Source organism: Pinus tabuliformis, chromosome J (assembly GCF_031772625.1).
Source record: "Pinus tabuliformis cultivar Carrire ecotype Pingquan chromosome J, CPIR1, whole genome shotgun sequence".
Classification (NCBI taxonomy): Eukaryota; Viridiplantae; Streptophyta; class Pinopsida; order Pinales; family Pinaceae; genus Pinus; species Pinus tabuliformis.
The window spans coordinates 161,415,375-161,559,553 of NC_142295.1; the positions used below are offsets into that span (position 1 = coordinate 161,415,375).

General features: G+C 36.2%; 1 protein-coding gene across 1 annotated transcript; it reads left to right on the forward strand.

The window, feature by feature from the left end:
- Positions 1 to 25,173: 25,173 nt before the first annotated feature.
- Positions 25,174 to 92,246, forward strand: LOC149226169 (scopoletin glucosyltransferase-like). The gene is made up of 2 exons (XM_089380127.1): positions 25,174 to 26,635; positions 91,066 to 92,246. Exons 1-2 carry the CDS (start codon positions 25,174 to 25,176, stop codon positions 92,244 to 92,246), a joined length of 2,643 nt encoding a protein of 880 aa, XP_089236253.1.
- Positions 92,247 to 144,179: the final 51,933 nt, after the last annotated feature.

Sequence of the window (144,179 nt, forward strand, 5' to 3'; positions counted from 1 at the left end):
TGGTTGACATAATAGTTAACCATAGTCAAATAACCATTAACCATAGTGAAAACATAGTCAATGATGTTTAACAATAGTCAAACATTGTCAGCCAAATGCTTACCACAATAAATTATCATTAACTATGGTCATCATGGTTGATTACGATTCAACATAGTTAACTATGGAAACCATGGTCAACCATTATCAACCATAGCTAACTCTATTCAACATGACTGACCTTTCTCAACCATGGACAGTCATGTTCTACAATAGACAACTAGGTTAACAGTTGTTAATGATGGTCATATTTTTTCAAATATAATCATAATCAATATTTAAAAACTATGGTCCTGAGGCTCAAGATGGTAAGCCATTTTCTGATTTTAGGCTTGTATGATCCATAATTATGAATGTTAGGACATCCTTTGGTATTAATCACACGAGATTTTTTTGTCGACACGTTTCGAACCATCTAGTGTAGTTCATGATCAGGACAAGATGCAGAGTCAGATCATGGCACCAGATTAAATAGCGATGAGGAGAGTTAATTTTTCGACCGTTGTAGTATAACGGCTAGTTTGACTAGATAATAAAATATCTTATCTATAATTTAACTAGAAAAATGAATGTTAAAAATATTAAATTATAAAATTAATCCCTATAAAAAAAATTGAATTGGCTACCTAAGTTCTTAACGACTTATGAATAATAAATATATTTAAATACTACAAAAACTATAAAATGTTGGGACTAACTAAATATAAATATTAGAATTGTTAGGATATTCCGACACATAGGAAATAGTTAAGTATAACTTGGTCTAGTATAGAGTTAGGTAAAGTGTGTTTCTTTACTATGTACATTTTGTAACTTACAATCCGACGGTCATGATATGTAGTGATCTGACGGTTCATTCTCTCCTCGGTATTACCGACACTTGATCCATGACTTAACACCTGATTGGTCCATGATCTCTATTTAAAGAGCATGGAGGGTCATTTGTAGGTTAACCCATCCATGAGAGAAGCTTATGTAAATTTTCATTCTTTTATTAATAAATTGCCTGAAGTGGCCGCGTTGGCTCAGGCCGTGGACTGTTTCCCTCTTTGAGGGTTTTAACCACGTCAAAAATACTAGTGTATTGATCTTTGATCTATGCGTTAGCGGTGTCCTTTGGTGTTCTGTCTAAGGAACTTACCCTGTAAATTCCTACATCGTATCAGAGCTATTTGAGGGCCGCGTCCGTTGGTGATCTAAATCTGAAGCCGGTAGAACTGCATCTGACTGTCATTTCCTAGATCTACTGTTTCTGACTACTTTCAGGCCGAGAGGACGACTCTATTGTGTTGGGAGCATCTGTTCCAGTGTGGAAACCCTTTCGTTTCACGTGAAAAGGTTTCTGGTAGCCCTAGCTACGTCATTTTTAAGATCTGGAGGTATATAGTGTTTATTTGCAGTTTACAATTATTTTCTCTCTGTTTATTTCGGTTTCAGTTTATTTAGCCTTTTTTATTATTGTATCTATACCTTTCATTTCTGCGTATGCTCTTTGCCCCACGACTCTGTGCGATCTGGGCAAATTAGAAACAGAAAGAAAGGATTTTTCTCATGCGTATGCTCTTTTCCGCTGCGCCTTAGTGTGATCTCGGAAAATCAGAAACATTGAGGAAAATATTTAGTTTCTGGCTAAAGCTAACTTCAAGCCACAAGGTTCGCTTTTTTTTGTATGTCCGTGTTGGGTTTTGTGTTTTTTGTTTTGTAGGGAAAAAGAGCTTTCTCAAAGCAAGCACGCAACCCAAAGCTTCAACCCCCCCTCTCTCTCTCAAACTTTTTGTATAGCCCACTTGGTCCAAAGCTAATTTATGAGAGTATAGGTCTTGAGTTCAGGTCTCCTTTTTATGGGGGTGGATTTTTCATTTCCGCACATTCCCGCACTTCGTCGGCATCTTCATCAAATTTTCTTCAAAAAGCAATAAATTCTTCATCCGGAAGCCGTTTTCAGAACCGTTTTTTTTTAAACAGCCTAATTATTCTAGATCTTTCCATTGGAACACTTAGTTTTAGCATCTATAGTGTCAATTTCTGTTAAAATCGAAAGTCCATGCCAAGTTATCCTTGATAACACCAACTACTTCCAATGGTTGTCCTACGTTGTGGATTTACTTAGAAGTAAAGGTCTCTACAGAATAGCCTCAGGCCAAGAAACCAAACCGAAAGATGAAGATAAGGCAACTAAATGGGAAAATAGGCAAGATCAAGAACGTTGGTTGATAGGGATGTCTATTTCTCTAGATCTTAGATTCCATATTGCAGAACTTGATACTCCTGATGAAGCATTGAAACACATTACTAAAGTTTTTGGAATAAAAAATGAACTTAGAGCCCATCAACTTGAAAATAAGTTGCTTACATTGGACCCCAATAATTTTTCTTGCATTGAAGATTTTTTGTCCAAGTTCAAGACCCTTAGGCTTCTCTTGGAAGGTGTTAAGGTTAAGAAAGAAGATAGTAACCTTATCTATTCCATTCTTACTAAGTTGGGACGAGCCTACTCTGTGTTTGTTTCCACCTTCCATTCTACAAGAGAAGCCTTCATTTCTCAAGGACAAGACTACAAGTCCCCTTCCTTTGGTTCTTTTTGTGATTCTTTAATAAGAGAACAAGAAAAACTCTTACACCTTGGTCTTATTAATCTTGGAAACTCTTCCAAGAAAGCGTTAGCTGCCCAATAGCAACCAAATCCAAAGAATCCTAAGAAGTTGTATCCTAAAAGTAATGGTCCTAAACCAAACAAGGGTCCTAAGCAATTTCAGCCTCAAAATGAAAAATCATTTCAACAAAATGATAAGACAAATAAAAACAAAGGGAAGAAGACTAATAGACATTGCAACTTTTGTAATCGAGATAACCACTTAGAATCCAAATGCTTTAAGAAGATGGAAGCCTTGGAAGCAGCAATGAAGAAGCATAACATCCATTTGGAGCACTCTTCAACTTCAACTTCATCTTCAGGAATGGCACTTTCTGCATGTGGTTGTCAAGCATCTCGGTCTAGCTATGCACTAAATGTATCTTCTTCTTCTCATTCTCATGAGTGGTTCATTGATTCTGGAGCTTTTTATCACATGGCCAAAAATAAAGCCATGTTTTCTTCTTTAAATGATTGTAACACCAAAAATATATATGTTGGTGATGATATATCTCTTAGTGTTGTAGGGACTGGAACTGTTCATATAGACAATGGTCAGTTTAATGATGTATTATGTGTTCGAACCTTATCCTGCAACCTTCTATCTGTATATCAGATAACTCATTCAGGTGAAGGTAAAATCGTTGAATTTTCACCTCACGATGTTGTAATTAAGGACCTAAGAGATCCTAGACAGATTTTAGCTACTGGCATTGCTGATGATTCTACAAGGTTGTATAAGTTTCACAACTTTGGGTCATTGGTTGAAGGGAAAGTACCCCTAGGGTCCTTTGGGCTAAGACTCTACCAGACTGAAAATTGCTTATTCAAAGAAACACACACACAGCCATCATTCTTACTTTTAAGCAAATTCTAATGTTTAGGGTACATACCTAAGGTCCTACGTTCGAGAAGACCGTTAGGGTGCAAACCCTTCTTGGAGTTCCCTTCTTCTTTCTTTGACCTGCAAGACAAACAAATCAAAGAACACAACAGTACATGTATAGAAGTTTATATATAAATCATCTTTATGCTATAAAGTTAGTTATAAAAAATTTTTAAGTAACCTCTTTCATAAGAATTCAACACAAGAAACTCATAAGCATAAAGAAAGATTATTCGGGAACAAAGACGTGTTTCTTTATATATAAAGGCAAATAAAGTACATATATCGGAAAGATATCACCTGAACACCTTCAGCAGGCTCCAAGCAAGCTTCCTCCCGGATTCGTTCCAGCCTCAAGCCTCCGACAAGAGCTCCTTCCAAGTCTTACTCAATGATGATATCAAGGATGAATGATCACCAATACACATGGAAACAAGGGTTTCCTATGCAAGATGGGGGAAGTGCAGAAAGCACCAAGGACTTCAGACCTGGTCAAAGGGGAAAAATCTCAGCATAATAATCTTGCTCTCCTTTCTCTCTCTCTTTTTGGCCTTCCCTTTGATGTCTTTTTATACCCTCTCCAAAGTAGTTTTTTAGTTAGGAGTTGGTTGGGAACAATTGGGCCACGGGCACTAACAGGTGATCCAGCAGGTAAACCCGCGATCACCGCCCGAAAAAGAGGAATTTATTATTTTTTTAAGTGTTTTAATAGATACACGCGGGTTGGGTATGACAGACCCGCGTGTACACGCGTTTAACACAGGGCAAAGTCGCGTATAGGGAATAAAACACTGTTTTTTAAATTTTTGGACCAGGTCTGGAAGGAGGGGTTGCCCTAGGCCATAAGTGCAGCATCACAAACCATAAGAGTGAGATTTGGAGCTATAACAGATGCCCCCTAATGTATGAGGTCAGAAGGGGAACATGATGGCCGAAATATATTAAGTAAGTACAAGGAAAGGAACTCTGCCGAAAAACCGAGGAGGACTTCACCAGAATTCAGCCTGCCAAGCCACCGAAAGGAGATCAGAAAGAAACACTGTCTGAGGCGGGCATACCCATGCTCAGGAAAAGTAAAGCATGTCCGCATATCAAGTACAAGCGGATCCACTAAGTATACAAGTATAAATGACTGTAAAATACATAATGGATCATCTGATCATAATGAGTAAGTACATGTCTGAATATCACATATAAAACTGTCAATGATGCTGAAAGATGCAACGGATCACTGAAATCAAAGACTGATCCCATAAAGTACCAACTGAACATGATGGAATAGGATGGTACTACACTGCAAACTCAGGTGCCAGCATATAGAATGTCGCCATGACTGACTGCAACATATGAGGTGGAGTGGTATCAACTAGCAGCAACAGGAGCAACTGTCAAGTGAACCAATGAATGCTGATACAACCTGAGGTCTTCACCGACCGCCGTGGTACATTTCTACACCATGGGAATAAATGATCTGAAGTCGACCATGTGAGAAATCGTTTGATTACCGGTCATTGATGTATACCGTTAACAAACGCGAGACTACTCACCGATAATGATAATGAGCGTCAAGGTACCCAGTACAATCTAACAAGTGTGAATAGATGAGCTGAAGTCGAACACCTGTAAGAATCTATCAATCAGGAGACAATGATGGTTTCCCACTGTCGATAGCGAGGAATCTGCCACTAATGACTGCAAACCCCAAGGTACTGCCAAATGGACTCTAGATCTTTGCCCCAGAGCAATGAGTCGGAGTCGATAGGGAAAGATCCGCTAAAAGGAAGGCATTAAGGCATCCTCCATCAATCTAGCGCGAGTGTAACCCGTAGGCCAATAATGTGGAAGGAATCGGACGAAAAAGATGTAGTAACCCAACCGAAGTACGTTTCCGGCGTACACAAGATGTGGCTAGCGCACGACAGAAACCCTCTGAACCAACCAATAATGAAAGCTGACACAGAGGCGAGGTATCCACCAATAGGGTCAAATGGAAACCAAGGTACTGCACGAATCCCAATGTGTGATAATGTATGCTGATGTCGAACACAAGGGAAACCACTCAGTCAAAGACCCATGATACTGATCGATGCTGAGCACAAGGTGACCTATCAATAATGAAAATAGGGCCAGGGTGCGGTCTCTAGGTCTGCCCTCAGAGCAATGTGTCGCCGTCGATAAGGACAAGACCCGCCAGCAAGAAGTCAATGGGGACCTTCTCAAACCGGCACGAGTGAAGGACCAATATAACTGATGTGATGATAGACATGACACTGACAACCAGGGATGGCCGACTGAAAAATGAGTCAAGAGACACCGCAGAAAGGCCGACTCAGGCTAACTTCCCTTGAACAAAAGCACGACTCAATGTGACTATGTGGCAGCATATAATGAATCTGTATAAGTTCGTCATGCAGGAGGCACGAACGAACCCTCCATATGATTGGAAGAGATAACCAATCGGGGGAGAACTGACTCGATAACAAGGTTATGGCTTACCTAAGTCAAACTAAATCCCACCCATGCGGAGGAGACTTTGTTTTGAGTGCTTTGTTCAAGGGCGACACGACTGACTCTAGCTGCCAACAATAAATGGAAATAATGTCCCTGTTCCCGCTCTTTTTGGAATATTTAATTTTTTTGTCTTTTTCTGATAAGCCGGAAAAAGAATAAAAGAATGCTATGGTACAGTGGAAAGAACGAGTGTTGGTGAAACAGATGATCTAGTTCCTGGGAAAGGACTGTTCCTATGCTCAATGCAGGGAGGTGGAAAACTAGTCAGTGACACTCAAAGGTATGTTCCTTCCACGGATCTAGGTATGTCAAGCTGCAGAAGTCAAAGGTATGCAAGGTTGATTTTGCAGACATCATGGTCAAAAGTTGGCTTAAACACGAGTCCAAGTGAAGCCGGCTATAGGCCAAAAGGTGCAAATGGTCAACATGCAATGCAGAAGTACAACTCAACACACATAGGAGCCTCTAGGATATAAGGCCAGAACGAAGCGAGGAAGCAAGGAGGAATGAGTCTTCAACGCATAAGTCATGGCGGGACTACAGAGGACTCCCGAGCCTACTCAAAACGAAGCAGCATGGGCAACAAATGTCAGTGAGGTGCTAACTAGGATGCCCATGTAAAAGGATGGCTCTACCATCATGTCATGATTTAAAGAATCGGCGAGTGAAAATGGCTTGCGAACCATAACATGATGGGGTCGACCCTACGGCAGATGTATCGGTCAAATGGAGGCTAGTATGCATAGTGCAACGGAGAAATGGTATCCCTAACCTATATGCCAATGAGAACACGATACCTGCCATGACGGGTCAGCAGTCATGGAACCGTCTCGAACCGTCGAAAAATGTCCAAAATGTCCTGAAAAACAACTCAATCTCGACATTCCAAGCTCCCAAGTTAAAAGTGACATGAAACCAAACAAAATAAAATTTTGAAAAAATTTTGCATTTTCAAAACTTATAAAAAGAAATTTTGGACTTACCATTTTCACCGTTTGACTTGGAGAGCAAATTGTGGAGCAAAAGGAGCAAACTTCCCCGTGACTTATTCAACCGTTCAAACTTGCCGAAAACTTCCAGGTAAGCACTAAACTTGTCTTGCAATCAATTGTGATAGTTTTTAGGAAGTTTAATTAATGTTTCACCGTTAGATTTTTGCAAAAAATCGTTCTGCGGCGTACACGCGGGTTGGATGTATATAAATCGCGTATACGACGGTCCTACACGCGACTGTGTATAGGGTAACCCGCGTGTGCGCAGCGAAACATTTTTATACATAAAACTAATGGATGAAAATGATTTTTTCTTCCAGGATGACTCTCACATGGCGTGAAAGAGAGCACTCAACCGTAGATAATGAAGTTATGAACAATGATGAGGCATTAGACGCCCTACGGGGATGCGGATTGTTAAAATTCTTCAAGTTGCCAAATATGAAAGCAAATGTGCGTCTGCTCGAGAGACTCATTGATTATTGGGATGTCGAGGAAGAAGCTTTTGTGATTGATCAGATGCCACTCAGGGTAGAAGTGGAAGATATATATTTCATCACGGGCCTTTCCCGAAGGGGAGAGGTAGTACACTCCCGGGGCAGGACCCGGAATAGTCTCAGTGTAGACGACTATGTACAACTTTACTGCCCAGGTCATCGGAAGGTCGGGAGTCAGATCTCGATCCCACACGTGGCGAGTTTGTCACTGCGGATAATCTTGTTCACCATAGCTCGAGTGAACGGATCATCCTCGCTACATCAGGCATCACGGGTAAACATGAGCGTAGCAGTGGACTGTCTCACCACGGTGTTTGACTGGTGCACTCCTCTACTTGCCAACATGAAGGAGCAGCTTGCTTCTATCAGGAGGGGACAGACCAAGAACTTTGGGTACGGAACCATTTTATGCACTTTTTTCTTCGAGAAGGTTCCCGCACTCCGCCCCAGGGTAGCAGTTCCCATCAGTAGTCCACGTGATCCACGCATGGGCCAGTGGGCTGACTTGATGAAACGTCTGGGGGGTGGGGAAGTGCCCAGGAATGCATTCGACGACGACTTTTTTGCTTGGTGGGAGCAACAGATCATCGCCATAGACAACTACCCCTATGCTGGACTGGATTTCCGAGGCGATCCTGACCTAGTGTTACCACCAGATGCAGCATGGGGCGAGATCGGTAAGATTTTTTTTTATTTTTATGATTTTTAGGATTTTTCAAATATAATGATGAACTTTGAAAAATATATATATATATATATATTTTTTTTTTGATGAGATTCAAATGACTGATATGATGATCATGTTCCAGACATTGGGCCCGTGTGACCAGATGGATTCCCACGGCATGGACGGCGTGGCCGAGGAGCCGAAGAGGAGGCTGCGAATGCGGAAAGGACCCTCAACAACGTCCAGCGACACTTGGCGAGATTGAGCTACCAAGTACCGATGGCCGAGATAGAGGACCTTCCTCCAGATATGCAGCGTCATGTGGTTGGGATGCCACGTGACTGGGTTCGCGTCTTTCGGCGCGTGGCTACTGCTATAGTTAGTTATTTAGCTGCTCATCCAGAGCCGAGGCATTAGATATGCCTGACATGATTATGGGCATTTGAATCCCAATTTTGTATATTTTGGACACACATATGTACACTCGAGACGCTTTGCGATATATATATATATATATATATATATATATATATATATATATATATATATATATATATATACAGTTTGACTTTTTGATGCATGATTTTATGATGATGAATGATTGATATGCCAGTCTAATGCTTGATTAGCGATAGAATCAGCTAACCAATTTTGAGATCTTGGAATGTGCAAATAATTAATGTAAGTAAATGATCTTTGCAACAACCTCACCCTTAAATATTGGCGATATAATGATGGATCTCTAACCCGATAAATGTTATTTAACTGAGACACTATCAATTGAGAATCAAGATACACTACCAACGAGTCGATCCCATAAGAGATTGCCTCGGATAGTAAATTGATAACAGCTGTATACTCGGCCATATTGTTTGAAGCAGGACCGATACACACGCCTCTCGATGTCATCAACTGACCAGTTGGGTAATAAAGTACCCAAGCTGCGGAAGCAAGATTCCGAGTGTGCCGACTAGCACCATCGGCGAATCCAAAATAAACCAAATCATCCATCAACACCTGCCAAAGCAGACCAAAAAGTGTTGATATCAGAAAACGCTCGATAAGATATGTAAAAATATACATAAAATACAAAGAAGCCATTGCCTGGTAAAACTAAGCAAAATACTTCTTTAAATAGAGCCCATTTCGGGGCTCCGCCAGCTTGTTTCCTTCGAAATCAATTAACTCATACGATCCTTTTTCTAAGACTCGTTTTATAATGAAAGGACCGTACCACATAGGCTTGAATTTGCCTGCCCCCAAGGCGTCCTTATCTTGGTCATAGACCAAGACAAGGTCACCTTCAGAAAAGACACGAGGTCGGACAGACTTATCATACTAAGTTTTGACCCTTTTCTTAAGGGCCTCATTCGTCGTGGCGGCATCTCGACGCTGCTCATCGAGATGTTCCAGGTGAACTAGGCGCTCCTCGAGACTCGAAGTCTCAGGAAGAAGCTCGACAGCCAATTTCGGAGATGGAATTTCACATTCGACTGGAAAGATAGATTCCATCCCGTAAACCAACTGAAAAGGAGTAAAACCAGTAGCCGTTTTGACGGAGGTTCGGTATGCCCAAAGAGCCGGATACAACATAATGTGCTAATTGGACCGATTTTTATCGATTGTCCGTTGGAGTATCGTCTTAAGAGTTTTATTGACTGCCTCGACCTGTCCATTGGCCTGAGGATAGTAAGGAGACGAATGCTCTTGACGGAAACCTAATTTAAAAGCCAATTCGGACATTAGCTGATTTTGGAAATGACTGCCATGGTCAGTGACAATCTCTCTTGGGATACCGAATCTTGAGATAACTTGATTGAAAAGAAACAAAGCTGTCGTGTCACTGTCGTTCTTATAAGTAGGCATGGCTTCAGCCCACTTCGTGAAGTAGTCTACAGCCACGATAATGTACTTGTGATTTGTCGCTGAAGGCGGATTACAAGTCGTAAAATCAATACCCCACTTAGTAAAGGGACCGACGGTGACAACGGGAAAAAGGGGAGCTGGATGCGCGCGCATCTTGCGAGTAAAAATTTGACATGGGTGACAGCGTTTGACCGCTTCCACATAGTCCTTAAAGAGTGAAGGCCAAAAGTAGCCGGCACGTAAGATGCGCTGGGCTGTAGCAAGCCCTGATAGATGACCACCACAAGCTCCACTGTGGCAATCATTGAGAACAGACTCTGCTTCCTCTAAGGTTAAACAACGTCGAAGAATTGAATCAACCCCTCGACGATATAAGGTGTCACCAATGATAACATAGTTTTTAGCCAGGTGACGTAACTTGCGACGTTCATCCTTGGAGAAAGTAGAGGGAAACTTCGAAGTCTGGAGATAAACAATGATATCTCCGTACCAAGGGTCTTGTGAAGAGATGAGGAATATATGTTCGTCGGGTAAACTTTCCTCATAAACAGTATCCTCTCCACAAGGAAGCTCAGAAATTAGCTCCGCGAAGACCATAGATTTCTTAGACTTGGCGGACAAGAACTCGAGATCGAATTCTTGTAAAATGACTATCCATCTATTATATTTGCCCCCAATCACTCGCCTACTGAGGACAAATTGAAATGGATTAACCGCTGCTAAGACAAAAGTTTTGCGTAGCAAAATATAATGACGGAGCCTCTGGACAGCATGGACAGCTGCCAAGGCCAACTTCTCAACCGGAGAATAGCGGAGTTCAGGGCCTATTAAGCCTCAGCTCAAATAATAAATCACGTGCTCGACGAGAGCATCGTCTTCCTGAACTAAAACCATACCAATGGTAGATTCTGCTGCAGCGAGATATAAAAGGAAGTCTCTACCATAGTCCGATGGACTCAAAAGCGGGGCAGAGACTAATGCCTTTTTCAAAGCATCAAACGACCGCTGCGCAAAGTCGTCCCACACAAATGGAACTCCTTTCCGTAGCAAACGCATGAACCCTTTAGTGATCTCGGCGTAATTTGCTATAAACCGTCTCAAGAAATTGGCCTTCCCTTGGAGACTTTGAAGTTGACGGATTGAGGACGGGGGAGGCAACTGAACTATTGCCTCTACCTTGAAGGGATCAACCCGGATCCCTTCATTAGACACAATAAACCCTAACAACCGACCGGATGTAACCGCGAAAACGCACTTATTGGGATTCAACCGGATTTTATAGAAACGACATCGCTCAAAGACTAATTGAAGATGACTAGGATGATCAGTCCTCTTTCGAGAACGAGCAGCGAGATCATCTAAGTATGCTTCGATGATATGTTTGATGTCATGGAAAGCGTAAGACATGGCCCGCTGAAAGGTGGCTCCAGCATTTTTTAGACCAAAAGGCATCTTTCGATATGCAAAGCTACCCCAGGGACATATGAAGGTTGTCTTTTGCTGATCTTCAGGACAGATGGAGATCTGATTATAACCCGAAAAACCGTCCATGAAGGAAAAAATTTCATTACCCACACACTCGTCGATAATCTGATCAATGAATGGCGTGGGGTAATTGTCTTTTGGACAAGCCTTGTTCAAGTCCCTAAAATCGATGCATACGCAGATTGTTCCTTGCTTTTTGTCCACAGGGACTGGATTCGAAACCCAATCCGTAAGAGGAACAGGGTATATAAAACCCGCCCTTAGCAGCTTCTCAACCTCAGCTTTGATAGCCGCTGCTTTCCTAGGGTTAACCGGCCGAAGCCTTTGACGAATCGGTTTTGCGTTTTCGTACGTCTTGATCTCATGTTGGACTATAGAAGGATCAATGTCGGGCATTTCCTCATAAGACCAAGCAAATACATCACGATATTCCTTGAATAGGTCGGTGTAAATTTGAATTTCTTCAGGGGAACACTCACTTCCGATGAAGATATTCTCGATGATGTTAGGATCCTTAGAGATGTTTATAGGTATCGTTTTTGAGATTACCGACATATTACCTTCGGCACGCACGTGTGTTGGAGCCAAAGGGTTCGACACCGTACAAACATCACTACCAACGAGCTCGGAGAATCTAGATTCTACTTCCTGCAATGGAGGAAGAAAATATGAGCGATGGTGTAAGTCTTCCCAAGGTCGATCTATACCCATCATAATTTCGAGGATTGTTTCTTCAGAAGGTAGAACCAAATCTAAGCAGTCCAAGGCAGAGTTAGAATCAAAGCTCCAAGCGGGGGCCACATGACCATCTAACTCCTCTTCGGAAAAAGGAGTAGAATGGTTATCTGCAGAGTCTACGATAGCCTGATATCTAAGCTCAACTGCAGATATAGGAAACGCCATTCCATTAACTTGCCCTTCAACTAACGTGGTCGTAGGTGAAGGCAAGGTCCAAGGGTCGGAGAAATGATGAGTTCGGAAGAACTCTTCTCGAGAAGACTCCTTGGATGATGAAATAGCATTGATTCTTGCAAAAGGAGAGGGAAGATCAAACGTACCCATCAATGAGGAATACATCCCTACTCCTAAATTCTCAGTCAGCGGGCGAGGGTTATCCACCAAAGGAACAGTAGAGTCGGAGGTTGCTTGAGGATCGATTGGAGCATAGTCCAATTGATCAACCTTAACGATTTTCCCCTCATGAGGAAAGCAAATGACACGAAACAGAGTCGAAACAACGGCTTCCATCTCGTACACCCAGTTCCTTCCTAATAGGAGATTATAGTCTAGGTTAGCATCTACGACTTCAACTTCGATATTAACGACCTTCCCTCCAACACATATAGGAAAGGCCGGGATAATCCCATGCGGCTTGTGAGAATGGCCATCAAATGCAGTTAAGACGGTTGGTGAAGGAACAGCCGAAGGTGAACCAATAGCCTTCCAACATGACATGGACATGACGCATGTGGAAGCTCCTTCATCTATAACGGTGCGAAAAATATTGATTTTCCGGTATGTTGACTTTACCTGAAAAGCCATATGATGAGGGAGTCTCTTTTTGACATTTGACATGTCAAAAGAGAGCACTAGAGAGTTAGCTGGATCGACTGCTCCAATGGCGGAGAGTAAAGCACTTCTCTGAGACGGACACGACTGGAGAACTTCCAAAGCGGACATAGCACATGGGCTTTGAGCCAAATCCTCCACAATGGAGTAATTTTGGGCGGCTCTAGCATTGGGGTTAATTGTCGCGCGTTTGGCGGAACCTTTCGGTATCCTAGGTATAGTCTCAACAGGAGGTCGCTCGATATGAAGGTCATTACTTCCGGGAACCGTTTTATCCTTAGATGTTTCAGCTTCACCATAATCACGTGACCGAGTAGTCACGTTAACGTTTGAACCCATCATAAAAACATTTGATGCTTTTTTCCCTTCCTGGTTGCCCCCTGAGGAGGTCCCAGGATTCGAATTTGCGCCAGCAAGAAGTTGCTGCCCTTGGGGAAACGGGTTAGTCAACACAGCTTGCGAACTAGAAGTCCCTTGCTGTCCTAACAAGCGCTGAGCGTCTTCAATTCTAGGGCAAAGATGAGTTAGATGGTCCCCACTGCATAACTTGCAAGGAAACTTAACTTTCTTTCTCGACTCACCTTTACCACCACCAGCTTTGTTGCCGGATTTATTTGCATCGGGCTTCCCATCCGAGTTCTTCTTTTTACCACGTCCTTTCTTTTTCCCATTGGAATTTTGATTTCCTTTGGTGTTATCGGATTGGACGGCGTTAATGGAAGAATTTTGGGAAGCGGGAGGATTAGACATTGTGACTTGGTTGTTAGGAGCAGTTTGTAATGACAACTGCTGCAATTGATTCAACAAGTTCACTGTAGTCGAGTCTACTGACCCTACGATACCATCCGCGTGCGGACCTGGCTTTGGCTTAGCTAAATCAACCTTAGATCCAGGAGCATCTGGCAAGTACTTTTGGAGGATCCCAGACTGAGAGTAAATCAGTTCTAACTGCTGGGCCCTGAAAATGGCTTGCTCCTCAGAATAGACCCCAGACATGGAGACATCCTTGGAGATCTCGGGTTGCAAAGACTTCAAAAACCACTCTAGACGGTACTCCGGAGGGATTTCGGCTTTAATGAGCCTCTTTCTCCGTCTCCATTCCTGAATGTGATCAGAAATGTGGGTTGCCTTATCCTGACGAAAGGTAGCCAGAAGTTCAGTTCCGGCATCATAGCGGACAGGCAACTGGAAGTGATTCAAGAAGATATTGGCTAAGTCAGCGAACGATGTAAAGCTGCCCCCTGGCAACTCTATATACCATTTAGCCGCATTACCAGTCAAGGTGCGCTGAAAGAGTCTCAACCTAATCGAATCCTCGATGAGGGAGTTAGATGAGCACCACAAATGGAATGTGGTTACATGATCGCCCGGATCTTCACCACTCTTCCCTTCGAATTTTGGAATGTCCGAAGGGAGTTTGGTTGGGACCGGAGGCCAGGCCGGATTATACCTGATAGGGTCATTCGTTAGCTTAGTGAGATCTGGCAAGTTTAACGTTGCCAGAAACGGAAGCCTAGGAGGACCTAGGGGATTCCACCTAGACTGGGCAGAACTCCCAAAGTTCTGAAAAGATTGTCCTGGAATTTGGGAGGCACTAGGTTGCCCGAAGTGACCAGTAGAACCGGCTGAACCAAAAGGCAAGCCTTGTGGTCCAGCAAAATTCGGAGTTTGACCAACTCCTGCCGTATAAGCTCCATAGCTTGCAAAGTTTCGTCCTAAAGAATTGTAAGGAGTCGATAACCCCTGATATGGGTTCCAAGCCGAAGCGAGGGGAGGAATACTTTGAAACATGCTAACCGTGGAATACGGCCTACTTCCTTGTTGGCCAATGAATGGATTCGCAGTTCCTGCGTTACTAACCCCAGGGTTATTCCAACCTTGGAAAGGATTGCTGCTTTGTCCTATTGAAGAAAAAGGCATGGATCCTACCGTTGGGTTGGAATGTGGGATATGACCACTTCCAAAAGGAAAACCCTGAAATGAAGCTGATCCGCCCATCATGGACGTAGCGGCACTGAACGGAACTGATGGAATACCCTGTGATTGGGTGCCAAAAAGGAAGGAACCAGTACTAAAAGCATTGGTTTGGGCATTTCCACTCGTGGACGGAATGGAAGTAGACCCAACCAAAGATGTGCTAGCAAACGATCCGAGCAAGGAAGCGGAGGGGATGGAAATGGTTCCTCCCCCTTGCACCGATGTTGGGGTTTGCATAGTCGCAGCACTCGTGGAAGCCATGCTTCCAGTAGTGATCATAAATGGTAAGCGCGTAGCGTAACCTGGACTCGCTGGTCTATATAATGGAGGCCCAACGTATTGCAATACGTCTGGATAACTAGATGGTAGTGGAGAATTTGGAATCACTAATGATTCTGAAAGTTCTTCTACCTCTACGTTATTCTCCGCTTGAAAGCGAACTTGAGAAAAGACTGGAGTGTCCCTCTCTTGTTCAGAAGTACCAGGCCTTGCTTGGCCGCTAATATCCCCGAGAGGAGGATCAATCCCCGATGCGTCAACCGGCGTGGGACGGACCCCACCGGTAGTATTCCCTCTGCGCCTTCTAGGAGAAGGCTCTAAACTAGGTGGCGAGAGACCACGAAGTCTTCGAGACCGTCTTGGAGACCGGTCAGCCACTTTGAATTTTTTGTTATGATCTTATCTAAAGACTCAAAAAATTAAAAGCTAGGCCAACTAGGAGCACAGAGCACACACTATAAAGTTCCTAAAGATACAGCCAGTCAAACAACTTTCAAGTATTTCCACTCCGGGTGATTAGGACCGGACACCAAAATACGAGAAAGTGAATCAAAGGGCCTTCCGAAGATAGTCTGGGATGATGAGGGCCCAGTCCTATCAGCGAAGGTATCAGAGGAAGTTACGCTGACCTCCTAACAACAGCCTGCGCCGGTGCAAGCCCCCAAGCTTCGCAAGGGTGCCCTCCGGAAGTACTGTCGAGAGTGATACAACGTCGACCTCAGGTGCCACGGGATTCCCCTCCGCAGCCACCTATGCAGATCCCTAGGAGAGGCAACTATGGGTACCAACTCGTCGCAGAAGCCAGGCGGAACAGTCGTGAGGTAAGTTCGGACAAGTAGGAGAGGGGGTATCTCTCTTCCCTGTCTTCACAGACCCTCGTGCTTAACTCCCAGATCCGGAGCTTTCCTGGTCTTCCTAACGCTATTGGATTTACTCTCTTTAATCAGACTCTTATGTTTGACGTTTTGTGTGGCCTTGGAGAGTTAACTCTCCACTCGCCTAATCCAAGGCCCTAAAATCCTAAACTTGTTGGTGTAATAACTAAAACAAAAAGTTCTAGTGGATTTTAATTAAGCGCTTGATTTTATTAGGCTGTTCTTTAAGTCAAGGGTAATGGAGGTGAAACTTGTGGTGTTTTTATGGACGCAAAAGAAATTAATAAAACTTAGCTACATGCACATGCACTTTTGTTTTCGATGAAGAGCAATTTCTATGAGGTTCAGAAGGCACTTGTAATATAAACAAAATTTTTTCCTTTTCTTTTCAGACTCCACACTCACAAAAACTAACAAAACTAAATATGCCTAAAAAGAGATGCAAATCTTACCCTAATGCAAGAACTATATGTGGATGCAAGATTCAAAGACTACTCTAAAAAAAAAGAAGGAAAGTTGCTGCTTTACCAAATTTTGTCTTGCCACTAAAATGCTTAGATAGAAGATGATGTGTTACCAATCATTTCGTCCAAACAATAAAAACAAGTTTTAAGATAAAAACAAAGCACTTTCACTTCGCAAAAAGGAAATCAAATGAAAAGCAAGTTTAAGAAAGCGAAACTCAAAACTTTCAAAAGATTTTCTTTCAATCAAACCAAAAAGTCTTTTTCAAAGGAAAACTCTCAAAAATACTGACACTAATGATTGATAAACAAGCCACCAAACACTTTTGTGAATTGACACCTTTCAAATGATGAAAACTCAACAAAAATAAAATGTGTTCGAAAACGCTTTTGACAATCAAAAGCAGCAATGAAAGTCCAAAATATCAAAAGACAAGTTTCAAGAAACTGGTAACAAACAAATTTCCCGAAACAAAGGAGTAAATGGTCATAAAAATGATTTCGTTAAGCAAACACAAATGTCATGAAAACAAAATGGACACAAAGATTGAAGACAATCTTCCCACTCTGCCGAAACAGAGCAATCAAGATTCTTAAACAGAAATCTTGTGTGTCAAAAATCAATGACGCTTGCAATCAACGAAAAACAAGACTAGCACTCTTTATAACTAGAGAGAGTTCGAAACAAGATGCCCCCTGTTAAACAGAGAACTGTCACTGGGAATTGACTGTTTTAAACTGACCCAAACCACCAGACAGACATTCAGCAAAAGAAAAATTATAAATCTTGAAAATTATGTGATATACGCGCCTGCAATTATTTGCAGAATGCGTGTATACGCGACTGTAACTAAGGAAACCTGCGTATACGCGAGTTTACTTAGTGCAACTTGCGTATATACGCTTCTGTAATCCAGAAAAAGTGCGTATCTGAAGTCTTTCAAGAAAATTAAAAAAAAAACACAAACTGAAAAATTGGAAAAGCTTGGAGTTCAAGAAAATATCAGACAGTCAGAACCAACAAACAGAGGGACTGAGCCTTGATTGGCTTGACGACTACCCAAACTAGGAACAACAAGAGTGTTGTCCCCAGTGGAGTCGCCAATTCTGGTTGAAGGGAAAGTACCCCTAGGGTCCTTTGGGCTAAGACTCTACCAGACTGAAAATTGCTTATTCAAAGAAACACACACACAGCCATCATTCTTACTTTTAAGCAAATTCTAATGTTTAGGGTACATACCTAAGGTCCTACGTTCGAGAAGACCGTTAGGGTGCAAACCCTTCTTGGAGTTCCCTTCTTCTTTCTTTGACCTGCAAGACAAACAAATCAAAGAACACAACAGTACATGTATAGAAGTTTATATATAAATCATCTTTATGCTATAAAGTTAGTTATAAAAAATCTTTAAGTAACCTCTTTCATAAGAATTCAACACAAGAAACTCATAAGCATAAAGAAAGATTATTCGGGAACAAAGACGTGTTTCTTTATATATAAAGGCAAATAAAGTACATATATCGGAAAGATATCACCTGAACACCTTCAGCAGGCTCCAAGCAAGCTTCCTCCCGGATTCGTTCCAGCCTCAAGCCTCCGACAAGAGCTCCTTCCAAGTCTTACTCAATGATGATATCAAGGATGAATGATCACCAATACACATGGAAACAAGGGTTTCCTATGCAAGATGGGGGAAGTGCAGAAAGCACCAAGGACTTCAGACCTGGTCAAAGGGGAAAAATCTCAGCATAATAATCTTGCTCTCCTTTCTCTCTCTCTTTTTGGCCTTCCCTTTGATGTCTTTTTATACCCTCTCCAAAGTAGTTTTTTAGTTAGGAGTTGGTTGGGAACAGTTGGGCCACGGGCACTAACAGGTGATCCAGCAGGTAAACCCGCGATCACCGCCCGAAAAAGAGGAATTTATTATTTTTTTAAGTGTTTTAATAGATACACGCGGGTTGGGTATGACAGACCCGCGTGTACACGCGTTTAACACAGGGCAAAGTCGCGTATAGGGAATAAAACACTGTTTTTTAAATTTTTGGACCAGGTCTGGAAGGAGGGGTTGCCCTAGGCCATAAGTGCAGCATCACAAACCATAAGAGTGAGATTTGGAGCTATAACAGTCATCAAATCTTCCCTCAGTATTTGTTTCTCATAACGATGAAGTGAGCAAAATTTGGCATGAGCGATTTGGTCACTTAAACTATCGCTCCCTTCATAATCTATGTAAAGAAAATATGGTGACAGGTCTTCCAATGGTATCTTGCAGAGATGGTGTTTGTTCTAGATGTGTACTCGGAAAACATCATCAGGATAGTTTTGAAAAATGTGCCTCTTGGCACGCCTCAGCCCCTTTACAGCTCGTGCATAGTGATTTATGTGCTCCACTTCCAGTTGTTTCATTCTCTGGCTACAAGTATTTCTTAACTTTAATTGATGATTTCTCCAGACGTACTTGGGTATACTTCTTAAAACTCAAGAGTGAAGTATTTAACATGTTCTTGGCCTTTAAGGCCTTTGTTGAAAAACAATCTGGACATCAAATTCTTAAGCTAAGAACCGATAATGGTGGAGAATATGTTAACAACAAATTCATCAACTTTTGCACTGAGAATGGAATTCAAATGCAACATATTATTCCATATACTCCACAACAAAATGGTGTAGATGAAAGGAAGAATCGCACCTTAAAGGAAATGGCTAATTGTATGCTTCAATCTAAAGGACTTAGTCTTAATTATAGGGCAAAAGCAATTAACTGTGCAAATTACATAATAAATCGCACTCCTACTAAGGTTTTAAAGAATATCACTCCATAAGAAGCATGGAGCTCAATTAAACCAGATGTAAGTCACTTTCGTATTTTTGGAAGTGAAGCATGTGCTCATATTCCAGATGAGAAACATAAAGCTTTAGAACCTAAGAGTGAAAAATGTATTTTTTTTGGATATTCTAAAAATGTCAAAGGATATAGACTTATTCCACTTAAGTCCAAAAATTTTATCATTAGAAGAGATGTAAAGTTTGCTGAAAATATATCGGCCTACGAGCCTAGTTCGGTGGATGTGCCACCTCTCCCTATCTCTTCTACTTTTGAAAATATTTCTTCTTCAGATGATGAAAACGAGGATGAAAATCCTCCCCCGCATTCTCAGGATCCTCCTTCAGCGCCTCAACTTCCAAAATGGGTCTGTGCTACTCGGGATGCAGTAGGTGATCTTGCCAGTGATCCTACAGATCAGTGACGTACACATTCTCAGTTTGATAGAGCCTCTTCTTTACTGGCTCAAGCTTCAGTAAATTATGATCCTGACACCTTTGCAGAAGCTTCAGGCCATCCAGATTGGGAAGCAGCTATGAATGAAGAATATCATTCATTATTGGCAAATGATACATGGGATCTTGTTCCTCTACCAAAGGGATGAAAACTTGTTAGATGCAAATGGGTTTACAGAACCAAGTATGGACCAGATGGGAAAGTTGATAAACATAAAGCTCGTCTTGTTGCTAAGGGTTTTTCATAAGTTGAAGGCATTGACTACACTGAAACCTTCTCCCCTGTTGCCAAAATGAACTCTATCCGCCTTGTTCTTTCCCTTGCTGCCTCTTTCAAATGGGAAGTCCATCAGATGGATGTTAAATCTACCTTCTTGCACGGGGACTTGCATGAAGAAATCTATATGGAACAACCTATTGGCTTTATACAAACAGACTCCAGCCTTGTATGTCGGCTTAAGAAATCCCTTTATGGTCTCAAGCAAGATCCTCGAGCTTGGTATGCCAAAATGGATAACTTTCTTGTAGAAAATGGCTTTTCTAGGTGTCATTCTCACAACACTGTCTACACCAAGAAAGTGGGCAAGTCTCTTATCATTCTTGTTCTTTATGTTGATGATCTTATCATGACTGGTAGCGATCCCAACCTTATAAACCATGTGAAGTCTAGCCTTAAAAGGAAGTTTGAAATGACAGACTTAGGACACTTACATTATTTTCTTGGTCTTCAAGTCTTGAAATCCAAGGAAGATATTTCCCTTTCCCAGTCCAAGTATGCCTGTGATATTCTACGCCATTTTCACATGGAAGACTGTAAGCCATCCCCTTCTCCCTTTCCGTCTGGAGTCAAACTTTCAGTCACTTGTACTTCTCCTGAAGTTGATGCTACCTTATACCATCAACTTGTAGGAAAACTTTTGTATCTAACCCATACTCGTCCTGACCTTTCCTTTGTTGTTGGCCTTGTTGCTCGGTTTATGCAAAACCCACGTGAAAGTCATTGGAAAGCAGCTAAAAGAATACTTCGTTATGTTCGAGGTACAGTTCAGTTTGGGATTCATTACAGTGCCGAAGCATCTCCTCTATTGGTTGGTTTCACTGATTCGGATTGGGCTAGTGACCCTGATGATCGAAAGTCTACTGCAGGTTATGTGTTCACTCTTGGTTCAGGACCTATTACATGGGCTTGCAAGAAACAAGGTGCCATTTCTATTTCTTCAGCAAAAGCAAAGTATCGTGGTGCTGTAGAAGCCAGTAAGGAAGCCTTGTGGCTTCGTCAGATCCTATCAGAGTTTGGCTTTCAGCAGCAGCATCCGACTACACTTTGGTGTGATAATCAAAGTGCCATTCAACTATGCAAAGATCCAGTCCAACATCAGTGCAGCAAACACATTGAATTGCACATGCACTTCATCAGAAAGCTCATTCACGACCATGTTCTTGAAGTGCAATATTGTTCAACAGATGATCAAGTTGCAGACATCTTTACAAAGGCTCTCACAGAGGCCAAGTTCACTAAACTTCGATTTATGGTTGGAGTTCAGGAAGTTGTCACTAAGGGGGCGTAGGCTCTGGTGCCTCCTTCCTTCTCCTATTGTGTCATATTTGTAAATCCTTCAATCCTATCCCAAGTGGTTCTTAAGGGGGGATGTTAGGATATTTCGACACATAGGAAATAGTTAAGTATAACTTGGTCTAGTATAGAGTTAGGTAACGTGTGTTTCTTTACTATGTACATTTTGTAACTTACAATCCGACGGTCACGATATATAGTGATCCGGCGGTTCATTCTCTCCTCGGTATTACCGACACTTGATCCATGGCTTAACACCCGATTGGTCCATGATCTCTATTTAAATAGCATGGAGGGTCATTTGTAGGTTAACCCATCCATGAGAGAAGCTTATGTAAATTTTCATTCTTTTATTAATAAATTGCCTGAAGTGGCCGTGTTGGCTCAGGCCGTGGATTGTTTCCCTCTTCGAGGGTTTTAACCACGTCAAAAATACTGGTGTATTGATCTGTGATCTGTGTGTGAGCGGTGTCCTTTGGTGTTTTTTTTGAGGAGGTTATCTTGTAAATCCCTACAAGAATAATTAAATTCCTAGAAAAGTCTAAATAAATGAATAATTTAGTAAATTATAGATTGACTAAACTAATACCTTATAAATATTTAGAACAAACTCCTTTTAACTAATAAAGAATATTTACATTTTAACCTATAACTAAACAATAAAAATGTTAGGACGAACTAAAAATAAAATTTTTGAATAATTAAATAGTAAATAAATATTTATTTAAGAAAAATTATATTTTTATCTTTGAATAACTACACAAATGTCTTGCTAGAAAAAGGTAAAGAGATTAAAATTAAAATCTACTCTAATATTCTAATTTCAAATTAAGATAAGAGAATTAAAATAAAATCTACCCTTAAAGTGAAAAAGTAATAATAATACCAATAAATAAAAATAATGAATAACAATAAGAAAGGAGATAAAGAAAACCTAGAAAAATAAATAAAAATTAAAAGTAGTAGGAAAAGGGAGGGTCCTAACACCTACTAGTCTTCGAACCATCGTCTCAGTTTAGATTCCCACACATATTTTCAATTTCTATAGCTTCCATGAACTTATGGTGATGGAAATGATCAGATTCCCACACATCTTTTCAATTTCTATAGCTTCTGTGAACTCATGGTGATGAAAATGATCAATTTTAGCAAGGACCTGTGCATCTTCAGTGCATATATGATGTTTAGTCTTTTTTGCATGTTCAACCAAAGTCAAAGAATGTGTCCTCTGCGTCCTCCCATGTTTTATGTATTTCGCATACTCATGAATCCTCTGATTTATGGACAATTCAGTCTCACCAATGTAGGGAGCACCACATGAACAGGGGATGAGATAAACACCTTTCATATTCTTCGGGTCCACATGGTACTTGAGCGACCTCAGAGAGTTGTTAATGGTATTTAGTTGCCTAAAGGCCGAGGGGACTTCATGTTTCCTCATAATCCTAGAAATCCTATCAGTGGTCCCTTGGATAAATGAAAGATGCACCCCTAAAGACTTATCCTTGGGATCTTTCTTAATCTAAGGACCATTTTTAACTTTAAGTAAGGATTTAAGGCACTCACTCTTATTGTAACCATTACCAATATTCATGAGGTGGGTTCTTTCATCATCTAGGTGCTTTTCATCATCCTTGGGATCTTTCTTAACCTTAGGACCCTTTTAACTTTAAGTAAGGATTTAAGACACTCATTCTTATTGTAACCATTACTAATAAAAGCATTCATGAGGTGGGTTCTTTCATCATCCTTGGGATCTTTCTTAACCTTACGACCCCTTTTAACTTTAAGTAAGGATTTAAGACACTCATTCTTATTGTAACCATTACCAATAAAAACATTCATGAGGTGGGTTCTTTCATCATCCTTGGGATCTTTCTTAACCTTACGACCCCTTTTAACTTTAAGTAAGGATTTAAGACACTCATTCTTATTGTAACCATTACCAATAAAAACATTCATGAGGTGGGTTCTTTCATCATCCATGTGTTTTTCATCATCATTGGGATCTTTATTAACCTTAGGACCCCTTTTAACTTTAAGTAAGGATTTAAGACACTCATTCTTATTGTAACATTACCGATAAAAACATTCATGAGGTGGGTTCTTTCATCATCCGAGTGTTTTTCATCATCCCTAAGATGTTTCTTAACCTTAGGACCCTTTTTAACTTTAAGTAAGGATTTAAGACACTCATTCTTGTTGTAATCATTACCAATAAAGACATTCATGAGGTGGGTTCTTTCATCATCCAGGTGTTTTTCTTCGGAAACTCATTAAAAATCTTGAAGTTGTATAGCCGGATTTTGGTGAATTCCAGTGAAAAAAGCTATTTGGTTTGTAAGCTAAACTACCTCAGATTAATATATAAACTATCTAGTTAATATTTTTAATATACTCCAAGTAAATATATAAAATATATTAACAATTATAATAATAAATATTTAATAATTATGGACAATAACATAGTAAAGATAAATACATAATATTACTATAACTAAACATAAATACATAATATTAATATAGCTAAATGCTATAAATACATAATATTAATATAGCTAAATGTTATTATTATGTTATAGGTAAATTATATTTAATTTTAAATATAAGCCAAATTTTATGCAATAAACAAGATTATATTAAGATACAAAATAATGTTATCTTATTATACAACAACACCATTTCCTCGTGCTCCACACATACACATGCTGCGATATCAGCGTTATCATTACTAATAACGGGAATGATCATCCCGCTGCGATTTCATCATCATGAGTAGTATGCATCATAATATAATATTCAGTTAAATTAAATTTTATATAAAGAAGTTGAAATATAGTTAAATATTGGGTTATTCCTGAATGGTTAAATATCTGGTTGATTATCATCTGATATTTGATGATAATCAATTATCTTACTTCGCGGCATTCAAGTCTCCGTTGTCCATAAGCAGTGCTTAGTAAGTGTAGTCCAATCAATCGCAGAACAGCCTATCAACACCAGGATCATCGCCCCTTTAGTTGTAATAACAATAACCGTATCACTGCATCTATAGTCATGGCAATCCTTAATCATCTGATATCTGATATTTGATAGTAATCAATTATCTAACTTCACCAAATGAACACACCGTGTGGTCCAATAGCAGAACACAATGCATAACAACAACCGTACATGCCATTTCTTCATACTCCATCTCGATCTGCACACACACACATGCGATACCATCATCATTAGTAGTATGCAGAAGATCAATAACCAGAATGATTCGCTCAGCTGCCCGCCCTTTGCCTTTCAAAGCTCAATGAAATCCACATTCCATTCTTCTGCCACTCATAACGCTTTCAATCACATCCCTTCTTCTATATGTATGTAGCAGTACCACTAATCATTTCAAAGAAACACGCACGCGTATAATCCGCATCTCGGACCGCAACTTTCCCACGTTCGTTTGAAATTTTATTCAATTCACTGTCGTTGTAAGCAATATATACAACGAAGGCCAGACCTGGAAATTTTTCTATATCAGTCGATCAGTAGTATTACTGCAGAACCTCATTGTGGGTATTACTGTACTTCTGCTAATGGGAGAAAGCAAACCCCATGTAGTGCTTGTTCCAAGTAGTATGCAAGGCCATTTAATTCCGTTTCTGGAATTGGCCAACCGTCTCGCCTCACTAGGCCTCGCCGTTTCGTATATTGCGCTTCCAGTGCACGCCCAACACCTCCAGGCTGAGGTACAGAGTTCGAATCTGGACATCCAGTTCGTAACACTGACACCCGCTCCCAGCGAGGAGCCGTCCCCAGGAACCGAAGGTTCAGGAAATGTTCTCTGCCATGTCACCGCCATGGAGAAGATAGACGGGCCCTTCGAAGAATGGCTGCACCAACAGATGAATAACAATGCCGACGCTCCCCGTGGCTCTCCGGCTTGCATCATCAGTGACGTATTTAGTTCAGAATGGGTTCACAGCTCCGCTGCCAAGTTCGGGATCTCAAGCGTTGCTTTCTACACTACCGGGGCATACGCCGTGTCTGTGCTCCACGCCCTCGCCACCTGCAAGCTGCAGAACGTCATCCCGGAAGCTGACGACGAGATTTTTGTACCACCCGGACTGAGCTTCCCCATCCAGCTGCGCATGTCAGACCTTCCCCCGTCTATGCGAGATCCCAAGGCGTCGCTCTTCTGGGTTAGCGAGATTAACCGCACCAGAGACAACCACCGGACCATACTCATTAATACGTTTTATGGCATCGATTCCTCGGGGATCGATCACCTGAAGAGTTTGACTGGGGCACCCGTGTTGAACATAGGTCCGCTACTCCCGCCCGCCGTTTTCGACAAGCAAGGAGTCGATCGTGGAAAGATGAATATCCTCCGAGGCAAGCCGGCGGATATCGACGATGTAGAGTGCTTGCGGTGGCTGGATTCCCAACGACCGGAGTCCGTAGTGTTCGTGAGTTTTGGGAGCATGTTCATTCCCAGCAACGAACAAATCTTTGCGTTGTTGGCAGGCTTGCAAGCTAGCGGGCACGCTTTCATCTGGGCCATCGGACGACGTAGGGAGCTCAAGCCTGAAGCACCCGATCCAGTGCCTGAGGGAGAGATAGGGAAGGGGCGAATTATACGGGGTTGGGCGCCTCAGCTCCTTATTCTATCGCATCCTTCCATCGGTGCATTCCTCACTCACTGCGGGTGGAACTCTACGCTGGAGAGCATAAGCATGGGAGTACCCATGATCACTTGGCCTATGCATCCAGAGCAGTCACTTAACTCGAAGCTCGTAGTAGAAAGACTGAATATAGCCACGAGACTATGCGTCGGTGAGACTAGTAAGCCGGATGAAGAGAACGTGAAAAGAGCAGTGAAGATGATTTTGGCGGAGCAGGAAGGGAAGAATATGAGAATGAGAGCTCAGGAACTGAGAGAGCGGGCCAAAAGCGCTGTGGATAAAGACGGAAGCGGACCTTCTTACGACAACCTTTTGAATTTTGTTGGAAGTATCAAACCTCCAGGACCTCCCCCACCTCCAGGATCTCCCTCAAGTAAAAGACCTCCCTCACCTCCAGGATCTTATAAATATTATAAATGTGTTAAATTAAATTTGATTTTTATTTATATCATTACATTTTTATTATTTAGGATTATTTTTTATTATATATTTTTTTAAATGTATATATGTTTATTTGAATATTAATTTTTTTTATAATTAATAATAATTTAAAATGAAATTATAATTTTATTAATATAAAATATATTGGGAAATAATTATCTTAATATGTTTGAGTATTTATTAGGACTATTGTCCTAATAAGTTTTTATAATAGAATTCTAAGATAAAAACTAATCAATTTTACTATTTAATATAAAGAAGTGTTACATATTTGTAAATGGATATGATATATTCATTTTCTTTTTTAACTATATAGACTACATTATTCTTAGAGTTCTAATAAATATTGAAACTTGTAAGTTACATAGGGATTTTATTAGTTGCATTGCCCATCTTAACCTTATCTAGTTGTGTTGCCTATTGAGTTATTCGTCTTATCTTCTACCTATCCCTAGAAGCCTCTATTGTTCCTATAAATTAGGTTCATGTATAGCTCATTTTCTCAAGTAATCAAGTGTGTTTTCTTTATTCATCTTGTGATCTCTTGGTAAAGAGATTGTTTAGCTTCCCACTCTCAGCCTCGAATATTTTGATACTCTTTCAATTATAATTATATCAAATAAAATTGAATATCATATACTCATATCTATTTATGACCATCACACAAAATTAGATATCATATATGTTCGAAAGGTGGAGGAGACAAAGAACAACTAATTCACACATAAAACACAAGCTGTGGCTCTTCTATTGATAACACAAAACATGAATCTTACAATGAACCCGGTGAAGGGTATTTAACCTTTTCCAACTAGCGAATTGTCTAAAATATCTTGACATGCACACACACTTAACTCAGTTAACTCACACTCTAAATATGGACTGCACTTAACTCTCCAATCATCACTTGACTTGACTCAACGCTCAACACTCAACACTCAACACTCAGTTAACTAACTCTCTATGTTTAGCTAACTCCAAATGTGGGAGTAATTACAATTTTTAACACTCCCCTTTACTTACGACAGTATGACTCAACATGATTCAACTATGCCTGCTAAGCCTACAATAGAAATTGACTCAATTATCACTCAAACATCCATGTTGGTCTATGTCTCAGCTAGGCTTACAATGACTCAAGAATTTCACAATTTTCCATTTTCTTTTTCTCTTCTTCCAAATTTTATATTCTCAAAATTTCTTCATTCTCCGTTGCGCTTTCTTCTTGTAGGCTCCATATTCCTTTACTTGCTTCTGCTGCAATTTTTCTTTGACTTTTCTTGAATTTGTGCTGAAACACAATCTAATCTTTTCTACTACACCTTCCTCTTCAAATATTTGTTCAACCATGAACTGCTACCAAAACATTGCATCTTCAAACCGTCTTCTTTGCTTTTCTTCTTGTGCTTTATATTCATGAGTTTGACTCGCTTCAATTTGTCCTATTGGTTTCTGAATCCATTCTTCAATGAGTTTCAAATCTACATGAAACTTATTAACAACCTTGCTTTCAACTTCTTTTCCCATGCTATTGTGAACACCTGCATATTCAAAAACAATGTTAAAAACATCTTTAATATGACTCTCTTCAATGAGAGCTTCCTTCTCTACATCTGCCTTCTTTTCAACTACATGGAGGTTTTCTTCCACTATTATGCTGTTAGTGGATATTCTCATCAAAAAATCTTCAATCACTTTATCTTGTTCTTAATCATCAACTGCTGCTAGATGACACACTACTTCATGAGAAGTTCCAACCGCTTCATATCTTGTTGCTACAGTGATAGCTTCAACCTTCAATGCTTCATCAAACATGGCGCTTACCATATTGTCACAATCAATCAATGGATTTTTAGATCCCACCTCTTTAGAATGGTGGCAGTGGACAATTCTCGTGATAGACCCTCTTAAACCCCTCTCTGCCTATCCTGTAGACTGTCTCTGTGTATCCTGTAGACTGCTCCTATAGACTATTTGATGCTGGGGTCCCCCAGCATATCACCATACTTAGCAAACTGATGCTAGGGTTACCCAACATATACCCACGGTATCCATTTTGTCAATAGTGCATCCACAACTGTCCCAGGTTTCTGACTCTACAATCGAGTCAAACCTTCAGACCATAAATGGTCAAGTGGCCCTCTTATACAATTCCTTCGTAACGGAACTTCAATCACCCTGTCTGAAACCTCCTATTAGCACTCTTTCCACTTTGTAACCCATTAAAAAGGGAAAATCCATTTACAAAGGGCAATACTCCCAAAACACGTTTTCTGCTTTGGATACGGCCTTAGCACAGACCTCGAGGCTAACCTCGTCGCAATTGCTTATCGCATCTCCACTTATATGTATATCAATACCCTTTCCGCTCCAATATGCAGTTATCGGAGACATTAATATATATTTGAGTCTTAGTAGACTCGCATAACACTTTAACATAATGCACAAGAAAGACGGGAAATACAAAGGAAATCCCGTGCCAACTCATGTACCGGACTTCAAATATTATGTGTTTGTGTTCTCAAATACCGTCGGGTCCGCTCCTTCCAAGTCTGTCCGCTTATAACCCCGATCTCTGCCAATGCTGATATATTGTCAATGTCAATTGCCGATTATTGTCGTTGGCAATATTGTAACACTCATAATTGTTGACCCTTGTCACCTCCTACTTCTAATTGCAGTTTTAAATCGTGACCATTGATCTGGCCATGATCCAATGGTCCACGATTAATCGCTACTCGCTCTTCGCAATTCTCCAAGGCTCGTTCTGATCCCTTTAAAAGGATCTCCCACTGATGTGATTAAATCACAGTCGTTGATCTATGAGATCTAACAGTTGTTAAGTGTCACTTTGCACTTCTCCATTTATTCCTTTTACTTGGAATTTCTCCGTTGTTTTAGTGGGTTTTCTGTGGTTTCTTTATTTTATTCAGGGCTTTGACTTCCGCCTTTCCACTGCTCAAACACTATGAGCTTACTCCTTAGTGAAACCTCACTATGCTACCTCTCCAAAGCATCACTTTGCCACTTCAATTAGACTTGATGGTCCATTTCAATTCTGCTAAATTAACCTCCTCTCTCTCTTTGCGTGTTCCGCAGAACTCTATTTGTAACCCCCTGTCATAGAGCCTACGAGTTCACATACAAACCAACACTTAAACATGCATTCAACTCTTTTACACAATCAGGAATAATTCTGAATATATATTAATGTAAACGCAAAGATTGCATTTGAGACTCCTCGGTCTCGCTCACACACAGAGGCCTGATTCCTCAACATTAGTGGCCTCCCCCTTCTGCCCGTTGGCTTACATATATTTATATGGAAACTTTGGATTGGATTACTATGAAGGACCTGATCCCATCCTCTAACAAAAGCCCTAAAGCTTGTTACATGCATACATATGTGGCAGACTTTTATCCACTCCATCTTTTATCTGTTTTAAAAAATAAAATTCCCCTGTTTTGCTCAATGGTCCACATATATTCTCCCTTTAATGCCTAAAATCTCTCTCTTTCTCCTATAGAAATAGATTTGATTTCTACCACTCATGTTCTCATTTATTTATTTTGAGAGCATTTACATATTCTCCCATTATCTAATTAAATCATACTTAAAAGCCTAAATATTTCCTTGACTTGAGACTTAGGAAGCTAATTTCCCAAAAACACATAACCCCCTATGTCTACTATTTACAATGATTTTCCTTGGGCTGAATTCTCCTACATCAGACTCCCAAAGTAGAAAATATTCATGATCTCCTGATCATGTGTCTTCTGATCTTTGTCTTCCTGGATCCCATACTTTGTTCTATAACTATTTAGATGCCTTGTATCTTTGTTGTTGTTGTATGTCTACTATCTTCTTCTTCTTGTTGTCAAGCAGGTTCAAGTTCTGATTGATCTTGCTTGATGCTATTATCATTTTCCTCCATTTGGACTGCTGAATCATGAGCTGCCACATTTCTTCAATTTCTATGTCTAGCAGATCTTTGGGCTGGTCCATATTCTGCTTTGTATTTCTGTCTCTTTCTCTTTGTTTCAGGTTACTGTTGTTGTCTTCTATGCTGACTTTTTCTTTTCTTGCTCCAACTTTTTATTTTCTCGCTTTAATAACTGCCTCCCTATCATCCTTACCCTCTTTCATGATTGAATCATGACTGTTCAACACTTTCTCCAACAAATTAATTTCTCCGTTCCATGGATTGAGTTCTTCCATAGAATTTTCTTATTTCACTTTTAATTGGTTGTTCACTTGTGCCAAATCTCCTCCAGCATTTGTAACAAAACCTGAACTCATAAAACACTTGTTAAAATAAAAAACATAAAGTTGTTGTGCCTTATCTTCCTTTGGCAATAATTTAGTTTGCTGCTCTGTTTTCTCCTTCTCCTTTGTCAGCACATGAGTATGCTGATTCGAATTCTCAGTAGAATTTATGAGATTGTCAATTAATTTCTCTTCCACACCATCTGTTCTAATGATGTCTTCCTGCTTGAGTTCATAGTAGTGAATTTCTCCTTCCTTAACCTACTGCTGGTTATCTTCACTTTGAAATTGTTTGATTCGTACTGCCTCTTTACCATATTCAAACAACCTCTACTCAATCTCTTTGATCACATAATCATACTCATTCATGGTTTTTAATGAACCTGCAAAAAAATTATTACATCTTCTTGTCTCCATGGCTACATGAGACACATCTTCTTCTTCAGAAACTATAACTGCAGCTTCTGTTCTACCATCAGGTTCTCTCATCAGTTTCTCCAGCAGTTTAATTTCCTCTTCACATATGATGCAGGGGTCCCCCATCATATCTCCATACTTAGCAAACTGATGCCAGGGTTACCCAGCATATACCCACAGTATGCATTTTGTCAATAATAAATCCACAACTGTCCCAGGTGTCTGACTCTACAATGGAGTCAAACCTTCAGACCATAAATGGTCAAGTGGCCCTCTTATACCGTTCCTTTGTAACAGAACTTCAATCACCCCACCTGAAACCTCCTATCGGCACTCTTTCCACTTTGTAACCCATTAAAAAGGAAAAATCCATTTACAAAGGAAAATACTACCAAAACATAATTTTCACTTTGGATATGGCCTTAGCACAGACCTCGAGGCTAACCTCATCACAATTGCTTATCATGTCTCCACTTATATGTATATCGATACCCTTTCTGCTTCGATATGCAGTTATCAGAGACATTAATATATATTTGAGTCTTAAAATACTCGCACATCATTTTAATATAATACACAGGAAAGACGGGAAATACAAAGGAAATCCCGCGCCAACGCGTGTACCGGACTTCAAATGTTATGTGTTTGCGTTCTCAAATACTATCAGGTCTTCTCCTTCCAATTCTGTCTGCTTATAACCCCAATCTCCACCAACATCGATATATTGTCAATGCCGATCACCGATTATCACTGTCGACAATATCGCAGCACTCATAACTGTTGACCCTTGTCGCCTTCGACTTCCGATTGTGATTTTAAATTATGACCGTTGATCTGGCCACGATCCAATGGTCCATGATTAATCACTGCTCGCTCTTCATAATTCTCCAAGGCTCATTCTGATCCATTTAAAAGGATCTCCCGCTGATGTGATTAAATCACAGTCATTGATCTATGAGATCTAACGGTTGTTGAGTGTCACTTTGCACTTCTCTGTTTATTCCTTTTACTTGGAATTTCTCTGTTGCTTCAGTGGGTTTTTTGTGGTTTCTTTGTTTTATTCAAGGCTTCTACTTTTGCCTTTTCACTGCTCAAACACTCTGAGCTTACTCCTTAGTGAATCCTCACTTTGCTACCTCTCCAGAGCTTCACTTTGCCACTTCAATTAGACTCGATGGTCCATTTCGATTCTGCTGAATCAACCTCCTCTCTCTCTTTGCGTGTTCCGTAGAACTCTGTCTATAACCCCCTGTCACAGAGCCTACGAGTTCACATACAAACCAGCACTTAAACACGCATTCAACTCTTTTACACAATCAGGAATAATTCTGAATATAAATTAATGTAAATGCAAAGATTACATTCGAGACTCCTCGGTCTCGCTCACACACACATGCCTGAATTTCAACATTAGTGGCCTCCCCCTTCTAGCCGCAAGCTTACATATATTTATATGGAAACTTTGGATTGGATTACTATGAAGGACTTGATCCCATCCTCTAACAAAAGACCTAAAGCTTGCTACATGCATACATATGTGGCAGAGTTTTATCCACTCCATCGTTTCTCTATTTTAAAATAGAAAAGTCCCCTACTTTGCTCAATGGTCCACATATATTCTCTCTTTAATGCCTAAAAGCTCTCTCTTGCTCCTAGAGAGTTGGATTTCACTTCTACCACTCATGTTCTCATTTATTTATTTTGAGAGCATTTACATATTCTCCCATTATCTAATTAAATCACACTTAAAAGCCTAAATATTTCCTTGACTTGAGATTTAGGAAACTAATTTCCCAAAAACACATGACCCCCTATGTCTACTATTTACAATGATTTTCCTTGGGCTGAATGCTCCTACATCACTATTCCTGTAGGAATTCTTGTGCATGCTCCTGTAGAAATTCTCTTGCAGAACGATGGATCCTTTCTTCCGATGGGTGGCTAGAGCTATGAGAGTGACTTGAGTGAGGGAGTTTCGAAGAGGTGGAATGCATGAATGCATGCAAATGGTGTTTTGTTTCCCTTTATGGCTTTTAGGGGTGAGGTGGTGTGCTGGCAGTAGAGGTACGTTTCCATTTTTGGACCATTGGTCCCCACTACCACCTCATCATTCCCACTCCTCGTAATCAGCTCCCACCTCATAGATCCATAGTTAACCACTTATTTTCCTACTCCTCCTCTATCTTTGAATTGACTTCAGCCACGTGTGAGAGGACACCCAGTTTTGTATGTGATGACTGAACGAAGGTGGCCAGGTTAACTGGCCACTTTTTCACTTATAAACCAATTACCTCACAACCCTTACAACTTTTGATCAAATGATGCATATGAGTGAGTGAGCGGGATACTTCCCTGTGGTCTCGATGCCATGTTACAGTTGTCAAAGATCAAAGGTTCTGCGCTTTTCTATTTGTTGTCTACTATCTAGAGTTCCTGGATCATCCTAGTGAAGACCTGTAGTTGATGATTGATATTCTGTGGGATAGGTTGCTACAGGATTTCCTATAGGATGTCTTGTAGCTACTTCTCCCTTAGAATTTCTTAATCATGTTGCTGGCTTGGGTTGTGAGGACGCTACAATGAATGGACAGAGGTTGTAGGAGTGTGTGTGGAGCAAGGGGCATTCAGGTAATTCTCTTACTCTCCTTTGTTTTCCCTTTTTTCCTATTTTTTCATAACTGGCAGAAATTGATCTCTTTTTTTTGAATGGTGAGTGCAGAGATGATGGTAATGGATGAGGGGAGGGGTTAGATCATGTCTAAAATGAATTTTGGGGACCTAACCAACCTACCATTCTCCCTTAGGAACCTATCCACCTTCTCTTCTGTTGTTGGCTTAATCGCCTTGGTTTAAGCCCACTTAGTCAAATGATCACTGCACACAATAATGTACTATTTTTGCTTTGAAGGAGGGTTGATAGGCCCAATTAATTCCATGCCCCACTTGTCAGATGGCTCGAAAGTCACTTGAGGTTGTAGGGGCATTTCATATCTTGGAGTAGGCCTTCCCATCCTCTGGCATGATCACACTAACTAATGTAATTTTTCACATCCTGATGAAGAGTGGACCAATAATAGCCCACTTGTAACACTTTGAATGTTGCCTCTTTGCTGCAAAGTGACTTCCACAAGGCCCATCATGACATGTCAGAAGGATGTCAAAAAATTCCTCTTCCCTTTCACACCTTCTCAAGATTTGATCTGGGCCAAGTTTGAAAATATTACCCCCAATCTAGGTGAAGGGGGCGCTTTTCCTGACTATCTTGCTCTTTTCTTTGGAGGACAAGTTTGGTGGGAACTGTGCTGATACCAAATAGTTTGCTATATCAGCAAACCATGGGGAGAGAAATGAAATAACAAACAAATTCTCGTCTGGTAACTAGTCATCCACCATTCCTTCTTCACCTACAGGCAGATTCATCCTAGATAGAAATTCTGCAACAACATTTTCCTTACTAGGCTTGTCAATAATAGTTAGATCAAACCGCTGTAATAAAAACAACCATCTTATAATTCTAGCATTCACATCTAGTTTGTTCATTAAATATTTGATTGTAGCATGGTCAGTATGCACAAATGTTTGGTAGCCTGTAATGTAATACCTAAATTTGTTTAATGAATGCACAACAACGGGGAGTTCCTTTTTGGTCACAGTATAATTTAGCTCAGCCTTTGATAGGTTCTTACTGATAAAATAGATGGCATAGGGAAATTTCTCCTCTAACTGACCTAAGGCTGCTCCTATGGCTTTGTGTGAGGCATCAACATGAATATGAAAATGGAGGGCCCAGTTTGGGCCTCGAAGAATTGGTGCAGTTGTTAACTTAACCATTAAAATGTTTAAGGCCTCTTGACAACTTTTTGACCATATAAACTCATAATCTTTGGCCAACAACCCAAATAAAGGAGAGGCCAACTTGCTGAAGTCCTTTGTGAACCTTAGGTAGTATCCAGCTAACCCTAAGAAACTCCTGACATCCCTTTGCTTTTGCGGAGGTGGGACCCTTTGAATGATTGATATTTTGTTCGGGTCCACCTACAGTCCTTGTTGAGATATTGAATGACCTAGAATGGTACCTTCAATCATTAAGAATTCACATTTTTCCAGACTGAGAGATAGGTTCATTTCAATGCATTTGTGCAATACTTTGCCTAGGTTAGTCAGGGCTTCTTGAAAATCAAATGCATAAGGTGTAAAATCTCCATATAAATTTCCACCACATCATGTACTAATTCGGTAAAAATACTCAAGATTGCTCTTTGGAAAGTGGCAGGAGCATTGAATAGGCCCAAAGGAAGAACCCCATAGACAAAAGTACCCCAAGGATAGGTGAATGTGGTCTTATCTTGGTCTTATGGGCAGATTTGGATTTGGTTGTACCCACTAAATCCATCTAGGAAAGAAAAAAACTTCTTCCCTACCAGGCCATCTAGCACTTGGTCGATGAAGGGTAGGGGAAAATGATCCTTCTTTGTGGCTTTGTTCAACTCCCTGTAATAGACACAAATCCTCCACTTACCATTTTTCTTGGGAACTAACACTAAAGGAGAGACCCACTCACTGTCGGAGATAGGGTAAATGAATCCTGCATCTAGCAGTTTTTGCAGTTCTTCTTTGACTATCTTACAATGAATAAAATTATGGGTACTACCTGAATCAATCAACACTATTACCTTTTCCTTCTTGGTATATCCTTCTATCTTGAGAGTTTGAGGAGTGGTAATTTCTGCCAATGCATTACAAGATATGGTCAAATTCGTTTCTTCTTTCTTCTTTCTTACAAGATGTGGTCAAACCGACTCTCAATGCTCAACACTCAACACTCAATTAACTGACTCTCTATGTTTAGCTAACTCCACTTGTGGGAGTAATTACAATTTCTAACATTCCCCTATTCTTGAAGTTGTAATGATATGGTTTTGCGACTTTTCCTATTCTTGAAGTTGTATTGATATGGTTTTTCAAGGAAACTTTCTCAGTAAGGAGTTCAAGGAGGAATGGGAGCGACCAAGCCCACTTCTCTACCTCTTCATTTCTTGTATCTACTTGACCTAGAGCCAATATTGTTATTCCTTTCATAGAATCTATATTTATTTCCACTACACATCTAGCGAAGCGCTGATATGTATCCCTTATTAAAAAAATTGGATGCCCACTACTAAAATAAAAATATATTTCTTCTTTCTTGCTCCATTTCACAATAGAGATAATGGCAGGGTTAGTTGTTAAATCACATTAAGGTAACTACCAACAATGTTGAATCCCAATATGGACACAATAAATAAAAGTGAAAGTATGGTGAGTTAATTTTTACTAAGCTCCAGTCTATTTATGCCGAGAATGAATATATCTCGAGTTCCAAACAACAATCTTCATACACCACTCAATCCCTTCTTCCACTCTTCTTATTCTATCTTGCACCTTGATACTCCTCCTCCTTGCACAAATTTAGACTACGAGGCACAAAGTAGTTGTTGCATATAGTAGCATTTAGATCTGATAAGGAAAGTGTAATACTCTATAGTAATTTTCTCTACAAATGTGATGGAAAGATTGCCCTAAATGTTGGTAATCTCATGGTTAATGTAGTATAAACTAAATGCGAATTTACAGTATTCTATACAAAATCAAGAAAGTTATGCCAAATAGCGAACACCACATATATTTGTGAGGCATTTATGTCGGCATAATTAGACAAGGTCTTTAACAACAACATAAGCCTCGTGATTTGTAAGGATCAAGGAAGCACTATTGCACTAAGATTTCATTGTAGTATGGTCCTTTCCTTCTCTTGATGTTTCTATCTTTCAACAATTTTCAAATAAACATTAATTAATGTTATATGATTTTGCCTTACAACATTTCCTTGCAACATTGAGTGCAATTGCTAGTATTAGCAATGTGATAGATATCATGAAATAAGTGTTTTAATTCTTATTATGGAATTTTGTCTATTAGCATAGATTAGCCATTTAATTTATATGATTGCTAAGATGCACAATGTGTATAAAGGGAAGAGATGTGTAATTCATTTTTGTTCTCAACCTTGAGATTATAAATATTTTATAATATTTTTAATTATATATATTTATTTTTTATTTTATTATAAATAATATTATATTTATTTAAATAATATTGTATTTTTATTTTAACTGTTAATTCAAAAATAAATACAATAAATAATAATAATATAAATAAATGTAATTTAAAAATAATAATGTTAACACTATCATGCATATATTGGTGTACTCATTATCTAATAGAATATTGTAAAAATTATACTAATATAAATAAACTTAATTTAAAAATAGTAACCAAGAGAAACAAACAAGATTCTACGTGTCAGACAAGAGAAACAAACAAGATTCTACCTATCAGACAAGAGAAACAAACAAAACGAAGCAACCAATATGCGTGATGATGACATGACGTAACAAGTAACGGCATTCCATGACGACATTAACATAGTGTTCCGTGTGGTCCAATTGCGGAACACAATAACCGTACATGCCATTTCCTCGTCGTTGTCATCATCATTACTAATATGGTGAATAATGGGAATCATCGTCCTGCTGCGATTTCTTCTTCATCATCATGAGCAGTATGCAGAATATTATTTAGTTAAATTAAATTTTATATTTTGTAGACCAGTGTACTGCATCTCTAGTTATGGCAATCCTCTGCATCTCTAGTTATGGCAATCCTTAATCATCGTCTGATATTTGATAATAATCAATTATCTAACTTCACCAAATCAACACACCATTCAACTCTCTGTGTGGTCCAATCGCAGAACACAACGCACAGCCTATCATCGCCCCTTTAATTGTAATACGCCATCTCGATCTGCACACACACACATGTGATACCATCATCATTAGTAGTATGCTCAGCTGCCCGCCGATTCATATCTACACCCTCGTTTTACTTAATTGTCAATCAACTTATTAAATTATCGTTTTACTTAATTGTCAATCAACTTCTTAAATTATCGTAGGTTGGAAAGATTAAGCATTTCATGCAGTAGGTAACCGGAAAATTTAAGATTAAAATTCTGGATTTAAGTCCAATTATGCTTTGAATTTCTTTATCAGCGAACATTCTTTACAAAGATGCTTGTGGACCATGCGGGACATTTTTATTAAAAAAACTTCGTCAATGGAAATATTGATATATTTTTTAATGTTGTTTTCTATATAATCGCAGTAGCATGTTTTTAATATTTTGTTATGAGAACGCGCATGACGACAAACTGAATTATAGAAAAGGGAAAAGAGGTTGGGGCTCGTTACGAAAAAAATTACCCAAAAGTAAAACAAAGGAAAAAGGATGTGCTTTATAAGGGAAAAAAAAAAACCGGACTCTATAAGAAAATGGAGAGAAGTCATAGGCTCATTTTAGTGGTAGAATTATGATGACATTAGATTTAATGAGCTAATGATTCTAAGATAAGTATAAAAGTAAGGAAAATATTTGACATCTTGTGTAGATTATGATTCATTGGTTAATTTTATTTAGTTATACATTTTTTAATTTGCATTAAATAGTTTTAATTATTTTGATGTAGTTAGTATTTATAAGTGGGTGTAAGTTAATGATGGTCTTTCACAGTGTGTTAGTGGAAATTTAAACATAGAAAACGAACATCCTGTTAGAAAATTATATATTACAGAACAATGGAGCACATAAAATATTGGAGAAATATAAACATAGAAAATGCATAAAACAAGAGAGACACAGATATACGTGGTTTACCCAGTTTGGGTTACGTCCACGAAGAAACAACCAGTCCTTCTTTTATTGTATCATCCAGAAAATTTAAGAGATACAACCTACAACAGATCTATTGTAACACCCTCTTCGCTCTCAATATCCTCTCTCTTCCTCACTTGGAATACAGATCTACATAGACGTAATACAATTCCCTCATATATAGTGAGGGGTTGTCTTCTAGGGCAAAAAACCCTAAATTAAACATAACTTCTACCGTCAAATCTCCGCCTAATGAACGACCAAGATTGACTACGAAATTACAACATTTGACAAGGCAATTTTACATTTATTCTTAGCTTCGGGGGCGCTGTCCCCGAAACCCCCTACCAAGGGCCCCCCCCCCAAAGGTCGCAGCCACCCCCCCTTGGACCCCCCTTGCAGCGAATATTTTACGAGCAATTTTGCCAACCCATTTTGAACTGGGGTCCAATGCAACGATACCTTTGAATATAGAAGATAATCAGGGTCCACACCCAACAATCTCCCACTTGGAGATTGATTATGGCAACTCCACCGCTGCTTCATTTGCTAGACAATGACTCCACTTTGGACCTGGTTTTTTCTCATCTTCTTCATCATACTTGAAGACCAATTGAAACTGAGCAGATTCTCAGTTTCTCCCTGATTACAACTTTTGTTAACATATCTGCAGGATTCTGGCTAGTGTGTATCTTTTCTGGCTTCAACTATCCATCTTCCAATGATAACTGTATGAAATGGTACTTGAGCTGTACATGCTTAGTCTTGGAATGAAATGCAAAGTTCTTTGCAAGATGTATGGCACTCTGGCTATCATTGTATAACCTGCCCAACTCCTACTTCTTACCCAATTCATCCAAAAATCTTTGTAACCAAATCATTTCTTTACTAGCCTCTGTAGCAGCAACATACTCTACTTCTGTTGTTAAGAGTGCAACATCACTTTGCAGTTTTGAGACCCAACTGACAGCTGTTCCACCTACAGTAAACACATACTCTATTGTGTTCCTCCTGTTATCTCTATCACTTGCCATATTTGCATCAACATATCCCTGTAGAGCAATGTTTGAACCACCAAAACATAATGCTTGATTTGTGGTACCTCTCAAATACCTGAGAATCCACTTCACCACCATCCAATGTTCTTTTCCTGTATTGTTCATGTACCTTCTTACAACTCCCATTGCATGTGCAATATCAGGCCTTGTGCATACCATTTCATACATTGAGCTTCCAACTGTTGATGCATATGGAACTTTAGACATATGAGCCATTTCTTCCTGAGTCTTGGGACACGCCTCATTACCTAATTTGAAATGGCTAGCCAAAGGTATACCAACTGGTTTTGCATTCTGCATATTAAGCCTTTTCAACACCTTTTCTATGTACTCACTTTGAGACAATGTTAATGTGTGATTCTTCATGTCTCTAGTTATTCTCATACCAAGGATTTGTTTTGCAGCACCCAAATCCTTCATTGCAAATGAGTTTGCCAATTTTCTTTTGAGCAAATTTATTTCCTGCATGTTAGATCCTGCAACAAGCATGTCACCTACATATAATAGCAATATAATATAGGTGCCATCATTTTGCTTTTTCAGATAAACACAATGATCAGAGTGACATCTAGTATAACCTTGTTCAGACATAAACTTGTCAAATTTTAGATACCACTGCCTTGGAACCTGTTTTAAGCCATACAGGCTCTTCTTCAACTTGCACACTAGTTTCTCCTTCCCTTTTACCTCATATCCTTGTGGCTATTGTATATATATCTCTTCTTCCAAATCCCCATGGAGAAAGGTTGCCTTTACATCTAACTGCTCTAGATGCAAATCTTCAACTGCTACTAGACTTAGAATAGTTCTAATTGAAGTCATTTTCACAACAAGAGAAAATATCTCATCAAAGTCTATACCCTTTTTCTGTGCAAACCCTTTCACCACAAGTCTAGATTTATACCTTTTTCTACCACCATCTTCTTCCTTCAACTTGTAAACCCATTTATTCTGTAATGTTGTTTTACCTGCAAGCAACCTGACTAAGTCCCAAGTCTGTTTATGTGCTAAGGAATCCATCTCTTCTTTCATGGCTTGCTCTCACTTCTTCCTGGTTTCTACCTGCACTGCTTCTTCATAACATTCTAGTTCACCAGAATAATTCAATAATACATAATATAATGAAGGAGAGTATCATTCAGGGGGTCTACTTATCCTGGTAGATCTTCTAACACTACTTTCAGGTGTTTGGGGTGCTTGTTGTTGTTGTGGTTGTTGTTCTGGCTATTGATTATTATGATTTTTAGGTGCCATCACTTTTCCTATGATATCGTCAAGCACTGTGTATTCTTTTGTTTTCTTTTTCTTGTTTCTTTTCCTGTAGTTGATCCTTATACAAAACCTTTTCATTGAATATGACATCTCTGCTCCTAATGATTTTGTGTTTTTCATAATCATAAAAGTGATAACCAAAATCATTAACACCATATCTAATAAAGGTACATTTCTTTAATTTTACCTCAAGCTTTGTTCTATTTTCTTTATTAATGTGGACAAAGGCCTCACAACCAAAAGTCTTTAAAAAAGAGTAGTTTACTTTTTTACCTGTCCATGCCTCCTCTGGAATACCACCATCCAAGGAACTTGAAGGCCCTCTGTTTATTAGATAAACAACAGTATCTACAACATCTGCCTAGAATTGTAAAGGCAATCCTGCATGCAATCTCATGCACCTTGCACGCTCCATGATTTTCTTGTTCGTCGTTTCTGACACACCATTTTCTTGTGGTGTTTCTATAACTGTCTTCTCTCTGCGAATTCCATTCTCTGAACAATACCTATCAAAATCTTTGCTGTAATATTGACCTCCATTGTTTGATCTGAGACACTTCAACATTTTTCCTGTCTCATTTTCAACCAAAGCTTTCCATTTCTTGAAAGTATCAAATACATCAAATTTATTTCGAATACAATAAATCCAGGTTTTCCTGATTGCATCATCAATAAAAGTAACATAATAATGAGAGCCACCAAGAGATGATACCTGAGCAGGTCCCCATACATTTGTATGCACACGCTCTAATTTTTCACTCTTCTTTTCTTTCCCAACTCTAAGGAATCTGACTCTCTTTTGTTTTCCATAAACACAATTCTCACAAAATTTTAAATCAACATGCTTCAAACCTGTCAACAAATTTCTTGAGTGAAGAATCTGCATCCCCTTCTCACTCATGTGCCCAAGCCTATGATGCCACAATGCCGTATCTTCTCCTGTAGAGGTTAAAGCATTAACAGAATTAGAAATACTATTTCATAAATACAATGTCCCAACCTTTCCTCCTTTCGCTATTACCAGGGATCTTTTAGTGACCTTCCAGGTTTTATTTGTGAAAGTGGTTAGACAGCCTTCACCTCCCAACTGCCCTATTGAAATCATATTTTTCTTCAGATCTGGAATATGCCTTACTTCCTTCAATATCCACTAATTTCCATTTTGTTGTTTTACGAAAACTGTACCCATTCCAACGATTTTATAGGGTTTATCATCACCCAATTGAACCTGTCCAAAATCTCCTTGAACATAATCATGAAAATGTTTCCTATCAGGTGTGGCATGGAATGAGGCCCCTGAATCTACCACCCAGGCATCAATAATATTTTCTAATGAAAGGATCAAAGCATCTTGCAACACATCACCTATTACATTCGCTTCATGATTAGTTTCTTGCTGCGCGTCTCCTTCTTTTCCCTTCCGAGACTTGCAGTCTTTCTTGAGGTGTCCTTTCTTCTCGTATTTCCAGAACACTATCCCCAATCTGGACTTGGATCTGGATTTTCTTGACTTATTGCGATATCCTAGGCTCTTTCCTCTTTCCATTTTTTCTTCCCCTAGTCTCTGCACTTAAAGCATTACCTGATGTCTCACCGGAGCTTTTCCGTCGCATTTCCTTGCTAAGGATTGCACCGACAACATCATCAAACTTTAAAGTACTAGATCTAAAGACATAGTTACTAGTGGCCATAACTAAACCATTCCAAATTTTTGGCAATGAGCACAGAAATAACAGAGCCCTAACTTCATCATCAAAAGTTACCCCTACAAAACTTAACTGACTGGTAACTGTATTAAATTCATTTAAATGATCAGCAACAGATCCACCTTCTTACATATTCATATTAAGTAAATGCTTCATACGAAATACCTTATTTGAGGCCGAGGGGTTTTCATATAGTTTGGCTAATGCCGACATTAAACCATCTGTTGTCATTTCCTTTGAAATATTAAACGCTACCAATGCCACTAGGCACAGTCGTATTGTTCCAAGTGCTTTTCTGTCGAGAATATCCCGTTATGTGTCTGTCATACTCGTTGGCTTCTTTGTCTTTCCGCTCAATGGTAGGTACAGATCTCTCTGATATAGATAATCTACCATCTGCATCTTGCACAGCTGGTAGTTTTGACCATTGAATTCTTCGACTCTAAACCTAACATCTTCCACCATTGCTCGCACTCGAACCAAGAACCCTTCTCTCCTTTGAGTTTATCAGCCAAATAGACCTTCGGCTCTGATACCAGTTGATAGAAAATTATATATTACAGATCAATCAAACACATAAAATATTGCAAAAATATAAACACAGAAAACACATAAAACAAGAGAGACATGGATATACGTGGTTCACCCAATTTGGGCTACGTCCACAGAGAAACAACCAGTCCTTCTTTTATTATATTATCCAGCAAACCGAAGAGATACAACCTACACCAGATCTGTTGTAACACCCTCTTCGCTCTCAATCTCCTCTCTCTTCCTCACTCAGAATACAGATTTATATATACACAATACAATTCCCTCATATATAGTGAGGGGTTGCCTTCTAAGGCAAAAAACCCTAAATTAAACATAACTTCTACCGTCAGATCTCCACCTAATGAACGACCAAGATTGACTATGAAATTACAACATTTGACAAGGCAATTTTACATCTATTCTTAGCTTTGGGAGCGCTACCCCTGAAACCCCCCGTGAAGGAAGGCCCCCTAAAGGTCGCAGCCACCCCCCCTGGACCCCCCCTGCAACGAATATTTTACAGGTGGCGTTGCCACCCCATTTCGAAGTGGGGTCCAATGCAGTGATACCTTTGAATACAGAAGATAATCAGGCTCCACACCCAACACATCCGAATTTGGAGGTATAATTAGAAGTACTTCCATAATGAATGGAAAGGTTTTGTAAAAAAAATTATTGTAGAAAATTAATTTGCTTTCACAAAATATAATTTTTATTATAGAAATTATGTCTAACTATATAAATTTTGTTATTTCATAACATTAGTATGTTACTAATCATCAAAAATATGATGCATATGTTTCCCTTAGTGCAACCTTTGAGTATCTTGATGATGGAATATTGCTAGAAAAAATTCTGGAATTGTAAATAATAGATTATTCTTGTGGGTAGCTATTTTTCCAAAATTTAATCTCATATATATATATATATATATATATATATATATATATATATATATATATATATATATATATATATATATATATATATATATCCTTGAAATTACAAGGGCTCGCAGTACTGCAACCTAAAAGGTCTTATCATTATCAAACATTCTTTCATTTTGTTTTTAACATTGTAATTTTTAATGTCTTCTAGTGCACCATGCAAGTTTTTTCCAATTGGTTATGTCTAGAAAAAAATAGTAAAAACTATTACTTCTTTTTTAAATTATATATATTTAAGAATCTACATAGTGCACTCTGTGAGGGTATGTAATTTCATGGACAATGGCTTTGTCTAGCTTATAGAAAAATAACATAAAAAATAGAGATATATATATTTGCTTTCTCAAAAATTGATCTTTTCATGTAGCCCAAACCACCAGGTTCATGATATAAACATATATATAAACCAACCAAGTCATCATGCACATAGGATTCCCACTACAGTTTTATTTTTTTTAACGAAATGGATAGGTACATTTATATTAATAAAAACGTGGATTTTGGGCCGGTGCCCTTACATCATAACCCTTACGTCTTTATTCATAAACAAAAGGTAGATCTTCAAAGGAGTAAACAGAGTGTTTACAGTCTCCACGACTAACAATTCTCTTAAAATAAAGACAATGTTCTCCATAAATCCTATAGAAAGATCCCAACAAAAAACAAAATTTGCAAGCTAGCATAACTAAAAAGTACATAGAAAGAGCAAAGTAATATCCAAAAAAACTAAATTCATGACCAAGAGGAACAATCACCATTATCAATTTATTCTATGCCTTGTGCAAGACGAGTCCTCTTGTGCCCAACACGAACCCCAGCAACGCTACCCTCCTCAACATCTCTTCTATCATGAACATTTGAATTTTCCAAAAGTCCCACCCACACACTAACTTGTCTAACCTCCTCCCTAATCCTTTCAAGCGGGGGCTCGATATCTACATGGTGTTCCAAAATCTTTTCTTTCACAAAGGATTGGAATGAACAACATTGTCACTCAACTAAATTCTCTAGCTTGTTGGTTGTGGAGACCAAGGCCTACGTGGAGCCTAAAGGCTTGCCAATTAGCTTTGAGGCATTGTCTAATTTATCTTATTCTACCAAGATTGCCAGAGTGGGAAAGATAAGGAATTTCTAACCTACTCTAAGAGGACCATGAGAAAAGAAAACCAAAGCACCATAACCTATAGAACTTAAATTCCATACACGAGCAACGAAGACTTGAGAAATCGTGTGATGATACTGATCACCTCCTTGGAACCATATATAATTGATCCTGAAATTGAAAAATGACCCAAGTTGAGGCCTTAGATCTCCCATCGCAGTGAAGATTTCCCCAGGACAGAAGTGAAATGGCTAGATACTCATGTGAGACCTTGGAATTGAATGCACCCTCATACGAAGCAAAGAAAACACCACAAATGAGATGGAGAGAAATAAATTAACTCCATTGAATGTTAAGATGAAATGACAATAGAGAGTGAGAAAAATGCATAAAATGAGCCACTTTCTCACTAAAATATGCCACTTAAGGAGAGATATATTAAAAGGATGGGCCCAAAAATACAAGTGAGAGTAATATGTTGATCCAAAAAAAATTAAAACCTCAGGATTGGAGACCATAGATCGCCCACCAACAATCCTTAAAATATAATTATTGAAGTTCATTTATGGAACTAGAGAGGGAAATAATTTCGCATTAATTTCTAGGATCCCTAAGGTCAGATTGGACCCTCTTTTTTCTAGGTCATCAACATTTGAATTCATATTTCTATAAATGTGATATAATTTTACTTGGTCAAATTTTGTCAAAGATGTCTAGATCCTATGTATCAAGGGGGGAGATAGGAAGTTAATAGTATTATTCACTTTAGAGAATTGTCAAATGACTAACATCGATTCCCCAAAGATAGTGAACTATTTAATTCCATGATCGAAGGCAAGCTCCAATCTTTTCCAAACGGAAGTGAACTCAACATGATTGTTTATGGATTTCCGGAGTCCCCAGGCATACTGCAATATCATTTTCTCATAAGGGCCAAATAAGACACCTCCCACTCCATCCTCCTAGACATTTCCTCTAGAAGCTCCATCAAAGAACAATTGGAAGCTGGAATTACCCTACCTATATATCTTAAAGTCCCATTGATTTAAATGAATGCAAGGAGTCCTGCAAAATTTAGGATAAAATAACTGCTTTGTGGGAGGGTTATAGACAAGATTTTATTTAATCAACTCATGTTCCTTTGAGTTTAGATTATTGACCTGATTGTGTTCGAAAGCTTGAGCGGAGATGGCCTAAAACAGAAATGACTTGAATTTTCTTGCCACTTACAAGGGAGTGGAGAATTCATTTCTAAATATGATTTATTTCAAAAATCCAATGTAACACCCTCCTCCCATATCTACCCAAGAAATTAGCCAGCTGGGGTAAACACGCGACGATAGGCCACTATGATAAGATTCAACCTCCTTGGCAACTTTAAGGAAATGGAATTGAAGGAACATCAAATACAACCATCCAACATCATCCAAATGATGATGCAACAAAACTTCATCTTTACATAACTCGAGTGTGGACCTGTGGGTTACGGGCCCACATATACATCGGAAGCATTTCAATTAGCGAACTTCACAACAAACCTGACCAATCACTGTCGGTCCTTCTTTGACTTTTCCTTTTGTCAAGCGCTTCAATCCATGCCATCGATTTCACTCCTTCAAATCCAACGGATATCACATCATCCACTCGCCAACTAGCTCAGTCAATCTCCACCGTCGATCTATCCCACTTGATCCAATGTCTTTCACGTCGCCTGCTCACCAACTAACCTAGATGATCTCCACCGTCGATGTGACTCAAACAATCGAACAACTGTCACTAAATCTCATGCAGATTCTTGCACGATTGATATCAGATTGAGAGCGCATGAGAAAAACGTGCTACGTGTCGCCTGCTAAGGTTAATCATGTAGAACTTAGAAATATCATTTACAAAGTTTATGTCGCGTGAGATACTACTTACCATCTTTCCAAGACTACTACATCCTTCTGCTAACACGTGGTGTTAATCTCTGTCCTTCCTCTTCCGTCATTATTATCCGTCGATATGGCCAATCTGACAGTTTGTGCCGTGCTATTCAATCGATACCAATTTCGATTGAAACTCTCCTCCGCTGATCTGTTCTCAAATCTGATGGATCTCTCGTTTGCTTATAGTTGGAATTCGCATTTCAACACAAATTTATCTCTTCCATACTTATTTAAGGTGAAGTTCATAGGAACTTCATCCCTTACACTCACACAAGCAATTATCAATTTATAGTAAAGAATATATATGTACAGACACAGACACACAAAACCTAGATTTCACCTAGATGTATAATAACACGCATATTTCAATTATAAACAGAACTTGATTACAGGCTAAGGCCTCATGACCCGAGTCACAAATTGCCTTGCAGCTACATTGCATACCCTATCTATCTTTTTCCCACAACACATACTCTCTTATATAGGAAATTACAAAGGGAGGAATCGTTTAAGATCCATGAGTTTCTCCCACAATCGCTCAATCAAACCCCTAAATCTCTCTATTTGCATGCATGGCAGATAATTACATTTAATCAAGCCTTCTAGAGACTTACCAATTCCATCAATTTAGCTCTGTTTAAATAGAATTTTCCCCAATTTACAATGATTTTCCACGTTTCCCCTCTCATAGCTTTGACTTTAAATTTTGATTAAGGGTGTTCCGATGCCCCTGCATTAGACTCCCGAGGTACAAAAATTTTATGACCTCCCAGTCATATGCTTCTGGTCTTCGTAACAACATTCATGAGCTGCAACAAAACTTCTGCAGTAGCAAGTCCTTCTTGCTACATGATATGTCACTAAGCTTCTCTCCTCTAAGCTCAGTGTTTTGGCATCTCTCTGGTTCTCTCTTCTGGAACCATACGAGAACTCCTTGCTCTAGGCTACTACAAATCTTCTCACCTTCCTCTACTGCTACCTCCACAAAAATATAAAGACCACACACTTACCAAATCACAACATATTTGCACCTCCCTCTTTTGCACGCAGAATCTTCTTCTGCTCTAATACAAAAAATGATGCAGCAAAACTGCATCTTTACATAATGAGCACGTGGACCTGTGGGTTATGGGCCCACATACACATTGGAAGCATTTTGATTAGCAGAATTCACTACAAACCTGACCAATCACCGTTGGTCCTTCTTTGAATTTTCCATTTGTCAGGTGCTTCAATCAACGCCGTCGATATCACTCCTTCAGATCCAACGGATATCGTGCCACCCGCTCGTTAACTAGCTCAGCCGATCTCCACTGTCGATGTGACCCATCCAATCAAATGGTTGTTGCGAAATATTGTGCAAATTCTTGAATGACTGATATCAGATCAAGAGCGCGCAAGAAAAGTGGTTTCCTCATGCTATGTGTTGCCTGCTAAGGTTAATTGCATAGAATTTAGAAATACTAGTTACAACTTTTAGGGCACGTGAGATATCTCTTACCGTCTTTCCAAGACCACTACATCCTTTTGCTAACACATGGTGTTAATCTCCACCATTCCTCTTCCATCATTATTATCTGTCGATCCGTGGTTTCGCTGTGCTATTCAAACGACTCTAGTTTCAATTGAAACTCTCCTACATTGATTTTTTCTCAAATCCAATGGATCTCTCGTTCGCTTATCAGTGGAATTCGCATTTCAACACGAATTTATCTCTGCCATAGTTGTCTAAGGTGAAGCTCATAGGAACTTCGTCCCTTACACTCACACACACGATTATCAATTTACAGTGTAGAATATATGTACAGACACAGACACACAACACCCAGATTCCGACTAGATGTATAATAACGCACATATTTCAATTATAAACAGAACTTGATTACAAGGTAAGGCCTCACGACCCGAGTCACAAATTGCCCTGCGGCTGCATTGCATACCTTATCTATCTCTTTCACACAACACATACTCTCTTATATAGGAAATTACAAAGGGAGGAATCATTTAAGATCCATGAGTTTATCCCACAATCACTCAATTAAACCCCTAAATCTCTCTATTCACATGCATGGCAGATAATTACATTTAATCAAGCCTTCTAGAGACTTATCAATTCCATCAATTTAGCTCTATTTAAATAGAATTTTCCCCAATTTACAATAAGTGTTCACATTTCACCTTTCCCAGCTTTTAATTTCAATTTTGATTAAGGGTGTTCCGATGCTCCTACATCAAATAACCTTCAGGAGACAAGTTAACCACCTAGACTGCCTATCCATGGGTCTTACTACTATTTGAGAGACTTAGGGCAGGGTAACTCTTCCTAGACACTACCTAGGTGAGTTAGTTTCAGGACTAACACTCCCCATATACTACCCAAGCGCTTTATAACGCTTCTCAAACACTACCCAAGCGAGTTAGTCTCATCATTAATGCTAGCATTCTAGGATTTGAGCCACCTTTTCTGACCTAGAGACCGAGACACTGCCTAGAATGGAATGAACATTTAGAATTGGTAAGGATACAAGTGAACAAGGATACAAAAGTACTAATATGAACAAAATCATAACTAGATCCCTACTAGCCATGATAGGCATTTCATCAAACATATCATCAACATGTAACTTATAGGTTTAAACAACAGAATCAAGTGTAGGGATCTCATACTTATCTGAGAATCACCATGAACCATTGTTTCCTCATGTATTTTTCTACCTTATCACTTATTGGGTCATAAATACAATATCCATTCAAACACAAGTAAGAAGATGTTGAGAGTCAAACATAGCTGCTGCCATAAAATGTACATATAACCAACATGATAGGAACATAAATACAATGGACATATTAGCCATTAAAATCCATATATATATATATATATATATATATATATATATATATTAGTACATTTTCACATGAAAATAAAGGGTATGAATTTCTCATTAATAAATGCAATGAACCAACCGGTGATGGGACTACCACGTTCCACCCGACCATAGATTGGCTAAGCCAAGTTTCTCTTCATCCAGTCACCTCGTGCCATATTCCAAGCATGAATGTGGGACTCATAGAACAGATCAAAAACACCAAATCAATGTGGATGCCACCAGATTTCTTTGCCTACACGTGAGGAATTTGAGTGTCTCTTAGCCTCTCAGGCTTTATTGTGGATTCGTAGTCTGATCCAGGGATCACTAAGCCGTACATCAAGACACACACTCCAGGATTTATCGTGCACTCCATCTCAGAATCAATAGGCCCGAAGGAGAGGAAATCCACCTCTTGGCTTTACTGTATATCTCGCCATTCACCCGCAAGGATTCCTAGGCCCACCGAGGCACACAATCTAGCTTTACCGCAACCCATAGTCCGGTTCAGGGGTTACTAGGCCAGTGGCTTTCTGCATCCTTAGTATGATTCACGTATCACTACCACCATGTGTTTGTCAATTTGAATATCCACCCCACTCAGCTTCGAATCCTATCTATCCATACCCCACAAAATGCATGAGAGAACACTTGTCTTCAAATCTATTAGGAAATGGCAAGGCTAGGCTGAAAATACTGTCACACCTGGAAAAACCCATGCCATGGTAGAAAATAAACACATGCAATCCCATGCATGCCAAATCTTGCAAGGAAATACACATGCAAGTTGATACTTTTAATGAATCCTGTTGTAGCTATTTGATCCTCCCTTTCCCTACTTAATCTTTGCTTCCTCTTTCCTTCTTTACCTTTCTTGCTCCAGTGCCAAAGTTCTCCAAGAAAACTCTAAGTGTCCAAGAGTATGAGAGAGAGAGAGAGAGAGAGAATAATGATAGAGCTCCAAAGCTAAACTAACCAAGCATTTGCCCACTGATCCTCAAAAGCCTTTTTATTAATGAGGCCTCTATTTTCTTCATTTTCCATTATTTTCCTTCAATTTCCTCCTCACATGCAACCTGTGATCTTTCACCTTCCTTTTCTCCTAATTTCCATTATTTGATAAATAATTGTGCCACAATACTTGTTTACCTCTTTAATGCCTTAGTCATTGCCTTTGCCAATTTCCTTAGTGATAAAGAACCAAACGAACACACACTAGGATGTCCTGCCCACCATTCAGCTTAGAATACATGCCCCATCATCCATGGTATTTATATATTTTTACATGGAATTTTCACCAGGGTTGTTATAGAACCCTCCCCCTTGGGGGAACACCATCCTCGGTGTTCAATGACACCTATAACCAACATGATTGCTGAAAACAAAACATACTGCCCATGGAGCTTTATAACATAGCTTGTTGTAGTATTTACAATGAATGACCTACTCAAAATCAAAACATCATGACAACATGACAACATGACAACATACTGTATACTGGAGCTTTATAACACAACTCATTATGGTATTTACAATAATCACATATACACACACATTTTCTCAACCAACAAATAAAAAGATACAATGCCTGTATTCACAACAGGGGAATCCGGAGGATCACACCTTCACCCTCAAGTAATACCAGGATTTAACTCCTTTCTAGGAAGTCCAGAATCCACTGCAAAGTCAGATTTACATCCAATGCCCAACACTATAATCCAAAAACTGACATCCATCATAATCTCAATTGGAATTATAACATTGAGAAAGGGAAAAATGGAGATTGGAAAGTTTAGTACGAGCTTGAAAATAATTGTAAATCAACATATGTGGATGTGGTGTTCTAAAAAATCATGTTTGAGACTTTTATCACTCCCATTACTTACTTTATATGGATGTGAAGTTACAAATCCAACATAATTTTATAAACTACAACCTCAAGGTTAAAGGAAATAGTCCCTACCCTAGTTCCTTGATTTAAAGAAATCGTTCCCCCATTTCAAGCATGGCTATGACTAGATATCTCATGGAGAAGAAGAATAAATTGCACAACATGGAAGTGAAAAGGTTTCCTAAAATTGCTTCTAACTCTAGAAAATACCCCCACCTTTGGCTCAAGATAAGATGCCCAATGTTGGGTGTATTATTGAGGGATAAAGAAAGAGCTCATCTTGTAGAAAAAGGATAATATTAAAAATATATTACTTCCAAATTTAAGGAAAAATTGTGGGGTGATAAGTTAGATGGGAAAATGAAACTAAGATATTATAAGGAGATCATCAAACCCAATATAGAAAAATAAAAATATCTTTATATTATGATTATTTTCAAGAATAAAATTGTCATTGCTAAGATAAAAATTGATTCTCATGAGCTTCATAGTTAAATTGGGCATTGGTCAATTCCCAAAACACCTTGGGATGAAATAGTTTGTTACATATGTGATACTAAGAGTGTTGAAGAGAAAATCACCATCTCTTAGATTTTCCATCTTACACTCACATTTGGTCTAATTTTCAAAATGTTTGTCACACTACCAACTTAACTATGGCAATTTGGAATCTCTCCCTTCACTTTTTTTAGCGTATAAATAAGTTGTTAAAGGATTCTGATTAATATCTTACCTTCTTAAGGTTCAATAGACCATAAAGGTCCTAGACCACGTTAATCAACATCATCATCATTCAAAAAATAAAATAAAAATTTGTATAAAAACATTTATTAAATTCCATAATAATATTTTAATATTGATATTAATCATAAACATTTTAAAAATTATTCTAATTTTTAGTAAATTTAATTATTGTAATTTTTTTCAAAATATTTTAATATGAATAAAATTAGTTGTGAGTGTATTCCTAATTTACTCCTCATTGACCATGAGACCTCCTACTATTTACTATAAAATAATTAACTTATTGTTCCAAGTCATTGACACAATTGAGGATATGTATAGTTCAATCTTCCTCCTCATTTAAATTTATCCATTAACATATTTAATTCGAAACTCCATAAATTAAATACCTCTTCTATACCATACATGTTTCTTGGCTCCCTCCTGCCTATATCTGATCCAGTCGTGACCGCATTGCAAGTCCCTCAAAGTGGTTCTAGAGAAAATCTAAGCTGTACACAATCATTAGAAAGAAAAATGCAGAACAAAGATTTGATATCTTAATTTCCAATGTAATGAGCATCAGAAATCCTTTGAGCATATCAACAATCATTGTGCACACATCAAGAGTGCCCTCCAAACCTTGCAAGATGTTGTGGCCAAGAATCCAGGAAAAAAATCAAACTCGGTAGATAACGACAACAAGTATCAGTAGAATGAGGAGAAGTCCATTAATAAATAATGAAAGGAACACTCAGTTTTTGGAATCATCGAGACTTGCTGCTCTCACCAACAGAAATAAAACTTTGTCTTGACAATTGATTTTCTCTTTAAACTAGGAATGTTCAGCAAATGTATTTCTATTCTTCACGAGTTTGTAAGAAATTTTAAGCTAAATGTACTTGGAAAATTGAGAATCTATGAACTATACCTTAAAGCATGAAAAAACGAATATGGGAATTTTTCCATCCTCTCCTCCCTGATCTGTTCAATCCCTATGTACTCGAGAGTTTCTCTCCCACTTTATTTGGAATGAATATACTATAACCAATCTTGTTTATATATATATATGGGGATATATAACATTAATAACATTTAAATCACATTAATACATGTTTGACATAATATTAATGACATATTATTAAGAAATTATTATACACATTTAGAATGTTTTAATTATAAGTATATATACACATTAAGATATATTGACTATGGTTGACATGATAGTTAACCATAGTCAAATAACCATTAACCATAGTGAAAACATAGTCAATGATGTTTAACAATAGTTAAACATTGTCAACCAAATGCTAACCACAATAAATTATCATTAACTATGGTCATCATGGTTGATTACGATTCAACATAGTTAACTATGGACACCATGGTCAACCATTATCAACCATAGCTAACTCTATTCAACATGACGGGCCTTTGTCAACCATGGACAATCATGTTCTACCATAGACAACTAGGTTAACAATTGTTAATGATGGTCATATTTTTTCAAATATAATCATAATCAATGTTTAAAAACTATGGTCTTGAGGCTCAAGATGGTAAGCAATTTTCTGAATTTAGGCTTGTATGATCCATAATTATGAATTTTATGACATCTTTTGGTATTAATCACACGAGATTTTTTTGTCGATGCGTTTCGAACCATCCAGTGTAGTTCATGATCAGGACAAGATGCAGAGTCAGATCATGGCACCATATTAAATAGCGATGAGAAGAGTTAATTTTTCGACCATTGTAGTATAACGACTAGTTTGACTAGACAATAAAATATCTTATCTATAATTTAACTAGAAAAATGAATGTTAAAAATATTAAATTATAAAATTAATCCTTATAAAAAAAATGAATTGGCTACCTAAGTTCTTAACTAATGAATAATAAAATATATTTAAATACTACAAAAACTATAAAATGTTTGGACTAACTAAATATAAATATTAGAATAATTAAATTCCTAGAAAAGTCTAAATAAATGAATAATTTAGTAAATTATAGATTGACTAAACTAATACCTTATAAATATTTAGAACAAACTCCTTTTAACTAATAAAGAATATTTACATTTTAACCTATAACTAAACAATAAAAATGTTAGGACGAACTAAAAATAATTTTTTTAAATAATTAAATAGTAAATAAATATTTATTTAAGAAAAAGTATATTTTTATCTTTGAATAACTACACAAATGTCCTGCTAGAAAAAGGTAAAGAGATTAAATTTAAAATCTACTCTAATATTCTAATTTCAAATTAAGATAAGAGAATTAAAAATAAAATCTACCCTTAAAGTGAAAAAGTAATAATAATACCAATAAATAAAAATAATGAATAACAATAAGGAAGGAGATAAAGAAAACCTAGAAAAATAAATAAAAATTAAAAGTAGTAGGAAAAGGGAGGGCCCTAACACTCACTAGTTTTTGAACCATCGTCTTTGTTCATATTCCCACACATATTTTCAATTTCTATAGCTTCCATGAACTTAGAGTGATGGAAATGATTAGATTCCCACACATCTTTTCAATTTCTATAGCTTTCGTGAACTTATGGTGATGGAAATGATCAATTTTAGCAAGGACATGTGCATCTTCAGTCCATATATGATGTTTAGTCTTTTTTGCATGTTCAACCAAAGTCGAAGAATGTGTCCTCTGTGTCCTCCCATGTTTTATGTATTTCGCATACTCATGAATCCTCTGATTTATGGATGATTCAGTCTCACCAATGTAGGGAGTACCACATGAACAGGGGATGAGATAAACACCTTTCATATTCTTCGGGTCCACATGGTCCTTGAGCGACCTCAGAGAGTTGTTAATGGTATTTAGTTGCCTAAAGGTCGAGGGGACTTTATGTTTCCTCATAATCCTAGAAATCCTATCAGTGGTCCCTTGGATAAATGAAAGATGCACCCATAAAGACTTATCCTTGGGATCTTTCTTAATCTTAGGACCATTTTTAACTTTAAGTAAGGATTTAAGACACTCACTCTTATTGTAACCATTACCAATAAAAATATTCATGAGGTGCGTTCTTTCATCATCCAGGTGTTTTTCATCATCCTTGGGATCCTTCTTAACCTTAGGACGCCTTTTAACTTTAAGTAAGGATTTAAGACACTCATTCCTATTGTAACCATTACCAATAAAAACATTCATGAGGTGGGTTCTTTCATCATCTAGTTGTTTTTCATCATCCTTGGGATCTTTCTTAACCTTACGACCCCTTTTAACTTTAAGTAAGGATTTAAGACACTCATTCTTATTGTAACCATTACCAATAAAAACATTCATGAGGTGGGTTCTTTCATCATCCAGGTGTTTTTCATCATCATTGGGATCTTTCTTAACCTTAGGACCCCTTTTAACTTTAAGTAAGGATTTAAGACACTCATTCTTATTGTAATCATTACCAATAAAAACATTCATGAGGTGGGTTCTTTCATCATCTAAGTGTTTTTCATGGGAAACTCTATAAAAATCTTGAAGTTGTATAGTCATATTTTAGTGAATTCCACTAAAAAACTGTTTGGTTTATAAGTTAAACTACCCCAAATTAATATATAGACTATCTAATTAATATTTTTAATGTACTCCAAATAAATATATAAAATATATTAACAATTATAATAATAAATATTTGATAATTATGGACAATAACATAGTAAAGATAAATACATAATATTAATATAACTAAACATAAATACATAATATTAATATAGCTAAATCTTATTATTATGTTATAAGTAAATTATATTTAATTTTAAATATAAGCCAAATTTTATGAAATAACCAAGATTATATTAAGATACAAAATAATGTTATCTTATTATACAACAAGACCATGGAAGCAATAACAACCGTACATGTATGCCATTTCCTCGTGCTCCACACATACACATGCTGCGATATCAGCATTATCATTACGAATGATCATCCGGCTGCGATTTCATCATCACGAATAGTATGCATAATAATATAATATTCAGTTAAATTAAATTTTATATAAAGAAGTTGAAATATAATATTCAGTTAAATTAAATTTTATATAAAGAAGTTGAAATATAGTTAAAAATATTGGGTTATTCCTGAATAGTTAAATAAGTGTTATGTAACGTGTTATGTAACGTGTTAGTTATGGCCATCCTTAATCTTGATCTGCGTCTCTAGTTATAATTTTGATAATAATATCAATTATCTTACTTCACGGCATTCAAGTCTCCGTTGTCCATAAGAAGTAGTGCTTAGTAATTGTGGTCCGATCAATCGCAGAACAGCCTATCAACACCAGGATCATCGCCCCTTTAGTTGTAATAACAATAACCGTATCACTGCATCTATAGTCATGGCAATCCTTAATCATCTGATATTTGATAGTAATCAATTATGTTTCAATTATATATTAGTTAGTTATATATGTTAGAAAAATATTTTAAAGGTAATTTTCTTTTATTTAATTAGAAAAAATATTATAAAAAGTATGAAATTAAACTTGAATTTTATTTCTATTATTAAATTTTTTATTATTTTACTATATTTTTATTATATATATATTTTTAAATGTATATATATTCATTTAATTATATTTTTTATAATTAATAATAATAATTAATCCGCAAACTTAGAATTAAAAATCTGGATCTAAGTCCAATCATGCTTAGAATTTCTTTGTCAGCGGACATTCTTTACGAAGATACTTGCTCCATGAGGGATATTTTAAGAAAAGAAAACTTCGTCAAGAAATTTTTAATATCTTGATATATTTTTTTAATGTTGTTTTCTATATATAAACGCAGTAGCATATTTTTAATTCCAGCATGCTGATATTTTGTTATGAGAACGCCCACGACGGCCAACTGAATTATAGAAGGAAAAAAGGATGTGGCTCGTCCGGTGAAAAATAAAACAGACAGAAATCATAGGATCATCTAAGAACTATGACAACATTAGATTTAATGAGCCAATGATTGCAAGACGAAATATAAAAGTACGACAAATCTGTGACATCTTGTAATTTGTGAGTATGACTGGTTGGGCAATCTCATTTGGTTATTGTTTTCTAATTTGTATTTAATAATTCTAATTTGTATTTAATAATTCTAATCATTTTAAATGTTTTTTTGAAAATTTTAAAAATTATTCCAAGTATTCTATTAATTAAAAAAAAAAAAGAGTTAGTATTTATAGGGTGAGTGCAAGTTAATGATGGTTTTTCATAGTGTTAATGGCCATGCAAACATGAAAAATCAATATTTTAATTTGGAGGGATAATTAGAAGTACTTCTACAATGAATAGGAAGATTTTGTAAAAAGTTGAACTGTAGAAAATGAAATTGTTTTGCGAATATATAATTTTTATTTATGGAGATGTGTCTAACTATATAAATTTTGTTATTTCATAACATTAGCATGATACTAATCATGAAAAATATAATGTGTATGTTTCACTTAGTGCAACCTTAGAGTATTTAAATAATGGAATATTGCTAAAAAACTTGTGGAATTGTAAAGAATAGACTAGCAATTGCACCATATGTTGCAAAGGAAACATCCTAACGTAGTAGCAATGGAAGAATGATGTGATATGTTATGCAATCTAGATGTTGTCTAGTTTAAAATTTCCTTGGCCCATTTCCCACTTCTTGTGTCTGCCCACTCTAGGCTGCTTATAATGGTTGTCTTGACTTTAATGAAGCACTTCAAAAAAACCTTTTGAAAGTAATCATTTTCAAGAAATGAAATGTTGCATTGGTTTTTGGTATGGGGAATGACAAGAATGGCGATGAGTCCCAAGATGCTAGAAGGGATCCCCAATATTTTCAGGGGATGGCATGTTGATGGATACAATAATACCAACAATAATACCTTCTCTTGGGCTGCCTCAAAGGGCATTGACCCACTTCTATGGTCACTTCAACCCTGTGAATGATAGATTAGTCATCTTCAAATCAATGAAGGTAGCTCATAGATTACCATCTGCTCTCCCTTTTATTAGAGCCATGAGGATCTTATAGTATGTGAAAGTTGTAAGGGTTTTGTGAAGTTGTTGTGTTGCCAGAAATGTGAGTTTTTAAGAGATCTACATCCAAATATTTGATTTTTGTGGAAGAGTAGATATAATCTAGTGCAATGACCCAAAAATAAATAAGTAAATTCACGGCAAGGCCTAAGAGTGTGAAACTTATTATTCCAATTAATTAACTATGGGGCTCGGCACAGTAATTTATTGTGTGGTTCAACATATAAATGAGTCTTTATTGTGAGCCTCGCATCTACCAAGAGGAGGATCGAAGCACTGAGGTTTGCATTGCCTCCAAAAGCACAAAAGACTTGTCATTATGTTAATTTTCTTCTATGAATTCCATCATCCAAGAAAAATTGGTTCAATTTTTGTAAATTTGGTTTTCTTGCACCTAAATGCATAACTCTTTGGTTGAGCTTGTTGACAAAGATCTGCTTGTAGCCATTATTGTTGAAGAAGTTGAATATTCTGATTGTGTCAAAGTTTTAAAATGGTTTGATGATTTAAGATTTAAGATCTAGCCCATAAGTCTCTAGAAATTTTCATTTCCCCTGAGCTTATTCCTGCAAAGAAAGTGAAATTTTTACTCTTTGAAATTGAATCTAGGTGCCAACTTAAGAAGTTTGTAGCAGAAGTCTCACAACTTTTTAAAATGTGAATCTAATGCTAATCAATTGAAAGCTGGATTGTTTGGCATTTTTTAAGGAGGCCTAGCAGAATCTAGTGTTCCATTTCTAAAATTGAAACAAATTAGCAGATTGCTAAATTTTTGCTAAGAAAAGAAAAAAATCTTATGTCAAATGCATGCAAGGATAATAATTTCAGGGTCATTTTGTTGAAATGTGGAGCTTGCCATTTATGTCAACCCAAACAACACCAGAAGATGCCCTGCCTTTTATCGATCAAAATGACATGGAAATTGATGGTTTTTTGAGTTTGTATCAACTTTGTTGGATTCTCCTAGTTGAGCTAAGTCTCATGGCATTTGGCAAGCCCCAATAGCCTTCATGGTTTGTCAGTTATCCTTGTTTGAAGAAGAAGGACCTAACTAGTGGGAAAACCCCAAAGGGTGATAATAAGGCACCTCTTCCTTGATCATGTTAGAAGGCCCCTCACCAAGACTTAAAATAATATTTCTTGTGGAAAAAATATTAATTGTTTTAAAATCAAGGGAGTGTGAGGGTTTTAGGTTTTAGGCTTGAAAGGCATATTAAATTTCAAAATTCAAAAACCCTAAAGGTGTTTCCCTTCTACAATTGAATTTAAAATTTAAAATTCTCCCTCCAAAGGTGAATTTGGCTGCCCTCATAGAAGCCCTCCAAAAATTATAAAAAGGCTCTAATATCTCACATCCATGGTATCATTGAACGAATATATTTTGAATCAATTGTGCTCTGAAAAAAATCTTGGCCCTTATGGAGCATTCATGAATTAGACGAGAGGGTTTGAAGTATCGGTTTTGTGGTTTGGATATCATTTTGGGATTTGATTATATTGGAAGAGGGTTTCATTGATATCAGCCATGGAATTGCAAGAGGGTTTTGTGTGGCAAATATTATTCTTCATCTCCAACTCTCAGTTCACTTAAAGGTAATAATTTTGAGCATTGTATGGCTCATTGTGTGGAATTGTTAAAGAGCTTTGTTTGAAGTGAATTTCAAACAAAATGTATGGTTCATTGCAAGGTTATTTCTGAATTTCGTTGAAGGAACCAACAAAGAAGCATAATTCCTTTGTTTCGGTCTCTTTTTTTTTGCAATCCCAGACTAGTGAAGATCTATTGTATATACTTGGGGATTCATTTGTGTATATTGTTGACCTAGTAGCAGTTTTGAAGGGCAGATATTAGAGATGGCCTAATCACCAATCTTCTACGACATTTCCATACTATGTTGCTCTAAACTTATGCATGCTTCTTGTGCATTCTTTTGCAATATATTTTTTGGTAATACAAGGCCCTTCAAACACAAAAACTCCTCAAGAATAGAGCGAACTCTAATCCAGTGATATCTAATCCAGTGGCATAGGGGTAGGTGACAGGGGGTAGATATTTGCAATTTTGCTTTAAGTGTCATAGTAGCTTGAATTCCTTTGATGTCTTGGACATAATAATGCTACCTCTAGCAGGTCCTTCAATATCTAGCAGGAAACTATCATCATCTCTAGCTCTCGTTTTTCTGGCAAGAAAGTATGTTGTATACTATCCCAAAAGTTGGTGGTGGTTCAAAATGATGATCTTAGATCTATTGGAGCTAGAGGCCTATCCACATGCCACCTACTAAATTTAATGGTGATCAAATCCAACTTTTCTATCAACTCAAATTCCTGCATTTACAATCTTTTGACACAAAGGCTTCCCTTCTGTAGGGACCTAATGAAAGACACTTTCCTTGTTTTAAGAATTGATATATTCCAATAATCAAGCAAGAAAATGTATCTTAGGCCCTATCTTTGAATATTTTGTTTTGGTTTCAATTGTGATGTCCCAACCTAAACTCTCTATCAGACCTTGAATTTTAAGGTAGCATACATCAAACCGTTCTCATAGATTCTAAGGCTAGCAACCCTTAGCTTCATTATTGGAGTGATTATAGACAATAATAATTGTTGTAAATTAAAAGAAATTTCATAACATAAATGAAATATAACTGTAGAATTTTTGGGATAAGCGATGGCTAAGAAGCCTATTTCATAATGTAGTTATCGTCTAAATTGGTGTGGGAGTTGTTTAAGGAAGATTTCGAAATCAATGGGTATCCTTTTGACCTCGAACAAGAACCCAATGGCTATCATAATCTAAGATTTATGATAGATCTATTGAAATTGATAAGATGCTAATCTACCAACGCCTTACTTCCTTACAAATAATAAGCACAAATATATTATTTCAAAAACCCTAAATTACAATACACAATGGTTTCCTACTTTTAAGAGACAAAATTTTTTTCACTCCTCGAAATGATTGACCCTAACAATGAATCGAATTGGTCCTTATATAGGCCAATTAATCCTTTTTGAAACAAAATATATTAGGACAGTTGTCTCTGATTTTGTCCTTTAGTGAATAATTTGTATTTTATCTTCCATGCTGCCTTTGCTTATGTCTTTTATATTATTTATTGTCTCTTTGAGATCCTTTCTTCCTTATAGTAGGCTACTGAGGTCTTTCATGTATCTGAAATTGTTGTTGAAGCTATGGTTGATGTTGTGGATATAGTTGTTGTAATAATTGTGGTGCAAGTTGTAACTGTTGAGATGACTGAGCAGGTTGGGTAGGTTGTTGAGAGACTGCCTGAGAAGATGATGATGCTTGAGGCTACTGCATCCATTGAGCCCGGTGGACCTACTGCTGACTGGATGGGAGGTACTTTTCTAAGGCGGTGTAGTTGGAAATATGTATCCACTATGGGCCCATGGGATAGTGATGATTTCTCATTTCCCTTAGTGCCAAATCTAATCCAGTGACATAGGTGTAGGTGACAGGGGGTAGATATTTTTCAATCTTTCCTCAGGTGCCATAGTAGCTTGAATTCCTTCGATGTCTTGGACACAATAATGCTACCTCTGATAGGTCCTTCAATATATGCCAGGAAACTATCATCATCTCTAGCTCTATGCAACATCTTCTTATAGTATTCTAAGTTATATATGTCCTCATGTCCATCCCAAGGAGTTTATAAGCCCCTTGAAAACATTCTTGCAGGCATTTATGTGGGCAATGACCTCTTGTCTTTTTGTTTGCACTATGTTAATTAGAACCCTTTGAGCAATCACCCTGTTGGTCTGCTCGATTACAGTTACCCCGTTAGTTATCCCATTAGCATCCAATATTTATATGTGCAAGAAATTAAGAATTTCATTAATTCTGTGAGATACATTAGCTACGTCTCTGTCTGCTTTAGCATGTCATTCAATATCCTTGTTGGCTGAATCATCCAATTCCAACTCATCTTGCATCAATTGAACTGGGAAAAACTGGGTTGAAGAACTGGTCCACAAAATAATACCTAACATACACAAATTTAACTTATAAAATAGATTCATGTAACAATGTAAATCTAAACCATTCAAAATACCACAAGGTCATCTCAAGCATTACAAGGGATATCACTGGTGCTATACAATTTTGAAGATGTAATATATTATTCTTGAATCACACGTATTGGAGAATCCAGATAAGTCCAAGAATAAGGTAGGCTAAAGACAAACCCATAGAATTTAAACAAAGGTGCTAACCTGCCTAGAAAATAGCTTGTTGGATTCCTCCACATAATGTTTCCATTGATAATAGTACCTTTCAATTGCGGATCACATAACATAAAACAAATGTTTTGCATGCCATACTTTATGATATAGATGGTGTCTAGTTGTGTCTTTTCTACCAAATTATTCCCCTGGAATACAAGGAATGCAACAAGGCCACTTTGGCTCATCAACGGATCAGTGGACAATGATCTCTTGTTTTTTACAACCTTTTAACTTGGAAAGCTCTCGAGTACAACATAGTGTAGTGTCTCCACCATTTGGATTGCCACTAATCTTATCCCTCTCCTTTGTCTCGAAAATAACTGCGTCAATAAGTCCAATGCTAAGCTCCATTTCATGAATGCTCAGAAGCAGATTCTTGAGTCCTACTTAAATATTGAATTAAACCTGTCAGATAGAATTATCAAAATCATGAAACCACCCTTTTACATTTCTATTTCAAGAAGCCTACATATAATTCCATTACATAAATATCTAAAGTAATAAATATGTACACAAATCTCATGTATCACAAGAATTTGTGGAACCCTATAACTTGAGGAATATTCGTAGCAAATAGACATTAAAACCAACGATACACAAAACCACATGCTCAAAATTCCAATATAAAGAAGCTCCAAACTAGGCAAGAAGAAGAAACTTTCATAAGCTTAAGATTCTCAAAATCATAGAGATTCAAATTCCTCCTATACATTACAATGTATCTCCACTTAAAGTGTGGGTAGAGTTGCATCTGCCACTAAAAAATTCGATTTTTGATAAGTGATGAGAAACTGATTTACATAATCTGTAGCAATAACAAAAATTCCGTAGCTAAGAAGATAGACAATGGAGCTAGGTGAGTCAATGAAAAGAAGCATTGTAAGAAACTGTAAAAACACTCTTAATTTAACTAAAGTTGTTCTAATAGTTTACTAAGAAACTAACTACTAAATAATTTGAAGTCTCATGATTTTAATGCAACAAATGTTTCAATTTTGAATAGACAAGCCAACCAACAATCTACAGTTTTCTGCAACTAAGGATTGTTAGACAATGTGTCATGCATCTTTGGCTATGAAAAATCTTCCAACACACATTGTATTGAGCAAGGCATAGGGTGAAAAATATTCCAACAAAACCCTAAAGTATATAATAATGTTAGAATACATAAATTAATGAATTGCACTCTAATATTAAGAAGACATGAATACAATTTGGATATCAATATACTTAAGAATCACCATTTTTTACATTAAAACAACAAAGAATTTTGCAACAAAATGTATTAGGACAACTATCTCTGATTTTTTCCTTGAGTGAATCATTTTTCTTTTATCTTCCTTGTTGGCTTTATTGATGTCTTTTATTTTGTCTATTGTCTCTTTGAGATCCCTGCTGCCTTGCAGTAGGTTGCTGAGGTCTTGCCTGTATCTGAAATTGTTGTTGAAGCTATGGTTGATGTTATGGATATAGTTGTTGTAACAATTGTGGTGCAAGTTGTGACTGCTGAGAGGGATGATTAGGTTGGGAAGGTTGTTGAGAGTGTGTGTGAGAAGATGATGATGCTTGAGGCTACTAAATCCATCCCGATGAATATTTCCATAAGACAAAAGTGAAATGGCTTGATAGTCATGTTGGACCTTGGAATCAAATCCACCCTCATATGAAGCAAGGAAAATAATGCAACCAATATAGAGAGAAATAAATTAGGTTGATGGATATTTGAGAACAAATGACAATATAAAGTGAGAAAAATCCATAAAATGAGCCACTTGCTCGATGGGATATGCCACTTGTGGAGAGATGTATTAAAATGATGGCCCCAACAATGCACATGAGAGCCTTTTGTTGATCCAAAAAAAAAAAATTAAACCTCGGGATTGGAGACCATAGATTGCCCCCCAACAATCCTTATAATATAATCTTTGAAGTTAATTTATGGAACTAGAGAGGGGAATATTTTTTCATTAATTTATAGGATCCCTAGGGACAAATTGACCCCTATTTTTACTAATTCATCTACATTTGAATTTATATTTATGTAAATGTGATAGATATTTACTTGGTCAAATTTTGTCAATGCTGCTTGGATCATGTGTATCAAGGGGGGAGATAGGAAGTTAATGGTCTTCATTGCTTTAAATAATTGTGAAATGACCAATAAGGACTCCCTAAAGACAATGAACTACTTAATTACATGATCGAAGGCAAGCTTCAATCGTTTCCAAAGGGTGAGAAACTCAACCAAATTGTTTATGGTTGTCCTAAGTCCCCACACACATCCCAATACGATTTGTTTGTCAGGGAAAATAGGACCCCTCCCACTCTATCATCCCTAGGGATTCGTCTAGAAGCTCAATCTAAGAACAATTAGAAGTTTGAATCACCTTACCTACATATCTTTAAGTCCCCTTGATTTAAATGAATGTAAGGAGTCCTACAAAAGTCAGGACGAAGTAACTACTTTGTGGGAGGCTGATAGATGATATTTTCTTTAATCCACTCATGTTCTTTTGAGTTTAGATTATTGACCTCATTGTGTTTGAAACCTCCAACGGATTTTTCCTCAGAAATAAAATACTTAGCTTTGCTCACCACTTGCAAGGGAGTGAAGGATTATTTTATAAATATGATTCTATTTTAAGCAATCCAAATTGACCAAAAAAAGAACTTTGGTAAATTCATTCAACATCTTATCTGAACCGAGGAGGATTTTCTAAACCATGGATATATTTCCCTCCAATTAAACATCATATATTCCCAAGAACAATAGATGGAGAGAATGCTTATGATGGAGTTGTTGATGGCCTAAAATGACCTTATCAACATCTAATGCAAACCACCCAGTTAGGAACTTTAAGAAGCTCCTAATCTACTTGGAATGGTGGTTCCGACTAGTTCACTTCAGTCTGGCTAACCTCTCTCTTTCTCTACTAGCTTATAGTATATTTATTACTTTCCAATAGAAAATATACATCATACTTTTGCTCTTGTAGATCTCTCGCAAGAAAGTGATCCTTAAGCTGAATTAATAGCTCAGCCAAGCTACTCTAAAGTTTTCCCCTATGTAAGAGGACTTCTAGAATGAAATATCTAAATCTAAATACAAATCTACTCTAATTAACATAAAATAAATCCTAAATCTATCTCGATTGAAAGAAGGATTAGTCCCCCTCTCAACCAAGAGAAAGGTAAAAAGGGGATTTGGACTAGCTTTGAATTTGGAATAAAAATAAAGTCAGCAAGCCAAGGAAATAGTTCCAAGATTTATTACTAGTTCAATCAAGTATATGTATTTAGATATTTGATGAATAGTCATCAAATATATGGTGCACATGCATCCAAATTCAAATAAAATGAATTCAAAAAAAAAATCTATATTGCATTAAGGAAATATTTCTCATACAACAATCATTATTAAAGCAAAGATAAACTTGACATGAATTTGCTAAATAGTTAACAGGTATGTTTTTTTATCTATTGGAATTCATAATTAAACTTCATAACAATTAGATCCATTATTAAACTATAGCTTTCAAATAAATAAAACAAGCATGTATTAAATGAATTCACAATAGTGCAAAATTTCACAAACACATACTTATCTAGATCGAGAATTGTATCAAATTTTATTAAATGCAGGTCACCAATTAGCCTCTATCTCCGATAATGGTGTACAAGAATTAAAGATCTGATCATAGCCTTTTAGTGCAAGAAATTCTCAGAAAATTTCTTGATAGCATGGAATTTTCAGAGCTAACATACATCTCTTTAAGTCTCCACAAGTTTGGTCCAAGCTAGCTAATTCTCTACAAAAATATTTCTCCCTACATTAATGAAAAAATCCCTCTCTTTGCAGAGAATTGCTTCCCCATGTTTCAGATCTGGAACCCCTTTTTTTCATTCTCTAAAATCCATATTTATATTTACAAAAGAAAATCAAAATGAGAGAGCTATTAGAGAATAAATTTTCTCCAAAAAAAATTGATTGGCCATAATTCTTCTTTCCCTCTTTCTGATGGTGCAATTCTATTGTTCCAAATATTATCTTCCTCATCTCCCCAACTTCTCTCGTGCTAAAAACAAGTCAAAAGTAAATTAAATTTCAAATCAAAATAAGAATTACCAAATTTGGGAAAACAAACATCTCCAATCAAAATTCAATTAAATAAATAAATTAAAAAAAAAAAAAAAAATAAATTAGAGCTTCCCATTGATCTCGGTAATGATCTTGTTGGTAAAACAAGACATAATCAAATGGATGTACAACCAACAAAGGCTTTGGGCAAATGAAAATGCAAAAAACCAAACTCGGGAAATTATTTTTGGTTGCAAATTCAGAGCTTAATTTTCTACTGAATTTTAGACTCAGCTATTGACCATATTTGGTCATGCAACCACTTCAGGAATATTTTCCAAGAATTTATCTTTCTAGTCAGTCATACTAGGCCTCATTTGGCCAAGTAAAACTAAACTTACGAGCCTCCAAAGTTCAAGTGTCAAAATTCTCATAGTTCTGGAAAGATAAGGTAAAGTGAAGGAGGAAGCATGACATTTGGAGTATCGAAGTTTTAAATATCAAAGGTTTGTTTAAAGTGATGTTATCGTATTTGATTACTTTGCTAAAAATTACATTTGACTGGCCTTTGTAATATGCAGTGAATTTTTCAATCATAATGACAATAAACCATCGGGCATCGAAGGTATAGTCATATCGAAGGTTCTTTTCAAAGAGCTCAAATATTAAAAAGTTCTAGGGTTTTTATTAATATCCATATGAACCATCCTCATTTAATATAAACCCATCAGAGGCATGAGATACCTCGGGCATTGAGGTATGTAGATATTAGAGGTTCTTTTAAAAGCGCTCTGATATTTAAAAGTTTCGAGGTTTTGATGAGTTATTTGTCGAGGTTTGTATGTATTTCATGAAATCTTTATGAGAGGGGAACTTTAAATTGAAGTTACGAGATTTAAATTTCTGATGTCCCGATGGGATGTCAGAATTAATGAGATGGAGTAATGTATGGTGTGAAGGGGTAGAGGAGGTCCATGTGGAGTGAGACCCCCCCTTGGGATTTTGGATCTCGTAATTTATTTTAAATTGGGATTTAACATAGACTTTAGAAATCCAAAAACACCATAATTTTAATTGTTCTACAATTTGGTTGCAACGATTTTCTAGTACCGTTAGCAAAAATGATTTAATTAGTTCAAATTAACTAAAAATCAATATTTACAATCAATTTACAAGAATTGAAATAATATACACTTTATACATGTTTTAGCCTGGCGATAAAAATTATCGAACATTAGATGAAAACCATTTGCAATCCATGTATCCAAATGAGATTATAAAAGAACTGAAGCAAATATCGTGAAAATTCAAACACAATGAGGCAATCAAAGGAAGAATCCGAAGATTTTTTTTGGAAAAATCATAGGACACTTAACCAAAAGAAAGCATTAAAAGGAGATTTAGCCAAAATTGACGACAAGGGTCCCCATTATTTGAAATAAATAAGTTTAAAAGGGAGGTGTTGTGATTTCACTACAAGAATGGCGACACATGGGGAAGAACTAGTTATCTATGGTTGAAAATATAATGAACATCACTTCACCCAAAATTTTAAAAGGGAGGAATTCTATTAAGCCATCGGATAGTAAAGAGTTTCCCATGGGTCCCACATTAGTGATTCAAGCAATATAAGCTCAAAAATATAAGTACTCAAAGCAGACTCAGTCTAAAATCATGAATCTAAATTTTGGGAAATATTTTATTTTAAGATTGCTTCATATGAAAAATAGAAGAAGGTACATATAGGTGTTTTTTTTATCAAGCATATATCCATCAATATGAATGGTATTTTACATTGCTTCACTACGAGTAAGCCTGGTTAGTACCCCGATGAAGTTTTCCTTAACTCCATATAAACATGCCCTTGTTGTCTGTGAGCGTCCATAGCCCTGACGAGTTTAATTGTACTTCCCATGCTTCCCCTTTTGATAATCATTTTGATAAGAACATTTGTGAGCTTAGTTTTTGATGTACTTAAGTGAAAGGTGTGGGATGGTAATAGAGACTTATGCTAATGCATATAATACTTTCATAATGTTTACTCCAAATCTTTCCCCATGACTATCATTCAGCGGTTTTTTATATGATGAGTTAGGATGGGAGGGATTAATTGAATTAAAATCAAGGTCAATTCTTTCCTTGAAAGGGTGAACTATATTACTTAGCAAGGACGCATGTTCCTGCATGGAAAATATTAAAGTCAAGAGTGATTTAGTATTTCATAAAAATATACCGTTAAGGAAAATGAAGCTCACTAAATTGACAGAGTAAAAATTTCCCATGTCTTCCAAACAATGTTGGGCGAATTTTTTTTTCCTTCTCCATAAACCTTGGTGGAGTCACCAAAATCAAACTATAACCAATCCGTAAAAAGGAAAAATAAATCAAAACTAAAGTGATAAATAAATCAACAAACTCCAAAAATTTAAGTATGGGGGATTTACGCAGTGCATTATATTAGATATCATTTTTTTGGGATTCAACTGCGTTAAGTAAGTCATTCAAACGTATGACCATTTCCATGAGAGGTAGTCGTAACTGACTAATTTCTCATGATTTTTGAATAGTTCACTTAGCACTCGAATAAAAATGAAAGACAAGCCCAAATTAAAAGAAAACCCAACAAAACTAACTAAAAATATATCTCAACAAAGATTAAATAGGAAAGCCATTTGTGTGTTCATCTTATGTTGAGATTTTAATGAATTTTATCTGAGAGAGTTATAAACAATTAGGCTCTCAGACCATAAAGTGAATAATAGTTATGAGGTAAAATGAATCCAAATGAGAAGTCTCTATCTGCCGTAATTTTTTTTATTTTTATTTTTCAAACAAATCCTACATAAAAGCATCTTACAAAAAACTCTAAATAAAATCAATGCTTGAGAAAGAGACTAAAAAATTCAAGGACTCCCCAATTAGGCTGATTTGTTGGACATCGTTACTACTCTTCTAAAACTCAAAGTCAAACAAAAAGGATAATGATTGCGAAATCAGATCCGGCAAAAGTGAAAAATAATTCTCGGAGACCTGCAAAATAGAGAAATATATCATCAAAAACTAAAACAAAACTGAAACAAAAACTTAAAGAAATAGAAACAGATGAAAATGGGCATACAAAACTTACCATTCGAGAATTTCATTACAAATTTACCTAAGAGATGTTGATCTTCTCCATTAAAGAATAACCGTTTCATTTGATTGAAATTATAAGAATGAATAAGTGTATTTCAATGTAGTTTTCATTCTCCCAAAATCATAAAGTATTAGAGCTAAACTAAAGCAAGCAATAAAGCTTAGGAAAATGATATATAATGTTCAATAGATTAGAAGTGAACAAAACCTATCAAATGAAAATGAAGGTGTTTCTCTATGAATTGTAGCATTAATTGTTCTCTTTAATTTTTTGTATTTTATATCAACTCCATGGTTTCATAAATTGTCAAAACTCAAGACCGAGTCCCAATCAATGTCAGACATATTTGTAGAGGGAGAGGACTTTAATTTTTATACTGAATATCAAGCGATATATCAAAAAATCAAACAAAAGAGAATTCAAATATGAATTGACCATGATCTATTACCTTTGCATATTCTGAATTCGTTTACCAGCTAGTTGCTCAAGAGTTCCTTTTTCTTTTCCTTTTCAACCTTGTTCATTTCTTCAGTATGTTGGGGACCCAAACCTCTCTTATATTACTTTACATGAAAATATGTCGGACTACGAGAGTGTTTACACATTGGATTCTGGAGTGGAAATATCGGGAATGGATTTCAAATCTAGTTATGATATTCCAATCTCCTGAAATAAGGAGGCCCGATATAGATACCACGAGTTACAAAAGCTCCAATATAAAATTTTTATTATATAATAGTTTTTTCGGAAGTTCATTTCTCGTAAGCTTTTAAAAAAGAATATTACGATACATTAGACCCCTGATATATCATGTTCCGATAGAAATATTTAAATACAAAAGAAAAGATCGATCAAAAATCTAAATTTCAGCAAGGTAACATCTCGTAACAATTTTAAAGAGGTCCCGATATGGAAGGTGCCGATGAATGACGTGCCAAAGCCAACATCTCTATTAAAAAAGGTTTCCAAAAAATTCTTCTTCATAAATTTTTTTGGTAAAATTACTTTTCATAATTTTAATTGGATGACACCTCCGATATAAAAAGTCTTGACATATAGAATATTAAAAACAAGCAAGATCTCGGAACAAAAAAAATTCGTAACTTTTTATACATAAAATTTATGATATCAAATATGCTTGAAAGTGAATGCATTTTAATGTATTACATGGGAATATTGTACAGCGGGCATTCAAATATTGAAGGTAATCAAATTCATAATAGTTTTATAAAATGGGTTTGATAACTTTCATTCCCCTAAGAAAATAACTTAAAGTTATGTGAAATTGGTCTCAAGAGCGCTTACATTTGTGTATAAAAATAAGCTTGTGAGAAAATGAGTGTAAGATGGAAAGAGGTGAAAAGGAAATATCAGTAAGTAAATTACATTGGTTGAAAATAACAATATGATATGGAAAACATTTCTCATGAAATACTTTAAATGAAAAACAAAGTAAACCTTAGATTACTATCGGACATAAATACAGTATCAAAAACTCACAACTAAAATATGTCTTTATGAGATTCTAAGACTGGTGAATTCAGGCGAAGAAATTAAATAGATCTCGTGGATCTCAGTAGGAAAGTTTCATAATATATTTGTCAAAATAGACATCCAAAAAAATGTAGACGAAAGAGACAGGTAAATGAGTATAGTGTAGAGACTCAAATCAACTTTAGCCGATGTAAGATTTGGAATGGGTAAAGGTGGATAGAATAATTCTACAACTACTGCAAGAGTTTTGTGCAAGTTTTTCTTTTATTTTAACAAAACTTGAATAAGAAAGAGTCCATCATTCTATTTTAGCTAGAAAAACGAGAGGAAGAATCTCGTTATTGACTCATATCGCTAATTTTCAAAAGAAAGGAAATATGCAGAGAAGCATTAATACAGGGAAAAAAGGAAATATGCAGAGAATCATTAATACATAATTGATATTTCCTTGATGGATATCAACCTTGGTATCCCCTAGAGTTGTATTTGTTGTCCTTCATCATCAAGACAAATAAAATATTTTTTTAGCAGTCTAAAACTACATGGTGCTTTTCCATCCAATGATTTCCAATTAGGAAATCATAAAAACCAAAGAAATTAGATTCAATATGCTCTTATGTTTATCCCATTTATGCTGATAAGGAATTGCTTCATCGGCTCGGTTATTTTACCCTTTTCACATGTAGCTAGTTAAACCAACCATGCATTCTGATGTTTGGTTTTCTTTGAATTAAATTTCTCAACCAATTTTGGATCAATTTAACTATTATCAGCCCTGAAGTCAATTTAAATAGCAATTCAATGATTGTTTAGCTTTCCTTCAATTTCAATCATATGTGCCTAGTGATTATCTTGCCTATTATGAAACATTGTCTAGATTTTAGGAGGCCCTTGCCCATATCTTCCATTATGTTTGTTGCCTGTAACTTATGCACAACCTTCAACTTCACATCTTTGTCAAGAAAATCCCTGTATCTATGAACACCTTCATAGCTCCAACATTTAATGGGTTGCAACTAAGGTTTCTTGTTTGAAAAATCACCCTCTCTTGGCTATTTAAGGGATAGAGATGTTTGTTGATTTGCTTGAGAGCTATTCTTGAAAGGTGAGGGTTTAAACCATTTCTTTCTCTATTCCATTGAATACCTTTTCTTTCTACCCAAAGTCCTCTGAAGGATTCATTTTTCTTACTTTGTTCATACAAATACTCTTCCTTTCTCATGGTTTCATCTAGGGTTTTTAGCCCATAAAATTAAACCCTATCACATAAACATATTGTAACCCGTTGACATATATATGAATATTACTTTTTCATCTTTAATAAAGCTCACATACCTCAACAACTCTAGTAAAATTTGGACCATACTCCTCCATGGTAATGTTTCCCAATCGGAGCTTGAAGCATTCTTCCATTTATCTCTCATAGTAGCGTCATGATAAATATTTCCTCTGGAAATATTCCTTAAATTGACCCATGAAATTATCCATTCATCCAAGTGCTTCACTGCCTTGAGCTATTCCCACCATAAATTAACTTTTCCCTTCAAGTGATAAATGGAAATTCTAGCTCCAACATAGTTACCAATCAAACGGGAACTTGACTGAGTTCTCACTTGTTTAGAGGTAGGAAAAAATCATCTGATTTTGAAAAGTGTTGATTCACAATACACCATTTAATTTGGAGCATATTTTTGAGACTTTAAATTTTCTCTATGCACATTTCTTTAAATGTTAGTGATTTTCATGCCAATTCTGAAAATTGTTGATGCAACATCAACTCCTTTTTTGGGCTTATTTTTGACACTTCAAATTTTTTGATATATTAAGTATGGATAAATAAATTTAAAAGTCGGTGATTTTCATGCAGATTTTCAAAAACATCAACCTTTTTTAGGCATAATTTTGACACTTGAAATTTTTTCTTAAATGTTAATTATTTAACTGTTTTTCGAGTTGTCTTATTCCTCTTCTTGTTTTTTGTCCTGTGATGTTTGTTTTTTAATATTTTTCCAAAGATGATAATATCTGAAGCTTTTTCTTTCCCAAAATAAAAGATTCAATAAAATTTTAATTAAAAAAAGAAAAACATACCAAAAAAAGGTTCAATTAAATTAAAAAAAAATATTCCTTCCAGTGGCCATTTAGCAATTGCTAGCGGGCTTTATTTTTGTTTTACTTTTTATTTTTCTAATTTTTTGATTTTGATTATATATATATATATATATATATATATATATATATATATATATATATATATATATATATATATGTATGTATGTATGTTTGGTTTGTTAATTGTTTTTGAAAATTTGTTGTCTTTTCTATGTGTTTTTTTTATAGATAGTTTTATGTTTGATTTTCCTTTTGTCATATTTTTTGTTTTAATATATATATTTATCTAATTATTATTATTATTATTATTATTATTATTATTATTATTACTTTTTCAATATTTTAATTTTGTTTTGTTTTGTATATTTATTATTATTTTTCTTTTTTTTTCTAGGTTCGTGTTGATCCTCGATTAACATTCTGACCGCATTATGTCTGAATTTTAAAGTTGATTTTAAAGTTTTCATTATAATGGACCAACTCCACCCCTACTATGTGTCAATTTCATGGTTGATTTTTAAGTTTTCATTGCAATCACTCGAGTTTGTCTCCACTGCGTGTCAATTTGATGGTTGACTTTTAAATTTTTGTTGCATTGTTTCAAGTTGTATTAGGCTAAGATTTTAAAATAGCTATACTTCTTGCATTTAAAAAGAAAAATACTCTTGACATAATGTCTCTTTCATTCAAGTGTTCATTTAAAAAAAAATTACTCATATAATTTTTCCATAATTCAATGGTTGAAATATGTTGAAAGCTTAAGGTTTTTTGTAGTCATGATATTTTATATTTAATGTTATGGTTGAAACTCATTCAAATACAATTTAATTGAGAAAAACAAAAAAAAAATGTTAAAAAAAACATTTAAAAAAAGCAAAACAAAAAAAACAAAAAAACATGAAATAAATAACCAAAGAAAATCGTTGCGGTGACCATTCACCCACTGCTAGATATAGATTTTTAATTTTTAGATATTGATTTTTTTATTTTTTAGATATTGATTTTTTTTTTTAAATAACTTTTTTAATAACTTCTTTTTTAATGTGTTGTTTTCTAATTAATGTTTAAAAAAATAAATTAATGGTTTTAGTTTAATGTTTTTTATTTATTTTTTAAACCATTTTTGAAAAAAAAAAAAAAAAATTGTGTTTTTTATATATATTTTTATGTTTGATTTTCTTTTTAGTTTTTTTGTCATTTTTTTTAAGACCATGGCTAAAACTTTTTGGATTTTTATGGCTTCTAAAAGACGTGATATTTTATCTTTAACAACATGCCTGAAAATTGTGGAATTTTAGGGTTTTTGGAGTCATGATATTGTATCTTTAAAATTGTTCGCACCTTAAGACTTTTCAGAGACATGATATATTATCTTTAATGTCATTCTTGAAAATTATTGGAATTTTAAGTTTTTTCAGAGTCATGATATTTTATATTTAATTTCATTGCTAAAAAATGTTGAAAATTTACCCAAAAAGAAAATGTTGTTATAGTATCAACATTTTTTGCTTTAAGGGTACTTTTTCATGTTAAAAATTTAATTTTCACTACCATTTATAAAAGAGTTAAAAATTTTCCCCGGTTGGGGTGTGAGCTAGCCTCATTAGGCTTGTCCTGGCCCAGCGTTTAATGTGTATCCATCAAAATTTTTTGATCACCTTCTACATGTTTGCTACACTTGGAGAGGTGACGGTGCACATGCAGAGTTTAATGACCCTACTTGAGGGTGGAAACATTATTATGACAATGGTAAATGTGAGATTTCCCTTCGGCTTGGTGGGTAAGTTAGTCAGCAAACTTGGGCTTCTCTGCATTTGGTCTGAGCTAGTTGTTCTGGGCAGTTGGTGGTTGTTGTCGACTCCAGGTTTTGGCAATTCTCATTGGTATGTTTCTGGCCTTAATTTAGCATCTTTTGTTTGTATGGATCAATTTATTTTCCCTTTGATCTATGAGATGAATAGATTTGTGGTTTGGGGGGTTTGGAACTGGAATAGCCTAAAGCATGGCCTTGATGAGTTTCAAGTTTAGGTTGAGTCTATCATTATGTATGTCTTGGTGTCTATTGTGTATAGCATATAGTTGTCCTGCATGGGCTCTCATAGCATCTGGTTGGTAGAGGGTTATATATGTGGTGGTACTCCCTGCTCGGGTAAGAATGAACCAGAAAGGGTTTGGGTCTGGGTTGAATTTTTTTTGGTTCCAGGGTATGTAGGATTTGGGAGAGCTCAAAGTTGAGCCTTGGTTGTATGTAACCCCATCCATGTCCTATGTTGTCATAGGGTTGAAGGTAGGAGATCCTTGGTGGACCCTCTTAGGGTCAATCTAAACTTGTTGGATAGAGTTTGTTATCTCAAAATCAAGCCCTGGAAGGCTGCAAACCAGGAAGACTTCAAGTAACTGTTTCAAACCAATCTTTTGACTAAGGCTTAGCCTCCTTAGCCTGAGAGGGCTCTCTCAAAGGGTTATTGATTTTGATTAAGAATAAGATGGCTAACTCTTGTGAAATAACAGTGATAAATATGAAGGCTGGACAAACATTTCATAAGTTTCCATTGGGCCTATGGAGTCAATCACACTTCAGTAAACAATGATACTGCCTTTACATAGAAGTCAGGGCACTTAGCATTTGAAAATTCAGAACACAACACATATGGAACCACAGCTCATAAATGCACACAGGAAATCAGAGCACAATCAGTGAATTCTGAGTGATTGTACACCTATGCAACTGTAAAAGACATTAAGGAAAAGATAAAATCATACATTCTGAACATAGAAATTCTTCATGAATCCTGAGAAGAAAAGCAGCCAAATTATATTACTGAACTCTGTCTTTACATAAGCCAAAACAGTACTCTGCTATAAAATTTCCAACTCTCATTACATTTCTGTTTCAGCTATATATAGAAACCTTATTCTAACTAATTCGAGCTTCCTCCTCCAGCATGAGGGGAATTCGATAACTACCTCTAATGACACCTATCAGCTATTTAACCAACTAATAAATACAATAAAGTGCTGACTGGAGTTTTTAAAGAGTTCTAAATTAACTATGACTCTAACTCCATTTTCCATGCAAATGGCTTCTCCTTGTTCTTTGACACCTGGTCTTCTTTTCGATTTGGCTGAGCTGGATGTTTAATACTCCATATCTACCTTGAACACTGAATCTTTTAACTGCTCAGAAGTATTAGGAGATTTCCCTTACTTCTCGGTTCCAGTTTTCTTCAAATTGCTCGAATGTACAGAAGTATGTCTTCTAGCCTTTAATAACCCAAAATATGGACCACTGCCATATTCTTGATGTGTTGTAAGCTGCATCGATGGACATGTGTGCAGGCAAAAGTTCCTTGTATGCAAATCATTTGATACCTCTTGAACGGTGATAAAGGGACTTTACAACAAAAATTTAAAATTGGGTCGAAATATTTCACCTTTTTAAAGCATCCACCTGTCTTGATCTGATTGACTATTGTTGCTCCAGCTGATGTCTTGCATACCCTTTTGGCGTTTCCCTTTCAAAATTCCTGCTCATAATACAAAATTGTTTGTCTGCGTTAAAATCATCACCTACTGCAGTTTCGTAGCGCGCTACGAAACTGCTGAATTATTTGAAACAGCTTGCCTTTTGACCCGAGATCCTTATCACCCAAACATTTGATTGCCAAAAACACCCTTCGACTTTTCATATGTATAACAGGGATTTACATTTCTTCAAAACAATAAGACCAAGCAAATTTGACAAAATTTGGAACAAAACTTTTCTTGAAAAGAAAATTCATTTAGCAGGTAACTGGCCTAGCTGTGCCTTCAGGTCTTCAATTTTCTTCTTCATAGCTCTATTCCCAGCTCTTAATTGCATATTTATCCTTCTAATGTACTTAGCTTCTTTGATTGCTGGTACTGTCCATGTGTGAAATTGTGCATGGCCATCAACTACTGAATTCAACTGGTTTTCAAAGGTTTCAGTCCCTTTCCACAGAGCTTTACGATAATTTGCATACGCGGCTGCATGTTCTCTAGCGTCTTTCTTCAATTTGGCAATCTCATATTTAGTTGCTTCTAATTGGCTCTTTATGACTGCTATATTATCTCCTTGAGATGTAGTGACTGTTCTGCTTGTATCGTTTTGCCTAACTTTCCCGGTTTCCTCTGTTTTTGACAGCGCTTCCTTTACTTGCTTCCTTGTAATAGGTCTTCTGGGTTTAAAAATAAATTCTTCACCTGGCTCATCGAATTTAAGCCTTTTTGAGGCCTTAGACTTCTTGGTACCTTCTTGCGGTGACTGTGTCAAATCAATATGGACTGGTTCAGACTGCTCGAATTCAATGGCCTGTAATAAATCATTCAAGCTTGCCTTAGACACTGGGCTCTCTTCAACAGCTATGGCTTTACCCTTTTCCTTCTTTATTTGGCTTCTTGTCCTTACCCTTGAGACTGCTTCAGATCTGCTTGTTTCAGGTATAGTCTTCTTATCCTGAGTTTTTTGTTTTGTTGATTGCTGAGGTTGATCTTGAATGATTAGTGGCTTCACTGGTTTCCTTTGCTGTGACTTGGTTTTCTTTTTAGCTCTTGCTTCTTTTTGGAGCTCAGCTATTGTGAATTCTTTGGCTGGTTGTGGAGTAAGGCCAGTCTTGCTTTGGAATCCAGCCATGAAAATAAACGAATTCCAGTCTCTGCCTATCTTTTGGAGGCCATCTAAAATTAACAACTTAATCAAACCATGATGAAACAAAGAGGTTTCACAGTCCTCTTTCCTCAACTGCACCTTGTCACACATCTTACTCAAACTGCGAAATAAATAAAAAGGAATGTCTATGGAGACTTTCCCAGTGAAATGCAAAAGCAGTTTGAAATGGTAAGAATAAACCTTATTGTACCTTCCTTCACAGGTCAAATATTTCTGTATGCAGGTGAGAAGAAGAGCATAATGTTCCTTGACATAATTCCTGGGGACTGCTTTAGTTAAATCTTCGTTTACATATGCCTCCTTTAAAAACTCCTTACAAGGATTCATATCAAACTTAAAATTTTTAAACCATTCTTCTCGTCCTCTTGGGATCTCTGTCACAGCAGATATTGCTTCTGGAGAAACCTGTACTTCTAGCATAGCTACCTTTGAATTTAAACCAGTGAAGTTTAGCGCAAATTCTTTAGTTACCTGCGCATGTCCTCCTTGTAGCTTCTTGCAAAAGTTCCAGCACCCGGCATCTTTGAACGCTTTCTTCACGCCTTCATCCCTCAACGCTATGTCTAGGCCCTCAGGTTCAGTCCTCTGGCATTTACCGGATCTGTGCTCTTTTTTCTCCATTTTTCCTTCGGGATCTTCACACACAAAGTCTAACAGCTCCGGTTGAAATGGTGATTCCGCTCCTTTTTAATTCAGCCTCGCTTGTAATCAGACTCGCTTGAAATTCAGCCTCGCTTGAAATTCAAATTCTTTCATTAAAACGCTTTAATTCATAATCAGGCAGATTTGTCGCTCATGCAGCACTTACGACCATCATTAAGATCTATGCACGGTAAAATCTCTTGGGAATGATATTTCTATGCATATTAACAGATCTATTGGTGAGGTAGTGGCAAATGAGCATTCAAACGTGAAACGAGGGGTACATAAACTGACATGAGTAGACACAACTGGTGACTCACCTATCGGACTTGACATTTCGGGAAAGATTCGCTGCAAAATGCACGAATCCATGATTTCGCAGTGCTGTTAGTTTTAAATTCTAATGATGCGCTGCGGAACGGCCTAATCATGACGCGCTGCGAAATTGCTTAACCATAATTGCGCTGCGAAACTGGCAAATGGGATTACGCTGCGAAATCACTAAAAGACATGGTGACTCGGATAAGACAAGACATGGCTATGGAACAATGATGGGTGGAGGAGAACCAATAGGAGTCGAGTATGGTTTGAGTTAAAAAATTTTAAAACTCCAAATCCTAAGTGAGGAAAAATAAAATGAAATCAACGTAACACAGACCTTTGTCATCGGACTTAGGACAGAGAATTATATGCATCAAATTTTTAGTTCTAAGTGATAACAGAGTCTATCAAGTTTGGCAATCTTGTTTGGTTATGGGACAGTCCTTGTTTCTTGGCCAGTATTATATTAATTCCTATCATCATAGACCTACTAAGTGGGTTTGGTTTCTATAGTCGGAATTCTTAGTATGGAGTCTCGATGGAAGGGGCTTGGCGGGCTGCAAACTCATCGTAATTGTTTGCTCAAATTTATCTTCAGGTCTTTGTGAGATGTTCTGTTGGTAAAATCGATAACCTCTGGGGCTTGCTTGGATAATTCATAGTTCCTGAATATGGATGGTACGATTAGTAAATTTAGGCCCCTCAGTGGGAAAAGGCGGAATAGTAATAAAGGTGATACCATTAATCTGTGTTAGCATCCAGTTGACAATAAAATTCAGAGCGGGTTCCTTACTTGGTTGGTTTCGTTAAAATTTGATTTAACAGGTCTATACCATTGGAGTGACCCTTCACAATTTTGGCCATCCAAGATGGGACCCTATTTGAGTTGATCTCCAGAGTTAGACATAGATTAGTCTTTGTCAGGAAACAAAAAAATCATGGTCCAGGAAGCTAGTACATGTAAGAATGGTAGTGGGGGCCTTAGCCATGGGAAACAAAGGAAGGACTCTTCTTCTCTAACTAGTCAACCCAACTCTTTTGGTGGGGTGGGTCAAGGAAGTAAGGCAACATATCATATAATTCAGGAAGCATCTCAAGCATATCATGCTAGCAAATCCAACCCGATCAAGCAACTTATTACAAATTGGGAGCTTTTAATTCAGCAAACCAAGGAGGATTTTTAACTTGATATGGACGAGTGGAAAACTGTTGCCCCAGATCCAAGCCACACTCGTGGTAGGTCATCTTAATACAAACAGACAACCCATTTGTTTTGGATGATGAAGAGCATTATGGCGAAATCTCTAGAGAAGTTTCCTCCTGACATGCATTTAGACCCTTGAGGTCATGAAGATTACACCAAATAATTTCAAAAAATACAGTTTCAATTACAGTAGCATAATGGTTGGCTTAGCCGAATAGAGCAACATATCCCATGCATAGCCCACTCGGAGCTGTCAGTGGATTCAGTTGATGATGAGTAGCGACATTGCATCCTTGCTTCTAGTTTTGCATGACACAGTTTCAAATTTTTAGGCTTATTAGTGGTTATTTTTATAGTTATTTAGAAAATAGAAAGAACAAAGACTCTCAGATTTACATAGCGTGGCTGGTTAGAATTATTATTTTTTGGTTTTGGATGGAATATTTTGTGGTTAGGTGGTCAATATAACTAGTTTCCCTCTGGGCAGGTTGAGGCCACCTTACTCTTAGACATATGGATGTACCCTGCATTATTTTCAAAAATTAATGGAAAGGTACCACCAAGCTTACAAAAAAAAATGTTGAAAATTTACACTGGAAAAAAATTGTGGTTTCAGCTTGTACACTTTTCGTTTTTGGCTTATTTTTTCATGTTTTTCGGTTAGAGTTCTTTTTTTGAGTTCACGGTTCTCATTTCACTAGTAACTTTGTTCTTCCATATTTGAGGAATAATTGTACAACTGTAGGTACTTCCTCATCTCTAACATCCAAGCCTCAACTTCTAATCATTTCCTTTGTTCCCCATTGAATGTGGGAGGTTTATTTTTTCTAAGCTCCCTTATAAATTATCCTTGTCCCGTCTACTCTGTGATTTTTTTACTAGTGATAAACTTTGGTTGTTGTCTGATTTCAAGGTAGTGTAAGCCCTCTTGATTGATCTCCTTGTTGAGTGACAATGTTGTTGGGAAACACTTCTACAATTTTTTGAGCTTCTAGCACCTCTTTCCTTGATTCCAATAGTGTACTCATGTGTTTTCCTAAACTCAGTCTACTAGTCCAATTTTCTTCTGATTTTGTTTAGACTTTGAAATATTTGTTGTTATTTTAATGTTGATCCTTTATTAGCCTCTCATTATCATCATTGAAGTCGAGTACCTCCATTTTTAGGCTTCTCATGGTCTCCTCTAGATCTTTTTTCTCTAGCCTATCCACTCCATGGCCATTTGACTCTGTCTTAGCATTACCCATGTCAATATTCATAGCTCTAACCTCTTCTTCCTCACTATAAGGTCCCTGAGAATACTCTGCACTTCTAGCCCTCATTTTGAATTTTCTCCTTGTTACCTCCTATAGGTTTTCCTAAAGAATATTATTGGAATTCTTACCCAATGTCATATTTTTTGGCCTAACAATGTATCCTCCTTGTCAATAGATTTCTATTGACTATCTATTTTCACAATTTTGATAGTTGGTCTAAAAGCTATGCCCTCTAGAATTTTCAACCTACTAAGAAATTTTGTCCTTTAAAACTCTTATAGATTTGTCCTAGAATTTCAACAGAATTTGTTGTCAAATCAAAATTCTTGGTTGGTAGTTGTGTTTTACTCATAAATAGCTTTTTCTTTACTTCTTTTCTTCCCAATTCTAACTATTGGACTAAGGGTTATGGGCGTATAAGGTTTTGGTCTATTTATCTCACTTCTTCCTATTCTATCATAACACACTATTTTCACCTTTCTGAGAAATCACGTATTAAAATTCCAAAGTTCACTCCATGGTGGAATTATATAGTCCCATAGCTTTCCATTGACTACTTCAATACCCCAATCAAAACCTTGGTTTCTAAGTTCTTTCCTTTTAAAGTTCCAATTTACCCCATTTTTTACTTCATATTGTTTCAGTCATAAATCCTTCATATTTTCTCTAAAATATAATTGTAGTATATCATTAGAAAGATCTCTTCACTCTTTGATCTCTTTCTCCTTGTGTTACAACTATCTATACCATAGGTACAACAATTTCCAAAATGGTTTCTCCCCTTGAAAGAATTGTTAAGGGCCTCAAAAATGCTCTCCATGTAAATGACCCAAAACATTCATAGATTTTAAGAGAAATACGAAAAAAATTTGGTTCTTTTCATGCCCTTGGACTAATAAAATTTCTTGTAAGGATGTCCTGTAATTATATTCGGGCCTATGAATTTCCCCTGTGCACCCCTACATTCATTTACCTTTTCTCCTTACATTTTTCCTCCCTAAATTCATATTGGGCATGAATTTGTCCAAGTTATCCTTTTAACACTTGTCACGTCCAAAACTTCCTTTCTTTCATTTAATACCCACTTGAACCTAGCATAATTCATATGGGACTTCCACGTGGCAAAAGTTGAATGGCCACAGTTGGGAGGAGGGTCCACTCCCCCCTCCCCAAAATATGGTGGCATTTCTTTCTCTTCCTAATCCAATGGTTGTGATTTATTTGATTAGATGGAAGAAATTTAATATCACGCTATAACCAGCGCATCCATTACCCTCGCCACTAGCGCCCGATAGGATTGGATGGTCATGATCAAGCGATATTGACAACCATGATTATTTATTGGCATCAAAATTACTTAGTAGTTAAATTTTCCTTCCATGGCCAATGAGATCTAATGGTATAGGTTTATCCTAGTTAATGGTGTCGATCTAACATCAAGCTCCAAAGTGCTCAATGCTTAACTTAGCCTCCCATGCCTAATGGGATCCAAAGACACACTTTGAATATATGATCGTAGACTCAGATCTATCATCAAATCATCACTTGCAATGTATTTAATATCACCCTTCGATTATTATGAGATCTACATCCCAGATTATTTCCAATCAACAACCCAAATTAATAAAGCTTCTCCCCCCCTCCGGAACTATGCCCAACAAAAAATTTCCTAGAATGTAACGAGAGTGTATTTTAATGATAATTCATGTTTCGTGGAACCCTACCTCCTGATAGAGATTTATCTGTGAACTAACATTGATTACCTCCACATCCTTTGATAGATTTCTCGTCAATGGATCCACCTCCTTAGAACCCTGTCTTCTGACAACAATTTTCATTAAAATGGATGAAGATTTTTTTTCATAAATTGAAAGATATATCCATAACAACAATAATAGGAATTTAACACCTATAACCAAAAATTGCAATGATATTTTCTCGTAAACTAACAGGAAGTTTGGCCATCACCTTTGTAGGCTACCATTGCAAGAATTTAGCCCTCTATGGTTAAATTTCACCCATTAACATCCAATTTCTAAGCATGGCACATCCCTCAAGCTTTGTTAGGTCCCTTTCCTATACAGATCTCGCTTCAATTTTAGAAATTTAACCATTTCCAATTCTTATGAATTTTATCAAACAATGTATAAGAAATCTATAACGTTTACCTGTAAGGGTTTTTTCTTGGTCCATGCAGGCCCAAATTTGTAACTTGTGCTCTGATACCACTTTGTAATACCCCCAACCCCCTGTCGGGAATCACTACGAACTACAAAAGCTTGGGTACTAACAAAATTTCAGCAGAAGCATATAAACCCTGGTAGTTTCCAAAATATTGGCTCATTTCTAGAGCCCCTATGACCACCCCAACCCAAGGCTAGTCCTCTATAATAATTTAATATCTTATGTATCTATCAATTTAGTCATACCAATTCTTCCATGGTGAATGCATGTGTACATGTTAATTTATTAATTTAAAAAATGCATATTAACTTTCACAAATCCTTCAATACCCAGTCGTTATATACCATGTAATAATTATCCATTTAATCACATGTTTAACTAGAAAATTATATACATGAGATAAATTATGCACAATAGAATCAACACACAAATACCAAAACCCAACTAGGGTTTACAGAAAAGTAGCATATAAATTTAATATATGGCAAAAAAATAAAATAAACTACAAAGTGAACACTTATCTGAACATACGACTAACTAGTTGCAGACCTTCCACATTCCACCCAGCAGTAGACCACGTAGTTCATAATATTTCAACTATAGGTCACCCCGACTTGGGGCCTCAACTCCATAGGAAACATTATGTACACTGAGTATCAAACATCAACACCGGCCAACGTACCAAACCCAACAGTATCAACCTCTAACCACAAGCTCATGCTTCACCACCCCATCTTGTTCCCGAGAGGAGAAAACCTTCTTTACACCTAGGAGTCCCTTAACGGTACCCACTTTCGAGGGTGCCTTACAACGAGCTAGGGTTGGTCTCAACCTTGTGGCTCCTAAGTGCTCATATTGCTCTCTCAGGCTTCCAAGTACCCTTTTAGGGCAAGCGGAAACAACTCCCAATCAGTTACAAAGCCTAAGCATGGGGTTCACTAACTGGTCACCAACACCAAGTTACACCAAAACCCCATGGCTTCCAAATCCATAAATTGGAGCCATCAAGGACCTCACCAAGATGCATCCTCTATGGCATGATTAAATGAATAACCATGCCCTAGTTAGGCATAGATTCCAAGCTTGGGGCTCACTGACTAACTAACAACCTAAAAAAAATCCATAATTGAATAATTCATTGAAAGAATTCCTTCACAAGTAAAACACTCACTTTATATATGAATGGTTGTGTCTTGCCATGTGGAACCCTCCAAATACACTTGTGATTTAGTTCCTTTTCATCATAAACTATCACATTAGAAAATTTTCCATCTTTCCTTGGAGTTGAATGCCCCCCCATACTCTTTTCCACAGAGTTAGCTTGCAACCAACCATTTTATTTTATTAATTTATGTACAAAGGTTATATCATGCTTTCAATTCCAAGCTCTCTGTACTTACAACCTCTAAAGGGATATATCCTAGGGAAATATTCCTCTAAAAATATATATAAAAAAATATACATGGTAGGTCCTAAAAATATACCTCATCTCACCTACCTATTGATCGCATGTATCTATCTCACCAGCCTAAATATCATATGTACATAGATTTACATCAACTAGATCAAGCATGGGTATTACAATTATGGTGAACATTAAAATAATCACTCTATATATATATATATATATATATATATATATATATATATCCCCAAGGGTTAGCTCAACTGGTCTAGAGCTAGACGTGAAGGTCTTTGATATTACTACTAATTTATGAAATTAGGTTTATGCGATCCATAACTTGTATGCTAAGAAATATTTAGGTAAAATCACATAAGAGAAATTTTTTGTCGACGCGTTTCGAACCATCAAGTGTGCTTCATCTTCAGGACTAGTTATTGTTGATCAGGAGTTCAACTCTCTTGAAATCCCTTAGGGAAAGGTCCCATAATCATGACCAACAATTTAGCAAGTTTACCTTCCAAGAAATGTGAGTACTCTCGGGTATATCATGATTTTATTCCAAGTAAAACACACACACACACACACACATATATCAGAAGTTGATATTTTTCATTTTATGTGAATTAAGATTGTATTACCTCGAAATTTCAGCATACATCAGATAAACATATCATTGTTCATGCAAAATTTAGTCTCAATTTTCCACTAGGGAAACCATATATGTTTACCATTAACTTAAATTCAAGTAATGTCAATTAAAAACATCTAATGCTTAGAAACTACTAAAATTACCATATGTTGGACTACAAGAAGAAATAAAATAGTTTCTAGAAGGCATAGCATGATGTTAAGAGTCTAAAGAGGTAACTAGAAATAGGTTATGTGCACTAGTATTTGTTGGAGAAAGAGGTTTTATATCACAATGAAAGTGTCTTTCTAGATGAGCTAGTTGGGCATCCAAACTAGCAAGATAGGATCATTGGTATCATTGCACTCACTTGATTTCATTCAAGGAGGAGGTGTTACCATTACGGTCTTCATGATTTTCCTTCAAGACCCTACATAGAAGAGTTTCCATCTACTAATGGAGTTCAAGTATTGGCTTCATCTTCCTCTGGTATGACCAAGTTCGGGAACCCAATTAGCTACATCTTCTTATAATTTTGAAACTAAATAGACTTGTCGATCATTTGTTTTGGGTGCTTCAAGTTGACATGTTTCGTCATGAATTTCATGGGGTGTAGCAGAATGGAAGACAAATGTCACTAGCTAGGCATCATGGGCTTGGGCATGAACTCTATATTGAGGTCTTCTACCCCCATTCCTTCAATGATGGCACGTTTATTGTTAGTAAATAATGCATCAGAAAAGAAATATCCAAGCTAGATAACGTAACCACAACAATACAACACTTAGTGGAATAAGACTAAGAAAACCCATAAGATGTAAACACCCATGGATTCTATGAAACTAGTGCAAGAAAGGCCAATATACAAATAAGAGAAAATAATGGTAGGGCATAAAATGCACCGAGAGACACTAAAATTTTGGCCATGAATTAACACAGTTGAATTCAAATCTAGAGACGAGTATATCATGCATGCATATGTAGGTTAATTCTAGCCCATCGCAGAAGGCCAACGACAATGCCTAGTTAATATCCCATGGATTATGTCATGACTCTGAGAATTTTCCACTGCACACAGACATTCTCAGGGAGTTATCCACGTGTGGCAAGGGAAAGTTCCAAGAATATTGGGAAAGCCAAGGAGTGAGAGACTTCCTCACATAATAGTCGAATAAAGGAAGTCTTGACATTGAAATTGTAAAAGGCATGCAGTTCGCATGTGTGTTTCCTGGTGATGGTTAACCACACCAACCCCTCGCCACTCCCCGCCCCCTTAAATGTTATGGGAAGTGATGGGATAGGGGGCTTTCCCTGACCTCCAATGTCCAATTGAACAACACCTCAATCGAGGGCATATACGATGTTGATATTGAAATATACTAGCACAATCATATAAATTGAATTACTAGTAAATATGGATAGACATCAAACTACTTATATATAAGAAGTTAATATTGCATCATATTGATTAACATGGATATTTAAATAGTTTATTATGATGATAGGCATGTCTATTTTGGAATAAGATTTCTAAAATTTTAATTTAATTATCAATAGTTATTATGTGATTAGTGGGGATTTAACCTCCACTAATATTTTAGAATAATTTTAGAATTATTCTCAAATTAAAGGTTGTTGTTGATCTCTAAAGTAGATATATATTATTTTCCCTTTCAATTAAAATTGATTAATTGTAAAAGATATCTTAAGAACCTATGAAACTTGTGATTTCAATGAATCCCTTATGGATTTTAGACAAATTAGATCAGATAATAAACTAGAAAAATCTTGAAAAAGTAGCCATATAAATTAAATCTATAGTAAATTCTCATAGGAATCAATCTATAATAAACATAAAAAAATCATAAAAACTAATTAAATTATAATTTTAAATTAAATTATTATAATTATTATTATTTATAAAAATAACTAATATATAAGTTAAACATATATACATATTTAAAAACACAGAACAAGATTCTCAACTATGGATATTTACCCTAGTTTACCATAGTGATTTTTAATTTGTGTATAGAGTTTGTTAAACATATATACATATTTAAAAACATAGAACAAGATTCTCAACTATGGATATTTACCCCAGTTTACCATAGTGATTTTTAATTTGTGTATAGAGTTTGTTATAATACCATGAGTTATCACCATGGTTTATCAATACCACATACCTAAAAACATAACTTTATGACACTTGTTGATATCACATTTTCTTTTAATTAATCAATTTAATTAAAGGAAAAAACATAACTGCTATGAAAACAAATCTCATCCTTTAATTTGTGTATATTACTAAGAATACTCTAGAATATTTCATGGAGGTTAAATCCCTACCATCCACCTAATAATTATTGGTAATTAAATTAAAATTTTGGAAGTCCTCATCCAAAATAGACATGCTTATTGACATAATAAAGCCATGGTATTATAAATTAAGAATCTCTATGATAAAGCGTGGATGAATCTCCATGGTGAAAAATCTTATTATATATCTTTTTAAATATATAAATGTTTAATTTATGTGTTAATTATTTTTATCATTAATAATAACAATAATAATAAAGTTATCATTTAGTTATTTTTTATGATTTTTTATTATTAGCAATGTGATAGATATCATGAAATAAGTGTTCTAATGCTTATTATGGATGGTTGTCTATTGGCATATATTAGTAATTTAATTTATATGGTTGCTAAAAAACACAATGTGTATAAGAGAAAGAGTTGCTTAATTCATTTTTTTCTCAATCTAGAATTGACACGGCTATTTTAAAATAAAAATAAAATATTATCTAAATGAAAAAACAATATAAATTAGAAACAAAAATTAATATACATATTTAATTAAATTTAATTAAAAGTTGTTTTTTAGAAAAATTTTGGGAAACTTCCCTGACTAGCCTCATGAGCATCAATGATGTCGTTATAAAATATACAGAAAAAAAAATAGGCAAAGTGAGATTATAAACATATTTTTTTAATATGCACAACATATTTTGCGATATGCACAATGAAATTGAACAAAGTAAGATTGAAATTAAAATATTATATATATATATTATATAATATAATATAATATATAATGTAGATATTTTATTTTTATTTTACTATATTATATTAATAATAATATAGATAAACTTAATTTAAAAATAATAATATTAACACTATCACTATACGATGAGTATTTGTATTTGTGTAATCATTTCAGAGAACAATGAAAATCATGCTAAAAATAAAAAAAAAAATTGGGAACCGGACTAGAGCAATGATAGCATACAGTAGAATAGAAACTTTTGCGGGTATGATGCTACCTATCAGACAGGAGAAACAAACGAAACGAGGCAACCAATATGCGTGATGATGACATGACATGACATGACGTAACAAGTAACGACATCCTATGGGGGAATTAACATAGGGGTCGGTCTCTAATGAGACTGTTTTTCGTTTTGAAAGTTATGTAAATATAGGTTATATATTGAGAAAAGATTTTGTAAATTTAATTTAAAATTGTTAAACTTAAAATTTAAGATTTTGTAAATTTAATTTAAAATTGTTAAACTTAAAATTTAAGATATTTTTGATAGTGTTGAATTTATTTCTACACTAACTATTTAAAACAATTAATCGGAGTCCTCCTTAACATAATGTTACATGTAATCCCATTTGCGGAACACAATTACCTATCCTATCCTAGTATAGGATAACACCATGAAAGCAAGATAATAGTAATAACAACCGATGCTATGTTATGCTATCCTATCCAATCTTAGTACATGTCATAATTTCCTCATCCTCTACACATACACATGCGATATCATCATCATTACTACTATGGTGAATAACGGGAATGATCGCCCGGCTGCGATTTCTTCTTCATTATCATAGCAGAACAGCCTATCCACACCAGGATCATCGCCGCTTTAATTGTAATAACAACAACCGTACATGCCATTTCCTCATCATCCTTCATCATCTCGATCTGCACACACACACATGCGATACCATCATCATTAGTAGTATGCAGAAGATCAATGTCCTCTCCCTGCATCTCGATCTGCACACACACATGCCATACCAACATCATTAGCATACCAACGAGAATGGTTCGCTCGGCTACCCGCCCTTTCCCTTTCAAAGCTCAATCAGATCCACATTCCATCATTCTGGCACTCATATCGTTTTCAATCACATTCCTTCTAATGCTTTCAAAGAAACACGCACGCGTATAATCTCGGACGCAACTTTCCCACGTTCATTTGAAATTTTATTCAATTCACTTTCGTCGTTGTAATCAATATATACAACCAAGGCCATAGCTCAGTACATCACTAGTATTACTGCACAACCTCATTGTCCGTATTACTGTACTTCTGCTGCTAATGGAAGAAAGCAAACTCACAGCTCCGCTGCCTGCATCATCAGTGATCTCTTTAGTACAGGATGGGTTCACAGCTCCGCTGCCAAGCTCGGGATCTCAAGCGTTGCTTTGTACACTATCGGGGCATACAGTCTGTCTGTGCTCCACGCCTTCGTCACGGCCTGCACGCCGCAGGACATCCCGCACGGTGACGACGAGATTTTTGAAATCCCCGGACTGAACTTCGCGAAGCTGCGCATGTCAGACTTTCCCCCGGGTTCGCGACGAAAGTCCAAGGGGTGGTACAAATTGCTTATCGAGGAGATTAACCGCGGCAGAGAGATGAAGCAGATGATACTCATTAATACGTTTGACGGCATCGATTCCTCGGGGATCAATCACATGAAGAGTTTGAATGCGGAGCCGGTGTTGAACATAGGTCCGCTACTCCCGCCCGCCGTTTTCGACAAGCAAGGAATCGATCGCGGAACGATGAATATCGTCCGAGGCAAGCCGGCGGATATCGACGATGAAACGTGCTTGCGGTGGCTGGGTTCCCAACGACCGGAGTCCGTAGTGTTCGTGTGTTTTGGGAGCATGTTCATTCTCAACCACGAACAACTCTGTGAGTTGTTGACAGGTTTGGACGCTAGCGGGCACGCTTTCATCTTGGCGTCCCGACTCCCAGATACAGTGGCCATGCAGTACCGACTGCCAGATACAGTGGCCTTGCCTGAGGGATTAAGGAACTTCGCGGAGAAAGGGAAGGGGCTAATTATACGGGGTTGGGCTCCTCAACTCCTTATTCTATCGCATCCTTCCATCGGTGCATTCCTCACTCATTGCGGGTGGAACTCTACGCTGGAGAGCATAAGCATGGGAGTACCCATGATCACTTGGCCCATCTCTCCAGAGCAATCGCTTAACTCGAAGCTCGTAGTAGAACAGCTGAATATAGCCACGAAACTATGCGTGGGTGCGCATAGTAAGCTGGATCAAGAGAAGGTGAAAAGAGCAGTGAACATGATTTTGGCGGAGCAAGAAGGGAAGAATATGAGAATGAGAGCTCAGGAACTGAGAAAGCTGGCCAAACGCGCTGTGAATAAAGACGGATCCGGATCTTCTTACAACAACCTTCTGACTTTTATTGAAAGAATCAAAAGCAAAATTGGCACCACACCTCCAGGGCCTCCCCCACCTCCAGGATCTCCCTCAACTAAAAGACCTCCCCATCTCCAGGATCTCCCCCAAGTAAAAGGGTAAAAGTGTAACCGTGATAATCTTTCACATTTCATGATGAAATTTGCATATTAAATAGTGGCCGCATTTCATAGTTTACAGAACTCATTCACGTTTATAGAGTAGTGGCATGAAAGTTGGGTAGTAGATTTCACTGGACTATCATGAGGAAGATAGGTATATGTTAATTCCATCCAAATTTTCATTTAGTTTTTTCAAGTTGGAGGAAAATAGGTATATGTTAATCCCAATGGGGATAGAATTGAATTGAAACTCTATGTTACAGAAATCTTCTTTATTTGGACGTAATCTCACTATTATATTCAGATCTAAGCTCCGACCTGCTATATTAATCGAGTGAGCTATTGAATTCTGATCTATGCTCTCAAGTTTGTTCCGAAAATTCAAAATCAATGAAACCTATTGAGATTCAGATCTATGATCTAATAATATGTCATATGGAATTTTGGGATTTTAAATTAGAAGCGTGTTTTTAATAACTATTAAAGGTTACGGGAATTTCTTTAAATTTTTGTTTAGTATCAGTCACATGTGGTTCATAAATTTTTAGTATTAGTCATATGTATTATTAAAAATTAAATATAGAGAATTATTTTAAACTATAATTTTTTTATTGGAAAAAATATTATAGGTATTAAATCAAATTTGATTTTTATTTATATATATATATATATATATTTTTTTTATTATATAGTTTTTAAAATATATATAAATTAACATAAATATTAATTATTTTATGATTAATAATAATTTAAAATGAAATTATAATTTTATTAATATAAAATATAATAAGAAATAATTATCTTAACATGTATGGTTATTATAACTATTCTAATAATAAGTTCTATTATAATAAAATTCTAAGATAACAATTAATCAATTTTACTGTTTAATATAAAGAAGTGTTACATATTTATAAATGGATATGATATATTAATTTTCTTTTTAACTATATAGACTACATTCTCGTTAGAGTTCCAATAAATATTAAAACTTGTAAGTTATATAGTGATTTTTTAAGTTGCGTTGAGTCTACTATTGAGTCATCAGTCTTATCTTCTACCTATTTCTAGAAGCCTTTGTTATTTTATAAATTAGATTCATGTATAGCTCATTTTTCTCAAATAATCAAGTGTGTTTTCTTTATTCATCTTATAATCTCTTGGTAATAGGATTGTTTAGCTTTACACTCTGACCCTAGAATATTTTGATACTCTTTTAGTTATGATAATCTCACTTAAAATTCAATATCATATACTCATATTTATTTGTTCTTTTACTATATAAACTGCATTCGGACTCATATTTATTCTTTTACAGTATAAACTGCATTCTGAATTTGAATCTGAAATAGTGTCGCACAAAATTCTCACTCATCATTTTCCAAATTCATATCTATACCCTCGTTTTACTTAATTGTCTCTCAACTTCTTAAATTATCGCGGATGGAAAGACTCAAGTTACAGAGGACTCAACATTCCATGCAGTAGGTAGCTGGAAAAGTTAAGATTAAAATTCTGCATCTAAGTCCAATTATGCTTTGAATATCTTTATCAGCGGACATTCTTTACAAAGTTGCTTGGTCCATGTGGGACATTTTTTATAAAAATACCTTCGTCAATGGAAATTTTGACATATTTTTTTAATGTTGTTATGAGAACGCACATGACAGCAAACTGAATTATATAAGGGAAAAGAGGATGTGGCCCGTTATGGAAAAAAATAAAATAAAACAAAGGAAAAGAGATGTGGCTCGTGAGGAAAAAAAAAAAAACAAATTCGAAAAAAAAACCGGAGAGAAGTCATAGGGTCATCTTAATGGTAAAACTATGAAGATATTAGATTTAATGAGCCAATGATTTCAAGATGAAATAAGGAAAATATTTGACATTTTGTAATCTGTGTAGATTATGATTCATTGGTCAATTTCGTTTGGTCATTGTTTTCTAATCAGTACTAAATAATTTTAATCATTTTGATGGAGTTAGTAGTTATATGTAGGTGCAAGTTGATAATGGCCTTTCATGGGTGTTAGTGGCAATTCAAACACTCAAAAGAAACATCCTAATTTGGAGGCATAATTATAATTAGAAGTACTTGCACAATGAATGAAAAGATTTGGTTAAAAATTTAATTGTAGAAACTTAATTTACTTTCACAATATATAATTTCTATTTATAAAAATGTGTTTAACTATATAAATTTTGTTATTTCATAACATTAGTATGTTACTAATCATGAAAAATATAATGCATATGTTTCACTTTGGTACAATTTTTGAGTATCTAAAGGATATTGCTAAAAAAAACTTGAGTATTTAAAGAATATTGCTAAAAAAACTTGTGGAATTATAAAGCATAGATTATTTTTGTGCGTAGCTATTTTTCCCAAATTTAATCTCATATACATATATTTATAAAAAAAAATTATATCCTTAAAATAAAAAGCCTCTAATGGTGCCACCTAAAAATTCTTATCATTATCGAATATTCTTTCCTTTTATTTTTAACATTGTAATTTTTAATGTCGTTGAGTACACCACTCAATTTTTTTCCAATTAATTATGTCCAGGAAAAAAATAATAAAAACTATTACTTCTTTTTTAAATTATATATATTTAAAAAAAAACCTCCCCTTCCGTACTCCCGGACTTAAAGTCCCTTTGATTTAAATGAATGCAAGGAGTCCCGCAAAAGTCAGGATGAAATAGTTGCTTTGTGGGAGGTTAATACACAAGATTTTATTTAATCCACTCATGTTCCTGTGAGTTTAGATTATTGACCTCATTGTGTTCAAAACCTCCAGTGGAGACGGCAACCCACGACGATTGCAGGTTCTCCGAACTTGCATACGTGGCTACTCGGGCCCACCGTTTCCGTCACCGTTTGAATAGACGGACGTTGGCGTTATTACCAGAATTATTTATGGCCAGAATACTTTTACAGCGGATAACTTGTTCTGTACCTACCAGAATGTCAGGTTTAATATTTGTCATTTGTCCTGCCTCCATTTAATGCAGATTTCGAGACATGGAATTTGGAGTATCTGTGGGTCTTGTGGGGACACACAAATCCACGGTGGAGCAATTTATTTCTGGAGTGTAGCACCAATAATTTAACAGAGTGGAAACCGTATTACCGTGTAAAAACATGTTTTAAGTTTCTCTGAAATAGGAACCTTAGTGTCAGCTATACGAAACTGTCCACTCAGAAAAATAACCAAAATGCATTAAAATTTTATATTTTGTGCAATGTAATGTATTAATACATGTATTAATAGTATGAAGGAAAGTCATATATGTTAAGAAACAAATTTGATATATATATAAAAGTAAATAAGTGTAGATTAATTCTTTTTTAAACTTGGAATATGTGATTAAGGTGAGTAAAATTTATGCTGTAGATATATATAATTAATTTATTTTGTATTTTTTATATTAATATAAATTAAAATAATTAATTATTATTAAATATAGAAAAATGAATATTTATTTAAATATGTGAATTTTAAATTTTTTAATAATATATCAAAAAAATATAATTATTTTTATAAAAATGTTACTATTTAAAAGATTTATAATTTAAAAATTTTACTTTATAAAAATATTTTGTATTTAAAATAATTTTATTATAACTATTGGTTTATTTTTAAAAAAGTTGAACAATGGTTTAAAAAATTATAAATATTATATAATTATTTCTAACATATTTTGGATTTAAAAATTTGTTAAGTTTGGTGTAAATCAATGATAACTATTATTAAATTAATAATCTAGATATAAATTAAAAGTAATTTAAAATTTTAAAAATAATAAATTAACTAGAGGGGTTTTGTATTATTATATATATAAGGTATAGGGGTTTTGAAATTATATATATATATATATATATATATATATATATATATATATATATATATATATGGTATGGTATTATTATAATAATATTAAGAGGAGTGAAATGATCATTTCGATGTATAATTATGACCATTATGATGATTAGTGTCCACTAAGGCTTATATGGTCTATCAAACCCTAAAAAGGTAATAGATGAAATATCATTTTTTAACATTTTATTTATATGCTAAAAAAGAAGGGAGAGAAGGGTTCCCAAATCACCATAGTTTTGTTGAGTTAAAATGTTAAGAAGGTTGTCAAAGGACAATAGCTCTAGTGGTAGCTAATGGGTTTAATGCACCCTCTTCTTGGGTTCTATTCTTTGAAGACATGTTAGACTGTGTCGAATGTTTTATTACTAGTAATTCCTATAAGCTTGAAGGGAATTGAATGTGAGTATAAGGTGGACAATGTAAGAGAAAGAGTTTTAATGTGATTATAAGATGGACAATCTAAGAGAAAGTGAAATTGAGTATAAGATGGACAATTTAAGAGAAAGTGTTTGAATGTGAGTACAAGATTCAATCCTCCCAGGTTTGGTGGCAAACTCTTTCATGTGAGTATAAGATGGACAATCTAAGAGAAAGTGGTTTTTATTTTCAACCCTTCTAGGATTGGTGACAAACTCTTTCATCCCAAGGTGTTTTTTCAACCCTCCTAGGATTGGTGACACAAGTTTTTCAACCCTCCTAGGATGGGTGACAAACTCTTTCATCCCAAGGTGTTTTCATAATTCACCAATGCTTGCACAAGCGGCAACCTAGTTCATCCCGTTGTGTTTTAAGAATTCACCAATGCCTAGTTTCACTATGAAGCTCATGAGAATTAGTTTTGATCTTGGAAATGTTCATTCTCATCTTAACACTAGTCAAAACAGAGACAAAATTTTGGTTTTCCAGATTGGGGTTGATCGCCTCCTTATAATATTGCACTTTCCTTTTTCCCTCCAACTCTTTATTTTCCCACAACTTCTTTGTAAAGTTGGAAGAAATACTATTTTTAATATTATCTGAATCCTGCAAGATGATCTCCTCTTTATTCCTCATGGCTCCTCCTTATGTCACCCTCACTTCAATCAAAGGTGGAGGTTTTGCCTATAGTTAGAATCAATTTCAGGAAACCTCTTTGCATCCATATTGTATAATTTCTTCTTATACATACCAACAGGGATCAAATCTCTTTTCACTCTAAAAGAGGTTTGCATATTAAGAGATTTGATCACTCTCAGCGCTTGGTAGATCCATATTGTATAACTCCTTATACATATCAATAGGGATCAAATTTCTTTTCACTCTAAAAGAGGTTTGCATATTAAGAGATTTGATCGTTGTTAAGATGGATCTAGGTTGGTTTAATTTCCCCCTTTAAATAGGCTATATTCAATATGAATATTATGGATTCTCAATATCAATACCATGGGCCATTTTTATTTTTATTATTTTATTTTAACTAAGTTAAAATGTTTACATTACATTAATCTTTTAATTTAATTTAATTTAATTTTTATTTTTATGTGATTTGACTTAGTCAAAATGTTAAATAGGAAATTATGTTAAAATAAAATATTTTAATTTTGAAATGTGTTATGGTTTTTGGGCAAGTGGTATTGATAAGCCATGGTATTTTAACAAAGCCTATTTACAAGTTAATAATATCCATGGTAAAATGTGGTAAATATCTATGGTTAATATTATATTGTATGTTTATTGTAAGTATTAAGTTATAATTTAAAATTTAAAATTGGGTATAAAATTAAATTAAAATTAAACATTTATAATTTTTTGTTTTTTCTTTTTAATTAAGTTATGGTTTTTGGGTATGTGGTATTGATAAGTCATGATATTGGCCCATGGTATTGTAAAAAACCTATTTTGAAGTTATTAATATCCATGGTAAAATGGGTATGAATATTCATGGTTAAGAATCTTGTTATATTTTAAATATTAATTTTTTATGGGCTTATTAATTAAATTTAAATATAGTTACAAAGTCATTATTTAAATTTATATGGTAAAATGGATGCTAATTTATAAGTACTAGTTATAGTTATATGTGTTATATATTTTAATGTGATTTTATTTATAGGTATAGGGTAGATGTGTAGGTGTAATGTAACAATTTTAAGTGTGTCAATGAAAAGCATTAAACATTTAAATGTTGGCTCAATTAATAATAAAAATTTAAAGTAATAAAAATAATATAATTCAATTTGTTATTAAAATAATATAATTTAATTTCTTGCAATCAAAATATTTATAACAATATGACAAGATTTTTACCATGGATATCCTCTATCCTCAAGAAATGAGAATAATTTTATATCTAAAGATGTGAAATTTATATAATATAAATAATATTATTAAGAACATGCATAGATACATATCGAAGAAATTTGACCAAGCAAAATGACTAACAATAATAGAGGAAAGATAATGCATGACTCTTAAGTTTTTCATTATTGTATTTTCTTGGACATGATTGATCCAAAATATATGTTTAATATTTAACAACCAATTAAGTTTTTTTAATTTAGATATTTTCTTAAACACAATACAATGGGATCAAATTTAAGAGAGAGAGAGAGAGGAGTAGAGAGTGACAACTTTGGAGGGTGGAGAGAGAGAGAGAGAGTGATTGGGGGAGGGGGAGAGAGGTAGGTGAGATAGAGGGAAAGAGAAGAAGGAAGAGAGAGAGATGGAGGTGAGAGAGAGAGGGAGAGAGAGATATGGAGTTGGAGGGGGAAAGAGTCAGAGGAAAGAACATAGGCATAGAGAGATAGAGGTGGAGAGAGGGTGAGGGAGAGAGGAGAGGAGAGAAGAGGAGAGGAGAGAGATAGGGATAGAAGGAGAAGAGAGATAGAGAGAGGGAGACACATAGATGGAGGGGAGAAAGAGAAGGAGAGAGGGAGGGAGATAATGAAAAATCTGGAGGGAAGAGAGAGGGAGAGAGTGATGAGGGGGAGAGATAGATGGAGGTGGGAGAGAAAGGGAGTGAGATAGGAATCAAAAGAGAGGAGAGAGAGAGAGGGAGAGAGAGGGAGTTGGAGGGGGAGAGAGAGGGAGGAAAGAAGAAAGGAATAGAGGGAGAAAGGTGGATAGAGAGAGGGACTGATAAGGGAGATATGGAGAGAGATCGAGGAAGAAAGGAGAGCGGGAGGGAAGAGAGAGAGAGGAGAGAGAGAAAGGGAGCGAAGGGGAAGAGAAAGGGAGGGAGAGGAAAAGGGAGTGAGAGAGAGATAGATAGATATGGAGAGAGAGTGTGTATATTTGGGGGGTGAGATAGAGAGAGGGAATAAGAAAGATACACATAGATACAAATATAGATATTAGATAACCATCCTAGATCCATCTTAACCTTGTATCTATCAAGCCCCAAGAGGGATCAAATATCCTTGGATCAATCAAGCACCAAGAGGGATCAAATATCTGGATCCATCTTAACCTTTCCTCAAGTTTTGCACTCAAAAAAGAGGTTTACACCTCACGAGATTTGATCCCATCTAAAAAAATGTCTGTAATTTTATTAATAAAAAAAACTTGCTATATAAAAAAAAATTGAATTTAGAAAATATTTATGTCTAACATCTAACTCCTACATATCTAGTGATTAAATAAAATATTGAAACAAAATTAAAAGAGGAATTTTTTTTTACCTATAAGGTGAATTGGTACTTTTTTATTGATCTCTTGTAATACTTTTTCACTTGGTAATGTTCTTTTAAGATTTTCCATGTTATGATTTATACGTTTTCATGATACATTTGGTACGGTATAATTGGTAATTTTTTTGTGTTTTATTTTTATTTTCATTTAACTAATAATATTTTTGTGTGAGATATATTTTATTTCTACTTTTATTTAATTGGCAATATCTTTATATGAGATTTGCTAAGATATAAGTTAGTGCAATGGTTTAAAAACAACATTTTAAAGTTAGAGAACTGCAAATTCCACAATTAGGAAGAATGATTAAAATGAATTCAAATATTCTATAACAATTTCCAAAAACTAAGACATGTAACAATTTAATATGTAATAAGTTAACGTTTTCATATGAGATTTTTGGGAAACACTTTTACATTTATCTTTATTGTGATTTATATTTTTTTATAAATAGTAATTTTACTATTGTGGACTAATTTATGATGAAGATAATTTGGTTATTGACAAATGTGTATAACCATTAAAAAAACAAAAGTAAATTGAAATTATATAACTTCATCAATATGCCTAACTTTATGTGAATATAAAGGTTTATTATTACACTTTAGATATAATGAGGTTTATATAGTTAATTAAGGGAGGATAAAGAAATTTTGAACCTTATTTATTACTACAAGGGTAAGGGAATATAGATACAACCAATAAAATGTGGGAAAATAAATTTTAGTAATTATTTTATGTATTGTTTGTCTTTTATACTTGTCCTCATAATAAAATCTTTTGATACTATTGATGAAAGTAACAACCTAGCCATCATGGCATAGTTTGAAAATGAAATTCCAATTGATATGAATGATGGGTTCAAATATAAAATGGATTCAAGATGATTGTTGAGCCTAACTCCTAATTAATGGTTATTGGATTTACTTGCTTTGAGGATGTTTCATTTTGAAGATTGGAAGAATGGTGATAAAACCCTAACCATGGACATTAAGAAAAGAAAATCAAAGATAAAGTAACATACAATCATATAATATAACACATATTTCATTAAATTTGGAATTAAACAATGGATATGGAATTTTAAAATAACCAAAATAGTCAATTCTAGTGATATCTTTGTAATAAAAAATTTCCATTTTTAATGAAATATGTGTTATATGTTAAACTGGCCAATGTAACAAGTGGTAGTAAAGAAGGCACTAGTCATTCACGCAAGATGTGGAGATGATCATTAAATTGTCGTGGATATTCCATTGGAACAATTTATCATAATAGATCTGATAAAATATTGAATTTTTTACTGTGAAAATTATTTTTAGATCTCGAATTCTTTATTTATTGTTTGTATGCTTAAATATAAATTATCTGAAATGAAAGAAATATAGATTGAAAATACATACACACACTAACCAAAATAGGCACAATTATTTCCTTGGGAAAAACTTACAAGAGAAACAAAACTAGAAGGTGAGGTTGCTTTGATCTCTATTCTCTAGTATGGAAAAATGTGTAGATACAAATAAAGATGTACTCTCTATAGAGTTATCTAATACCCATGTCTTGTAAAGTTGCTACAAAAGCTTAAGCCCCTTTTTTTTCTCTCTAACATCCCACTCCCAATTGCTTTGCTTAAATATGGAAGAAACTATAATAACATGAAATGGAATCCCTACTCCTCCTAGTGGCCTAGTATTTAACATAACCCAATAGATAACTATATGAAATGTTTGACTCCCTCAACCCTTAATTAGAGTTATGATTTTGGACCTTCTAGAGGGTTTTTGAAATTCCACACATGTCTAGCCCCATATGCATGAGTAATAGGGATAATGTGATGTTGACTTGTACCATGGTGGTCAGTATGGTAGATCAAATTGTGAGAGAAATATTTTTTTCATACAAACTTCGAGCTACCAGATGATCTCGCACGAGCGATAATTTTCTTACCCCAAAAATATTTGTTTAATGCCTCAAAATGGGTCTCGAAGATTTCATACCCAAATTTTCCAAATTGAGACCCATTGATAAAAACACCATACAAGTTGATTCATGTAATTATTCCACTCTCAAAGAATTTAGATAGATGACGAACAATATAATAATTCAATATGAATCAAGAGAAATTATAGATGAGAAATAGTATCATAATTCCCTAAATTACATATGAATGAATTCAAAATTGGAAGAAAATTACCCCTCAAGGAATACAAAACCTATGAGAAGATAGAAAAATAAGTATAAATAAAAGGGGGTTCTAAGAAATTAATGATGATAACCTATTTCAACGCTCATAACCATGACCAATCTATAATGATGAGATGAACATAAAAGAGTAATAAATAGATACATAAAGTTAAATATGTGAAATTTTCTCAAACAAGTGTAAGAAATCAACCAGGACATTATGGAGGCTTTTGAAATTAGGGAATAGTCATGATGAAATAACTTAGCACTCTACTAGTGTATTGTAAATGACCATGTGGCAAGTGGTTGTGGAATCACATATGTGTGGCAATGACTTCATATGTGGCAAAAGAAATAAACTATGTAGACTAATGAGAAAACACCTAGCATGAAGTGTATGAAGGAATTTTGTGAGAAATTCTATAATGAGACCTTGAGAAGGATTATGCATAATTGAAAAAACTAGTGAGAATCAACTAAGGTCACTTGTACAAGAATGATGACCCCAAAAGTGGAAATGGGGCTATCATGAGAACACATACCCACAAGAACGTGTGCTTATTCTTAGGAATACACACATGTTCCTAGTTGTCTACGTAAGGCCCAAGATAGGTTACTTTCTTAGCATGGCTCAAAAGTGAATGTGCATTATTAGGAAATATCATTATGCAATTTGAAAAACTTAGTTTTATGCACTATGAAAACCCTAGCTTTGTGGAATTTGAAAGCCCTATCAATGTGGAATGTGGAAACTCCAATATAGTGAGTTCAAATTTGAGTGGATAATTAGAAAATGTAAGTAAACACACCATATTGACCTTGCATCACAAGTTGGCGATGTATGTCAATGTCTATTGAAGTGAAATTTGAAGACCTTAGTTTTGTGCAATTTGAAAACCCTACTTTTATGGAATTTGAAAACCCTAGTATTATGGAATTTGATGGAATGGAATTGTATGGATGTAATTGTTGTTTATACCATTATGAATAATTTATTCCCATACCTCCCCCTCTCATTTCCTAACCAGCACTTCATTGACTCTCATTGAAGAAATTTTATCATCTTTCTTATCATTGGAATCTAATAGAAAATACAACCCACAAAAAATATGACCATAGTAACTATGTCATATAAGAACTACGAACTTGAGAACTTTATCCCTTAGGAACTATGACACATAGTAACTATGGCCTCGAGAAATTTCACCCTCATGAACTATGACCTTAGGAATCATTCCTTTGTTGTTCATAGTTCCCTTGTCAATTCAGAACTTTTACTTTAGTTTACAAGAATCATGACCACAAGAATTATGATGTGGGAGCTTTGGTTATGAAATTAAACTATGACCTTTGTTTTTCAGTCATAGTTCTAGGGAATAATTTCTTTGTTAGTTAGGAACATTGACTCAAAAGAACTATAATCAATGTTTATTAGTCATAGTTATAGGGAATTTCTTGATCATATAACTATTATGACAAACAACCTATAATCATCTTATTCATTCATTGATCAAATTTCTTGTCAGCTAGAGTAACTGTGGTAATAGTTCTCATTGGTTATAGTTACTACAAGTTATAATTCCTATTGGTTAGAGTTATTAAGGTCATATTTTTTCTTGAATTGATTCAAAAATCTATCTTTTCAATGTATTGATTATTTAACGATGAGTAGTGGGAAAATGATGAGAACTATCCACTAGGATGAAGAGTCCTTGAGACTAGGTTATCCATATATATGCATGTATGGTATTGATATCCTTGGCACTTTTCTAGCCTTCTGTGATCTAGGTGGCTCCAAAGGCACACACAGAACAAGGACTCAGGGAAGCTAAAAAAATCAAAGTGATCAGAATGTTTTCAAACTAGGACCATATCATATATCTCGTCGTTCTGATCACAACAATGTGAATGGTTCATCAATTCGAGTCTGTATGCGAAAGTTAGAAGCAGTCAAAGTTGGGTTGACTTTTTTATGACTGGGCAGGCTTAAGGAGGCCACAATTTGGAATTTTTCTGGCCACTAGATTCTGGCCAACCTAGGCTAGATTTCGAGAGAAATTGTGGGGTCGTTAAATTGTCTCCTACGGCTAAAAATCTGAATTTCAAAAAAGAAGGCATTATTTAATATTAAAAACAAAAAAAATATTAATAAAAAAGGGGGTGGGGGCTACCAACCCCACCACCCCCAACTCACCATACGTATGATATTAGTGAGGCCAGTCGGAGTTGAACCCATGGCCAGTGGTAGGGTCGGCCCCGCTCATGCGGTGACCCCATGAACACACAACTATACCCATTAATACAAACCAACCCCCATTAAAACAAACAATGCCACGTGAAGGGGTATGGACACGTTGGAGCCGGCGACAGGTAAGGTGAGTGGGCCACCCAAGGTGGGCCCAACCTAACCTTTTTTATTTTATTTTAGAAGTTTGTTATGTAAGAAAAGGAGGAGGTTGGGTTTGATAGCCTGACCTCCTCCATAATAAATGGATCTTCAACCAACCTGCCTAACAATTTTTTTGTAAACTCCGTCGGGAAAATTTATATTAACCTGTCATTTCATTAGTGCGCTCAGGCAGATGGAGGAACCAGGAGCAGGCATGCAAATCGAGATGAATTAATTTTTTTAATTAATTTTTAATGCAGGTGGAACCATGAATTTTGCAGGAGGGCCAAATTTCCACTTTGTCAGAATTTGACAAATTTTTATGGATTTAGCACCTCTCGATGCCACAAATGCCATGGCAATGTTCATTTCTCCATCAGAGTTCTACATTTTTTGGCCATTTTTTAGTAAGCAAATGGAACCATGATCGCTGCAAAAATAGGGAGCGGAACCATGATCCTTGAAATTTTCCTGAGGTAATTTTTCTCCATGTCAGAATATAGTCAGGTTTATACTTGCTTTTCATGGTTTTCCGCAGGGATTACAATGTTGAGGTCAGATTAGCCATTTGAGTTGCAAATTTCCAGTCCACCCATGGAGTAGAATCTTTGAGGAATCTAGGGGGAATCTAAAAGATTCCTTGAGCCCCAGATTCTCAATTTCTTAGAATTCAGATTTTGGACAATCAATTTTCCACTATTCAATGCCACAAATCTGACTGTGCATTCAGATTTGTCATTCTATCATTTCATTTTCCAACCAATTTTCTAAGTGCTAGTGCAGATGTCCACATTCATGTGCGAGCAATCATTTTCATGTGATTGATGCCATGAGATCGATGGTCCAAACAACTTCAATAGTTTGACATTCACTTCTTCAGATGGCCCCTAGTTGTGAGGTATATGATGAGTTCATGTACTTCTTATTTATGCATTATGTTGCACATATCTTTGATTGGCGTTGATGCAGGATCTTATTTCTTACATGTTTTGCAGAATCATCTATCTGATGTACTTGCTATCATGATTCGTCATGTTATTTTTTGAGATCCCTTTGTTGTATGTTGCTGGGATACTCTTGTTGTCATCATGCATGTTTTTTCATTGAGATCCTTTTTATGCCATGTTAGCAGGATGCTCATCATGCATGAGTTTTATGTCATACTGATAGAAGTCTTTTGATTAAGAGTTCCTGTAGCAAAACATCTCTTAGAGCCACTCCTATGTGAGGGAATTTTTCCTTGTATGATAGCGACATCATCTCTATGTACATCATCGCTATTGACAACACTTAATGTGGCGGCCTACACCATCTTGAGACTGGGCCCCGAGACATAGTTCCTCATGGACGAACTCCATTATCAACATCTTGAGTCTTTATGTTGCTGATGATTGACATGTTCCTCTTCTTTACAACATGCACATGTATTCATTTATGGTTATTTTAAAAAATTCAATTTAACACATCACGAAAGTAAAAGGTCTTGGAAGGGTCCTTCATCACACCTGGACCTGGATCAAGTGGTATCAGAGTGGTCTTTGCGTTGATGTGAATTGCAGTGTGAACAATGGAACGTACAATGACAGAGGATGAAAAAGCGATGTACGAGACCAAGCTCAATATTTGGAAAAGAGTGGAAATCATGTATGAAACTCTGCAGAAAGAGACAAAGGAAAAGGAGCGATTGCATCTTCAGTTTCAATCCACGGAAGAGGTCCTAGAAGAACTAAAGCAAAACAAGCAAAGTCTTCAAACATATAATGCTGAATTGAAGATGCATCTACATGAAGAGAAATAGGAGAAACATAGTTTGCTATGATAGCTACAAGAAAAGGACGAAGCCTTGGAAAAGCTGCGGCGTGACCCATGTGAGGTAAAAAGCAGTTCTATGAATTCATGTATGTTTCCTGATGATGATTTCGTTGTTTTCGAAAATCACACCATAGGAATTGGCTCCAAACTGTTGAAGAAAATGGGGTATGAAGGAAAGGGCTTAGGTGTTAATGGCCAAGGCATTTTCAACCCCATCAAAGTAGAGGAATTATTGTGTCGAAAAGGACTTGGGCATGTCAAGAAGGAAGTTGGGGAATTTTCCATGAGAGTTAGCGAATCACCAATAACGGATGATGAGAAACCCTCTTCAGTTCTTTACAAATAGAAAGAGGAGGTAAAAGATGTTGATTTCCTTTCGGTTTCATCTTCACATAGTATGAGTTCTGTTGGAGATTTGGAGATCCCAATTATAGGGACAAACATGAGGCTCCTTACAAGGATGAGGCATGAGGAGGAAGAAGAACGTGGTGCTAATAACCAAGGCATAACTCAACCCTTGGAGATTGTGCATGAACATCGATTTTCAGACTAGAGATACACTAAAGGAGAATGCTCAAAGGTGTCAGCTTCATTCGAGACATCGTCAAAATTGTCGAGGAAAGAGAATGACAGGAAAACACTCCCATTATCCCATGCTAGTTTCCATTGCAGTTAAAGAGCTGAGGCAAGCTCTCATCGCCATACTTATGCTAGAGACAGCAAGGAAAGGTATAACCATTCTCAACATTCAAATGTTCATTTCGATTATGATCATGTTGTTAATGATGAACAGAGAACATGGCATCGAAAAACATGCACCTTTTGTGGATTACATAACCATACATTTTCTATGTGTTGGAAAAGAATGGCAGCACGCAAAAGGATGAGGCGTAAAAAGCCTCTCAACACCATGTAAAGAAATAGGTTCAGCAAATCTCGAGGAAGAAGATGTATTGCAGTCATTGCAATAAAAGTGGCCATCAAAGAGCCACTTGTTAGAGGCTCCATCTAGAGAAGCGCCTTAAAGACAAAGCATCGGTGCGTGAACCAGGTGAAGTAGTTCTTCGACAAGAAAAACCACCACAAGGAGGAAACCCATTCACATTGATAAGTGAAAAATGATTTCTAGACATGTTTTGGTTTCATGGTCATTCTTTGGTAAATCATTTGTTGCATTTTAAAATGTAAGAGTGATGATGTGTTTTCCATCACTTGTTCAGCAACAATGATGTCTCATCGTATTTTGAGTCACATTTTACACTCTGAAAGTGATGTTATGTTTCCATCACTTGTCAAAACAATAGTGTTTGGCCTTATGTATGTAAATCATGTGTTGCATTGATGGTGCGTTTTCCATCACTTGTTGAAGCAACCATGATAGGTTGGACTTGTTGTCATAGCTGGGGCATTGCGTCCATCTTAATGTAAACTTGACCACCGAGTATGTGCTATAAACTCGTGGCAAGTGTGGGACGTTTGGGTCATTAGTTGGTCATGTCATTCAAGCATGTAATTTGCGAAACAATGTACTACATGTTGCAGAGGTTGCAGGTGTCGGCTCATCGCCTAAGGCTCCCAAGAACGAAGGTGAAGGAGATGGAAGTGAGACCTTTCCAGGATGCTTGTGATACAGACATGGTACAGAGAAGTTGCAGATTATTTTCCATGCTTTTGGAGGACCAAAAGCTCCTTAGTGGGGAGGATTGATCCAGGTGGCTCCAGAGACACACATAGGACAAGGAGGACCCAGGGCAGCTCAAAAAACCAAAGTGATCAAACTGCTTTCAAACTAGGACCAAAGCATAGACCTCGTCATTCTAATCATGGCGGTGTGATCGGTTCGTCAATCTGAGTCCGTATGTGAAAGTTAGAAGCCGTCAAAGTTGGGTTGACTTTTTGATGACTGGGCAAGCTTAAGGAGGCCACAATTTGGAACTTTTCTGACCACAGGATTCTGGCCAACCTAGGCTGGATTCTAGGCGAAATTGTGGGGTCGTTAAATTGTCTCCTACAACTAAAAATCTGAATTTTTTAAAAAAGGCATTATTTATTATTAAAAACAAAAAAGAATAATAAAAAAAAGGGGTGGGGGCCACTAACCCCACCACCCCCAACTCACCCTACGTATGATATTAGTGAGGCCGATGGCAGTTGCACCCATGGCCAGCAAGAGGGCTAGCCCCTTCCATGTGACGACCTCATGAACATGCAACCGTACCCATTAATACAAACCAACCCCCATTAAAACAAACAATGCCACGTGAAGGGGTATGGACTCGTTGGAGCCGACGACATATAAGGTGGGCAGGCTGCCCAAGGCGGGCCCAGCCCGACCTTTTTTTTTTATTTTAAAAGTTTGCTATGTAAAAAAAGGAGGAGCTCGGGTTTGACTGCCCAACCTCATCCATAATAAATGGATCTTCAATCAACCTGCCTAATGGAGTTTTTGTAAACTACGTTGGCAAAATTTATATTAACCCGTCATTTCATCAGTGCACCCAAGCATATGGAGGAACCAAGATTAGTCATGCAAATCGAGACGAATTAATTTTTTAATTAATTTTTAACGTAGGTGGAACCATGAATTTTGCAAGAGGGCCAAATTTCCACTTTGTCAGAATCTGACAAATTTTATATGGATTCAGCACCTCTCGATGCCAGGAACGCAATGGCGTTGTATGTTTCTCCATCATAGTTCTGCATTTTTCGGCCATTTTTCAATATGTAGGTGGAACCATGATTGCTGCAAAAACTGGGAACGAAACCATGATGCTTGAAATTTTCTTGAGGTAATTTTTCTCCATGTCGGAATATAGTCAATTTTATACTTGTTTTTCATAGTTTTCCATAGGAATTGCAATGGTGAGGTCAGATTTTCCATTTGAGTTGCAGATTTCCAGTCCACCCATGGAGCAGAATCTTTGAGGAATCTAGGGGGAATCTAAAAGATTCCTTGAGCCCCAGATTCTCAGTTTCTCAGAATTCAGATTTTGGATAGTCGATTTTGCACTACTCGTCATCAAAAATTTGATGGTTCATTTAGATTTGTCATTCTCTCCTTTCATTTTCCAGCCAATTTTCTAAGTGCTAGTGCAGATGTCCACATTCATGTGTGAGCAGTCGTTTTCATGCGATCAATGCTGTGAGATCGATGGTCTGAATAGCTTTAGCAGTTTGACATCCGCTTCATCAGATGGCCCCTGGTTGTGAGGTATATGATGTGTTCATTTGCTTATTTTTTATGCATTATGCTGCATAGATCCTTGATTGATGTCGATGCAGGATCTTGTTCCTTACATGTTTTAATGATTCCTTGCTTGATGTGATGCAGAATCATCTATGTGATGTACTTGCTGTCATGATTCATCATTTTATGTTTTTAGATCCCTTTGTTGTATGTTGCTAGGATACTCTTGTCGTCATGAATGTTTTTGCATTGAGATCCCTTTTATGCCACATTGGTAGGATGCTCATCATGCATGAGTTTTATGTCATACTGATAGGAGTCTTTTGATTGAGAGTTCCTGTAGTAGAACATCTCTTAGACCCACTCCTGTGTGAGGGCATTTTTCCTTGTATGATAGCAACATCATCTCTATGTACATCATCACTAGAGACAACACTTAATGCATCAGCCTACACCATCTTGACACTGGGGCCTTGAGATGTAGTCCCTCATGGATGAACTCCGTTATCAACGTCTTGAGTTTTTATGTTGCCGGTGATTGACATGTTCCTCTTCTTTACAGCGTGCACATGTATTCATTTATGCTTCTTTTAAAAAATTCAATGTAACACATCACGAAAGTAAAAGGTATTGGAAGGGTCCTTCATCAGACCCGGACCTGGATCATCTATTCCTCCCATATTTTGGTCATCCATTTTCTGTCAACCCCTTATTTTTAAGTAATCTTTGTTAGGATCACCGCTACAGTTTCCAAATGGTTAAGTGATATGGTGATTTGGCAAGGTAGTTTAAATATTAAATGTGATGGGGTGGTTTGTTTGAGTTTCAAATTTAAATTCAAAATCTTAAAATTGCAGTATACCACCTCTCATTTGTCTCGGAGACTATTTCAAAAAACACTTTGTTTAGTTCGAATCAATGAAGGAAGATGGAAGAATGTAGAGTCAAGACATAATCAAGAGGCTCCATAATGGAAATTTCATTGTAGTATATGTTTTTTGTCTTTTTCTCATTGTTGGAAGTAATCTTAAAATAATATCTTGAACATTCTATCGTCTCTGCATTTTCTATTCATGATCTTCTCTAACAACAATTTTACATGGGGTATTTCAGACAATGAGTCTTTCATTGGTAGTTTGGACTAATCTTTGAGTAGTCTCCAGTTATCAATATCAGATATCAAGCGACCTCAAGTTTGGATAAATAATTATGGCATCTAATTACCTATTTTCTCATTCTTTTCCAAGTTCCAACAAATAAGTGTATTCAAATGTTCCACATTGCAATTAGTAGGTCGATTCTTGAGTTACTACTTCCAAAAAGCATCTGTTTGAACTAAATTTAGCCAACTTGCAAAACTATAATGATGAAATTTTCTAACAAAGAAAGCCAAATGTTTGCAGTGTAATTGCACATGAAGCAAATGAAATCTTTGTGTACACAACTAGATTTCCCATTGTCACGATGCCATTGGTGATACAAACATATGCTTCGTCAATTCTTTTAAGACACCATCCTATGATTTCGTCAATTCCTTTAAGACACCATCCTCTGATAAGGGAAAGGATGTGCATACCAAAGAGACCCTCAATGAGGAACCAACATGGCAATCCAAAGTAGATGAAATCTACATCCTATCATATGGGTCATTAGTATAATATAATCTATGGAATACATCTTGGCGATTATGCCCCACACATAGAGAAATATAGAATAGTAGGTAAAAAACAAAAGGAAAATCTTATATCCTTATTGAATACTTAATTGATAAGTTGTCTTTATTTTGTAACACATTTATTAAATTATTTAAATATATATGTTTCTTTTTCTTAATTATTTTACCTCTAATCCTATGTTTTCAACAAGAAAGTGTGTTGGTATCTAAGTTTTATACTAATTTGAATTAGGATAAAGTTTTTTACAAATTTTAAACCCATCAATTAAAGCAATTATAGTTCACAATTTTTTTTTAAACAATATGACAGACATGATTTAAGTAATTCACTATTTTAAATACCAATCAAGGTTAAGAGTTTGTAATTACAAGACAAAAGCTTTGCATTCCATGACCACATAGAACCTTGCCATATAACAATGTATTAACAATTTTATTTATTTTTAATTTTATATATATATATATATATATATATATATATATATAGTTATGTTTCCTTGAATTTATGCTTTCTTGTTGAAGTCAAACTAACAAAAATAAATTGAGTATTATAGAATGACTTGGCATATTACAATTAAAAATCCATAAATATTTTACCTTTCTTTAATAGTTGAACTATTTTTCCATTTATCTTATTTATTTAAAAACTTTGTCTAATATATTTTTATGACTAAACATACTGTGAAGCTAAACAAATAACTTAAAATGTAATATGATCCTAAAAACAAAGCTTAATAAAAAAAAGCTTAATTTCAAATGACAATTTCAAAATAATATATTTGACAGCATATTTTTTATTCAAATTAACACTGAGTTCAAACAAGCAAAATGAAAATTTCAAAATAATATATTTGACAACATATTTTTTATTCAAATTAACATTGAGTTCAAATAAGCAATAAATAAATTATTTGATATAAGAAATCTTCTCTCTAGTTTTTATCCATTTCATCGTAAATAAAATCTCTTGTTTTATTCACACACCCAAAGATCTTACCATTTTCAGGTGAGAACTTTTGCATTTGGGAATCCACTAACTTTGAGCCTTTACTGCTATTATTACAAGTTAAATTAGTTTTGGTAGTAAATGAATAATTTTTGTATTGCTCATTTGAAATTCTGGAATCAACAAGGCTATAACATCCATCATATTAAAGTAGTCACTCTCTATGAAAAGTTCCAGAATCAACGAGGCTATAACATCCATCATATTAAAGTAGTCACTCTCTAAAAAAGAATTAACACAGGCTTTGAATCAACAATATCAAAAAACTGTTGCCAACTAATTTATATCTAAGAACTTGTAGAAATTTAAAATATAATTAAAATTGCTTTTATATTTCTGGGTAAGTAGATGTTTTTATTATCAAAAATTTACTTTCAAAAACAGAATAGAGAAAGCCCTACAACCAACTTAAGAATATGATGTAAATCTCTACATTCATCATAAAATAGAATCTTGTAGTGTCCAACTGATCTTGACCTTGGTTTAGTAAATTTTCAATAGATTATGAATAATTTACACATTTTTTTCAGTAAAAAAAAATTATTTTATATATGAGAATAAAAAAAATAGTACATATATCCAACAATTTTACATTGCATATGCATTTGCTTCCACATCAAATAATTTATACATTTATTTTTCATCAATGTCATGTTTGTATTGGGGACTAATTCTTGTTTTTAGAATTATAGTAGTCAATGATCGGGAAACATGGACTAATTTTTCTGAGAATTAAAACCAAATTTATGGATTAAATGTAATATGGTCATACAGACAAAGCAATTTATCTCAAACAACAACTTCAAACTCAGAAATTGGACAACACTTCTTTGATTAATAGTTAATAAAATGATATAGTGATACTAATGATATGTAAATGCATCCAGAGTACATCTGAGTACATCTTGCTGGGCTTGCACATCATGAAAGCTTTATATTTGAAATTGAATCGAGCATCCTTAATTTGGTACTCGATTGGAATTAGTTGAATCGACCCTGAGAATATTTTCTCTGTTCCGCTACATTGGCCTCACCAAAAAGATGTTCAGGGATATAGTAACCCGTTACAGGATCCGACATCCAAAACCTCGTTTAATAAATCTGACATCCAAAACCTTGTTTAATAACCTACAACAGACGTATCAACGGCTTGTTTTGGTTCTGCTCGAATTAATCCTCTACTGAATCTTCTACTTTCTGCCGGGGAATCCTCTACTGCATTGTATCCTCGCCTGCACGGGAACATCAATTAAAAGGGAACGGAATCAAGTAAATTAGTTTTTATTTGCAATATAAACTTGTGATTTTAAAAGTGTGGAGTTCATAATATGTTGTGAAGGAGCTTACGTAGCGTGAATGCCTACATTTGATCCCATATCCATGCCCTCCATGCCCCCCAACTCGAGAAAGAGCAGCCGCAGCCGCAGATGGAAAAGAGATCTCGCCATGAGGAGCCTCTGCTTATGTCCATTATGGAGTTGCCTTGGATGTTGTTGCAGTGGAGGATGGTGTCGAGACTGGTGCACTAGAGGCTCAAAATGATGTAGAGAACCATTTCTTCCCTATTCAATAATATGTTGCAGAAACTCTATGTGCCATTTTTCAATTTGAAATTCCAGGCGGGAAGATATTTGAATTTTGAAATTATTTAGTCCCGAGGTAGCACTGAATGCAATTATGTTCATGTCTTATCCACCACTTGCATTTGATTTTGGGAGCTAGAGTGGTGCAGCATGCCTGAAATGCCTACATTTGATCCCATATCCATGCCCTCCATGCCGCCCAACTCGAGAAAGAGAAGTCCCAGCCACAAATGGAAAAGAGATCTCACCATGAGGAGCCTCTGCTTATGTCCATTATGGAGTTGTCTTGGATTTTTTTGCAGTGGAGGATGGTGCGGACGCCATGCACAAGAGGCTCAAAATGATGCAGAGAACCATTTCTTTCCTATTCAATAATCTGTTGCAGGTACTCTACGTGCCACTTTTCAATTTCAAATTCCAGGCAGGAAGATATTTGAATTTTGAAATTATTTATTTCCGAGGTAGCATTGAATACATTTAAGTTCATGTCTTATCCACCACTTGCATTTTCTTTTGGGAGCCAGAGTGGTGTAGCATGTCTGAAATGCCTACATTTGGTCCCATATGCATGCCTTCCATGCCCCCCAACTCAAGAAAGGGCAGCCGCAACCGCAAATGGAAAAGAGATCTCGCCATGAGCAGCCTCTCCTTATGTCCATTATGGACTTGTCTTGGATGTTGTTGTAGTGGAGGACAATGCCGATGCCGGTGCGCGAGAGGCTCAAAATGATGCAGAGAACCATTTCTTCCCTATTCAATAATCTGTTGCAGAAACTCTATGCACCATTTTTCAATTTGAAATTCCATCAGGAAGTTATTTTAATTTTGAAATTCTTTAGTACTGAGGTAGCATTAAATGCATTTAATTTCATGTCTTCTCCACCACTTGCATTCGCTTTTCAGATCCAGAGTGGTGCAGCGTGCCAGAAATGCCTACATTTGATCCCATATCCATGTCATCCATGCTCCCCAACTCAAGAAAGAGCAGCTGCAATCTCAGATGGAAAAGAGATCTTGCCATGAGGAGCCTCTACTTATGCCCATTATGGAATTTCTTTGGATGTTGTTGCGGTGGAGGACCGTGCCAACGCCAGTTCACGAGAGGCTCAAAATGATGTAGAGAACCATTTCTTCCCTATTCAATAATCTGTTGCAGAAACTCTACGCGCCATTTTTCAATTTGAAATTCCAGGCGGGAAGATATTTGAATTTTGAAATTCTTTAGTGTCGAGGTAGCATTGAATGCATTTAAGTTCATGTCTTATCCACCACTTGCATTCGCTTTTGGGAGCCAGAGTGGTGCAGCGTGCCAGAAATCAGGAGAGTTGTGGAGTTGTCAGAATATTGAAAGTATTAATGGAACTGACAACGGATATGGATGGAGCCCACTAGTCATGTCAATAAAAATGAGCAACTTACAATCAAGATAAGCTCGGTGAGTGGAGATGGCCTCAGAAATAAATGACTTGGATTTTCTCACCACTTGCAAAGGAGTGGAGGATTCATTTCTAAATATGATTTTATTTTGAGCAATCCAAATTTACCAACAAAAAAACTTTCGTAAATTCATCCAACATCTTATCTACATCAAGGAGGCTTTCTTGAACCACGGATATCTCGTACTCCAACTAACCATCATATCTTCCCAAGAACAACAGAGGGAGAGAATGCTTATGATGGGGCCAAAGGAAAATTCCTGAGCCTCCATTATAAAGGGGCAATACTAAAACATATGTGGAATAGTTTCTTCATCATTGCAACACATAACAGACCTTGATTGACTTGCAATATTTGAGTCTTTTCGAGGCTCTTAGATGTAAGAATCTTTCCATGAATCTCTCAGATAAGTGGTAATTATTGCCAATGCTTTACAAGATATGGTCTGATTCATTTCTTCTTTCTCTGGGGTGGTGTCCTGGAATATATCCTCTTCTTTTGATGTTTCTTGATCCTTTTGTTCCTCCTCTTCTATGTAAAATAATTTCTTCTCAGCACACCTATGACCTTTAGTGCATTTGCTATCACAATTGTAACAAAGCCCTTTTTCTCTTTTTTCTTCCAATTGTTGTGGTGTAACCCTTGTAGGTTGTGGAAGGCTGGGAGAAACAACACTTCCATCTTTATAGTTGTGAGGGGTATGCTTCCTGGTTTCCATAATTTTGCTTTTCATTATGTCACAAAGCCCTTTTACTCTTTCCAATTGTTGTGGTGTTGCTCTAAAGAAGGTGTTGCTCTTTGTATCCTCATAATGTGCTATCATTTCCTCTGTGAAAATTGACCACGTAACAAGTTTTTTAAGAGAACAAAGCCCTTCATACCATAAAAATTGATCTGGTTCTAAATATGAAGATGCAATACATACCTTTTGTAACAGTTGTACACCATGTAGATCAAAATATTGCTCCATCTGAAGTATCCAATTTACCGGATCCTTGCCATCAAACTTCCTCAACTTGCTTTTTCTTGACTTTTAGGAGCTCGACCTTGAAACTACTGTAACTCTATACTTTCAGATATTTAAGTTCTGAAATTGTGAATTATAATAGCCCTCTGTGTCCTCTTTCCAATGCCACCAGTCTGATCCAAATTGGATTCTCTAAGAAAGAGTTATGCACAATCTCCCAAGATGACCTGATTACAGCCCTTTTCAAAAGAGAGAAATTGTATGAAGTGCCACGTGTCACTGTTTGAACCTTTGGATCTGAAAAATGCATATAAGAAACTATAGTCTGTCCTCTTTCTGTACCTTTTTACGAAATTTCAATCTGATCCCCAGAGAGAAAATTATGACGATTTTCCCTAGGTCACCTGTTTTGAATGTAATTCAGTAGTCTGCAAAAGACCAACTTCCTCAGATCATATCTCTGCAAATATTGCGTGAAAAGATCTTAAATTCGGACCCAAGTTTCAGCGCGATTTCTTCTCAAATGGGTTTTTTTTGCGACTTCTGAAACGTCACAGCAAAAATGTTGTAATGAAAATGCCAGAATGACCTGTTTGGAGCAGCGAAACCCTAGAATACAAAGCTCTGATACCAAATGTTATGAAACCAGCTCAAGAAAAGATAGAAAAGATAGATCAACACCTTAGAATTCAGCCTCTTCGAGGGGGCAACCTCCTTTACATTACATAAATGAACAATTCTTAGATGATACAAATGAAAATACCTCCTTTCTATATATAGGAGTCTAAGGGGTCATAACATAATCAGAGCCGACATAACAATAATAATGTAAGGGCACAATAATAACAATAGTGGGCTTCTATGGGGCACAATAGTAACAATATGGGCACTACATGGGTACATCAATATAATAAGTAGGTTATACTAATAACAATAAGGGGTTACACTAGTAGTATAGGGGCCTAACATATTATATACTAAACCTACTCATCAAATACCGTGGTAAATAAAAGAGATATGATAAATAAATAAAAATATAAATAAACCAGAGGTATGGTAAATAAATAAAATCTCTTTTTATATTTACTCCATAAACCTCTTTATACTTACTAACACTCAAAATAGGTTTTATTTAGGTGAATCCTATGGGCCAAATTATTATTAATACCATCCAAGAAAAACATTAATAACCCTATTATTATTATTATTATTATTATTATTAAATCTAATATTAATATTAATATATTATAATATTAATATTATTAAATTTAATAACTTTGGGTTAACACATTATTGACTTTGTTATATTATAATATATATTAATATATCATGATATATATTAAATCTACATATATATGGGAGGGAAGAACAAAGACATTGAGTGATAGAGGTGGAGAGATGGGGGGTGACAAGGGAGAGATGGAGATAAATTGAAGGAGAGGGGAGAGGAGGAATGAAGAGAGAGAGAGGGAAAGGGGTGAGAGAGGTAAAGAAGGGTAAAGAGAGGGATAGGGAGACACAAAGATGGACGGGAAGAGAGAGAGAGAGAGAGAGAGAGAGAGAGAGAGAGATCTAGGAGAGAAAGGGGGAGAGAGGAAGGATGAAAGATATTACTTGTGAGATATGAGAGGAGAGGGAGGGATATAAATATGGAGTTGGAGGGGAAGAGAGGGAGGGAAGAAGAAAGACATCGAGAGTGAGAAGTGGAGAGAGAGAGGGATTGAAAAGGGAGAGATGGAGAGAGAGACTATATGTTTAGGGGTTATATAAAGAGATAAAGAAGGAGAGATAGAGAGAAGCAGAGAGAAGGAGAGATGGAGGGATATAGTAACATAGTTGGAGAGAGAGAGAGAGAGAGAGAGAGAGAGAGATGGGACAAGTGAGAGGGAGGGAAGAGGGAGGGAAGAAGAAATTGATAGAGAGTAAGAAGTGGAGAGAGAGAGAGAGAGGGAGGGACAAGTGAGAGATGGAGAGAGTGTGTGTATCTTTGGGGGTGAGATAAGGAGACAAAGAAGGAGAGATGGAGAAAATGAGGGGAGAAGGAGAGAGGGGAGAGGGAGGGATATAGTAACAAAGTTGGAGGGTGAAGGGAGGGAGGGAGGGAGAGAGAGAGCGAGAGAGAGAGAGAGAGAGAGGGAGAGAGAGTGGAGAGAGGGAGGGAAAGAGAGATGGAGTTGGATGGGGAGAGAGAAGGAGGTAAGAAGAAAGAAATAGAGAGAGAAAGGTGGAGAGAGAGAGGGAGTGATAATGAATATGGAGAGAGAGGGGGAGAGGACAATAGGAGGGAAGAGAGATAGAAGTGAGGGAGAGGGAGAGAAGGGGAAGAGAGAGAGAGAGGGAGAGGGAGAGAAGGAGGGAGGGATAGATAGAGATATTGGAGAAAGAGAGTGTGTGCTTTATGGGTGATATAAAGAGACAAATGGAGATAGAGATATATATGGAAAGTGAAGAGAGGGAAGAAGAGAGATATGGAGAGAATGATGGAGGGATAGAGAGATTGATAGATATGGAGTGAGATAGTGTGTGTGTTTGGGGAGTTAATATAGAGAGATAAAGAAGGAGATATGGAGAGAGATATAGATATACATGGAGGGGGAAGAGAGGGAAGAATATTTTTTGCACTAGATGCATTGATTTCAATGTAGATGGTGATTTCTAACCCTATGTTATTACTTGCACTAAATGCATTGATTTTAGTGTAGATTTTGACTTCTAATGATATTTGATTTCTTGCACTCGATAGAGTGATTTCAATGTATATGATTTATAATACTATTTGATTACTTGCACTAAATGCATTGATTTCAGCATAGATCATGATTTCTAATCCTATTTTATTGCTTGCACTGGATGCATTAATTTCAATGTAGATGTTGATTTCTAATCATATTTGATTGTTTGCACTAGATGCATTGATTTTATAGTAGATCGTGATTTTTAATCCTATTTTATTGCTTTCACTAGATGTATTAGTTTTAGTGTAGATGTTGGTTTATAATCCTATTTTCTTACTTTCACTATATTCATTGATTTTAGTTTAGATGTTGGTTTATAATCCTATTTTCTTACTTGTACTAGATGCATTGATTTGAGTGTAAATGTTGATTTCTAATCCTATTTGATTGCCTACATTCACTACATTGATTTAAGTGTAAATTTAATTTTCTAATCTTTTTTTATTTCTTGCATTAGATGCATTGATTTCAATCTAGATGTTGATTTTTTATTTGATGTAATTCGATGTATGATGGTACATTAATTTTAAAGTGATTGGATTAACACTATGCATTTATTTCAGTGTAAGCACACAAAATTATTGACAATTTAGATTGATTTTGTGTTCTAGTAATTCAACCTCTTAATATTGGAGAGAAAAAGAGACAAGGTATGATGTTTACTACAATAGATCGAGCTAAATATTTAAAATGGTTCATGATTTAACCTGTAATTTTCATATAATCGATATGAAAAGATGAAAATCGATATGAAAATATGACAAAAGTAAAAAGGGTGACAATAAGAAGAGTAGAAGTAATTAGTTTGAGCTTAATCACTATGAAGGCTATTTGTAATTGGCTATATTCTGTGTATATTCTAATTATTCACATTTCCTATCATTCAACACTATTACATTGTCACTTTACATTCAAAATTTGTATTTCATCATTAAATTTATTAGCAATATTTATCATCTCAACAAACTGAGGTAACTAAGCAAACTTACAATTAAAATGACTAGATTAATGTAAGAAATATTTAGCATATTCAACATGATTATATTAATATTAGATGAATTTACATAGTATTGATAAAATAAATCATATGTTTGTTAGTTTTTCTTTGGCCACACACGACTGAAACCTATATCCATTTTAACTTTGGATCTATCAAGTGTCAAGAGGGATCAAATCTCTTAAGGTGAAATCATTTCCTCAAGTTTTGTATTCAAAAAAGAGGTTTGCACCTTGAAATATTCAATCCCTCTCGGAAATTGATAGATCTGGAGTTAAGATGGATCTAGGCTGGTTTTAGCTCCAAGTACCAAGTTTATATATAGTAGGTATCTTATGGCTAGGCAACCATGAGCTTTGATAAACCAGACAATGTTCCAATGAACTACATGGAACTTATTTTCATTATTCCCCCCTTTTCCATTAGAATATTTTGATAATAAGACTCATTTACATGATGACTGATTTGGGAGAAAGTAGGCTAGAGAAGAGATACACGATAAGGGAAGGAGAACTAATTTTACTAGGATGACTCCTCCAAATGGGCTTAACCATTGAGCACCCCAAGACATTAATTTTATTTTTGATTTTTTTAAGATATCTTCCTAACACTATAGGTTCGATTGTCCCAAGGAAATTGAGATCCCTGGATATTTGAAAAAATGCCTTTTTTCTACTAACAAGAACTCCAAAACTTTTGAAATCTCCTAAAATGATAGGGGAGAACAATTCCACCCAGCCAACTGCCTCTTTTTTTATGAGGCCCCGTGATAAGTCTATGTAATGGTACATGATTGCTTTCAATCTTATTTCTATATGATTTGAGGCTCCTCCCATTAGTAGAGTATCAATGTGAAAACTAAGAATGGTTGATATCCTTTGTATTTTGAGCTATGTTAAGGCATTTGATTTTTCCTTCCTTTCTAGCAATTTCTAGATTTCTGCTAAGATTGTTCGCTACTAGAATATACAATAGATGGGATAAGGGGCATCCATGCCTCAACCCTTGAGAGGATGAAAATAAATGACATTGGAGACAATTAATAAATGGGGTGCTCTAGGGAATTCCATCTAGTTAATAAAGTCCTTTCTAAAACCATATTTCTTCATAATGTCAAAAAGGAAAGATTGGTGAATCTCATCAAAAGAATTTTCCATATAAATCTTGATAACAATGCCTAACTCTCCAGATTTCTTACTCGAATGGGTCATTTCTTAGATGAGGATGATGTTACCCATTATTTTCCCGTGTTTTAGGAAACCTACTTGATTTTTATAGATGATGGATGGGATAATGCAATTAAGCATGTTAGCGGTAACATTAGTCATAATTTTATAAAAAAGGGTTGCATAGATAGATGCGTCTGAAGTGGGAAAAAGAGGAAGGCTTAGACTCTTTTGGGATAGGGTCCAGGAAGGAAGAATTGGTGTTCCCACCCAGCTTCACTTTTTCTTTGAAAGTTTTAGTGATTCAAAGGAAGTCCCTTTTGATGAGTTTCTAGCATGAGCAATAAAAGTTAATGGGAAATCCATCTAGAACGGGAGCTTTATTGGGGTTTAGAGACCAAATAACATCTAGAAAATCTTCTTCCTCAAAAGAATTCATGAACTACACGTTCTCGGACGGGGATACAAGTGTAGGAAGACAATAAATAAAAGAATGAATTTATTTGGGATTGTTTACCTTAACTTTTGAATATAAATTATTGAAAAAAGAGAAATCCTCTTATTTTATTTCAGAGAAGGTTGTGATTTTTTGCTTACCATTTGAAGTTGTTTATTTTACCCAATTATAAACTTCACGAGCTTTGGATTACTTGTGGAATAAGGTAGTGTTGTGATACCCAACTTTGAGCCAAGGACTCCTAGATTTCATACATCAATACTCCTCCTCCTGACAGCTGAGGGATTGGAGCTAAGAGCTTAAGAACTTTTCTTTTTCCAAACAATCCTTCATTATATGATTGATGTCCATCTCTGTTTGTAAGGATTCCAGTTTCTTTTTAAGTTTGACCTTTGTAATACCAGGGCCTTGAAATAATGACAAGCCCAAGAACGAATAGATCTTTTGACTACATTTAACATGGTTTCCAAAATAAAATGTGGGGAAACTAAGATCGGATTGGTCTACACCTTCTTTATAATATCCATGACCCCTTCCTTCGCTGGGTTGAAATAAATAGGAATGGGGCCCAAGTCCTCCTGGGGGTCAAGTTCAAGAACAACCGGATGATGATCTGACTCCCCTCTTATGAAAATGAATGAAGGAAACTCCAACCATTTTACAAGCCAATTGTTGTGAACTATGAATCTATCAAGCATCATCCCAATATGGGTGGAGCCCACTCTTTTATTGGACCAAGTGTACTTTCCCTTTTTTGGAACAAAATCCATCAGGTTCCAATCTAAAATAAGGTCCTCCATTCTGTCTCTGAAAGGGTCACCGTAACACCCCATGATGACATTGGTTACTAATAAGTTATTTTTTCATGTTTTCTTTTTAATTTGCATGATACAGTGAGAAAATGTGCTTAGGGATCCTAGTGGAATTTTATTATTATTATTTTATGTTTCATATGAATGTTATGAGGAACATAAAGTGGAATTCAATAAGGTTGACCTGTAACAAAATTCAATTGGTAGTCAGTTATGAAAATTGCTACTCTCTTTCTGGGATAAAAAGGAAATCTTAGAGGAAAGAGGGGTTTCACATTTCTAGGAGTCTGGACAGACTAAAGAAAAAGAGATAGTTTGTGGTATTGGAAAGACGTTTCTGAAAGGTACATCCTGAGCTAAACTTGAGCCAGAGGAGAACCTTGAACATAAAACATTTTGAGGGTATAAACCAGACTATCGTCCCATGTCTTTTACATGACTAGCAAACTATGGAAACTGCTCTACAGTGGAATCTCGGGGGGGGAAGCGAACATAGTCACCCTTCTCAAGGTTGGGAGGATCAGTTCAGACATTGAATTCATACAGAACTATGATATCAATTAAGTGGTTAATACTAAACTCATGTTTGGTTATAATTTGTCAGCAAGAAAATTGGTATGCTACCTTTAAATTCACTTTTACTGTTAAAACTAGGTTTGTAAAGGTGGTGGAATACTTATAGTCTATTATTTAAAAGGAAAGGGCTGTATGTATAGAATGACCATGTAATTAGTTCTAGAATTTATTTCTTTGTATTTACCTTGCACATACACCATAAATCTTAAAGGTTGGTACCCATAGAATGAATGAAGGAAATTAATTAGGAAGAACAAATGTTGTGCATATTATGGGTAACTCAAATGATCGAAGCTTAAACCTATAGATTAAGTATATAGTTGTAGGGTAAGAGACTGATAGTTGGAAATTGATAATCTAGGAAGGAATTTTGGAATGCCAAAGTTTACCATCGGTCTAGTCTGGTCTCCCTTTGGGTTAGGGGTGAGCATAGTAACCCCATAGTGTAAAAGAAACTTAAGAGGAAGAAAATAAATATGTCTAATAACCATGAAAGCTACCAATCATATAAGCAATAACTATAAAAATTAAAGGCATAAACCGGATCGTCTACATGTGACTGGGTAAAATTCGATTCACATAAACCATAAAAAATTATATAATGCATAAGTAGCATTCATAATGAAAATAAAATGGTGCTTAAGGACTGCATGAACAATATTTCATCCATAAAACATAAATACATTTAGGTATAGTTCCACTGGAAGCAGTAAATATGCAATATATAAACAAATTTACAGTCAATACTAGCACAAGTCTTGCCGACCCAAAATTCAACTAGACGAAGACAATATCATCATGCCCAAAAAAATATTTGATGGAAACGCATATATAAATAGAAGCAACATTTAAACAATTTCTAATGTGGGTCGTTAAACCCTTAAGGCAGAAAATCCTGAGAAACCCCAAGAAAAACCCTGTAGGATATATTCCATCTTGGTTTGGAAAAACATTATAGCTGCCACAACCAAGATGTACACCTGCAAGGAAACACAGATGAATGGGAATGGGGTTTGGAAAATTAAACAACAGAAGAAAGACATTATGGGTGGAAATTACCTAGTAAAACCCTTGCGGAGATGTGAAACACCGAGAACCCCATTTTTGAAATCCTAACCAAAGAACCACAGATTTTCACCTGTCAACATTAAGGAGAAACTGATAAGGAAAATTGTGATAATTCTCGAGAATCCATCGAATAAAATAACACATGTAACTTGGAGTATATCTCAAAAGCAAAACAGTCTCCACTGTAGCTTGCTAAGAGTGTTAATAGGTTTTATGTCAACCCATATTACAGTGACATGGTCCTGCATGAAAATAATTACAGAATTAGAGGGATGCAATGAATAAACAACTGCTATAAATGAATGCGAGAAACAAAACTAGATGGTCATTCACCTATGCATGGGAAGATGGAAATGAGGACACCTTGACTTGAAACACTGGTGCTGGAATGCCTGAGACAACTCTACTAAACTCACTAGTGAAAATGATGGAGACAATGGCCGATTGGGATAAGGGTTAGTTACCCTAACCCTACGGTGCAGAGCCATAGTTGTTAGATCCAAATCTGTGACGTCGATGAAGGAGATCAATGCAAGTGGACATATGAAAACTGGCAAATGGCGGTAAAGAATGATTCTAGAAGTTTCTGATGGAATAGGATTTACATGTCACATCAGGCAGGTTAAGTTTGTGACCGAGAGGATGGTGAGAATGAAAATCATACCATATAACAAAAAACCATGTATCGCATTGTAATATTCCAAAACAAACTGAAATATTATAAAATTTCCAAATGATTCGAATCTTATAACATTTTCAAATAATATGTGTCATATTATAAGGATTATATAGTTAAATTGTGATAAGTGAACTGGTGAGTTTGAACAATACATAACCATTGAAATTAGATGATTCTTGGAAATAAATGAAATAATTTACCTTTGTAATAATTATCTTCAATGTAATTTATTATTATTATTTGGGTTAGTGCATGTGACAAGTGGTATCAAAGCCATAAGTTGCAGCATTGCGACCTTGTGGGAAATTACAAGTAACCAAAGTGTTCACAATCGACATCAAAAAATGTTGGAATAGTTGAAGCAACATGAGGAAGGGAGTTGGAGCCATCCCACCCAGGGGACCCTCTGTGGGAACTAGGTCCAATCCATATATGTGGGTCTAGTTGGGATAAGTCACAACAAATGCGAATGCAAAGTTGTTAGAGACGGTTCCAAAGTTGAGAGATGAGATGAGGAATTTAAGGGTTGACAATGAAAGATTAATATTAGGGAAGGAAAGGATATTGAAAAGTCTCCTTGATAGAAAAAATTAGAGGAACTGAGATCCTATTACAGATAATTGAAATCATGAAGAGACACGACAACAACAAAGAGAGCATGTAGATAGCAAAGGAGCTCGAATGGATAATGAGGAAGGGTCTAGAAGGACCTCTGGTGAAAGAGGAGAAAAGAGGCCAAACATGAAAGTGTAGGGAGAATTTAAAAAACTAAAGGTCCCATAGATTGATGACGAAGAAGAAGAGGCTAATGAATCCTGGTTAATCAGTATTTCCAGATTTATTAGTATGAGGATAACTTAAAATCCAGATTAGAAGTCTATCAATTGCAGGTTAAAGCTACCATGTGGTGGGAAGAAATCAAAACGTTGGGTTGTGTTATATTCTTTCCATGACTAGCCCACGCAGTTAACCGGGGGTTAGAAGGGGGGAAGAGCCCCCCCTTCATTGCACTGATTACATAGCGAGGGGAGTCACAGGGGGTTTGAGGGGTGCAAGTAACCCCACTCTATGGAGAATTTTGGTTTTGGACACTACGTTAGGTTGGGCGAACCCACCTATGGTTTTGTGCATGATTTTCACACATGTTTTTGGACGCGATGGTTTTCGGTCCATGGTTTTGGACGCGATGGTTTTCGGTCCATGGTATTGGATGCTTCGACATGTATAAATATGTATTATAACATTGAAAGGAACATAATGAAAAATCAAGTCGGTAGTCCTTGTTTTGGGATCCAGGGGAAATCTCTGTGTATATTTGTTTTATGTGTTATGCTCTCGCATTGTTTATTTTTTGTGTTTTAGAATTCATATGCAGGTAATTTTTATACGGGGTTAAAACCTACATTTGGTATCACAGTTGTTTTGGCTTCAAGGGGACACCTTTGTTGCTGAGGGGTTTCGCTTGGGCCTGTGGTAGACCCTGTCCAGTGGGAGATCTATGAAATCGATTTTGGTGGTGAAAGAAGAAGGCGAGCAGTTGAAGATAAAGATCGAGAAATTTATGGTCAAAGTTTTGAGATGTGGAAACTCGAGATAGAGGATCTATTGGTGGATAAAGATTAGTGGATTGTGGTAGATCCGGGTACTAAAACAAAGGGAGTGTCCGATGAAGAATGGAAGAAGTTGGATCGGAAGGCAAAGAGAAAAATACGATTGTGTGTCTTAGATTCAGTATTTCTAAATGTATCAGGGGAAGCTACGGCGAAGGCTTTGTGGGATAAGTTAGGGACTTTGTACCAATCTAAGTCTCTAGTGAGTAAACTGTTCTTGTGGAAAAAGATGTATAACCTGAGGATGAAAGATGGAGACTTGGTGACAGATCATCTGAACGCATTTAATACTGTGGTAAGTCAGTGAGCATATGTTGATATTAAAATTTCAGATGAAGATAAGTGCGTTAGTTTATTATGTTCTCTACCAGATTCATGGGATAGTCTAGTTATTGCAATAGATAACAATGCAACTGCCTTGCTGTTTGATGAAACAGTCTCATCCTTGTTGACGGAGGAGATGAGACGGAAAAATATGGAGAGCCAGAATGGTGATGCCTTGTTTGTACGAGGATGGTCCCAACATAGAAACAAAAATAATTCATCGAGTGGGAGATCTAAATCTAGAGGGAGATCTTAATCTCCAGGAAAACCTATAAAGGTGGTGTGTCGGAAATATGGAAAGGAAGGGCACTAAAAAAGGGATTGTAAATCGAAAGCTCCTGATAAAGGAAAGGGATCTGATGATGCTCATTGTACAGAGGTGAAAACCACCTCAGATGAAGGTGGGGATGTGTACATGGCTTCTTCAAGTACACGTGTATATCATGAGGCATGGTTGATTGACTCAAGTGCATCCTTTCATTTCACTCCCCATAGAGAGTGGTTTTGCGAGTATGAGAAATATGATGGTGGTGATGTCTTCTTAGGGGATGATATGAAGGCTAGAATCATTGGTCATGGAAAAGTAAAGTTGAAGTTGTAAGGTGGAAGGGTTAGAACACCATTGGGTGTTTTGCATATTCCTGCACTGGCCAGAAATATGATTTCTATAAGCAAGTTTGATGATGCAGGTGTAAAAATAGTGTTCGAGAAGGATACCTGCAAGATGGTTCAGGGAGCACTAGTATTGATGCAGGGAGTTTGGATTGGAACTCTGTACAAGCTACAAGGTAGCACAGTTATTGATGGGTGCAACAGTTCTGTGGTTCCTGAAAGTGGAGTAGAAAATCTAGTGGTCTCTGGAGAGAAGAACATGCTGTGGCATCAAAGGCTTGGACATATTGGAGAGAAGGGCCTTTGAATACTTCATGGTAAAGGTGTGGTAAATGGTATGAGTAATAGCTTTCTGGATTTTGATTTCTATGAAAATTGTATATATGGGAAGCATAATCGGGTGAGTTTCCCCTCTGGTGGTAAGAGAGTGAAACATATATTAGAGCTTGTTCATGGTGACGTGTTTGGACCTGTGAAGGTTCCATCACTGGGTAAATCTATGTACTATGTATCATTTATAGATTACTTCTCAAGGAATACATGGATATATTTCCTTATGAAGAAAGCTGAAGTCTTTGACAGGTTTAAAGAATTCAAGGCTTTGGTGGAAAACTAAATAGAGAAGAAGATAAAGGTACTGAGGACAGTTAACGGTGGAGAGTTTTGCAGTAAGAAATTTGAAGAATTCTGTAAGAAGTGTGGTATAGCATGGTAGAAGACTACTCCATATACACTTCAACAAAAAGAAGTTGCAGAAAGAATGAACAAGACCTTGATGGAAAGGGAAAGAAGCATGCTCAGTGGTGTCGGGTTAGGACAAGAATTCTGGGCAGAGGCGGTGGAGACAACATGCTACCTGGTCAATGGATCAACTTCATCAGTTTTGGAGGATAAAACACCACAGGAGGTATGGACTAGTAAGAAACCCTCTCTTTCACATTTGAGGGTATTTGGATGTGATGCATATGTACATGTTCCAAAGGAGAAATGAACCAAGTTGGATAGTAAATCTGAAAGGTGCATATTTATTGGGTATAAGGATGGTTTAAAGGGTTATAAGCATTCAAACCCAGTAAAATATGTTATTAAACATGAAGTCCAACCAAAGGAACCTGCTAAGATAAAGTTTTAGCTAAAGGAGGAAGAATTAGACTCTATAGCAAAGGAGGAATCAGAAGATGAAGAGCCACAAACTCCGGGTGCGAGAAGATCAGTGCAAGAAAGAAGGCAGCCAGAAAGGTATATACCATTTGATTTTTGTTCAAATTTCACTTTATCTATTACTGATGATGATCCCAGAACTATGAAGGAAGTAGCAGATTCAGAGGATGGAAAACTCTGGAAAGAAGCCATGGTTGATCAGATGGCATCTTTGCACAAAAATAAGGCTTGGGATCTAGTGGAGTTGCCGGCTGGAAGGAAACCCATTGGCAGCAAATGGGTGTTCAAGAAGAAGACAAATGCAGAAGGAAAGGTGGAGAAATACAAAGCTCGGTTGGTAGCAAAAGGTGTTGGAAATAATTCTGGGGGGGGGTGACTCATTATTATCAAATCAAACATTTTTTCATTTCCATACTCAGATTCATATACGCTACTTTAGTGAAGGGAACCTGCATGTACACACAACTGTGTCTAATGCAACTAGCGTATATTCAGTAAACTTATGATTCAGTTAATCCATTAAATGTTGATCTTTAGTTAGTGCATCAGAACTTTTATTAACCATATGAATAGTAAACAGGTGCAGTAAAAAAGAACAGATCATCACACACATGAACACCATGATGTAAGGTGGAAACCCAATGTGGGTGAAAACCACCTGCTGCAAGTTGTCTCTATCTTCTTTTAATAAGAAACTTCTTTTTACAATGATTCTGTACTAGTGCAGTCTTATACTAGTACAGAGGCTTCTACCTGCAGAAGGCTACAACCTTCTCTCATTCTCCAGTTTCTCCTGGAAGGGAGATACAACCCCCTTATCTCTTGTACTAGTTGAGGTACTAGTACGTAGGTCCCAGCCTACTCAATGCTCCAACCTTCACTCATTTTCCAGCTACTACTGGAAGGGAGCTACCACCCCCTTAGCTCTTGTACTAGCTGATGTACTAGTACGTAGGTGCCAACCTACAGAAGGCTACAAACTTCTCTTTCATCCTCCAGGTACCACGTTTCATAAATTTTCAGACTGGATACTCCTGAAGAACAACACCATAATCTGAAAGGCCACGTTTCATCCAATTTTCATACTTGACCCATCAATATCATAGAGGCACAAAATCAATCAACACTAGCATCATCAATCTCTGAATCACCCAATACTGAATAACTGAAACCCAGTCAACAAACTGCAATCACCAGAACACAGAGCAGAACACAAAACTCCGCAACAATATTCAGAACCAACTGTATCATCAGAAATCATGCATACGCTACTTGGAAGATCCGAACCAGCGTGTATACACAACTTCACCAACGTGAACCAGCGTATATGTCAACAATTACTTACTGATAACTTCGCTGCACTTCCTGAATATGCAGAATACTGACACCCGTAAATAGTCACCAGAACTCAGACCTTGCATCAACAACCAGAACCACCTGTAACTTCAAACATCATAGTTCATGTTGTATACGTTGCTTAGATGTATCTAACCTGCATATGTACGCGATTTTATCAATGTCAACCAACGTATACATCTGTAAATATTCATTCATGTTTTGCAGCTATTTCAATCTTAAGTTATACCCAGAACAAAACATTACATGCGTCAGTATACAGATCTAGAACAAACATGATCAAACCATATAGAGATGATTGATTCCAAACCATTTGATCCCGATCTATCCTTAGATCTTGTTCTCCATCAACTACTAAGATTCCTCCTTAGCTCAGATAAAGAAAAGCATCATGAACCCATAACCTGCATACTAGATCTCATGCATCATCAAATTTTCAAGACTTTATGAATGCATTTGCCTAATGATCTTCTTCTTCTTTTATAGTCATAGGCCTTACTCAATACCATGGTCCAAAACCATTTAGAACCAATACTAGGGACCCAATACCTGGGTTCAACACTTTGGACGCAATACCAAGGACCAAAACCATAGGTCTAAATACCATGGACCAAAAAATAAGCTTTCCCACATGTACGCGCTTTTCCGTGCATGAAAGTGTGTGTATACGCATACGCGACTTTTGATCAGCAATCCCACGTGTATACACGCCTTTGTATATAGTGAACCAGCATGTATAACCTGCGTATATACTTTTCTTTCTTCATCCTTTGTACTTTGATCATCAGTTCTTTGCTACTGACCTGTTGTACTATGATCTGTCATCTGTGTGAGTTGCCATCAAGGACAACATTTATTCCGAGGTGCCGGGAATTTATTTTGGTGATATTTTTTCTCCTATTGCCAAGGTAACTTCTATTAGATTACTTTTATCTGTTGTTATTGCCTTTGATTTCGAGGTAGAACAGATGGATGTGAAGACAACATTTCTTCACGGGGATCTGGAAGATGGAATCTACATGAAGCAACCTGAAGGATTTGCGGTGAAAGGTAAGAAAGAAATGGTATGCAAGTTAAAGAAGTCTTTGTATGGGTTAAAACAGTGACCAAGGATGTGGTATCAGAAATTCGATACATTTATATGGGGACTTGGCTTCACCAGAAGCAAAGCAGATCACTGTGTGTATTTTAAATTAATTGGTGACTGTGTTATTTATTTGGCCTTGTATGTGGATGATATGTTTCTTGTTGGAAATGGCAAAGAAATTATCTAGGATTTGAAGACCTAATTGTCCTCCAAATTCGACATGAAAGATATTGGTGCTGTAAACTATATTTTAGGCATGGAACTTAAAAGAGATCAAGCAAAGAGGAAGCTCTGGTTAAACCATAGGAGGTATGTTGAGACAATATTGCAGAGCTTTAATATGTAGGATAGTAAACCGATGAAGGTTCCTATTCCTTTAGGTGTAAATCTATCTGCTGAACAGTGTCCCAAGACACAAGAAGAGGAAGAGGACATGCCCTGTGTTCCATATGCAAGTGCAGTCGGTAGCCTGATGTATGCAATGGTCTATACTAGACCAGACATTGCACATGCAGTGGGAGTATTAAGCAGGCTTATGTCAAAACCAAGGAAGGAGCACTAGACAACAATGAAGCAGGTCTTCAAGTATTTTTGTGGCGTTAATGATTATGGTTTGTGCCACCAAGGAAGGCCAGGATTGGATAGAGTATTGGATATTCATGGTTTTTTTTATGCAAACTGGGCTAGAGATCTGGATTATAGAAGGTATACAAGTGGGTATGTGTTTAACCTATTTGGAGGTGCAGTCAATTGGATGAGTAAGAAACAGTCTATAGTGGAACTATCAACTACAGAGGCAGAATACATGGCAGCCACTCATGCAAGCAAGGAAGCAGTTTGGTTGCAAAGATTGTGTTCAAATATGGGGTTAATACATGGAGATATAAGAATAGACTGTGATAGCCAAAGTGCAATTTTCTTGGCAAAGAACCCTACATATCATTCAAAGACAAAGCACATTGATGTTCAATATCACTTTGTGAGGGATATGATAGAAGGCAAAAAGGTGTTGTTGGTAAAGGTGGACACTTTGAAGAATACTGCAAATGCATTGACAAAGTATGTGAGCTCTAAGAAGTTCTCTTGGTGTAGAGAAACAATGGATGTTGCAGGGCTGGATAAATGACTAAGCTCTATTGTGGGCCCCTGTGGAAAGAAAAAAAAAAGTGGGAGAATGTTGGGTTGTGTTATATTCTTTCCATGACTAGCCCAGGCAATTAACTGGGGGATTAGAATGGGGAAGAGCCCCCCCTTCGTTGCGCCAATTGCATAGCGGGGGGAGTCACAGGGGGTTCTACGGGTGCAGGTAACCCCACTCTATGGAAAATTTTGGTTTTGGACCCTATTTTAGGTTGGGTGGACCCACCTATGGTTTTGTGCATGATTTTCACACATATTTTTGGACGCGATGGTTTTCAGTCCATGGTATTGGATGCTTCGTCATGTATAAATATGTATTATAACATTGAAAGGAACATAATGAGAAATCAAGCTGGTAGTCCCGATTTTGGGATCCAGTAGAAAATATCTATGTATATGTGTTATGCTCTCGCATTATTTATTTTCTATGTTTTAGAATTCGTATGTAGGTAACTTGTGTACGGGGTTAAAACCTACACAAAACAGTTCGCAACATTGTTGAGCAAGAAGTGACTTGGGACACTTTCTAGAATTACTTTAAGGATAAATATTTCATGGAAATATTTTATGATGAGAAGGCAAAGGAGTTTCATGATTTAAAATTTGGACAATAATCCATGGATGAATTTGTAACCAAGTGTTGGTGTTTAGATATGAATCATGCAATTCACCTAATTCCAAATTAATTGTCAACTTGGGGCTCGACTATTTATTTCAAGGCTATCATGAAAGGTATATGTAGGCCACAATTTCCCTACCCAATATTGGACATTTAATCATAACATAACAATGTGTAATATAAAGTTAAAACTGTAACAACAATCAGAGTGACAACATGTTAAGACTCACAACAACACACTGAAACCATTACACATGAAATAGATAACACATAAAAAAATAAACCTATGCACACATATAATCCAACAGCACTTGGTCATGATAGTGGGCCCAACTCCCTGATCAGGGTTGTGGTAAGATCGATATCTATAAAATACTCAAAATATCATTATCGAGGTCTGTTATTACAACTCAAAAATATCGCATATCTCCTAGCGGTGGCTTTCCCAACCCCTTAATAACTACTTATACATTTCATTAACAACTAATAGTTCCTAAGGTTATGGTAGTTGTCTGCCTGCAAATACATATCAATTGTTGAGATATAACATAATAAAAAGATAGAATTTGTGTTGGTCGATAGGTTGAACCATTGCTGTAGCTGATATCCAAAGATAGCACTACCAGCTCGATAGTCATCGTTTGCTAAATCATGCTTTTGATCATCATTCCTCCAAATCTGCACAAATTTAAGTTAACAAGTCACTTTAGGCAATAATCCCCTACGTCTATGCTTCATTGATAACAATTCATAGATATATGACAATAGGTGTACCTTTCTATTGGGCCTCCAAATTAACATACACGTTCACTCCATTTTCACCTTTATCCTCGTTTTGTCAGCTCATTTCATCACATTATCATTACATAACCCTATATTTCCATTACCATATCAGTTCATATTTTAATTTTCCAAAGTTATTTATTTTATGTATTTAATGTGAATTTATGATTAAAAACTAGGAAATTAGCATGGTTTCATATATCTATATATGTGGTATGAGTTTTATGACATGTGTATGTGATTTGGAAGATTCCAAGACATTCTTATGTGGCCTCCAAGACTCAAATTCGAATTCTCTTGAAGATTTGAAGGAGATTTGGGATAGGGGTCAAGCATATATCATCGATAAAAATCATGGATAAAGGAATATGTGTCTCATATTGGTTGTAACCATATGAAGAATGTGTGGATCTAGGAGGGATTAGTGGACGGGGAGCGCCTTTTCCACTCACAAATGTGGGTGAAGGGTTTTCCGCTGCAATTCATTGCTGATAGTGGCAGCCAAAAGAACCTCATTTCAGCAGAGGTCGTGAAGTGGTTAGGCCTACCGACTACACCACACCCACAACCATATATTATTGGGTGGCTTCACCAAAGATGAGATATATGAGTCCGCTAGTAGTGTCGCCTTCCCTACAACATCAAGCCATTCACATATGAGGTATTGTGTGATGTTGCTCCTCTTGATGTTTGTGATGTATTATTAGGCCAACCATACTTGTGGAAGCGACATGCTATGTATGAGTCAAGGAATCGTGCTATTATTATTTCTTTGGGTAATAAATTATATAGGATACCAGAGGTAGCCCCACCTACTGTCTCTTCTTTGATCTTTGCTAAGAAATGCAGTAAGATCATCTCTCAGACTTGGAAATTTATTTTCTTTCTGGTTTTCTCTCAAAGTAAGGGGAAGATCGTAGCCACATCCATGGCCACCAGGAAGGGTTCCTCAATGTAGAATAATTAGGTGGATATGGCCATGAAAGAATATAGGAACATCTTCTCCTCACCCACAAGGGTACTGTTGCACTATCAGGTCAAGCATTCATTCGATCTGACTCTTGAAGCACCTATACCCAACGGGCCGATATATTGTCACTCCATTCTGGAAAATGCCAAGTACAAGCAGCAAAATGATCAACATCAGGTGCCACACAAGTTTCAAGTGGGCAACAAAGTCTGGTTGCATTTGCAAAAAGAATGCCTTACAAGAGCCCATCAAAAGCTCAAACCACTCAGATATGGTCCTTACACCATTACTAAGGTTGTGGGAAACAATTTTTTGGAGCACAAAATTCCCCCATTCCCTGGCTTGCACCAAGTGTTCAATGTGGACCACCCTCGACCATGCTTCCCACCCTTACAGCACACATCAGAGATTACAGAATAGCTCACTAGGGACCAAGTTCAGCAGAAGTTTCCCCATCTAATGGAGGCACTCAACACAATGGGGACCATTGCTTCCTAAGAGGGGAGGAATGATCTAGGTGGATTTTGGTGGCCACCCGCCTATCCTACTTGGACCCCCACAACTGTCTCTTTTGCTTTTTTAGTTTCCTTATTTCTAGCACAATTTACTATTTTTGGCAGTTTTTTGGGTCCTGAACTTCCAAAGCCATTTTGAGGCCCTAAACAACGTTTTTTTGGAACACAGGGACCAACATTGGTCATCGATCAATATTTTTCATGCAAAAGTTGTAGTCCTCGGATAGATATTTCTAACAAGGTATTGTGTGCGTCAAACGGAGACCGTATGCCAAAGTTACGATCCCAAGAAGTTGATGTACCAATTTACCCAAACGGAGCCCATAGTTTGGCGCTTCATCTCCTATCGTTAGGTTTTTGAATGTTTAGGGTTTTCCATTATTCTCAACAATAAATATGCCTTCGAGCCTCATTGTAACACAGTTTAGAGGCATGTAGCCACCACATCTCTTCTTAGAGATAAGCTACCATTGCCCAAGCTAGTCTTATTTCCATTCTGTTTGTAAGCATATTTCAATATTTGGCATTAATGAAATGAAGTATTATTTCTGTTGCATCTATGTATTTATGGTTCTCTATAATTTGTTGTGTTCCTGTCTAAATGTGGATCAGCATCTAAACAGGATTCCCCAATAGTCGACTTGTTGTCTGATGGAGAAAGTGGCCTAGAAGATGTCAATCATTGCCGGTAGCCCTCCTGATAGATCCACTTCTACTAGAAACCAGGAAAATTTCTTATCTAGTAGTCCCATGCATCCTTCATCAACATAATATAGTTTTCCTATTTTGCTGGCTAATTTGTTTATGACTCCCTTCAACCATAGCTCAATGGGGAGCCTGCAAATTTTTTCCCATATAATTTTTCTTTTTAGAGTCTCAACTACTGGGTCAAAGTTGACTTTCCAAGGTTACATTACCAAAAAACCTTGACCTTTGACCCAAGGTAAATCAACAATCTTCGTGGCATCCTCCTCATTTAGGAAATGGAAGCCAAACCAGCCATTAACCATCGCACTTACCTTCGGTCGATAACTGAGAAGAGAAGCCCAACTTTTCTGTGTCCAATCCTTCATCTGAACACCATTCATTTTGATGAACTCCCATCTTCCTACAAACATATTCTTCTGAGTCTAACCACATTTTCCCAATATAAATCAACTCCTAGGATTAGTTTTTGGATCTCTTCTAGGGCTTTGATTGGTTTTTTGTTGTTAACTTTTTTGAGTTTCCTATTGGGAAGGTTATCATGTAGTGTCCTTTCCATTCCAATCACCTCTAAATATTTTAATGGGAGCTCTGTCTCTAATAATGGATTGAGATTATGTATCCCTGTGGGGGATGCATCCTTCATTCCAGAGCCTCTTGTAGCAGATCAGATTCCTTTTTTTACTGTATTAGATTTCTTCTACCAGGATCTATATGCATTTTCATTTTCTGCAGCCACAGTTACTTCTATGAGTGATTCCACATCAATGTCCAGGTCCATAAATGGTGATTGGCCTTCCATTCTGTAGTTTGTTATAGATCCATCAGTTGCAGGGTGAGGGCATGCACGATCAAATGTAGGAAAATACTGCTAATGGCTACGACCAATTAGCAAGAATTCAGCGTGCACCTGACCCAAATGAATTTGAAGGGTGATGGCATGCACGATCAAAAGTATGAAAATATCGTTGATGGCTACGAGAAATTAGCAAGAAGTTAGTGTGCACCCGACCACAATGAATTTGCAGGGTGAGATGCCCAAATCGCCTGGATTCACTAGACTTTGCCGCAGAGATTACCATACATAGGGGAGCAACCAACAGGAGGATTCACAGCCAATAGGAGGGTTCAATGACCAACCCCAACTAGTCATTGTTATAGAAAATACAAACGGAGGATATCTTACGAGTTTTGGGCCACTTCTTCAATACTGAGCAATTTGTTCTAGGGTAGTATCAAATATAGGTAGCTCTGCCAAGTGGAATTGATCTATGTGGAGTATTTGTTCAAGAACCTAGAGTAGGTGAATCATATGTGATTGACAACAATGTTGGTCTGATTTATTTAATTTGTTTCATTGGGATATCTAGATTCAAAATTCAGTGGAACCGCTTGGCTGTATCCATTCCCACTACCAACAATTTCTTCTAAGTTATTCGACGTCTATACTATGGAGATCCTTTGGTGGCATTCTAGTGTTCAGGCACCATGTCTTCTTCACTACCTATTTTCAAAAGTACCTAACACCACCAACCAACTTAATTGCTATTGGAGCCTAGGGTGCGTCAAGAAAGTCGGGTTGAGTTTGAAACCAGAAAGTGTAGTAATTTTATAAAGGGGTTGAATATCCTAAATCTGCTAAATCAACATCCTACTCTACAGAACCCCAAGAATGGATAATTTCCCTACATCGCAAAAAACAATCAAGCCCATTGCTAGAGATGTGGTGGAAATTAGATGTGTACATATTATTCATCAACACTCCATGAATTTGTTGCCAGATGTTTGAGAAGTTCCGGATCGATTGTAGTTATGCCCATTTCACTAATGATTCTTTGCTTCACTTAGTTCCATATATCATTTAGCATTTGTTCCATATATCATTTAGCATTTGACAAAGTATTATTTTTGCAACAACTATTAATATTAGTAGAATGAGACAGTCGAAAATATCTATCAGGAATTTGGCTCTTCAAATTATGGAGTATTGGCTGCTCGGTTCTAACTTACTTGTATTTTCACATCACATCCTCTATAAATCCAATTTCGAGACCACTCCAATGGTGAAGGGGAGGACACACCATCTCCTTGGCACTCCATAAAGTTATAGTCCTCTGCGTCGGATGTCCTAGCCTCATCTTCTCTCTTCTTTCCATCCAAGCCTAATTTTTCTTCCTATTCCATTTAGCCTCTCCACTCTTCTCCTGTACTACATCATCCTCTTCCCTCTATCTCTTCAACTCCTTTTAAGCCCTCCTTTCTCTTCTACTCAAGCCCTTAAATGGTGAAACATGCACATGCCATATATACTAATATGAAACATTACAATGCTAAAAGAATTCTATATTCCTACTTGTGCTAGAAGCAAAATTGGCATTTTCCACATTGAAACAGCTCTTTGTTGCCAGAGGCATTCAAAATACCAATACCCTGAATTTGGTGATGAAGTTATGAAGGAAGAGAACCATATCAAGCTTTTCCAAATGCATTCGTGGACAAAGTGAGCCACCTCCTCCAAAAGGCATAAGTGAGGGGTTCTTTGAGAGATCTTGATCTTGTAGATGTTGTTTCCAATGCCATGGGTCAAACATGAGAGCAGAAGAATATTTATCTCAATTTAAACCAACATCATCATTCTATTTTTCCCTTCACTCCATTGTTTACATCTATAATGTAATGGAAGGAACCATGACATCGAAATAACCACTCAAAAAATTTACCGCCACCTGCTGCCATTATCTAGCAAATTAAAACTTGAGCTATCAGTAAAACCAAAATAGACTCATGAGGTGCATTATACAGCTAAACGTCAAACGAAAAAAAATGTAAACCCCTCTTGCAAGGTTAAATCTCTATTAAGCACGGCTTAAATCTCTATTAAGCGCTGCCAGATTAATCTGGAGCAAACAATATTTTTTTTTTTATTTGTTTTGGTTTGGGTTTAGTTAAAAGTTGTTTGGAGATTTTTTTTATTTTTTTTAAGAATATTTGGATTTTCAATAGTTAATCTATTTTTTAATTAAAAAATTAAAAATATTTAATCAATTTAGATTATATTTTGAAATTAAAAATATTTTTAATATTTATTAAAAAAATCAAATCAAAATGGCATCTCGGTAAAGTATATTGTCAATATTTCTTAATGTTCATGCATTTGAAGGATATTGCCAATTGTGTTTAGTGTCCAAGTTAACGTAATTGAATGAAGAATGATTAATCTCGTAAGAGCACAAGAGGTCATGATTATGTGACATCAATGATGAGCAATGTTATTAGAATATGCCAAAATAGATCTAATAATATGAAAACAAATCAAAAGGTTAGGACTCCTTAGTCACCTACAATTTCATGATCCTCCTATAAAATATAAAAAAGGTATTCGCATCTCCACACATAAATATAGCAAAAGGAAATGAGAAAAATGAGGAAAAATATAAATCTAACTAGGATATAAAAGATGCCTTTGGTATTTGATAGAAGGATATCAATCTCACACCTCACAGATATAATTGAAGCATTCCTTTGAGGTGACAATTTAAGGAGAGGATCAAACAAAGTGTGAAGAAAGTATGATTCTCAACACTCTGATAAGCATGTGAGTGCAACATGTCACAGTAGGTTTGAATATAATCCTTTCATTGCTTACAGGCTTTGGCAATAGAATGTAGCTCATTGTTATAGGTTGGGCATCTATGAAAATCATCATAGAGTATATGGCTATGATAGACCATCAAATGTTTGTGTCGTGTGGGAACTACATCAACGACATGATTGATTGGCTCATAGGGTCCGTGTTGTGTAGCCATTCATCGACCACAATTAAAATGACTAACATAAATGACTAATTTGTATTATTGTAGTACTTTTTAAGTAGTCGTATTTTTGTTCCTAAACTAAATTAGTCATTCATGTTAGTCATTTTTAGTTGCATTACTTATTATCTAGTCATATATTTTAACTCGAGACTAAATTATTCGTTTATGTTAGTCATTTTTAGTTGGGTCACTTAAAATTGCTCATTTTTGGTAGTATTTCACTTGGAAAAGTTGTGGTGAATAACGTTTTTAGTCACTTGGTCACTAATTCCATCATTTTTACTAGAGTACTTTGAATGGTATATGTTGAATGTTGTTTGAAGGCCATATAGTATGTTGAAGAGTGAGATTATACGGTGATGTTCCATAAACGGTTCTTATACATGCATTAATATACTTCGAGATTTATGGTATATTAATTGAGTTGGTTCATATTTTAGGATTGCGCTGGTGTATAGATTAGTTGATTTCACTGGTTGATGCATAGAATATTAATGTTGTTTTTAATCAATATTCATTGTAGAGTTTGGGTAGCATCATTAGAAAAATGGGCTAGCCTTGATGATCCATTAGAGTTGTTGAATACTCCAATACATTCCATTGTTGATGATATGGTAAAAGTTAGCAAAATCACTCTCACAAATATTCAAACTTGTCTACAAAATGCACAAGAGAAAATTGACTTTTTTCATCTTCAATCTCAACTTCAACAACATGAGTTACAACAGAAAAGACAACATTTTGAACTTGTTTTTGCCCAAAGTAATCCCATTTTGAAGTCGAGACCATAAATTGTTCAGATCACCGAGCCCAGTGCAAGCGCAGATTTGAAAGACGCAAAAATTCAGCATACACTTTCAAAGCCTATCATCAGACCTTGGGAAGAGCTTCTCCATAACAAGCACACTAATGGTATTTTAGATGACAAGGATGCAACCTCTCATATTCCTAATTACTCAAATCCCATCTAGTTCCATAGTGCTCGATTTCTTCATGACAGCTCACCTTCAGCCATTCTTGATTCTAGTCCTCTTACACAGCAACAACAATAGATTGTTCAATGCCAACATTGTGACCGAGTTGTACATATGAATGATAATTTTTTTTTTATCTTCATCCATGTGAGCACTGTCATAAAACCACTCATTCTTCAAAATGATGCTTCAAAAACAAGCATCTTGCAAGAATAAAGATTCGCATTGGATGGATTGCTTCTTAGCAATGGGCTTCAGCGGCCAAGATGATATTTCAGGCATATGTCAGAATTTCATCTAGAGTATTGAAAAGTCTTGCAGTTGATTTTTCTCTATCATCTCCCTTGTATCTGATGGGGGGGAGAAGTGACAGAAATCTACAAACTTCAAAGCCACATCAAGTGATCTTGAAAGACAACTTGAACCTGTTTCCTAATTCATAATCATAGCAAGAGACACAAAATTTCAAGGAAGCTTGAGCCACAACATTCCATACCAAATTTAGAGTTGTAGCCAAAGACAAAGATTCCCCTATTCATGCCTTTGGTTGGTTGTCATCCTTAAACCACTGCAGGTTGTATACCTCCCTTTTCTAGGTTGAAGGTCTCCCTCTCCAAATAATTAGTGACACTTCCTCTAGCAGAATATTTCAGCTTCTTGCCATATTTGGAAGAGTTCCAGGAACTACACTAATTGTTCCAGTGTTGGTCGTAATCATTAAACCATCGTCGGGTGAGACTTTGAGTTCTCTCACCATATACTTTAATTTTAGACAGGTCATTCAACCTATTTTTTTCATGCATTATTGTATTTTGTATTATAGCTCTCTTCTTGGACTCGTATATACCCCTCTAGATTAGGGTGGGAAGGTTCGACACCTAATCCGCTAAGGTTTATGGTGAGGAAGTTGAATAGTTAAAGGGAGTCAAAGAGACGTTGGAATATGAATCCAAGAGTCACTCCAATGTATTATAAATATATATCATGTAAATAATATATGCATTCAATGTTTATCTTTCACACTCGTATCTTCTCCATGGTTGTGTTTAACACCATCCTAGATCCATTTTAACCCCAGACCTATCAAGTACTGAAAGGGATCACATCTCTCGAGGTGAAAACCTATTTTTTGAGCGAAAAAACTTGAGGAAAAGTTTCAACCTCAAGAGATTTTATTCCTCTTGGTGCTTAATAGATCTGGGGTTAAGATGGATCTACGCTGGTTTCAGCCATGTGCAGTCATACAAAATTTGTTGAACATATAATTATTTTGGTAATTTTAAATATGCTAAATAAGTGTAATATTAATTTGGTCAATTTAACTTTAAATTTTCTTATTTACCTCAGTTTGTTGAGATGAGAGAGACTTTTAGTAACTTGAATGACGAAAAGTGATGAAATAAAAAAAATTAAGTGCGAAGTGACAATGTAACTATGTTGAATGATAGAAAATGTAAATAATAAGAATATAGTGAATTACAAATAGTTTACATTTTTAAGAAGAAGATATTATGGGTAAGTGAACATTTTATTTAGGATGAAACTTCAAGTATTATATCTATGGTTGAATTACTGTAACAAAGAAGTCAATTCACGTCATGAATCATGTTTATGTGCGCACACTAAGAGAGAGTTTGTATGTTTTGGGGGTGAGATAGAGATATAGATGGAGGGGGAAGAGGGAAGAAGAGAGGAAAATGCATGGAAGGAGGAAGAGATATAGATATGGAGAGAGAGAGAGAAGTGTTAGAGAGAGAATGGGAAGAGAGAGAGAGGGAGTGGAAAATGGAGGGAGAGGAAGATAGATAGATAGATATGGAGAGAGATTGTGTATTTTTTGGGGGTGAGATAGAGAGATAAATAAGGAGAGACAATTGGCGATAGAGATATAGATGGAGGGGGCAAAGATGTGCTTACACATAAATTAATGCACACTATTAATCTAATTACTTTGAAATTAATTTACATCATACATCTAGTTGCATCAAATAAGAAATCAACATCTACACTTAAATAAATGCATCTAGTGCAAACAATCAAATAGGATTAGAAATAAAAATCTACATTAAAATGAATTCGTCTAGTGCAAACAATCAAATAGGATTATAAATCAATGTCTACACTAAAATCAATGCATCTAGTGCAAGCAATCAAATAGGATTGCAAATAAATATGTACACTAAAACTAATACATCCAGTGCAAGCAATCAAATAGGAGTAGAAATCAACATCTACACTAAAATTGATGCATCTAGTGCAATGTATAAATAGGATTAGAAATTGACATCTACATTGAAATCAATGCATATAGTGAAAGTGATCATATATGATTATAAATCAATATCTACACTGAAACTAATGCATCCAATGCAAGCAATCAAATAGGAGTATAAATCAACATCTAGATTGAAAAGCAATGCATATAGTATATGGTATTATATAGGATTAGAAATCAACATATACAGTAAAATCAATGCATCTAGTGTAGACGATCAAATACGATTAGAAATAAATATCTATGTTTAAACCAATACATTTAGTGAAAGAAATCAAATAGGAGTAGAAATCAACATCTACACTGAAATCAATGCATCTAGTGTAAGGTATTAAATAGGATTAGAAATCAACATCTACATTGAAATAAATGCTTCTAGTGTAAGCGATCAAATAGGATTAGAAATCAAAAACTGCACGAAAATCAATACATATATTTTAGTGAAAAACCAAAATATTCATGACTTTCTAGATCTAACTTCTATGTCTGTATTTGTCTCTATGAGTCTCTTTGTTCTTCCCTCTCTCTCCACCTTTCATTATATGTCTATCTCCCTCTCTCTCTCCTTATCTCTCCCCCACCCCTTCTCTCCCTTGTTTCTCTCTCACCACCTCTCCTTCCCTTTCTCTATCTTTCTCTTCTTCCGTCTCCACCCACCATCTATATCTATACCTCCCTCCATCTCTATTTATTTATCTCTCTATCTCAGCGACCTAATCACATGACACGCTCTCTCTCTCTCTCTCTCTCTCTCTCTCTCTCTCTCTCTCTCTCTCACTTCTTTTTTTATCTCTCTCTTATTGCCTCTTGCCCCCTCCATCTCTATCTCTATCTCCCTCTGTCTCTCCTTCCTTATCTTTCTATATCAGCCCATACTCTCTCTCTCTCTCTCTCTCTCTCTCTCTCTCTCTCTCTCTCTCTCTGTACTCTCCTTTCCTCTCCCTTCACTCATCTCCTCTCTCCCTCATTTCATCTTCATCTCTCTCTTATCACTCCCTCTCTCTCTCCACCTCTATGTCTCAATGTATTTGTTCTTACCTCCCTCTCTTTCCCCCTCCAAATGCATCTCTCCCTCCCTCCCTCTCTCCTCCTCCCCACCCTCCTTGCTCTCTTCCTTCCTCTCTCTCCTTGTATCTCCCACCTCTATGTCTCTCTCTTACTCTATTCACCCTCGATCTCACTCACTCTCTCTCTTAAATATGATCCCATTGTATTGTATTTAAGAAAGTATCTAAATTAAAAAAATATAACTCTATGCAAAAAATTAAACCCATATTTTGGATGAATCATGTCAAACAAAACATGATAATAAAAAACTTAAAAGAATCATGCACTATCTTTCCTCTATCATTATTAGTCACGTTGTTTTCTCCCTATGCTTGGATCCTTGGTTAAAATGCATCTATCCTCGATTTAATTTCTATGGGAATATTTTTAGTACTCATGAGGATGGAGGGTTTAGATATACCTCAAAATTAATTATAACCTTTTTGCTTATATATTTAATTAAAAAATGGTATAAAATTAAATTAAAATAAAGTTTTTGTAAAATATTTTGGTTTTGAAATAAGTTATGGTTTTTGCGCATGTGGTGTTGATAAGCCATCGTATTGGCCCATGTTATCGCAATAGAATAATTAAAAGCCTAGATCCGTAACATAGTAATAGAAAGCATACATGGCCCATGGTATTGATAAACC

Coding starts and splice junctions, on each gene's coding strand:
- LOC149226169 (XM_089380127.1), top strand. CDS start 25,174: ATGGGAGAAAGCAAACCCCATGTAGTGCTTGTTCCAAGTAGTATGCAA. Junction 26,636..91,065: donor ACCTCCAGGATCTCCCTCAA/GTAAAAGACCTC, acceptor TCTTTAGTACAG/GATGGGTTCACAGCTCCGCT.